Raw genomic sequence first — 144,179 nt, 5'->3', positions numbered from 1 at the left:
AAGATTAATTGATGCCAATTTAACCCAACTTCTAGAAATGTGCTAACAATGTCTTCTTTAAGAAAATGACAGAATTCAGTTAATAGTCTGGAGCTCGTTAGAGTTTTCCAAACAATAAAGCAGAGTGTATTTATTTTAATGGGAAGCTCTGTCCACTTAATATTTTAATGTTTTTACTTTTTCCTTCTTTAAAACATAAGTAAAATTAGAAAAGTCTGAAAAAATGAATATGTCATCAACTTTACAAAGAAAGATGACATTCTCTTTCCTCCTTTTTAAAGAGCAGCTTGTCTCAATTTTCCTGGTCTCCCTGTACTTGAAATTTTACTGGCTTTCTGACAAGGTCAATCTCATATCTTACCTGCTTGCTACTTCATTTCTTTTTCATCAGTACACTTCCTAGACTACTAAGAAATAATTATGTTCACTTCCATCCCCTTAAATGTAAAGACGTCAGAAGTTCCTGTAACAGCTCACTAACTAGATAAAATGGAACAAAAGGATGTAAGGTATTTCCCCCCAAAACGCAGTTTTGTCTTTTCTTTATTGTGTTTTCAAATGATGCCACTGGGACTGAGGGAGGAAATGAATATAATGTACAGGAATCTTTGTTTTGTGGTTTGGGGAGATCAAGAGAAAAATAGTACCAGGATCTTCTACTAACATCTTCACTTTGTTTCTTCTGGTTTTTCCTCTCCATAGGGTGAATGGTTAGTTTCAGGTAGAAGGAAGCATGTGCTCTGGTGCCTTTTCCCACCATCAGGCTCTCGACCTGAATGCAACATCTCCCATTGTTGGTGTTTTAGAGTACAAATGGTGTCAGGTTTGTGGATTGATGCTAAGTCCAGAAGCTTGCTTGTTATTTCAGATGTGAAAGCAAGGGTGAGAGCTTGGGCTCTGGATTTCCACTTAGGTACAAATTCTAGTGTTCCCATTTCAGCTGGCCAGGTCACTTAACCTCTCTGAAGCTCAACTTACTCAAGTGAAAATAGGGTTGGAGTGCCTGGGTGGCTCAGATAGTTAGGCATCTGCCTTTGGTTCAGGTCATGATCTCTAGGTCCTGGGATCGAGCTCCTGGCTGGCCCCGTGGGGAGCCTGCTTCTCCCTTTCCTTCTGCCTCTCCCCCTGCTTGTGTGCTCTCTCTGTCTCTCTCTCAAATGAATAAATAAAGTATTTAAAAAAATAAAGATAATAACATTTACCTTGTAGAGTTGCTGTGAAGATTAAAATAAGTAGTGTGTCTTATGCAATTATCATAGTGCCCTGCATATAGTAAACACTCAATTATTTTTCAGTTTATTAATTTGTAGTTTAAGGGTATAGTAAAATAAGATTATTATATATATTACTACATGTTATACCAAGTATTATATATACATATTCTATTATATATACATATGTGAGTGTATATATGAATAAGATTCAGATTTTGCCCTTGAACAATATAGGTTTGAACTGCATAAGTTCGCTTATGCAGATATTTTTGGATAACTACAGTATGGTACTATAAATACATTTTCTCTTCCTTATAATTTTCTTAGTAACATATTCTGTTTTTTACTTTATTGTAAGAATACAGCATATAATACATATAGATACCAAATAAGTGTTAATTGACTGTTTATGTTATTGATGAGGCTTCTGGCCAACAATAGGCTATTACTCATTAAGTTTTAGGCAACTCAAAAGTTCTACATAGATTTTCAACTTCATGGTGGGGAGGGGGTTAGTGCCTCTAATCCCTGGGTTTTTCAAGGGTCAACCATACTTTACTTTCTCCAGGCATCTGTGGAGATCTAGACCAACAGTTATTAAAATGTAGTGTCCAGCCCAGTGGCATCAACATTACCTGTGGACTTGCTGGAAATTCTATCTTTTAAACTCCACCCTGGAAATTTGGGGAAGGGGACTCAGAAATCTATGTTTCAGTGAGTCTTCCTGATAATCCCAATGCACTCTAAAGTTTGAGAACCAGTGGAATCGAGCCTATCACCATTCTAGGTTAATGGTTTTTCAATCCCAATCATACTTGGTTTAGTTGGTATCTTGTTTCTTGTAAACACTTTCAAGCAAATGTTTAGATGCTGAACTAAAATCAAAGGGTAATATCATAAACATAAACTCTTGGTTCAATAAATGTGTATTGAGTGCTTGCTGGATGCAAGGCATTGTGCTAATATGCTTTGATGTACATTTTGTATCACAGTGTTTGGCCAAGACACAACAATACCACATCTTTTCTTCTTGTTTGAAAAACAGCATGATGAATCTTTCTTCCTCTCATATCAAGAAGTTGATTGAAAGTATTTGGGGTTAGCCCTGTTAGGTTTCCTAAAATTCAAAGAATGGAACAAATTGCGAATGATGGTGTCAATCCGGCTGGGCATTCATTGACAGGACAACAATGGGACCCAGTGCAGGAGGAAGGGCACGAGTGTCTGTCAATCTCACCTACAGCGGCATCCAGTATGACCTCACCAGTTTGCAGAAGTACCCCTTTTCTGCAAGAACCCTTTATTCAGTGAAATGTAAAACTTTTATGACCTCTTGGAGAGAATGAGTTCTGTATCCTTTTTTCTAGTGTGATTAAAATCACTAATGTTTTCCTTGTGGCATCAGTCAGATTAAACAATGACTGTATATGTGAGGGGACTATTTAGAATAAAACAAAAAGCATAGAGAATATTATAACACAAATCTATATAGTCACTATTTACATTTAATACATTTTAATGTTCTGCCATTGTATTAGCTCAGGCTATAGTAATAGAATACCATAGACCATATGACTTAAACAACAGAAATTTATTTTCTCGTAGTTCTGGAGGCTAGAAGTCCCAGATCAACATGCCAGCTGATTCTCTTTCTGGTGAGAACTCTTTCTGGTTTACAGACTTCTCACTGTGTCCTCACTTGGCCTTTTTTCAATATGTGTGAATGGAGAGAGAGTTTGAACTTTTTGGTGTCTCTTCTTATAAGGACACTAATTCTATTGAATAGGGCCCCACTCTTATGGTTCATTCAATCTTGATTGCTTCCTTAGAAGCCCTGTCTCCAAATATAACCACAGTGGGGATTAAGGCTTCAACCTATGAATTCTGGGGAGACACAATTCAATGGATAGCCACCATATATCTAATTTTACCTCCTTGACTCCCATTTCCCTTTTTTCCTTGACAGACTTTCACTTTTTTGAAGTTAGTGTTATGTTCTTCCTATTTTTAAATTATACATTTACTGTACCTATGCTTGCACATATTTATGTCCTAAACACTGTATTACATGATATGATATGCTTCCCATTTGACAGAAACGATTCTTGCTTCTTTATTTTGTTTCTGACATTTATCCATGTTGATACTTATAGATCTAGTTAATTCATTTTAACTGCTGGTTGATGCACTATTGAATAAATATATTACAGTTTATTTATCCATCAATAGTAATAGACACTATAAAAGGGTTCCATTTTTTTTCCCTTTTGTAAATGAGGCTGCAAAGATGAGCACCTTTATGTGTGATTCTTGACAGATATGTGCTTAGAGTTGCTTTAGGGTATATGCATGGGATTTGAATTCCTGGCTGGTAGAGTACATTCATCAGCAGTTTTACTATATTTACTATATTGCCAATTATACTATATTTAATATATTGCCAATTTACTCTCTTAAAGGTTTACGCAAATTTTAACTTCCATTAGTAGAGTTTTCATTATTACACATCCCTCATAACTTTTGTCAGGCTTCTTAATTTTTGCTTATCTCAAAGTATGAAATGCTGCTTTATTGTTGTTTTAATTCACATGGCCTTGATTATTCATGCAGTTAGGCATCCTTCATATATGTATTTGTCAGTCACATGGCTCTTTTGTGATTTGAGAGGTCATGTCTTTGTCTACATTTTATTGGGTTGGTTGTCTATTTCTTTATGTTAAAGTTATTTATATATTTTTATTACTAATGTTTTGTTATAGTGATTGTAATTCTTCTAGTCTGTGACTTCTGAAAAATAATGTTCTAATTCTATAGTTTTTTTTTTAAAGATTTTACTTATTTATTTGAAAAAGAAAGAGAGAGCACAGAGGAAGAGTGAGAGGGAGAAGCAGAATACCCACTAAGAAGAGAGCTGGATGTGGGACTCGATCCCAAGGACCCTGAGATCATGACCTGAGTCAAAGGCAGACGCTTAACTGACTGAGCCACCCAGGTGCCGTTATAGGTTTGTTTTTAATGTAGTTGAATTTGTCAATCCCCCCCCCCTTTTGGTTTGGGCTTATTATATCTTATTTAAGAGACTGTTTCCTAGCCAGCTTCATAAAGACATTTCCTCTGGCAAGTTTTAATTTCCAAGGTCTCCATTCTTTTCCATTGGTCTATCAGTCTTTTTGCACATTGTTTTAATTGTTGCAGCCTTACGTTAGCTTTGGTATCTGATGGAGGAAATCCCTCTTTTAAATCTTCTCTAAGGAAGTGTTGGCTATTTTTGACTTTTACTCACCTAAATAAAACTCAGGAAGAGCCTGTCAGTTTTCATGATAAGCTATAATATTCATTGGGATTCCTTTGAATTTTCAGGTTAATCTGGGGAGGACTGACATCTTAATGATGTCGAGAGCCTTCTGGTAAATGAATATGACATATCTTTCCATTTACTTAAGTATTCTGTTATATCCTTCATTAAAATTTTATAGTTTTATCCTGCCAGGTAATATACTGCTTTTGTTAGATTTATTCCTAGGAATTTTGCAGAAGTTAAAATATTTTTCCATTTATTATAGAATGAATATTTTAATTGGCCATTTGTTTTTTAATAGGTAATTTTTGTGCATGTGAATCCCATTGGTTTTTTTTTTTTTTGATTAATTGATCTTGTATTCAGTGACTCTGCTGAACTCTCTTATCAGTTCTAAGTTCGTGAATTCTTTTGACTTTTCTGTAGACAGTCATGTGTTCTATAGTTCATGACAATTTTGAACCCCTCCTCCACTTTTTTTTTTGTTGTTGCAGATTTTATTTATTTATTTGACAGACAGAGATCACAAGTAGGCAGAGAGGCAGGCAGAGAAAGGAGGAAGCAGGCTCCCCACTGAGCAGAGAGCCCAATACAGGGCTCGATCCCAGGACTCTGGGATCATGACCTGAACCGAAGGCAGAGACTTTAACCAACCCACTGAGCCATCCAGGCGCCCCTCCACTTTTTTCTTATTTCTGTTTCCTGTTCTATGGCATTGGTGAAGACCTCTAGTGACAAGTTGAAGAGCTGTGTTCATAACAGACATCTTTATTATATTCCCAACTTTAGCAGATGCCTCTATCATTGATTACAAAGTAAGAAACTTATTTTTTGTACTTTTTTTTAGGTGAAATAAGTTTTGTCTCTTACCAAAACTCTTTATTATGAAAGGGTATTGACTTTTTTCATGGTGTAATTTTCTGTATCTGTTGAGATTTTTTTCTTTGATTTATTAAGAAAGTGCTCACATTAAAAGATTTTATAGTAAGTATGTCATCCATACATTCTTGTTTAAAGCTTGCTTGGTGCTAGTGCTATATACCAAAGTCTTATATCTATGATATATATTCATAAAAGCAATTAAGCCTATAATTTCACTGTCTTACACTGTTTTCACTTAGTTTTGGTGCTAAGGTTTTCCTGGCCTCATAAAAGTAACAGGAGAGCTTTTCCTATCTCGTAGTCCCTGGGATAGTTTGAATAAGGAAGAGGTTTTATAATTATTTAAAGCTCTGCTTTGGTGCTTCTATATGTGACACTTTTAAATTTTTAACTACTCTAATTCACTTTCCTTAATGGATATATATTTCTTCTAGGTGTCTGCTTCTTCTTTTCTCTTTTTCTTTCTTTCTTTTTTTTTTTTTAAGATTTTATTTGTTTATTTGACAGACAGAGATCACAAGTAGGCAGAGAGAGAGAGGAAGAGAAGCGGGCTTCCCACTGAGCAGAGAGCCCGATGCGGGGCTCGATCCCAGGACCCGGGGACCATGACCTGAGCCGAAGGCAGAGGCTTTAACCCACTGAGCCACCCAGGTGCCCCAGTTTCTGTTTCTTCTTGAGTCAGTTTGGGAAATTGCAATGTTTTTCCGGGAAACTGTCTATCATATTTAAGTTTTTAAAACTCACTGACTAATTTGCTCATGGTATTCTCTTATAATTTTATAAACTAGTATAAAATATCTCTATTTTGACTCTTTTCATTTCTACTATCATTTATTCTGCATATGCACTACCCTCTTCTACTCTCTCACCCAAGATTTGTCCATTCAAAGAAAGAGCATTTGATTTTGTTGATACTGTTTTGTCTTCTATTTGATTAACGTTTTCTCTTACATTCTCTTCATTTTTCTCCCTTGTCTCAGTTTACTTGGTAGCTTTTTAAATAATGTTGTGAGTTAAATGGATTAATTATGGATGTTCAAACTTTCTTTTCTGAATCTGAATTTAAGTCTGTTCATTTGCCTGTAGGTACCACTTTAGTCACATGCATTGTTTAATTCTAAATAGTTCATAATTTCTATTATAATCCATCTTTGACCACTAGATTATTTAGAAGTGTATTTTTAGCTTCAAAATACATGAATTAATTCTTTTTATTGATTTCTCATTTTATTGCATTATATGGTTAGAGAATGTTGTCTATGATACGTCTTTGTGTTTGCTGAGACATCTTTATTTCAAGGATATTTTTGGAACCATTTCATGTGTACTCAAAGAGTATGTCATTTTGTATGTGATACATGCTTACTAGATCAATCTTGTTTATTTTGTTGTTTGAATCTTCTACATCTTTACTTACTTTTTTTCAATCTCTTTTAGGAATGTTAAAATCTTTCACTATCATAGTGACTTTTCAAATTCTCTTTACTCATCAATTTATGATTTATGTATTTTGAAGTTATCTTGATAAGTAACTATAGCCAAGTGTCTATAGGGATGGGTATAGAAGTATAGCATAACTATTGGCAGATGTCAAATACCACAGATAAAGACCAGAGGAGCCAGAGAAGAAAAGCTATTTCTCAAATTCTAAGCCAAGTGTTGACACAAAAGAAGTGCCAGGTTATGTCTGCCAACTCATGGGAAACAGACTCATACCAGGGTCTGTGTGCCAGATGAGGAACGAAAGCATAAGAGGGGGGTCCAAGATGAATTCAGTTGGATGTAATTCACAGCCACTGTTTTTAACTGCTGCCATACCTGCATATTTGTTTGAAAGTGGGTAGAACTGCAAGTTGCTACCTGACCATGAATCCTGGAAGGAAGGAATTCTTTTTGTTGATTGAAACATATCAGAGTGACTTCTAATATTTAATCAATTCCCACCCACACTTTTATTTTGGAAGGAAATTCCTGACTTTTGTATGCTTCTTTTTAAAATCTTAATATCACATTTCATATTGCCCTTTGTGTTTTGTGCTCCAGGAGGATGAATTATTCCAATTGTCTGACTTAACTGGTTGTTATTGTCTGGAGGAAACTTTAGTGAGTTCAGTTTCCCTGGTAGCCTTTCCCTCTGAGATTTTGTTTCTGGTAGACTTCACCAAAGAGCAGAAATACTCCTATTACAGAGCTCAGTTTATCTGTAGATGAAAACCTTTGCATCTTAAATAAAACACTCAGCTAGTGGGTCATGTTTGGCTCTGTTTCTCTTCATCAGTGCTTCTAAATCTGTTTGCCAAGTCTAAGGTCCTAGACTCAGACATCTTGGAAGAATGCTGGAGGTAAAGGTGCTTTTCATTGAATGTGAAAAATAGCATTTTTTCCTGAAGCTATTTTGCTCAATTGCTCCAAAGTAATTTACCTTGGGGAGTGGAGAATAAGTCTGACACTTTTAAGACAAAAAGAAAACTAGTTTTTTTTTTAAAGTGTACATAGTTATAAGAAATCAACAAAAGTGACCTTATGATGAAAATTATTCTTTAGCACTGACAGTGACGTTCTCTGTGGTGAAAGATGTAGTTCTCTCCTAAACATAAGGAAAAGGTAACTTGTCTCCTCTTATTCCATTATTACATTCAGGTATCTTAATTTTAGGTGAAGAAAATAAGCAAAGTTTATGGGGAAATTTATTTTAGTAAAACAGAAAATTACCCAGGTGCTTCAAGATTCTGCTCTTCCCCAACTCCATACAAACATTTATCTCATTTATTTAGTTTATGCAAATGAAAGGGCTCTTGGAGGGGTAAAGAGGGTGTACCAAATAATCTATAATTACACAGTTTTAAATTTTGGTTTCCTAGTACAAACTCAGTATCTAAGATAGTGTGACATTTTCAGTCTCCAAAAACCTTGTAACAAGCTTTACAAATTCTCCAATTGAGTCTGAACATTGTCCCCTTTGGTCATTTTCATGCTATTAGATCATATTGCTCCAAATTCTACATGCACTTTAGGACTAATACTTAATTATACCAGTTCCAGAACAATCTAACCCAACTGTAGCCTCCAGATTTTGATTATAAGTCTCTTTGCTAAATTACTCAGAGTTCATTTTAAACTCAGATCCCTTGTAGGGTAGATCCAAAAGGCTAAGGTCTTTTTTTTTTTTTTTCCGCAAAAGGCTAAGGTCTTAGGGTAACTTGCTGTTAAAATTTCCTTCATGTGACTTTTTTTTTTTGGGTTATCAACAACTTTTCTCATTCCCAGCTGAAGGTAGTCTAGTTACCTTGTTGATTTTGGTAGGATGTGGACCCACTTGGCTAGTTAGTTTGTCTGTATATACTCAGTAGGAAAAAGCCATGCTTTCTCTACCTTCTCATTGTACAGAAAGTAAAAGAGCCCAGAGACTTCCATATACTGGCTAGAGGTTGCCCAGTTAAAAGGTAGTCCTTATCCATTATAACCACACAAAAAACCAACAAGTTTCTTCCCAAGAGCCTGTGAAGTTGAAAGCAAGAAATTTATACAAAAACAGAAGTCTACAAAATGTTTTTTGGTTTAAAGATACTTTAGATATTAAAAAAATTGTTGAGAAATTATAGTTTGTGTAGCACATTGCCCAATAACATATGGGATTCCACGTTTTACAAATTAATAGGAGAAATGAACATATATACTAGCAACCATAATTCCAAACCATATAGGATAAGAATCCTATGAACAATGCAGACAATTAGTGTTTACAAAGTGTTGCTTTTTGGCCCAGGAAGGCTTATGCAGTAAGTTGCCTTAAGAGATGGGTAGGAATTATCAATGGGCAAACATATTTCCATGTTATCAGGACTACTTTAAATAGGAATGAAAGTACAATAAACTGCATAAACAAGATCAAGGAAGTAAGAAAGAATGAGTCACACTTAAAGACAGGGAAATCCAGGGGCACATGGGTGGTATAGTCAGGTAAGTGTCTGACTCTAGATTTCGGCTCAGGTCATGATCTCTGCTCAGGTCATGATCTCATCAGGAAGTCTGCTTGAGATTCTCTCTCTCCCTCTCCCTCTGCCCTTCCCACTCATGCATTCTCTCTCTCTCTCTCTCTCTCTCTCTCTCAAGTATATAAATAAATCTTAAAAAAAAAAAGAAAGGGAAGTCTAGTTACATTGCATAGAAAGGGGTATAAAATGTCATGGAGGGGGTAAATGTGGTAGACTGTATAAATATAGAAGAATGATAGAGAAGATGGAAGATACAAGTAGAGGTCATATTATGAAGAGCCTTTGGGCTTTATAGGCATGGGAATCACTGCATTTGGGTAGGGCAATGGTATGGTGATGGTGGCATTTGCAGGACACTTCCATGGTGGAGTTACAAGGGCTAGAGCCAGCAGCCTGCAGGCAAGGTGTCCAGTGGGAAAGCTCTAGCATTAGTCTGGGTGTTAAGTCTTGAACTCGAACTTAGATCAAATCTCTACTTATTTCTACATAAGGGACAGATCCAAGTTTGCTAGGGCTTAAAACTTACACAATATGGGGGAGCCCTCCTTAGGAGAAATAAAACAAATTTACAAGTAAAAAGTTGCTGTGATTCTTCCTGGGCCTTAGAAGGGGCCATGTAAAGGACGGGCCCTGCACCTAGCTTCATGGAAAATCAGCCTCTGGGTAAAAACCATGCCAGTTTCTGAGTTAGAATGACCTGCTCCTTTTCATTATTGTCAAATGGATCTGCTTGTCCAGAGGTTTTATGGCAATTGGCTCCAGTAGACAAATGAAACAACATTGCATATGTAGAAACTGCCTATTTGTAAAAAGTCTGGGTCAAGTGGGGGAAAAAAAAACAGTTTATTTCATCTTAACAGATTTTAGGTTAATACCCTTAAACACCCATACCACTTTTACAGTTTAAGAATGTTTGCACTATTGAAAATGTAAAATAGGGATTGGCCCAACAGAACCTTGGGCCACGCTGCCTGGGTTCAAATCGTGAGTCATCCATTTCACTATGAAAAGTGCTTAGCACTGTGCCTGGCACATAATAAGTGCTCAATAAATGTAGGTATTATTTTTATCAGTGGGAAGTTTAAAAATGAAATTAATGGAAATGTGTTTAACACAAGGAAAGTGTTGGGGCTCCTGGGTGGCTCAGTCCATTAAGCATCAGACTCTTGATTTCTGTGCAGGTCATGATCTCAGGGTCATGAAATGGAGCCCAGCATCGAGCTCTGGATGAGTGTGGAGTCTGGTTAAGATTCTCTCTTTCCCTCTTCCTCTGCCCCTCCCTGCTTCCTCATGTACACTGCTCTCTCTCAAAAACAAACAAACAAAAAACACACACAAGGAAAATGTTAATTGCTTTTATTTATTTTATTTTTTTTAAATTTTTTTATTGATTTATTTGACAGAGAGAAATCACAAGTAGGCAGAGAGGCAGGCAGAGAGAGAGGGGAGGAAGCAGGCTCCCTGCTGAGCAAAGAGCCCGACGCGGGACTCGATCCCAGGACCCTGAGATCATGACCTGAGCCGAAGGCAGCAGCCCAACCACTGAGCCACCCAGGCACCCTGTTAATTGCTTTTAAACAGATCACTTGCCTGTGAGGATTGTTAGTATTGTCACCTATATTTAGATTTTCAAACTGAGTTCCAAAGAAGTTGTTTATTTCCTTGTGACTTTAGGTTCAGTGAGTTCTCAGCTGGCTGTACATTGAATTACCTGTGATCCTTCTAAGTCCTACTGTTGCCAGGGCCCCATCCAGGCCAATTTGATCAAAACCTCTGAAGTGAGCTTGGTCATCTGGATGTCTCAGAGAGTCCCCGAAGACTTGACTGGACAGCCACAGTCAGAGTCAGGGTGTATGGTCTCCCAGTGCCCTGTGGTGACCTGGCTGCTAGGCCTAGAGCCACCTGATTTCAGCCACAAGTGAGATTGCCTGAGGAAGTTTCGAATTTTCTTTTTTCGATTTTATTATTTTATCAAAGTGAACCGTAACTCAATACAGAAATAGATCAGTGTTGAACAGTGAAGAAAATAATCCCGAGTGACTTAAAAAAAAAAAAATCCTTCACATTCTTCTTAACTATATTAACTTATTCTAAAGCCCAATATCTTAATAAATCCCTATTACAATGGTTCTTGTCACCCATTGCTGTTTCTCTTAAATGTAAAAGTCCTTCCTGGAGTATTTCATACAACCCTGAGAACAATGGCCTTTACATTTCCTAGGCATTGGGCCCTGTATTAGCTCTGTATGTGTGTTATCTCCTTGTCCTTATGACTCTCCATATGTGGTAGGTAGAATTATCATCCCCATTTTAGAAAAGTGAGTTTCTGTGGTCATCTTCTTGGTATGAGGCACAATTTAAGGACATGTGTCCTAGAAGGGAGGCAGAATAGAATAGTGGTTGAGAACTCCAACACAGGGGTCTGGTAGACCTGGGAATTTGTTAACCTCTACTCTGCACCTGGATTTCTTCATCTATGAAATAGGATAGAAACACTCACCTTGTAGATTTGTTGTAGTTATGAGGATAATAACCTAGGAAGTGATAAGTGCTCGTGATGGCAGCTATTAATAAATCAGATGTGTTGCTGTGAGAGGGTCCTATTTTTAAAATATACTGTAGGATTTTAATAAATTAAAACTTTTATTATTATTTCATAAGAAATGCATGTTGACTATAAAAAATTAGGAAATTAAACAAGCAAAAATGTTTTAAAAATCACCTTTAATCTTACAACAGAGAATTTATTTGATTTTTGTCTAGCTTTTGTGTTTTTTTCTATGTACACATACACATTATTTAGAATGGGATGGTATACATTATTGTTCTTCAGATGCCTTTTCATTCAGTCATGTTTTTATTTTCTGTTTTGCTCTAGTCTTGCTGCTATGCTTGTAAATGATTGCTAATGTTCATAGATGTTTAATACCATTAAAGATAAACCAGGTCCTTGCCATAGGGTCAGGCATGATTCAAAGACCTGCTATTTTATGTAAGATTATTTGCTTGTTTTTTGTGGGTGAGGTTTGTTCTCCTTGTCTTACACAGAGTGCAGTGAGGGCAGTGGGGCAGGAAGATGATTGCCTAGAGCAGGTCTGGCAGAAGCATTCTCTGGCACTGTTGTGAAGGACAGAAGTTGAGCATGTTGGGAGACATTAAGGAGGTCTGGAGCATGGGGTGGCTCTGGAGGCATTTGCTCTGCAAGGGGGAGCTAATGTCAGGTAGATTCCTAGTGCCAGGACAGAATAGAATCCTAGACTTGTGATAGAGTGAATACACGGATGGATAATTGCTGAACATACATGTGGGGCTCTGGCCAACAGCCTGTAGGACCCAGCCCAGGAAAGCAACCCCCTTATCTACAGTAAACATCCCAGCATACTTGAAGTTGGGCTTACAGGAAGCCAGATAGCCATCTTTTGTAACAATCTGGGAAACTAAACAATAACTATGTAACTGTCAGTACCAAATAGCCAGGACTTGGTTCATAACTGACACCTTCCTTCTTTTAGTCCCTACTTCGAATTTAGGACCAACTAAAGAAAGCCAAATATGTACCCTAACCAATCACAAAGGATGCCCCTCTTCTGGTTGAACCACCTGCAGCTTCCCCATGCCAACAGCCCCCATTCAGGGCACTCCTGCCCCCTTCCCTATTCCACCATAAGGCTCTCTAACCTCTCTGCCTACCTTTGAGTCTCTTGCAAAATGCAAATGATGGTGGCCAACAGCAAGCTCTGAACAAATAGCTTTTGTTTTTATTTGCTTGGTCTTTATTTCCACATTTGCTTGATTCTCAGGTGTGACCTTTGTCAGATGGGGCCCTTTGTCTTGGACGGAAGTTTGCTTTATCTCTTTTTGTGAGGTGCGGGCTATTTTCCTGAAAGGAAGGGATTGTATCTTACTCATCTCAGCACTTCTACTGCCCGATGCATAATCCAGACTGTTGAAAAGAGGGGAAGGAGGTCTCATTCACAAGAATTAGGCCCTTTCTTTTCCAGTATGGAGCCAGGAAGCCCAATAGGACTAGTTGGTCTTGTTTGGATATAATGAAATGTCATCCAAAATTTCAGCTTAAAGGTAAACTGAACTGGAATTGACATGGCTGGGAAGGGGGGGAGGTAAGGCAGGATTTTGTGGCCTGAGGGAATTGGTAAAATCTCTAGAGAACTATTTTTCAATCTTTCTGGCAAAACTCTCCCTCCCCCCCCCTTTTTTTCTTGGTTTAACACCTTCCCCTAATCTAAAACCACATGAATTTTGAGGGAAATTTAATTAAAGTTTTTTCCCCTAGCTAAATGGAAGCAGGTGCTCTTCAGACAGTAAAGAAAACCATGGCTAAGTTAGTTGGGCTTGCTTTTTATCCCTGTTTCCCGGAAGATAACTGAAATGCGACCTGTGGCCAGTTAATTGTCACTGAGGTCAAGTTTCGTGAGTGTTTTTCCACTGGTAAATCTACACCAGGACCCTGGCCAGAAGCCCTGCACCTCCCTTGCCATCGTATCAGCTCCAGTTCCCTCTTTCTCACGACAGACATACCTGTCCAGCATCAGCATTCGGGCCTGCAATACTACCCTTGCTCTATGTATTTCCCTTAACCACTCTGTTCTTCTGGAAGACTCTCCAAATTCAAACACCAAAGTGATTTTGTCATGTAGCTGAAACCTCTCCATGTGTGGGAACAAAGTCTGAAGGGGAGGAACTAGAGCAGTTCATTCTCAGGAATTCCACGCAGATCTCAGGGCTGTAATGATCCTGCCTTATGTTGAAGAACTTCCTAGAGCCCTTTTCTAGTCTAAATGTCCTACGAGGGCAGGGGCCATGTCTGTCTGATTTATTTCTGTGTCTGTTGTACTTGACACACAATAGCACGTGACGGGATTTTGTTCACGCCTGACGGGAACTTGGAATTTGGAGTCACTCCACAGAAAGCGCTGAAAGGTGGCAGACACAGCATCATCCTGGACGAGTGTAAGGACTCCGCTATAAAATAGATACAAATATCAGTAACACTACAGCAGCTCTGCCTGCAGAAATAATGGTCATGTTGGCTACATATTTATTAAGAAATAGATAATTTTTCTGTTAGTAGAGCCCTCTCTTAGTAGAGCCCTTGGAAAGTCTGGAATTTCTGCCTAATAATAGCAAGTGAACCTCAGGATAAGTAATCTGATTGCCTCATTCTGAAGAGAAGACTTAAAACATAACGAGTTACCTCACATTGGCTTGTGGGTAGGGCATATAGTTGAGTGATGGGGGAAAGCAATCCCGTATTTCCTGAGGGTCCCAAGAAAAACAGAAATGCTTTTTCTTAAATTTTGCTGGCTGATGGAAAGTTCCCTGAGCTTGGTTGTAACTTCTCTTCTGAAGCAGCCTCGTGTAAACAGTTGTGCTAACTCTGAGCCATCTATGTGTGTCATCAAGCCCTCACTATATTTATCACCTCCCTTCCCATATCTCTCTCAGCAGCCTTGGTAGGCCGGTGGGCAAGGAGGAGAAGTTGAGTCTTTTCCCATTGACTTCTGTGGTGGGTGTGAGGGGTTCTCACTCAACATCCATTTCAGCCTCCTCCTGCTGTGCCTTCCTGTACTGCAGCGGCTGGAAAGCGAAAAGCTGCATTTCCCGGTACCCTTGGAAGGCAAAATTCAGGCTGGGAAGAGTGGGCAGCAGGTGGGTTCTCTGTAGCCCTATTAGCAAAGGCCCCAGGCTGGCTGCTACTGTCCTGCATGTGAAAGGTGGGGCACCAGGCCCCCCCTACCCCCCGCCAGACTGCCACAGGGCCCCTTGCCCCCCCTTGGCCCAACTGCCCGTGCAGATGGTCACAGGCCTGGCTGAGTCCTGGAGCCAGCAGCAGCCAGTCCTGGGGTTTGAGGGGGGGGGGGTTTCTCCTCCTCATGGCAGCGGTGGTGTGCTTGTAGACCAGCTTCCCGATCCGCAGGCAGCAACTTCGGTGGCCTGGTTCTGCTGTGTGGCTTGGGAGTTGTCCCTGGAAGAACCACGAGTTTGTTTCCTTAGCTCTCCCAGTGCTCTGTAAGCTATTTCGTACACCGTGATAAACCTGGTTCTGCTTAACCTTGCCAGACTGAATTCGTTTCTCTGCATTGGGACCCTGACCACTCTGACTCAGGAATGAAGGGCTCAATCAAGCTTTATGAGTTAGGCATTATCAAGAGTTGCCCTCCTGGTTGCTGTTGCCTTGGCTTTAGACAATTATTTGTGAAACCACTGATGTGTTACTCTTGGTTCCTGAATTCCAAGTTAGTGTGTGTTTGTCTACTGTATTCTAATAAGCAGTGAGCAATTAGAAATCCAAGGCTATAGGTTTTATTATGCTTAATAAAATATTGAATCTGTTACACATTAAATTCTGATTATGTTTAGAAAAGTGTTGAGACTACTAACTCATCCATCCAGGGCCTGAGCTTAGTGTTGCCTTGTTTGTTGTTCATGAGCCTTTGCTCCTGGGTGTCTTGGAAACCTCTGGATGACATTAATATAATAGCAATACCAATCACCATTATAATAGAGCATTATGTTTCTGTCTTTTTTATGGCATGATCCTTTTTGTCAGAGTTAAGGGAAGTTATTACAAAAAAAGAACAGTAAGATTCTAAGAAGTATGATAAGGTGTTGCAAGTCATGTGGTGAGTTAATGAATAACAGAATCAGGCCAATTCTAGGTCAGAAAAGCTTATCTTTGAAACCATTAGAAAAGCAGCTGCTTGATCTAACAGGTTTCCTCCAATCACCAGTCAAGAATAGTCCTAGCTATCTAATGGAACTATAGTTCCCCTTTTAAAAAAAATCTAACTGAACAAGGTTCATTGGATGCTGCAGAAAGTGGCGTTGAGAGCTCTCAACGTCTGTGCAAAAACCTATGGTATTGACGGGACTCGTGGGGTGAAGACAGAGAGACAGAATTCAAGCCGAAGTGATTCCTTGCACATCTGTTAGTGCTGAGGCAAGCTTGGGTTACAGTTTTATTCCATAAAACAAGGATGTGAGAAGCAGCCTTAAGGAAAAGACATTAGGATGGGCTGAGCAGGACAGAAGTACAGGGTGACTACTGGAGAAGGAGAGCAGACTACCCGCTGGGCTTAGTACCTCAGTTAACACTTTTTTGTTGTTGTTGTTCTTGCTATTAATTCCTGTTATTAAAGAGTCCTTCAAAAGAATGCTGTGGGTTTGAAAGAGAATGGGAGTGAAGCATTCTTTTCTACCAGATATCTCTCGGCCCTCCTGGCTAAGACTTTCCTGGACTTAGTTTTAGCTTTACTGGTACATGAGGAGGTTTCCTTTTGCTGTGGAAGGATTTACATGTAGCCAAATGTTTCATGGCCCTATCTGTAATAGGCTTTAAAGCCTTCCCTGAAAGCAAAATTTATTTAAAGGGAAGGCTGTTTCCTACTAGTTGGAACAGCACTTAGAAGTGTGACTCATACAGCTGGTCCCAAGAGCTTTGATAGTAGGAACATGCCACAAAACAAGCAGAAAGACATCCACTTTTACTGTCCCGTGGATTTGTCTTCGGTGTCCCTACCATTAGGAACCCAAGCATTTCTGGTGCCTTCTGCTATTCTGCTTCCACTGGGAGGACAAGGCAACTGAGTGGTAGCAGTAATTCCAAATCTACTGCAGTGTGGCAAACTATTATCCCAGGAGTTAAAGGGTTGGTTGGGAAGAGGGTGAAGTAGAGGCTAAGGCTCCCCATTCCCATTCTAGCACTTGCCTCAGAAATCCCGCCTGTTCCACGTATGGAATCTGGGCTGGAAAGGGGCTCTGGTCCGTATATCTTTATATCATGAAGCGTGGATGGGCTTTGCAGGCAGACAGACCTGGTTTTGTCGCTTGATTCGCTGTTGGCTATTGGGCAAGTTACCTACTCTCTCTCGGCCTGGGTTTCTTCACTGGTGAAATAAAGATAATGATGCTGTCAAGGAGTGTGTGAGCGCTAGAATAGGTGCTGCTGAGGCAGAAACTGCAGTGCCTCCTGGTGCACAGTAGGCACTCAGAGAGGGGTAAACGACCATTCTGAGTCTGCTCATGGTCATTTGCCACTTTTTTCCCTTAATCAGTTCTGAGTTTCCGTTTCTCTTTAAAAGCCCCTCCTATTAAATCAGTTCTTCCCTAACCCTCTATTTGTTGTAAACATGCAGTTTACATGTTGTTTCTAGTTCTGTATCTCAAAACCCCTGTATTAATATATATATATATATATATATATATATATATATATATATATATATATTCCTTATAATAGCCTGACAAAGCAGGCAGCCAGGAGGGTAAGTGTCCTTGTTTCAGAGGTGGGAATAATGAGGCAAGAGACGCTAGAATAAAAAAAGTAGAGAGAGGCTGGAGAACAGGAGTCCTTAATTTGAAGTGTATGGGCTTGAACTCCCAGAAAATGAAGGCAAAATAAATTTGGGTATATTTTGACCGAGAGAAGGCTTACAGCTTTAACTGTATTCTCACAGGGGTCTGGGATCCTCTCAAAATCTTAGGAACCGCTGTGGTTAAAGACATCGAGTCTAGAGAACTACTTGCTGGCAGTTTCTGTTGTCTACATTTATGAGATGGAACAGCAGTGTGTTCCTGGGGTACCCTCTCCAGTTGAGTCCCTTGGGCTGCTTAAAAAATGCAGGCTCACTTAAGCCCCCATGTTGCTTAAGTGGATAGAAGAAGAATCAATGAAACAAGATGGAATTGGGAGGGAGACAAACCATAAGTGACTCTTAATCTCACAAAACAAACTGAGGGTTGCTGGGGGGAGGGGGGTTGGGAGAAGGTGGGGTGGGATTATGGACATTTGGGAGGGTGTGTGCTTTGGTGAGTGCTGTGAAGTGTGTAAACCTGGTGATTCACAGACCTGTACCCCTGGGGATAAAAATATATGTTTATAAAAAATAAAAAATTAAAAAAAAAATGCAGACTCCTCAGCCCCAGCCCAGATCCACAGAATCAGAGTTTTAAGAGCTGAAGCTGGAGGGCACTTGGGTGCCTCAGTCAGCTGAGTGACTGCCTTCGGCTCAGGTCATGATCCCACGGTCCTGGGTTCAAGTCCTGCATTGGGCTCCCTGCTCAGCGGGGAGCCTGCGTCTCCCTATGATCCTCTCCCCTCTTATGCTCTCTCTCTCTCTCAAATAAAAAAACAAAAACAAAAAATGGAAGCTGGAGAATCTGGCATTTGAATAAATTCTCCAGGTGATTCTCATGGCTGTTAAAGTTCGACACTCCACTGGCATAGTAATAAGGACTGCCTTCGAGGTCAGGCATCATAAAGCATGGCCACACCACTTACAGTTGTGGGAAACTTCAGTTTCCTGATCTGCAAAATGGGGAGAATAATTACACCTTTCTTATAAAACATTACTGAGCATTAAAACAGACAATGTCTGTATAGTGTTAAATAAAGGGCTTAATATGATAAGTACACAATAAATGTTAGCTGAACTGATAATAATGATTATTGTGAGTGTTATTATAAGTACTTTTAAGAAGGTAGGAACAAACTGGAGGCTCTGACTTTCTGCGGGAAATCAATGGATGGGGCCACTGGGCTTTCACTTTAGTTGCTTAAGGGAGTCATCTGGTTCAACCACATAACGTTTGTCAGTGATCACTTCTAATGAAAGAAACAAATCAGTTATATTACAAATCATGGAAAATTTTCTTTTTTCTCTTTAGTTGTCCATTTTCTACTATAAGTATGTTTGATTTTTTTTTTTAAAGATTTTATTTATTTATTTGACAGAGAGATCGCAAGTAGGCAGAGAGTCAGGAAAGGGGGTGGGGAATGCTAGCCCCCACTGAGCAGAGAGCCCAGTGCAGGGGCAGGATCCCAGGACTCTGAGATCATGACCTGAGATGAAGGCAGAGGCTTAACCCACTGAACCACCCAGGTGCCCCAGTATGTCTGATTAAAAAAAAAAAAAAATAGGGGCGCCTGGGTGGCTCAGTTAGGCCTCTGCCTTCGGCTCGGGTCATGGTCTCAGGGTCCTGGGATCGAGCCCCATATCGGGCTCTCTGCTCAGCAGGGGGCCTGCTTCCTCCCCCACCCCCGCCTGCCTCTCTGCCTACTTGTGATCTCTCTCTCTCTGTCAAATAAATAAATAAAATCTTTAAAAAATAAAATAAAATTAAAAAAACAAAAAAAACCCCCAATACTTTATTGTTTCAAAAGGAAGTCTTTTACTATACAATTCACTGAAAAATAATTCATAGTTTATGATCTGTGACATTGTGATAACTTCTTCAGTTTACTCATGAGGAATTTAACCTCCTCTATTCTGCTGTTTGAAAAAATTAGATTGTACTGAAATTGCTTCAGAAACCGAAACTCTCAGTAGGAGGCCTATTTGAGATGCATGGGATTATTGTTGCAGGAATTAGAGTTCTCAAAGATGTTGCCTGATGTTGGAATTGTTGCCTATCTTCAGAAAGGACTAGAGAATTTGGTTGAGAGTCTTTTTCTGAAAGAGTTGATAAAGTGACTGAGAAAATCTTACAAATATTCTCACACATCTTCAGAGGGGCAAGCAATACTTTTCATATATGTTAGGCTTCTTTTTCTTTTTTTTTTTTTTTAAGATTTTATCCATTTGACAGACAGAGATCACAAGTAGGCAGAGAGGAAGGCAGAGAGAGAGGGGGAAGCAGGCCCCCTGACGAGCAGAGAGCCCAAAGTGGGGCTTGATACCAGGACCCTGAGATCATGACCTGAGCCGAAGGCAGAGGCTTTAACCCACTGAGTCACTCAGGTGCCCCTAGGTTTAATTTTCTAAAAAAAGATAAAAGAAGTTTTAAAAAAAAGAACTGGCATATGTAACACATCAGTTTAGAGTAGCATATCACATATATTATATAGAGATATATAGATATGTATCTGTATATTATTTACCTACCTAGCATACATACAAATATCTTCAACTCTAACAGTGGACTATGGATTGAAAATCATACAGTTCAAATTGAGACCAGGAGCCAGACCAAAAGAAAAACAACAAAGTATTAATAACATTACTATCCAGTACCAGTTGTTAACTTTTTTAATGAGTTGCCAATTAGAGGAAAGAATGACAAAGTCCTCTGGTGACAGTGAAATACTCAGGTAAAAAAGCCACGCAACAAAGGACGACAAGAACTCAGGGACATGAGCTAATGAGGAGGAACAGTTTGAAATTCAAATCTGAAGCAAATTCACAAGTATCAGAAGGAATTTTTTTTTAAAAGATTTTATTTATTTGACAGAGAGAGATCACAAGTAGGCAGAGAGGCAGGCAGAGAGAGAGGAGGAAGCAGGCTCCCTGCTGAGCAGAGAGCCAGATGTGGGGCTCAATCCCAGGACCCTGAGATCATGACCCAGGCCGAAGGCAGAGGTTTAACCCACTGAGCAACCCAGGCGCCCCCAGAAGGAATGTTTTAAGGAAACACCACTGCGAGGGTGGATTAAATGTTTGTGGTAAGTGGTGAGAAAAAAAATAAAAGATAATAAAGTACTGATAATAAAGATAATAAAGTACATAGAAGAATCTGCTGAAAATTTTCTTTTTTCCCTTGTGCCTTCTCTTGGATAACTGTTGTCTTCAGGTGGCCCTGGAGCTCCTTATCAAGTACGGCTCTTGGCTTTAATGCTTGTGGCTGGATGTAACTTCAACTCATTCTCCACAGTGTCCACTATGCCTTGACGTAGGGGTCTCCTGGGCTCCATGTGCACCTAGTATCCTCCAATACTCTCTTCCCAGGCTTTAGCTTGTTACTTCACTTACTGCCAGTCTCAGAGCTGGGCTCCCTTCTCCCCCCACCCCGGGTTCCAGCCCTGTTCTTGTCTCCAGCTCCTAACCTTCAGGAATGGGATTAGAAGATAGTCTCACTGCTACAATCAGGTAAACCTCTAGAAAAACAAAGCAGCATGGGCTAGCCAGCTTTGCTCTTCTTGTGACATCTTGCCCTCTGGGTCTCAGACTCTGAGTCTCTCACACATGCATGTCTATGGTTTGTGTATTCCACATTTTCTCTGCCTTTGCTCCATTATTATCCTCACAGTCTTTCTCATATTTTTCATATAAAGTTTCTGCTAACTATAATGATTTCCCTTGAATTAATAATAACTTCTACTATGGTTCCTATCCCCACAATCATCTTTTCTCCTTGCCTTAATCCTTTTTCACCTTTGCTAAAGTTTGTTGACATAACTTTTTACATCTCCTCAAATTTCTCTCTTTCTCCACATTTGTATGTATAGATAATGAAATTGCAAGGGGCATACCTTTTCAGGCATCTATGGACACATTAACCTTTTCTCAATTCTTTTTTTTTTAATTTTTTATTTTTTATAAACATATATTTTTATCCCTAGGGGTACAGGTCTGTGAATCTCAATTCTTAAGATAAAGTGACATCCCACTGTCTTGTGCACACAGCAGATGACATCATACCTTTAGGACTGAAGTTTGAACTTGGCTGATTGGTACACTTCATGGTTATCCTGCTAGTTCTTGAATGACTTAAAACTTTATTTGGTTAAAAAATCGAGGTTAGTTCTATTTTCAACACTACTGGGTATTTACCCCAAAGATACAAACGTAGTGATCCGAAGGGGCACATGCACCCGAATCTTTATAGCAGCAATGTCTACAGTAGCCAAACTATGGAAGGAACCTTGATGTCCATCAACAGATGAATGGATAAAGAAGATGTGGTATATATACACAATGGAATACTATGCAGCCATCAAAAGAAATGAAATCTTGCCATTTGCGATGACGTGGATGGAACTAGAGCATATCATGCTTAGTGAAATAAGTCAATTGGAGAAAGACAACTATCATATGATCTCCCTGATATGAGGAAGTGGTGATGCAACATGGGGGGTTAAGGGGGTAGGAGAAGAATAAATGAAACAAGTTGGGATTGGGAGGGAGACAAACCATAAGTGACTCTTAATCTCACAAAACAAACTGAGGGTTGCTGGGGGGAGGGGGTTGAGAGAAGGGGGGTGGGGTTATGGACAATGGGGAGGGTATGTGCTATGGTGAGTGCTGTGAAGTGTGTAAACCTGGCGATTCACAGACCTGTACCCCTGGGGATAAAAATATATTATATGTTTATAAAAAATAAAAATTTAAAAAATAAAAAAAAATCAAGGAGTGTTTCCCAGGTACTAATCTCCTTTTGGAGCATTTAAAATTTTTTTATCATATTTAAATTCAGTTAATTAACATTTATGTATCTTTGGTTTCAGAGGTAGAGTTCAGTTATTCGCCAGTTGCATATAACACCCAGTGCCCATTACTCAAGTGTCCTTAATGCCCGTCACCACAGTTACCTGATATTCCCACAGACCTCCCCTCTTGTAAGCCTCAGTTTTTTTCCCAATAGTTGAGAGTCTCTTATGGTTTGTCTCCCTCTCTGATTTCATCTTGTCTTATTTTTCTCTCCCTTCCCCTGTGATCCTCTGTTTTGTTTCTTAATTTCCACATATGAGTGATATCATATGATAATTGCCTTTCTCTGATTGACTTACTTGGCTTACCATAATACCCTCTAGTTCTGGCCATGTCATTGCAAATGGCCAAGATTTCATTTTTTGGTGACTGAGCAATATTCCATCGTATATATATATACCACAACTTCTTTATCCATTCATCTGTTGATGGACATTTGGGCTCTTTCCATAATTTGGCTATTGTGGACATTGCTGCTATAAACACTGGGGTGCAGGTGCCCCTTCAGATCACTATGTTTGTATCTTTTGGATAAATACCTAGTAGTGCAATTGCTGGGTCATAGGGTAGCTCCATTTTAACTTTTTGATGAACTTCCATACTGTTTTCCAGAGTGGCTGTGCCAGCTTGGATTCCCACCAAAAGTGTAAGAGGGTTCTTCTTTTTCTGAATTCTTACCAACATTTTCTTTTGACAGAATCAGCTCAAAAGTTTCCTTGTGATGTGATGAGGTGGCTTGGCACCAGAGGAGGGAATGGCCAGCAGCTCCCAGCCACAAGGCTCCTGCCTCACACAGCTCTGGTCATCAACCTGGCTTCTAAGGACAGAGACAGGTGCATGAGTTTCCCACTGAGGCTGAATATATCAAATGAGGAAATGCATGGAGGTGTTGGTTTCCAGCACTTAATTTCTCCTGTGGCTGGGCTAATAGGCAAAGCTGGGGACCATTCAAACTTGAATTTCTGCAGCACAGCAGGGTTGCATGAATAAGAGTAACAGTTAAAAGTTGGCAACTTAATTCAGAGGCAATCAGTCTAACATCTCAAGGGAATGATTTGGTGAAGTGGATCCAAAAGTGGGAATGAAGTTCATAGGTTAAGATTTTGGTCTTCTTCCAGCCTTGCTTTAAGTATGTTATGTGACTGGGTCTGTGCCTTGTCCTATTTTCCTAGCTGTATGGAAGACACCACAACATCAGCTGAGTTGGTATAAGAATTTACTAGCATATGTCAGGTGATTTGTAATCTTCAGATCAATAAAGAGTAGCATGTAATGATCTCACATTGTTGTACACTAGCCATATCTGACTTAATGTAATCTAGTCTATCAGCTCTTAATAGTTATTAACAAAATATGATTGTATTTATTCTGTGTTTAACTTGCTGACAGTATCTATATTGCTTTGTGCTATTTTAAGTTCATCCATCTTCTTTGAAGTATTTCTCCAACTTAATTATTTACATATGGTGCTTCTTTTAGATTATTTCTATGCATTTCCCCCCCCTACTCCTTTCCAAGTGTTATTTTTTTCTTTATAGTTTTTTTTTCTCTGTCTTTACCATCCTAGAATTTTGTCTTAGTGCTGGTATTATTGGACCTCTTTTCCAGTACCTCTTTTATCTATGGCTTCTCAGGATTCCCTCACATGCCTCAGCCATTTTTATACTTCTTAAAACTTTAAACCTTTCATTAAATAAATACAGGACACAAAACACATAGAAATTATTTGGGTTAGGAAAAAAAAACCCTTCAGAAATGAATACAAGTCTTATAAATATGTTTATGTGCCATGTTAGGTTCAAAATAGTGTGTTTAACATCACCGATTATAGAAATTTTTAGTTTCATTTCTAAAAGGTTGAGTAAATATACACTCAGAAATGCCTACAATTGATATAAACAGTTTCTATCTACCTGTCAACTGTCAGAGTTCACATTTGTAACTTAACAGATGATGTGCTTTGACATAATCACTAAATCTTTGTTTATTTCTTGGAACAATCATGTGAAAGTCACGTCCAGTTGAACGTTGGAAAAACATACAAATTTTGCATAGAAAGAACACACAGAAAATAGAGATTTTCAACAGTGGATCTGTCTAATGTCTTAGGTGCTGTATCCATGTTCAACTAGGGCCACTTCTCATTTCTCATGGCCAGCTCTATGCTTTAGAGATGGTGGTATTAGATAAAGCTTTTTGTTCCCAAAATTTTTTACTAAATCATGCCCATGGATTAATTGAGACCTTGTATTCACACATACAAACACACACAACCATAAGAAATGTCCGAATTAAAGGTATGATGCAGCCATTTACCAAGTAACAACTGATGATGTACCCTGCGGAGAGGAAGGGATGATGTCATTATATCACCTTGACTCAGGAGGCCATGGATTCCTCTTTCCTCCCATGTAATGTACGGGGTTGAATGCTTTATTATTATTTTTTTAATTTATGTATTTTTTTAAAAAAGATTTTACTTATTTATTTGACAGACAGAGAGAGAGAGAGACAGCGAGAGAGGGAACACAAGCTAAGGGGATGGGAGAGGGAAAAGCAGGCTTCCTGCTGAGCAGGAAGCCCAATGCGGGACTAAGTTCCAGGAGCCCAGGATCTTGACCTGAGCTGAAGGCAGACACTTAACTGGCTTAGCAAATGAGACACCCCAGATACTTTTTATTCTTGTCCTTGTCTCCCTTTATCATACATCTCTGCTGTGGGTAAATCTGGTTCTAATGGATGGACTGCATCAGCGACCCCAATGAGTGGCCTTCCTGTATTCATACCCTTTGCATCGTGACTTTGTTGCCCCTTCAATAAAGAGCTTATTTCTCTACTTCTTGGATGTGGCTGCAGCTACAAGAAATGGAAGTGAGAGTGGGCCAGTTTTAAGCAAAGGTCTGAGAGGCCTGGGGGACTTCCACCTTATCTTTTAGAACCCTGTTTCCACAATGAGAATAAGCCTAAGCTAATCTGCCAGGGGATGAGGGATCCCATGGACCAGAAGCAGGTCATCTCAGCTGAGGCCAACCTGAACCAGCAAGCTCCTGGCCATGCTACTAGCTGACTGTAGACACATGATTAAGACTTGCCAAGATCAGCCGAGCTCAGTCCAGAACACGAGAATTGCCCAGCTGATTTTTGAGATAAATAAATGGTTATTATTTTATGCCATTATGTTTTGTGGTTGTCATACAATATTGCTATAGTAGTAGATAACCAGTACACTTAGATTTCCCCAAATTGAAAGTAGCTTTAGTGTTTATTCTGGTTATAAAAGTAAACATAGGGGGCACCTGGGTGGCTTAGTCAGTTAAAGCATTTGACTTGGTTTTGGCTCAGGTCATGATCCCAGGGTGATGAGATTGAGCCTCACTTCAGGCTCTGTGTTATGCATGGAGTTTGCTTAAGATTCTCTTTCTCCCTCTCCCCATACCCCTCCCCACTTCTCGCTCTCTCTCTCAAAAAAGAAAAAAATTAAATAAATAAAAAAATAAAAGTAAACATAGTATAAAAAGGCAAAAAATACAGTGGTGTTGGATAAGCATTTTTTTAAGATTTTATTTATTTACTTGACAAACAGAGATCACAAGTAGGTAGAGAGGCAGTCAGAGAGGGGGGGGGGAAGGAGGCTCCCACAGAGCAGAGAGCCCGATGCGGGGCTCGATCCCAGGATCCTGGGATCATGACCTGAGCCGAAGGCAGAGGCTTTAACCCACTGAGCCACCCAGGTGCCCCTGGATAAGCATTTGATTGCCAAAATATATTTGCTAAATACTGCCATGGGTTAACAGAGACTTTGTGTACATGCATGTACAAATCCCATGTACATGCATACATACGACAATGGAGAAAGTTCAAAATCACTCCCGATCTCACCACACAGAGATAGCAACCTAAATTAAGATTCTGATCAAACCTATAGAGAACAAACTGCAAACTGCCAGAAGCAAATGTAGTAGGGGAATAGGCAAAATGGGTAAAGGAGAGTGGGAAGTACAGGCTTCCAGTTATGGAATGAATAAAACACAGGGATAAAAGGTAGAGCATAGGGAATTTAGTCAATGGTACTGTAATATCCTTGTATGGTGACAGATGATACTTACATTCAATGGTGAGCACAGCATAATGTATAGAGTTGTTGAGTTACTATGTAGTACGGCAAAACTAATGTAATATTATTTGTCAACTATACTCAAACAAAAAATAATAAGTTGAATAGCAGTGGTGATAGTAGACATCTCTGCCATGTTCCTGACCTTAGGGGAAAAGCTCTCAGCTTTTTCCCTATAGAGAATGATATTCTCTGTGGGCTTTTCATAGATGGCTTTGATGATATTGAGGTATGTTCCCTCTATCCCTACACTGTGAAGAATTTTAATCAAGAAAGATTGCTGTACTTTGTCAAATGCTTTTTCAGCATCTACTGAGAGTATCAGATCTATTGAGAATATCATTCTTCTGCATGTTGCTGTCCAGTTTTCCAAAACCATTTGTTTAAAGAGAGTGTCTTTTTTCCATTGGATACTATTTCCTGCTTTGTTAAAAATTAGTTGACCTTATAGCTGTGGTCTATTTCTGGGTTTTCTGTTCTGTTGCATTGATCTATGTGTCTGTTTTTGTGCCAGCACTATACTGTCTTCATGACTACAGCTTTGTAATAGAGCTTGAAGTCTGGAATTGTGATGCCACCAGCTTTGCTTTTCTTTTTAAAAAACATTCCTTTGGCTATTCAGGGTCTTTTCTGGTTCTATACAAATTTTAGGATTGTTTGTTCTAGTTCTGTGAAAAATGCTTGTTGTAATTTTCCTTTTTAATTGGTAATGTGTCATGGACCTTTCTCCATGTCAACAACTACGAATCTGTTTTCTCAATTTTAATGGCTGTATAGTATTCCGATATTGAAATTCATGTAGTCATTTCTTTATTGATATAGCCTGTTTTTTTTTCTTAATTTACAACTAATGCTGTCATGAGCATCCATTGTGTCTTTTTTTTTTTTAAAGATTTTATTTATTTATTTCACAGACAGAGATCACAAGTCAGATAGAGATCACAGATAGGCAGAGAGAGAGGCAGGCAGAGAGAGAGGGGGAAGCAGGCTCCCTGCTGAGCAGAGAGCCCCCTGTGGGACTCAATCCCAGGACCCTGGGCCGAAGGCAGAGGCTTTAACCCACTGAGCCACCCCGGCGCCCTGACGATGTCTTAATCTTTCCAATTATTTCCTTAGGATAATTTCTTGGAAATAGTTTGGGTGGGTAAATACATTTAAAACTTTCACATACAGTGCTAAACTGCCTCCAGAAAGGCTACATTTCTTAGTGGAGTTAGTAATAGTTTGGCTGTGAAAACATTAGTATTGGAGAAGCCAGGACTTTTGTTGTGGACAACAAAGCAAAGAGAGTAAATGGGGAAACGGGGAAAAGAAAAGGTGTGGAGGCATTATGAGTAGAACCAGCAAGCATCTTGGTTTTCTAAGAGTAACCCGAGTGGGAGTAGGACTGGGGAGAGTGAAGATTTGGAGTCATCTCTGTGGAGGGTGGAATGTGAATCAGAAAGATGTGGTAACAGAAGAGCAATAACAACAACAAAAGAACACAACTCGAACAATTAATAACTAAGCCCTTGCTATATATATTTACTGTCCTGTAAACTTATGACAAAGCATAAAGCTTTGTTTATGAACTTACATCTTTGATTCTTACGTTTTGCAACCCGTGTTTGAGGGAATGAGTAGGAGACAGTGGTTTGGGAGGATGGTGAGTTGAGGACATTTTTATTGGGAAGATGATGAGTAAAAGATACCTGTATTGGAGGGCAGTAGTGAGGGGAAGACACCCAGTTCTAGGCATTGGAAAGGAAAGAGAGAGCCGAAGATGGCAGGGAAGTCCCTATGAACAATGGACCATGCACTCTCGTCACAAAGGAAGACAGAAAGACTGCCTGAAATTGGGAGATTGTCTAGCAGAAATATGGCGGATGGAATCAGTTTTAAAGGGGACCAAAGACAGTTCCTGTGGAGGAGTGTGAGATGGAACTACAGAAGGGCCAGAAATTGTGGCCATGCAGAAGGCAGTAACTTCCATGGTTATTTATTCTCTGTTTCTTGCTATTCCTTCTGCATTTTGTTAAAGAAATAGGTTTAGTCCATTCTTCTGTCATTATGTCTTTCCCTTCAATAACTTTCCCTGCAAGTTATTTGATGGAGTAGTTTATGTGTTTAATTTTTAAATGAAGTACTCAAAAGGTAGTTACTTATTTCCTTACCTTTTATTTATTTATTTTTTAACTTCTACATCCAATGTGGGGCTTGAACTCAGCTACCCAGAGATCAAGAGTCTCATGTTCTTCTGACTGAGCCAGCCAGGCACCCTAGTACTTAATTAATTTTTACTGAATGAAAGGAAGGACATGTGTCAGTTAAAAAAAAAAAATCCTAAATACAAAATGAGGGAGACTTAAATGACAGCAGTTTATAAGGAAAAGACCATGGGAGTGAAGAGTTGAAATGTGATGACACGATGTGCTGGAGGGTTTACTGGGGCAGTAATCTCAGAGTGAACAATGTTGGTATAAAGAAGAAAATGAGAGGACATTTTGCATGGTACAAAATCATAGGCAAAACAATAGCAAATAGAATTCAACAACGTATTTTAAAAATACATAATGATGAAGTTTGATTTTCCCAGAAATGTAAGGATTTTTTGATACTAAAAATCTATCAGTGCCATCAGTATAATTCAAAATATTAACAAAGTAAGGAAGATAAGATATACATAGAAAAATATGAATAAATACAATTCAGCACCACTTTTATGATTTAAAAAAATTAAAAAAATTTTTAAAAATATAATTAAAACATTATATCTATTCTTATGGCTGGTACAATAAATTATTGCAACCTTAGTATTCTAAGTCAACACAGATTTATTCTCTTATAGTTCTAGAGGTCAGAAATCCAAAAATAGTTTTAAGGAGTTAAAAGCAAGGTGTTGCCAGGTATCGTTCCTTCTGGAGACTCTAGGGGAAAATCCATTTCCTTGCTTTTTCCAGCTTCTGGAAATCACCTGTGTTCCTTGCTCGCTTACGTCGCCTCCCTCACATTGCATCATCTCTTCTCCCCCTGTGTCCATCATCCCATTGATTTTTTTTTTTTTTCGGTTTCTGTAGTCAAATGTCACTCTACCTCTCTGTACCTTAATCACTTCCATAAAGTCCTTTTTGCCATAAAGATAACATTCACAGATTCTAAGGATTAGGATCTGGATATCCTTGGGGCCACTTTTCAAGTATCCCTACAAAGTTAAGAGTAAAAGTAAATTGGCCTGCTACTTTGTAAGGCCAATGTTGTAGTATCTTATAACACTGAGGATGTACATACACACCCTGTGAATTGAATTTTCATTTCAGGGACATGTACAAAGGAGACTTCGCCAGGGATGTTTATTGAAGCATTGTTTATGCTAGGAAAAAAAAAATCCCATAGTATTGAAACAGAGGGGCACCAAAGTGTAGTACAGCAAAGTAGTTAGAGTATAGTCTATGGAGCCAGCCAGACTTAGATATTTTTTAATTAATTTTTAAATTTTAATTCTAGTATAGTTAAGATACAGTGCTATATTAGTTTCAGTAATTCAACACTTCCATACATCATCCTGTGCTCATTACGACAAGTGAACTTCTTAATTGTCATTACCTATTTCATGCCCCACCCCACCTTCCCTTTGGTAACCATCACTTTGTTCTCTATGGTTAAGAATCTGTTTCTTAGTTTCTCTCTCTCTCTCTCTCTTTTTTTTCTTTGTTCATTTTTTTTTGTTTGTTTCTTAAATTCCACATATGAATGAAATCATAGGGCACTTATTTTTCTCTGACTGTCTTAATTTGCTTAGCATAATACTCTAGCTCCATCCATGTTGTTGCAAATGGCAAGATTTCATTCTCTTCTATAGCGGAATCGTATTCTATTACATGTGTATGCTGCATCTTCTTGTTCCATTCATCATTTGATTGGCATTAGGCTGCTTCCCTGCCTTGGCTGTTATAAATAATGCTGGTATAAACATAGGGGTGCAAGTATCCCCTTGAATTTGTGTTATTGTGTTTTTTGGGTAAATACCAGGTAGCACAATTCCTGGATAATAAGGGTAGTTCTGTTTTTAACTTTTCGAGGAACCTCCCTAGTTTCTTCCACAGTGGTTGCACCAGTTTGCATTCCCACCAACAGTGCACGAGAGTTCTTTTATCTCCACATCCTTGCCGATATTTGTTCTTTCTTGTGTTTTTTGTTTTGTTCTGTTTTGTTTTGTTAGTGCCTTTTGACAGGTGTGAGGAGATATTTCATTGTAGTTTTGGTTTGCATTTCCCTGATGATGCATGATGTTGAGCATCTTTTCATGTGTCTGTTGGTCTTCTGGATGTCATTTTTAGAGAAATATTTGTTCATGTCTTCTGACCATTTTAAATTAGATTTGTTTTTTAGGTATTGTGTTGTATAAGTTCTTTATACATTTTGGATACTAACCCTTTATTGGCTATGTCATTTGCAAATATCTTTTCCCTTTCACTCGGTTTCCTTTTAGTTTTGTTGATTGTTTCCTTCACTATGCAGAAGTTTTTTTATTTTGAGGTAGGCCCAACAGTTTATTTTTGCTTTTGTTTCCCCTATATCAGGAGACATACTTAGAAAAATGTTAGGTCCACTGTCAGAGGAATTACTGCCTATGTTGTCCTGTAGGATTTTTATGGTTTCAGGTCTCACATTTAGGTCTTTAATCCATTTTGAATTTATTTTTGTGTATGATGTAAGAAAGAGGTCCACTTTCCTTCTTTTACATGTAGCTGTCCAGTTTTCCCAGCACCATTTATTTTCATTGCATATTCTTTCTTCCTTTCTTAAAGATTTAATGACCATATAGTTGTGGGTTTATTGCCGGGTTTTCAAATCTGTTCTATTGATCCATGCCATACATCTATTTTTATGCTAGTATCATACTGTTTTGATAACTACAGCTTTGTAATATAACTCAAAGTTTGGAATTGTGATATTTTAAGATTTATTTTCCTTTTTAAATATTGCTTTGGCTATTGGGCTCTTCCATGGTTCTATACAAATTTTAGGATTGTTTGTTTTAGTTCTGTGCAAATGCTGTTGGTATTTTGATAGGGATTGCATTAATCTGTAGACTGCTTTGGGTAGTAAAGACATTTTAATGTGATTGTAGAACGTCTTTCCATTTGTTTATGTCATCTTCAATTTCTTTCATCAGTGTTTTCTAGTTTTCAGAGTGCAGGTTTTCCACCTCTTTGGTTAAGTTTATTCCCAGGCATTTTATCATTTTTGGTATAGTTACAAATGGGAGTGTTTTCTTAATTTCTATTTCTGCTGTTTCAATATTAGCATATAGAAATGGAATGGATTTCTGTATATTAGTGATTTTATTTATTTGAGTTCTCTCTCTCTTTTTGTTATCCAGCTAGAGGTTTATAAATTTTGTTGATCTTTTCAGTAAACCAGCTCCCATTTTCATTGATCTGTTCTGTATTCATTTATTTCTACTCTAATCTTTAGCTATTTGCTTTCTTCTGTTGATTTTGTGTTTTGTTTGTTCTTTTTCTAGTTCCTGTAGGTATAATGTTAGGTTATTTATTTGAGATTTTTCTTGTTTTTTTGAGGTAGCCTTGTATTTTCATTTTCATTTGTCTTTATGCATTTTTTAAAAATTTCCTCTTTGATTTCTTGGTTGACCCATTCAGTGTTTAGTAGCATATTATTTAACCTTCATGTGTTTGTGCTTTTTCCAGATTTTTTTTCTTGTGGTTGATTTCTAGTTTCCTAGCATTTTGGTCAGAAAAGATGTGTGGTATGACTTCAGTCTTTTTGACTTTGTTGAGATTTGTTTTGTGGCTAATATGTGACCTGTTCTGGAGAATGTTCCATGTTCCTTTGAAAAGAATGTGTATTCTGCTGCTTCAGGATGGAATGTTCTGAATATATTTGCTGAAACCATCTGGTCCAGTGTCTCATTCAAAGCCACAGTTTCCTTATTGATTTTCTGTTTGTATGATGTGTCCATTGATGTACATGGAGTATTAAAGTCCCTTAGTATTATCATATTATTATCGATTAGTTCCTTTATATTTGTTAATAAGTGTTTTATGTATTTGGATGCTCCCATGTTGGGGGCATAAACATTTACATTGTTATGTCTTCTTGGGTCTCACTGATGTTCTCTACTCTCTTCTCAAGTCCAGTAGGTATATTTATGATCATTACTTTAAATTCGCTATCAAATATATTGCTTATCTCCAATTTAGTCAGGTGTTTTGTTGCAATTTTGGCTTGTTCTTTCATCTGGGACGTATTTCTCTGTCTCCTCATTTTGCCTAGCTCTCTGTGTCTATTTTCTGTGTAGGAAATTCAGTTAGTCTTTTGGTTTGAAAGTAGTGGGCATGGTGTGTACTTTTAACAAGATGGTGCCTATCAACTTCCACAGGGAACATGTAGACTCTATGGAGATGCAGGTAGCTGGGAATGTTGTCCAAAGCATGGGCGGCCAGGGGTACCATAACAAGGTGTGCACATTCTTTACAGGTATCACAGTATTGACACTGGTCTTATTGGGGAAGAGACCTCAAGTATCGGAAAGAAGCAAGCATGTCAAGCTGGAGGAGTGGAGCGTGGCATAAGTAAGTTATGTAGTGAATGGCTGAGCCACTCATGTTCCAGCAGGTGGCTGCGTGATTATGCTGGGGGGTCAGAGAGGGAAGGGGCACCTGCCAGCTCCTTTGTTCCTGGAGAAGTCCTTCAGTCAACTCTGAGATTAGTAACTAACTCTCCCTCTGGAACGCCCTAGGCATTTTTCCAACTACCATTTTTTTAAGCTGTATCTCCCTGGTTGTTTGTTGTACTGTCTCTTTAGGGGTGGGGGACTCCGCTTCTTATCATTCTCCAGGCTCTCCAGAACCAAGTTGCTGATTTTTAAAGTTCTAGGCTTTAAGTCCTGTTGGTTCTAAGAACTCATGAAGTTTGGTTCCTCTGATTTTCAAAGCTAAATGCTATGGGGATTCATCTGCCCTATGTAGGTTCCCTTTTATGGGTCTATTTCTCACCCCTCTCTGCACCCCTTTCTCCCTCCTTCCTCCCTCCAGTCACCAGACCTGCAGGATTTAGCTCTCCATTGCAGCTCTGCCCTTCCTGCCCTCCTTGATGTGGACTTTTCTCTACATTCAGTTATAGAGTTTGTTCTGCCAGCCTTTCTGTGTTGTTTTCTGGGTTATTTGCACTGATGTGAATGTTATCTAATTGTAACCATGGGTTAAGGTGAGTTTAGGGTCCTCCTACTCTGCCATCTTCCCCCAAACCCCAGACTTAGATTTTTTATCTTGGTACTATCACTTACTAGTTAACATTATTATGTTATTGGGAGAATTAAGAAAGTCCATGCAAAAATGTTTAATATAATATTATTTAGTACATGATACACTCTAAAAACATGTATAGCAACAACTAACAACACAGTTGAAGGATTGGTCAAGTTCACAATGGGGGGCACCATTAAATGAAGCAAAAGTCCTTTTCATACTATGTTGCTTCAGAAGACAGCCCCAGGACCTGCGTGGTTATTAGAGGCTGACACATTTTGAATAAATTTAAGAAAGAGCCTTCCAACAGTTACAATTCTCCAATGATAGAGCAGGCAGCCGAGCAAAAATAAGAGAACAAACTGTCTCTGGACATTTTAAAATAGTCTGGAGGACCATCTGACAGAGATATAGCCAAAGAGATTCCTGTTTGGGTAAGAATTGGAAGAAATAAATTCTAAAGTTTTTTCCAGGTCTAATAATGTAATTATATTTTATTTATTTAAAATATTTAATTGGGTTTTTCTTTCAAACTAGCATTCTTGCAACAAGCCAAACCGCAAGGTGACCCAACAACAGGGTGGAGTGGGGATGAGAAAGCCAATCTCCACACCTCCTAATCCTATCCTTCTGAGGTAACCAGTGTTGACAACTAGTTTGTGTTCTTTTTCTAGACCTTTCTTTATTATATTAGTACAAACTTAAACGCACATATGCACACCATTTCTCCATTCACTTTCCCCTGCCCTCAGTGTTTTCTGTTTATTAGACCATAAGATCATGCTGTATATCCTGTTCAGCATTGTGGCATTTTTTATTTAATATATCATGGGTATAACTGAATCTAAATGTCATACAGGAAAATAAGTGTGCTTAAAATGCAGAATTTAAAAAATTGCCTTATCAGATATTAAAATTCATCATGAAACTACTTAATCCAAAATTTTGTGGTAGCCATACAAAGTCAATACTTAAGTCATAATAGGGAATTCAGAAATAATTCTAAATTCGAATGGGAATTTGACTTTTTTTTAAAGATTTTTATTTATTTATTTGACAGAGATCACAAGTAGGCAGAGAGGCAGACAGAGAGCGGGGTGCGGGCGGGGGGAGGCAGGCTCCCTGCTGAGCAGAGAGCCCGATGTGTGGCTCGATCCCAGGACCCCAGGATCATGACCCAAGCCGAAGGAAGAGTTTTAATCCACTGAGCCATCCAGGTGTCCCTGGAATCTGACCTTTTAAATCAGTAAGATAATTATTTCCTCCCTTCCCATCTACACAGATGCTTACTCTGTCCTTTATATATGGACTAGTATATAAAAATAGAAGTAAATTTAAGGAATTAAATATAAAACATTGAAAGTATTAGAAGGCAACTTAGAATACCCTTTTGTATAACGTTGGGTATGTGTGTATGTATTGGTGTAGACTTCTAAACAACATAAAAAGTCCTAAAGTCAAAAAGGCTGACAAATTTGACTATATAATAAAGATTTTTGTTTGGATAAAGGCAATAAACAAAGTTTAAAACAAATCATGTAGGGAGAAAATATATATGATGTAATAATCAAGGAGCTAGTGTCATTTTATTAAAAAAAAAATCCAACAGACTGATACAAAAAATTCAAGTAATCTATTTTACACTGGGGAAAGCATATCAACAGGTTAGCCAGAAGAGGAAATCAGAGGGGCAATAAACAAATGAAAAGATACAAAAATCACATGTGAAGAGAAATATAGATCAGGCAACAAGATGCCATTTTCATGCATTATGTTGGCAACAATGTCCAAAATTTATAAAAACTCAAGGAAAAAGTGTGTGGGGAAATAGTTCTCATAAACTGCTCTTGGGAATGTGAAATTTTTTGGGGGGAAAGTGATCTGGCAGATTAAAGTAAAAATTAATAATATTATTGGACCTCTCATTTCTGCCTTTAAGCATCTCTCCTCTAGAAGTAAAGTCATCAGAGTGTAAGGCTATATGTTCAAGAATTCTTACTCTACCATTGTTTGAAGGGGCAAAAAGCTGGACAAATCATTAACATGTATAATTAGAGAGTACATTGAATAAATAATGATACATTTATACGTATCATTTTAAAGAGATATTGATTTGGTAGGAAGATCATTTCTAGTTAAAAGAAACATTTCTAAATTATACAGGTCCAGAGTCAACATACAAAATTTAGAAAATAAGGATTAAAAATAAAACTTTTTTTTTAAGATTGTTTTTTTGACAGACAGATCACAAGTAGACAGAGAGGCAGACAGAGAGAGGAGGAGGAGGCAGGCTCCCTGCCGAGCAGAGAGCCCGACAATACATATTTATGTGGTTATACAGTTGACCCTTGACCAAAATGGATGCAGACCTCCTGTGCAATTGAAAACCTACATATAACTTTTTTTTTTTAATTTTTTTATTTTTTATAAACATATATATTTATCCCCAGGGGTACAGGTCTGTGAATCACCAGGTTTACACACTTCACAGCACTCACCAAAGCACATACCCTCCCCAATGTCCATAATCCCACCCCCTTCTCCCAAACCCCCTCCCCCTAGCAACCCTCAGTTTGTTTTGTGAGATTAAGAGTCACTTATGGTTTGTCTCCCTCCCAATCCCATCTTGTTTCATTGATTCTTCTCCTACCCACTTAAGCCCCCATGTTGCATCACCACTTCCTCATATCAGGGAGATCATATGATAGTTGTCTTTCTCTGCTTGACTTAGTTCGCTAAGCATGATACGCTCTAGTTCCATCCATGTTGTCGCAAATGGCAAGATTTCATTTCTTTTGATGGCTGCATAGTATTCCATTGTGTATATATACCACCTCTTCTTGATCCATTCATCTGTGGATGGACATCTAGGTTCTTTCCATAGTTTGGCTATTGTGGACATTGCTGCTATAAACATTCGGGTGCACGTGCCCCTTTGGATCACTACGTTTGTATCTTTAGGGTAAATACCCAATAGTGCAATTGCTGGGTCATAGGGCAGTTCTATTTTCAACATTTTGAGGAACCTCCATGCTGTTTTCCAGAGTGACTGCACCAGCTTGCATTCCCACCAACAGTGTAGGAGGGTTCCCCTTTCTCCGCATCCTCGCCAGCATCTGTCATTTCCTGACTTGTTGATTTTAGCCATTCTGACTGGTGTGAGGTGATATCTCATTGTGGTTTTGATTTGTATTTCCCTGATGCCGAGTGATATGGAGCAGTTTTTCATGTGTCTGTTGGCCATCTGGATGTCTTCTTTGCAGAAATGTCTGTTCATGTCCTCTGCCCATTTCTTGATTGGATTATTTGTTTTTTGGGTGTTGAGTTTGCTAAGTTCTTTATAGATTCTGGACACTAGTCCTTTATCTGATATGTCGTTTGCAAATATCTTCTCCCATTCTGTCAGTTGTCTTTTGATTTTGTTAACTGTTTCCTTTGCTGTGCAAAAGCTTTTGATCTTGATGAAATCCTAATAGTTCATTTTTGCCCTGCTTCCCTTGCCTTTGGCGATGTTCCTAGGAAGATGTTGCTGCGGCTGAGGTCAAAGAGGTTGCTGCCTGTGTTCTCCTCAAGGATTTTGATGGATTCCTTTCCCACATTGAGGTCCTTCATCCATTTTGAGTCTATTTTTGTGTGTGGTGTAAGGAAATGGTCCAATTTCATTTTTCTGCATGTGGCTGTCCAATTTTCCCAGCACCATTTATTGAAGAGGCTGTCTTTTTTCCATTGGACATTCTTTCCTGCTTTGTCGAAGATTAGTTGACCATAGTGTTGAGGTCTATTTCTGGGCTCTCTATTCTGTTCCATTGATCTATGTGTCTGTTTTTGTGCCAGTACCATGCTGTCTTGATGATGACAACTTTGTAATAGAGCTTGAAGTCCGGAATTGTGATGCCACCAACGTTGGCTTTTTTTTTTTTTCAATATCCCTTTGGCTATTAGAGGTCTTTTCTGGTTCCATATAAATTTTAGCATTATTTGTTCCATTTCTTTGAAAAAGATGGATGGTACTTTGATAGGAATTGCATTAAATGTGTTGATTGCTTTAGGTAGCATAGACATTTTCACAATATTTATTCTTCCAATCCAGGAGCATGGAACATTTTTTCATTTCTTTGTGTCTTCCTCAATTTCTTTCATGAGTACTTTATAGTTTTCTGAGTATAGATTCTGTGCCTCTTTGGTTAGGTTTATTCCTAGGTATCTTATGGTTTTGGGTGCAATTGAAAATGGGATTGACTCCTTAATTTCTCTTTCTTCTGTCTTGCTGCTGGTGTAGAGAAATGCAACTGATTTCTGTGCATTGATTTTATATCCTGACACTTTACTGAATTCCTGTATAAGTTCTAGCAGTTTTGGAGTGGAGTCTTTTGGGTTTTCCACATATAGTATCATATCATCTGCGAAGAGTGATAATTTGACTTCTTCTTTGCCGATTTGGATGCCTTTAATTTCCTTTTGTTGTCTGATTGCTGAGGATAGGATTTCTAGTACTATGTTGAATAGCAGTGGTGATAATGGATATCCCTGCCGTGTTCCTGACCTTAGCGGAAAAGCTTTCAGTTTTTCTCCATTGAGAATGATATTTGTGGTGGGTTTTTCATAGATGGCTTTGATGATATTGAGGTATGTGCCCTCTATCCCTACACTTTGAAGAGTTTTGATCAGGAAGGGATGCTGTACTTTGTCAAATGCTTTTTCAGCATCTATTGAGAGTATCATATGGTTCTTGTTCTTTCTTTTATTGATGTGTTGTATCACATTGACTGATTTGCGGATGTTGAACCAACCTTGCAGCCCTGGAATAAATCCCACTTGGTCGTAGTGAATAATCCTTTTAATGTACTGTTGAATCCTATTGGCTAGTATTTTGTTGAGTATTTTCGCATCTGTGTTCATCAAGGATATTGGTCTATAGCTCTCTTTTTTGATGGATCCTTGTCTGGTTTTGGGATCAAGGTGATGCTGGCCTCATAAAATGAGTTTGGAAGTTTTCCTTCCATTTCTATTTTTTGGAACAGTTTCAGGAGAATAGGAATTAGTTCTTCTTTAAATGTTTGGTAGAAATCCCCCGGGAAGCCGTCTGGCCCTGGGCTTTTGTTTGTTTGGAGATTTTTAATGACTGTTTCAATCTCCTTACTGGTTATGGGTCTGTTCAGGCTTTTTATTTCTTCCTGGTTCAGTTGTGGTAGTTTATATGTTTCTAGAAATGCATCCATTTCTTCCAGATTGTCAAATTTATTGGCGTAGAGTTGCTCATAGTATGTTCTTATAATAGTTTGTATTTCTTTGGTGTTAGTTGTGATCTCTCCTCTTTCGTTCATGATTTTATTTATTTGGGTCCTTTCTCTTTTCTTTTTGATAAGTCGGGCCAGGGGTTTATCAATTTTATGAATTCTTTCAAAGAACCAGCTCCTAGTTTCGTTGATTTGTTCTATTGTTCTTTTTGGTTTCTATTTCATTGATTTCTGCTCTGATCTTTATGATTTCTCTTCTCCTGCTGGGCTTAGGGTTTCTTTCTTGTTCTTTCTCCAGCTCCTTTAGGTGTAGGGTTAGGTTGTGTACCTGAGACCTTTCTTGTTTCTTGAGAAAGGCTTGTACCGCGATATATTTTCCTCTCAGGACTGCCTTTTGTGTCCCACAGATTTTGAACCGTTGTATTTTCATTATCATTTGTTTCCATGATTTCTTTCAATTCTTCTTTAATTTGCTGGTTGACCCATTCATTCTTTAGAAGGATGCTGTTTAGTCTCCATGTATTTGGGTTCTTTTCAAACTTCCTTTTGAGGTTGATTTCTAGCCTAGAGCATTGTGGTCTGAAAATATGCAGGGAATGATCCCAATCTTTTGATACCGGTTGAGTCCTGATTTAGGACCGAGGATGTGATCTATTCTGGAGAATGTTCCATGTGCACTAGAGAAGAATGTGTATTCTGTTGCTTTGGGATGAAATGTTCTGAATATATCTGTGATGTCCATCTGGTCCAATGTATCATTTAAGGCCTTTATTTCCTTGCTGATCTTTTGCTTGGATGACCTGTCCATTTCAGTGAGGGGAGTGTTCAAGTCCCCTACTATTATTGTATCATTGTTGATGTGTTTCTTTGATTTTGTTATTAATTGGTTTATATAGTTGGCTGCTCCCACGTTGGGGGCATAGATATTTAAAATTGTTAAATCTTCTTGTTGGACAGACCCTTTGAGTATGATATAGTGTCCTTCCTCATCTCTTATTATAGTCTTTGGCTTAAAATCTAATTGATCTGATATAAGGATTGCCACTCCTGCTTTCTTCTGATGTCCATTAGCATGGTAAATTCTTTTCCACCCCCTCACTTTAAATCTGGAGGTGTCTTCGGGCTTAAAATGAGTTTCTTGTAGGCAACGTATAGATGGGTTTTGTTTTTTTATCCATTCTGATACCCTGTGTCTTTTGACAGGGGCATTTAGCCCATTCACATTCAGGGTAACTATTGAGAGATATGAATTTAGTGCCATTGTATTGCCTGTAAGGTGACTGTTACTGTATATGGTCTCTGTTCCTTTCTGATCTACCACTTGTAGGCTCTCTCTTTGCTTAGAGGACCCTCTTTCAATATTTCCTGTAGAGCTGGTTTGGTGTTTGCAAATTCTTTCAGTTTTTGTTTGTCCTGGAAGCTTTTAATCTCTCCTTCTATTTTCAATGATAGCCTGGCTGGATATAGTATTCTTGGCTGCATGTTTTTCTCATTTAGTGCTCTGAAAATATCATGCCAGCTCTTTCTGGCCTGCCAGGTCTCTGTGGATAAGTCAGCTGCCAATCTAATATTTTTACCATTGTATGTTACAGACTTCTTTCCCCGGGCTGCTTTCAGGATTTTCTCTTTGTCACTGAGACTTGTAAAGTTTACTATTAGGTGACGGGATGTGGGCCTATTCTTATTGATTTTGAGGGGCGTTCTCTGAACCTCCTGAATTTTGATGCTCGTTCCCTTTGCCATATTGGGGAAATTCTCCCCAATAATTCTCTCCAGTATACCTTCTGCTCCCCTCTCTCTTTCTTCTTCTTCTGGAATCCCAATTATTCTAATGTTGTTTCGTCTTATGGTGTCACTTATCTCTCGAATTCTCCCCTTGTGGTCCAGTAGCTGTTTGTCCCTCTTTTGCTCAGCTTCTTTATTCTCTGTCATTTGGTCTTCTATATCACTAATTCTTTCTTCTGCCTCATTTATCCTAGCAGTGAGAGCCTCCATTTTTGATTGCACCTCATTAATAGCTTTTTTGATTTCAATGTGGTTAGATTTTAGTTCTTTTATTTCTCCAGAGAGGGCTTTTATATCTCTCGAGAGGGTTTCTCTAATATCTTCCATGCCTTTTTTGAGCCCGACTAGAACCTTGAGAATTGTCATTCTGAACTCTAGATCTGACATAATACCAATGTCTGTATTGATTAGGTCCCTAGCCTTCGGTACTGCCTCTTCTTCTTTTTTTTGTGTTGAATTTTTCCTTCTTGTCATTTTGTCCAGCTAAGAGTATATGAAGGAGCAAGTAAAATACTTAAAGGGTGGCAACAACCCCAGGAAAATATGCTTTAACCAAATTAGAAGAGATCCCAAATCGTGAGGGGGGAGAAAGGGGATAAAAAGAGGTTCAAAAAGGAAGAAAGAAAAAAAAAGAAAAAAGAAAAAAAAAAGAAAAGAATTTAAAAAAAGAAAACAAATAAGAAAAATATAAAAAGAAAAAATATATATATTAGATAAACTGGTTAAAAAATGTTAAAAAAGAAAAAAGGTAAAAGTTAAAAAAAATTTTACCAGAAGGTGAGAAAAAAAACCAAAAAATGAAAAGAAAAATATTAAATTAACTGCAAGACTAAAAAAAAAATCACAGGGAAAAAGCCATGAGTTCCGTGCTTTGCTTTCTCCTCCCCTGGAATTCTGCTGCTCTCCTTGGTATTGAAACCGCACTCCTTGGTAGGTGAACTTGGTCTCGGCTGGATTTCTTTCTTTTTTTTTTTTTTAAGATTTTATTTATTTTATTGACAGACAGAGATCACAAGTAAGCAGAGAGGCAGGCAGAGAGAGAGAGAGAGGAGGAAGCAGGCTCCCCGCTGAGCAGAGAGCCCGATGCGGGACTCGATCCCAGGACCCTGAGATCATGACCTGAGCCGAAGGCAGCGGCTTAACCCACTGAGCCACCCAGGCGCCCTCGGCTGGATTTCTTGATGATCTTCTGGGGGAGGGGCCCGTTGTAGTGATTCTCAAGTCTCTTTGCCCCAGGCGGAATTGCACCGCCCTTATCAGGGGCCGGGGTGAGTAATCCGCTCCGGTTTGCTTTCAGGAGCTTTTGTTCCCTGAGCGCTTTCCGTAGAGTTCTGGAGGACGGGAATACAAATGGCGGCCTCCTGGTCTCCGGCCCGGAGGAGCCGAGAGCCCAGGGCCGCACTCCTCAGTGCGCCCTCAGAGAACAGCGCCAGTTACTCCCGTAGGCCTGACCTCCAGCCACGCTCCAAGCTCACCGAGCCTGCGACCGGTTCAAGGTAACCCCGAGCTGCGAGCTCACTGTCAGCTCTGTCTCCGTAGCCGGCTTTCCTGTTCCAATACCCGCAAGCTCTGCGACACTCAGACACCCCCGATCCTTCTGTGACCCTGCGGGACCTGAGGCCACGCTGACCCCACGTGGGCTTCGCCCTGGTTTAACCTCTGGAGCGATGTCCCTCAGCGGAACAGACTTTTAAAAGTCCTGATTTTGTGCCCGGTTGCTCCGCCGCTTGCCAGGAGCCGGCCCCTCCCCCTGGGGTCTATCTTCCCGTCGCTTTGGATTCACTTCTCCGCCGGTCCTACCTTTCAGAAAGTGGTTGTTTTTCTGTTTCCAGAATTGCTGTTCTTCTTCTCTTCGATCTGCCGATGGATTTTCAGGTGTTTGCAATCTTTAGATAAGCTATCTAGCTGATCTCCTGCTAGCTGAAGTAGTCTCAGCCTGCTACTTCTCAGCCATCTTGACTCCTCCTCCTACATATAACTTTTGACACCCCCAAAACTTAGCTGTTAATAGCTTACTGTTGACTAATAGCCTTAAGAATAACATGAATGGTTGATTAACATATTTTGTATGTTACCTGTGTTATATTTTATATTCTTACAATAAAGTAAAGTAGAAAAAAGAAAATGTTGCTAAGATACTGCACTATGTTTACCAAAAAAATATGCAATTAATTAATAAGTGGAGGTGTGCAATTTAAGTCCGTACTAGTCCAGGGTCAACTGTACCTATTCTTACTTCTATTTGTATTTTTAAATGACATCTTAAAATACCTTAATATTAGTTCATCCTGAGGCTGTGGCATTATTTGTTGCTGCCACTGGGAGTGGTTTATTGTTTTCAGTGTTTAAAATAATGCAATAGATCACTCACACATTGCTGGTGGGATGCCAAATGGGACAGGCACTCTGGAAAACATTTTGGCAGCTTCTTAATAAACTAACTATGCAACTACCCAGAAATTGAATACTTGGGTATTCCTCCCAGAGAAATAAAAATGTACGTTTACAAAAAAAACTATACACAAATGTTCTTGGCAACTTAATTTTTAAAAGACCCAAACTCAGACAACCTAGATACATTTCAATGGGTACATGGCTGGACAAATCATGGTACACCAATTCCAGGGGCTGCTACTCAGGAATACAAAGGAATGAACTACTGAGACATGCAACTTGGATGAATCCCCAGGGAATTATGCTGAGTGGAAAAAGCCAATCTCAAAGATTTCGTACATTATGATTCCATTTATGTAACATTCTTGAAATGGCAATATTATATAAATGGAGAACATATGTGTGATTGCCAGAGGTCAAGAAGGAGGTGGGGGAAAGTAGGAGGGACATGATATGGCCATAAAAGGGCAACTTGGAGATCCTTGTGCTGATGGCATGGAGTTAATGTCTTAATTAAAAAAAAAATAATCAAGTGTCTTGACTGTATCAATGTTAATATCCTGGTTGTGATATTGTATTATAGTTTTATAAAATGTAAACACCGGGGAAACTGGATAACTGGTACACAGGATCTCTCTTTATTATTTTATACAACTGCATGTGAATGTACAATCTTCTGAAAATTAGAAGTTCAAATTGAAAACATCAATGCAATGAGAATTTCTATGCATGTGAGTCTCTGTTTCCTTAGGCTGTTCCTGAAAGTGAAATTTCTCCTACAAATTGTACTGACACTTTTAAGACTTTTGAGGCACATAGTCAAATTGCTTTTCAGGAAGATTTGTAAAGTTTGTATGAACCTATATCCTCAGATAATGTAGGCTGTAGCAATGGTTTTTCTATAAAAATAGCCAACATTATTGAAATCTTGTCATTTGTGAGGCCCTGTTTTAAGCACCTTGTCTTCATTTGAACCCCTACAGAAGGCTCATAAGATAGGCCTGTTGTTGCCTTCACTTACGGATGAGGACACTGAAACTCGGAGAAGTTGGGGAACCTGTGTCAGGTTTCTGCTGGAAAGTGGCATGTGATATGATCGTACTTGGTTCATTTAATGCTGAACGCAGTGTGTTAACCACTGTTCTGTCTTCTGCCCTTATTTATTAGACTACCTGTTAGTCATTAGGCATGCAATCTAGGCATTAAAAGAGTATTGGACAGAAATAGGAAAAATAATTTCTGTCTGAATAGTGCCAGCACTTTAGGGGATATCGGATATGGATGGCACTTATAGAATCAGCCTTCACCAAAGCCAGGATTTTCCCTTGTTCTCAGGCTCTTTACAATTCTACAGAGCGAAATGGTGGACTTTATAAATATACCCCCTGCAAGAAATTTCCAGCTTGCTCTTAAAGCATAGAAGTAGGGATGGTTGTCTGTTACTGATGCCTTTCGATTAAAGACTTAGTTTTAGTTTTTTGATCATTGTGTCCATGACACATGTAGTTTTGTTCTCAATTCATTTATAGACCAAGTGGAATGTAAAGATAGGGAAGGGTACATTATACACTGTGCTATGTGTACTTCATTTATGTGAGGTCGCTCATCATTGCTCTCATAAATGTGCCAGAGCTTTCATCCTTCAGTTGTTCTAAGTAGGGAGTTAATCATCTTTATTAAGTGTTTCCCAGAGAGTGTTGTTTTAACAAAGCTGCTTTCTTGTTGTATGATTTTCAGATTTCATTTTATGTGCTGGGTTGAGTTCTCCAGAAAAATGACATTTTCATGGCAGTCCTTTGTTTATGTGGGATTATGTTTCACCTAAAATCACTTAATTTGATCTATTGTGTAATTTATTAAAGTATAGCTGATAACATTTAAATTAGAGGTCGATAGTTTTCTAGTACAGCAAAAGTCAGAAACCAATTTTTTTTTTTTTGCTAGTCTTTTAGGAAGAGGAGATTTATATAATTTTGTACTCCAAATCATTGCTTTTAATTATTTTTAAATATATGATAATCCAGGTCAGTTCATAAAAATTGGGCTAAAAATTCTGAATTATTGTTTTAATTGTGCCTATATAGGTTTTGATTAAAGTGAATTGGTTTTTGCTTAGCATGGGAGTCACTCATTTCTTCATTTTTTAAAATTCATTTTATTATATCTCTGCACATTATTTCACATTTCTCTAAATATTCTTAAGTATTGTCAGTAAGGCCTAGGCTTTCTAATGCCTCTATATGTGAAAATCCTCTTTTTGCCTTGCTTCCTTTTTATTGCTCTTTTGTGGAATTCTTTTCCCTTTTGGGAGAAGATGACTCTAAGTGATAAAGATAAGTCATGGATGATTTATGAAATATAATAATAATATGTTTCATATTTTCTTAAATTCTATTTCTGCCTTTTTTTTTTTTTTTTTTTGGATTACCACCATGTATGGAGCATACATCTTCATTGAGCTGTCCAGAAAGACACCTAAGACTTTTTACAGGCCTGGAAGCTCTCCATGTCTTCCTCAGAGCCAGTGTTAAGAGGGATTATAAATTGCCAAGAAAGCAAAAATAAAAATTCAGCTGTAATGAACATCTTATGACAGAGGTGATTGAGTTCTTGGAAGTGAAAAGTAATTGGATCTAATTGTGAAGTCCAATTGTTTATAGTAGGAACATGTGTAGAATTTATGAATTTGGCTGGTCTACTCCACTCTGAATATAAGTAGTGTTAACCCCAAGTTACCGCTTAAATAAAGTATATTACTTTAAGTCATGCTCCTTACTGCTGGATCATGCTGGGCAAACCAGACGACAGTAATACTCTCCTGGTGATGTTTCAGGAGCTTCCACTAAAAGGGGTTTTGGAATAAGAGTGCCCCATGGTGGCTCTCAGCATTTTTTTTTTTTTTATGACTTCATGCCATTTGCACGTGTAAGGTGCACCTCTCGGTAGTTGTTCTCATTTCACTCCAGTGATTCTCAACAATGTTAGGGGCAAAGGAGGTTTAGGGGTAGGGCACATGAGGAACATTTGCAAAATGCTGGGGTACATGCTTTAAAATTGCCCATCAGGAGATTATGTTCCACCAGTGCCCCCAGTACCACCTTCCCTGCTCCTGTTGGAAACAACATAGCAAGGAATATAAAGAAACAGTACATTAAACTCTATCCCAATAAAATGCAAATTACCAAAGTGTACTCTTTTCCTGGGCAATTATGAATTATCAACGTTGGTTCTAATAGAAAAAAAATTATTTAAACAAATATCAATAAAAGACTTTAATGTCAGAGATGTATATCCAAAAAAAGGCTTTAGAACCATGGAATTCTGTGGGTAAGTTATTTTGAACTTTCAAGGAACAAATAATTCCAATGATATAAATAAGCTATTCTTGTCTAACCATGTATTATTCCAATATTTTTAAAACAAAATACATATGCATGTTATTATTTATTTTAGAAAAAGCATCAGAAACAAAGACCTCAGAATATTAAAGACATTTATCTGGTTGGTGAGATTTGAGGTTTTATATTATTCTTCATGTTTTATTTCCAAATTTTCTATATTGAGCATGGGATTTTTAATAATTTTATCTTTATAATTTCATAATTCAAAAGAAATGTGTCATCTTTTCTTGCAGAAAGAAAGTAGATATGAGTACAGTGAGTGACAGGTCTTTTGAACATGGTGTGCAAAGTCTATGACAACTGTTCACCTTGTATTGAAGAGGTCTCTTTACAGAGTCGACATCATTGTTAATGGGACTCAAACAAATCTCCTAAGCCCGAGGCCCTCTGCCTTGACTTTACTTTAAAGTTATGTGGGAGACTTTAAAAATTATCTCCCAGGCAGGGAACAGCCACGTGACTTTAATGTGTAGCAGGGTCAAACCATTGTCAGAGGCTCACAGTGTATGTAGTAGAGAGTTCTGACATTTTGGCTCATTTCAGCAGCCAAGGAAGTAGAAGCCAATGGTCTCTCTGACAGGGTAAACTGAGGCAAATGCAAGCCCATCCCCACCTCCATCTGGGTTTTGGCCCTTTGGGTGTAGGGGAGAACCTGCACGTCACCTCTGTGTTTGCCTGGTATCCAGTTTGAGTATCTGTCCTTCACTGAGATGCAATTTGGAATAATAGCTCTCTAGTGAAAATTACTCAGTATGAGACTATTGTTTACATGAACTCTTCAGTTCAACCCTTCTTAGGGAATGAGAGGTTCAGTTTGGTTCTTAGTGATGTACAATTCTAAGAATTTCCATTACACCTGGCCTGGATGTCAATTCTATTTCTTATCACTCAATAAAACAATTTATTAGGAAAAATAAGGTTTAGAAGTGCCAGACTACATGCAATACAGCCCTTGCAAATCATAAATGTCCTAAATCTTGTTGGATAGCAGGAGAGGTAACTAAGATATGCCGTTCCTTATGGCTGCTGGCTGGGAGCTGGATGCTGAGATCTGCACTGGACTGGGGAATGAGATCGTGCTGATTGTTGGAAGCCAAGTGTGAAGGGTCTGGACAAAGGTTGTTGGCTCCAGCCTGAAGCCTGGTTATAGGCTTTGGGTTTGTAAGCTCTAGATCTACTTGGTTGTTATCACAAATAGGGAGCCCATTTTCTTGGCAGTAGCCAAGAATGAGGAGCCAGGTGGGCTTAAGGAATGTGACATGAAACACTATTATGCAGTACTTGGTTTTTCCATTGAACTTTTCAAGTTAGGAGCAGTCAGGATAAATGGTCAGGGAAGGAATGGAGAGGAGGAACTTTTCTGACTTTCCCAAACATCTCCTAAATTCTGTTATGTCCCTGTCCCATTTTAGGTAATTTATCTTGAAAATCTGCAGCCCTCTGGAGCAGTAGGATAATCATTACTGTACCTAGCTGCAGGAACACTGAAAGCTTTCATAAAACCCAATCTCTCTTCCTTCTTGCCCTCATCACCCAGTGAACCACAGAGATTTTGGAGATACAAGTATTTTCCATCAAGCTTATGAATAACACCCCTTGGCAGAAGACCCTGAACAAAGAACGAGACTGCAATGTTTTGTAGTGACTTTACATACGATGTGCCTTAATTGCTGGCAAGCCTGTCAAAAGCTTATTCCCACATGTGTCAACACTTTCTTAATACACTGTAATTCATCATGTTAGCATGGCAAAAACAAGGTATTCTACGTCCTTACACTCATCCTTCCCCAAGTGCTGGTCTTGAACTGTATATTCCACGGCAGTGTCTTTGTCTGGTGAACAAAGAACAGACGATAGCATTGAAACATTAAGATCCCTGGAGTCCATCAAAGTCATACATCACTGAGCACTTGAGCCTGTGTTCCACAGCACTCTACATCCAAGAAGCACTGCTTTATCGTCAAAAGGATGTTCACTTAATAACGGCAGTAAATCCTGAAAGGCAGTCTAATTTTAGACAGAAAAGTTGGCTAAGAGGGAATCCTATCATTTATCCCTTTTGACAACTTTATTCATTGAGTTCATTTTCGTGCTAGTTGTGTGATTAAGATAGGGATTTGTTTCTTTTTATTAAAAAAAGGAGAATGTCTTTTGAGTTGAGGGAAGGAGAGCAAGAAGAGAAAAAAGAAGTCTGCGTAATAAACACTGTGCTTCAAACTGGAAATAGAGTGATTTGAAATGCTGTGTTATGCTTTCTGGATCATCTCTTAACCCTTTGGCTCTCCTGAGTGAATTTAAAAATGGGCTCTCAGCCTGATTTTAGATGGTTTGCAGGGAGAAGTGGAGAGTCTGAGTCCTGTCTCAGAGGAAAGCTGGCATTGGCTTCCAGAGCAACTTTGTTTTTTCATTGTCATTCAGATTGCTTAGTTCACTTTTGCATTTCATTTTTTTAGCCAAGGAGAGAGAAGATAAATATATTTACCCAAAGTTTCAAATTGTGTGCGATATGCTTCATATGATCTCTTAGGTAATGTAAGCATTTCTGAGAGTTCAGAAAAAAAGGACTGAGAATCTGGGTATGGGAAGCAGAAACTTGCTTTTTGGTAATGCTGAAATTTTAAGAAAAGTTCTCTCTGTGTCCATGTTACCATCTCTTAAACCTATTCTTTGATGGCTATTCCTCATCCTCAACTGTTCAAATACATGAGTAGGGTTACTGGTATTTTGGTCAACAATGGAGAGACCATCTGTTTTGCATCAATCTGTTATATTACCTTAAAATGTGTTTTTCAATAATTGTAACAAATTACACATAGTAGAGATATTTTAACAGTGCTTAAATTTTAATATTTGTTAAATATTGGGTGTGTGTTTTATTGGGCATAGGAATGCTGTGGCTCAAACATTATAAATAATAACCACCTCCCTCCCCTCATCATAGCAGCAGCTTATCTCTTTATGCACATAATCATGATGGAATTGTGATGAAGTTAAGGCATAAAAAGAAGCATACATTTTTCTGTCTTTTAGAGACTTGTAATCCAGATGTGTGGTACACGTGTGGATAAGTGCCAGTAGGAGGGATACTGTTAATAAATGGTTTCGATGGAATAGATGTGGGGTGGTAAGTTTTGGCTCTAAGGAGGAATTGCCACTGGAGTTAGGCCTGGCCTGATAAGAAAGCTTATTAGAGCAGAAGAGAGCAAATTCCAGGAAGGGAGAAAAAGAACACACAATAACTTTTCTGAGGACACAATACTGACATCTCTACAGGAAGCTTTCTAACATTTTAGTGAAAGGTAGTATGTTTAAATGTACATTGAATGACTTGATAGGATGATAAAGCTGAATATATAGCTTTTCCTCTCCCCACATGCTTCTTCTCTTGTATTCTTTGTGTATTCAGGGACCCAACATCCCATCTGTCATCCAGGTTCTAAATCTCAAAGGAATCTCTGTTCCTTCCCTTTCACTCTTGGCCACATCTGAATGCATACAAAAATCTGGGTGATTTTCCCTATCTCTGCAAGCCTTCCCTTCTCTCATTGCTGCCTCTCCCTGGTCTCAGGCTAACAATAGTGTCTCCACTGGGCTCTTAGCCTCCCATCCCTCTGAGGAATTTATTTTACGCTTAGCTTTTAAGTTAGGTTTTTTTGAAGCTCAGCTCTTACACCCTTCTGCTCAGAAACCTTCAGTAGTTTTTACTGCCTATAGGAGATGTTCCAAGTTACCTATTTTTGTATGCAAGAACCTCTCCTTTTGGCTCTGCAGAACTTTTTATACTCTATAATTTAGCTAGGAAGAACTCAAACCCATGCTTTCCTCTTCTTGATTGTTCTTTCTGCTTTGAACTCAATGCCTATGGTCAGTACTTAGAACATGATTTGTTGAATCAGGATATTTGAGTTTTGAACATGAAATATAATATATTGGGGGCTTTTATGAATTGGTTAAAGTACTATTAATAGGATTTAGGGATTAGGTATTCATAGAAGTCTTACTATCTATATGTAAGCCACCATTTAAAGTATTTCTTTCATTTTCATTAACTCAGTGATCCTATTGATTGCTGGTAGAAATTAGAAATTCTTTGAATCTCTTCCTTCCCAATAAGATCAGATTCTGATAACTAAAAATCCAGATATAAAATTATAGCCTCAGAGAAAGAGGAAGAAGATCAATGCACTAGAGTAACATTATGTTACTATGTTATATTGCACTAATAAGGTAGATGTCTGTATTCCATGATATAATAGAAGAGCAGCTCATTTTTTGTTACATAAAATCCAGTGCAGTTCAGGCAATCCTCCTGAGCATTTCTTCTCTGAGTTCCCTTCATTTTATGATGCCACCATCTCAACACGTGGTTGCATATGCACAATGACCCTTAGTTTTACACATTGTTTCCTCTCACACCCAATTGATTATAACTAGTTACATAGACCTGCCTAACTGTAGGCACCTGGGAAGTGTAGAGGAGCATATGGAACATTTGGTGAGTACTACCCTCTCTGTCACAGTAAGTAGTTAGTGAGAAGTATGCTGGTGGAGCCCCAAGTATTAACAGAAGATAGTGGTCTACCGATTACCAGCTGTGTGCCTTTTGGCTAGTTATTTAACCTTCTATGCCTCACTTTCATATATATATATAACATGCATATGATAATAATAATATAATAATAATAATATTGCCTATCTCATAGGGTTGAAGTGTTTATAATTCCTGTAAATCAGTTTGAAGAATGCCTGGAACATTTTAAGTTTGAGTTGATGCTAGATATTATTATTATTAATATGGAAAACTTGGCTTAAGAGACAGAGAGAACCATGGTTTGGAATAAAGGCTTAGAAATAGTCTTAATGGGAAACATAAAATTACCTTTAAGACTTGACAGATTTGGGGGAAATAATCACAGTGGCCAAGTGGCCTATCAAATTTTCTTGAGGATTTGGGATAAAGAAGGAGTATGGTTGGTTTGTTATTATTATCCTTTAAGGAAGACTTTCTGAAAGTGAGGCTCAGAAGACCAGATTTTACAACTATGGCATGTATAAAGAGGATCCAGTTGACAAGACCAGCCTTTTAATCATTACACGGTAGAATGAACTGAAGGATGATTTTTCTACTCCCTGCAACAGAAGATGGTAGAGGCATTCATTTACAAGGAAAAATTTTACGTGTGGCATCCAGATGAGCCAAACAGACAATGGAGTCTGTTGATGCAGCCCAAAGGCGTGGTTGGTTACAGCATGGTCTCTGGAGCTGGGTGGCAGAGCTCCAAGTCCTGGATCTGCTTTTTACTAATCGTGCAGCCTTAATCCTCCTGTGTCTCAACTTCACGACTTATAAAATGTGAATCATAATTGTACCCAGCCACCCAAGACAGTTGTTGTGAGGATTAAAGGCATTCATATATTTAACGTACTTTGAAAATGTTAACTCCGTAGTAATTGTTCATTAATGATTAGCTGCTGTTACTATCTAGCTGAGAACAAGGAAGAAATATAAATCCTAGTAAAGGTGTCAGGAGAGTAGGGCAAAGAGTCATGATGAGAAATGAAGAAAACAGTCAACAGCCCTCAGCAAATACAGACAATAAGGAATATTAAATTGTAAAGGAGTCCCCGAGGACAAGGTAGAATCTCGAGTTGGAGTCATGCAAACTCAGGCAACATATGGGGGGAGTAAGCCACAGGAAGTGTTATTATGTGTGTAAGTTTATGGACAAGATGACCCAATAAGGTATTTTTCACCAAGACTTTCTCTGATGACTCAGCAAAAAAGCTGGAGAGACTGAGAGATTGTTCTTTTCAGGGAAGGAACGTTGCTGAACATTTATGCCAGGGAAATTTGTGCTGGTTTAGTCAGAAATGTGGTTCACGGCTTAGTGTTGACGTGCATCATCACTTACAAAGGTAGGGGCTTTTACATTTCCAAAGTTAGGTGCAGAATGGAGTCAACCACCTGGCTAATTTGGGCCAAAATGCCATAGCAAAATGAGGGGAAGGAAGCTTTTTAATTTAAATTATCTGGAAAATTACTTTAATTCCCACCATCATTTTGCATGTTACAAACCTTCCTGACTTTTAGATATTTTGGAAAACAAGTTGTGGATTGAGAATTTTCTGACTTGCCTTAATAAAGAATGTTTGCTGTAGTTTGGTATTTCTGGACGCCACTTTTAATGCGTCAAGCCAAGCATAAATGCCAGGTCCGTGTTCAGGTAAGTGGTCTCTACTTTCAATTTTATTTTTCCTTAGTCAGGAGGAAGAAACTTAGGTTCATTGGTAGAAGCCATGAAGGGGAAGTTTAGCAGTCCCCACAAAGTCACAACAGTATATGGGGGCTGGGGCATAGTATGTCTTAAAAAAAAAAAAAAAAACATTTTCAGTATTATATTATTTATATTTGAAATTAAACAGAAACTTCCAGTTTCCTAATATGAGCCATTTAAAGATTATCAACATTTTGGCTGATATAGAGAAGATGGAATGATTCTTCGTGCTTTTTGGGAAGGGATGTCATAATATGTTAAAGGGAGGCATGTGTATATATGTGTACATGGATGTATAATCATACATATATCCACTCATCTTTAATGAACCAGGTTCAGGACCTCAACACAAGGATGACCAAACTTTGACGGGGACAATCTAAGTTTACACACATACAAGGAAAAGAAAAATGGTGCGGTAAAAAAGTTCCAGGATGAGAGAATTCAAGAGCTGATTTCCTGTTGAGCTGGGGTTCCAATTCCGAAAACTTGAACAAGTCACTTAATCTCTTCAAGCCTGTCTCCTTATCTGTAAAATATCTCCTTATCTGTAAAATAATAGTAACATCTTTTTATGATCTGTAAAGTTGAATATACATATAATAAATGACAAAATATTTTTTAAATTGTGAAGAGCTGCTCAATGGAGATGTTATTATTATAATACTTCACTGCCATACCTGAACTTACCTTGAAGTAGGCAATAAAGATCCACTTATTGTCAATACATATGTATATATACGTATGTTGCCAAATATACCATAGTTTTTCTATTTTTAGCTAAAATAGTCAATCATTTTAAAAAAATGTTCTTTCTATCCTTAAGTTAGAGCAAAGGACAAGAAGTGCTTTAAATAGGTGAAGGAAAGCACAATAACTATCTTTTTAATCCTAATTTTATCCAGTCACCATGCCTGATTATGAATGGTTGATGTATGAATATATTTTTGAGACCATAAAGAATTATTTTAACTTAAGCCTCTTCTCGAGGGCAATGAGAATATTTAAGTTCAGGTCTAAAATAATCATTTCTCTGAAAATAATCATTTCTCTGAAAATAACATTCTTCTGCTTATTCAGACTTTATCCTCTTGCTTTTGGTGTCTTTTTGGCATGTAATAGACAGCAGCAAACTCCAAACCTTCAGGATCTTGTCTCCTCCCTTGGGAATTCATGATTGGACTCTTGACCTTTGATCTCCTCCATACTGCTCTCATGGAGAGCCCTCATGTGACAGTCCTGGAGCAAAAAGGGAGAGATATTTATAGAACATCAAGTTATTGTACCAACTTGTGTCTCTATGGTTAAATACTGGGTTTCTGCCTCTAAATTAGTAGTTTAGTATGTTTTCTTAAGTGCTGGAAATTTATGGAATTATCATAGTTGAGTTCTTGTTCCTAAAACAAAAACAGAAGAAAATACCACTTGCTGATTTCTTTCTATTTTTGTCTTTGGATGGCTTATATTTCTTTGCAGTAAACAAGCAAGAGTGTTATAGAATTGTTTTCCTCAGAATCTGATTGCTTTTGGGGGAATACTCCACATATATCTTTTAGTAATGATGCTGTTCTCACACCCAGGAAATCAATAATAGACAAAAAGTGTTTACATTATGTTAAACTATTAGCCATTTCTTTGACTTTTTAATATTTTGTCTGACAATCAAGGTGATTGGTGAAGTATTAAATCTATATGTCACTGATAATTACCTAGAAGACTTAGAACATATTTCAGATCATTTAAAACTAGGAAGAACATCTGGGGAGGTGATGGGATTCCTAAAGCTAATTCACAGTATCATAAAAGCTCAAATTAAAAGACATTTTGACTCTATGGAGAAGAATTCCAAATAACTCATGTAGATATTACCTCCATCTCAAGAAGGGAGAACATAGCTCTCACTCCTTAGGCATGATCTGCACAGTGACTTCCTTCTGAAGTTACAGAATGGACTATGAACTTTAGTTATTAGTAATATATCAGTAATGTATCAATAACTGATTACTAATAATGTATCAAAGTTGGTTCATTAATTGTAACAAATGTATTATACTAATGTAAGATGTTAATAATATGGAGATATTGGATGTGGGGTATATAGGAATTCTCTATACTATGTTTCAGTTATTCTGTAAACCTAACATTACTCTAAAGAAGTCTTTTTTTTAAAAAGTGAATTTGACAATTCTCTGATATCCTTCTAGTAGTCAAAACTTTGTCAAGATTGTCTTCTTGAATTCCTTGAATGACAGCAACTCACCAGTTCCGAAAGTAGTACTTTGATTAATTTATAACACCTGGTATTTTTGTCTTATTTGTTTATTTGTTTTTTGGTAGGTGGTAATAGCTACCAAAGAAATTTGAGGTGGCCAGGATTAGCTACTGACCCACAAACTTCCTACATGGCTATAATATAAGAATAAAAATAAGTCTCATAAGAGATTCTTCCTGCAGACACTGATTGCACTTTCATTAACAAGCAAGCAGGCACAAAAGAGTTCTTATAACCTGTTCTATAAGTTTGATGAAGTCTAAGCTCTTCTCTTGGCACTCTGACCCCATCTTGTATGAAAGATTTACTCTAGGGGATGCCTGGGTGGCTCAGTGGGTTAAAGCCTCTGCCTTGGGCTCAGGTGGTGATCCTGGGATTGAGCCCCCATCGGGCTCTCTGCTCAGCAGGGAGCCTGCTTCCCTTCCTCTCTCTCTGCCTGCCTCTCTGCCTACATGTGATCTCTCTCTGTCAAATAAATAAATAAAATCTTAAAAAAAAAAAAAAAAGAAAAGAAAAGAAAGAAAGATTTACTCTAAGCAGGCATAATATTCCAGGGTCAGAATTTTGTGCCCTCTAGTAGGTAACATGAAATCAGAACTCCTCTTAAACCAATGACTAGAACTAGGCATTTTTTCTATCATCCAGGTTGCAGGATTTGTTCGATTTTCAAACTCCATTCATGCAAATGTCTTTGAACTGCTGTGGTCAGTTTACATATCTTGGTATTTCTAATGTCACCAATGAAAGCCTGTTTGTAATATTCATTATGCTCAATAGTCAGTCATCAGTTTAACCAATAGAACCCATTTTTGACATTATGGATGCTAATTAGCAAAGTAGCTTGTTCACTGAGATGCTGGTAACTGAAGGACTTAGAATAGATACCCTGGAGTATGATCTTTTCTGATGTAATGTAGGTGACTACCATGAACTCTGCATTCTGGATATCATAGTAGCAACCATCTTTAGAATTAAAGCTTTAGCTGGCTGAACATTATATTACATTGATTATATGAAAAGTTTGAAGTAAACTGCAGACATCAGTAGAAGGACATTCCATTTTTTTTTTTTTAAACAACATAACCAAAAGTCTTCTTCTGTTTTCCTTCTATCCATTCTTTTCTTTGGGGCAAAAATAATTATGCTTAAGTGTACACCTGACATGAATATCATGCTTGAGTATGGTATCTTTGAGAGTGGACTCCAGGTTTTGATAATTCTTGGGACAGTATGGTGAGAAGGAAAAGAATGGGAGAATAGGTAAACACAGTGACAGAGAAGTACTTTGGATTCACTGTCAGAGAACTACAATGAACTAGTGAAATCTTCTTTTCCCTTAATTTGGTTTCCTAAATTTTTATTTTGATCAATAATAGAATTGGTTTTGAATACAATATTTTAAAATATTACACAAAAGTAATATTCTATGTAATATTCTATGTAACACACAGTTCACTACCTTTTCCAGCACTATAGTAGAAGGCCAAGTGGGGAAGAGCTGGGACATGTGTTCTTGATAAAAAAATACAAATAATAATTATAATAATAGTAACTAACATTTATATATTATCTACCATGTTCCAGGGATAACTTCTGTTAACTGTTCTAAATACATTATATATCTTAACCATTTAATCCTAAAACAAATCTAAGCCATATATCTAAAGGAAACTATTACCAATGACTGAATAGACTATCTCACATTGTATACTAGGAAAAGTTGCTGTTCTATGACAAAAAAGCTAGAGTGTCAGTTATAGAAAATCAAAAGCAATTATAAAGAATGACCAAATAGAAAAATAAAGAATTTAATACCATTAGCATTCATTGAGCCCCCACAGAATGTATGTCTGTGCACCTAGACTACTCAAAAATGTCTAGAAAAATTTAACTTACAGTCCTTTCATTGCATGTTTTATTTAAAATTTTATTATCTTCTAAGCTTTTATTATTCCTTAGCTGTCTCATAGATACAGAGATGAGATATAACCTGTATAGAAGAAAGTGACTTTATTTTCAAGATCTGTTATGTATGAAATTAGGGAAATAAGAATTCTGGGGAGATGGCAGGAGGTGGCAATATAATTTATGACTATCCCTGAATTCTCCAGTAAGCACAGGCAAAGTAGCAAAATCAAGACTGCAAAGATGAAACCTACAACAAAGAAAATAAAACCAGTGTCCTAATACATGTGCATATAGGGACAAAACCCTGACAGCAAAATGTCAGATGTTATCACCAAAATTGTGCAAGAAGCAGAGGGAAGACATTGAGACTCATTTTGGACCTGGGTACTGGAGAACCTCCATATCACCATTGCTATTCACAGGGGCTCAACTGATTCTCAGAGGTGGTGTTGGAGGACTCAGTTCTTGGTGGGTGCAATGAGGCCATGGTAAGATCAGATGATGCTCTAACTCTCTGGCTCTGTGAACTCTTGAAACTAACTAAGTGAAGCTCACTTTCAGAACAGAGCCCTGTATTGAGATTCTGGAAGTGGTACTCAAATTGAATAAGATGGAGACCATAGGGGCATGGAAATAGAAGGTCCCACCAAAAGTGAGGTGGAGGAGCAGAAGAGGCAAATCTCATAAGCCATAATTTGGGATCATTCATGGGGAAGGGGGTAAAGAAGAAAAGAGGTTGTGCTAGAATGTAAATTTGAGCTCCCATTACTGCTATGAAAGTATAAAGCACACTCATTTCACTTTAGCATGAGGAACAGAAAAAGATTACAGTCACATCCTGTATAAAGTTATTATAAGAAAAAAAAAAAGAAATGAAGTAGAGTAATATATCTAAAGACAATGAAGTCATTCCACTAAGATTGACCTACAAGACTGATAAAAACTGAACCTAATATTTCAAAATGAACCAAAAGAAATGGAGAAGTCACTAATAGATATGACAGAACAACAAATTTGAATTAGAAAAACTCAGAGATGAGGTGATTGAAAAAAATAAGATTTGGAAATATTGATGACATAACTTAAGAAGAATTGGTAATAAAATAAAAAAATCGAGCTCAGCAATGAAATCTAAACTAAAAGGAACAAATAAACATCTTAAGAAATATAGATGACATTATAAAAACAAATGGATTAAAAGGACTGAAGAGAGGGTGACCCCTATAAAAGCAGACAGAGGAAATCCAACACATATATAATAGGGGTACCCAGAGAAAGAACCGGGGCAATGGAATAGAACAAGGACTCCAAAGTATGATTCAAGAAAAAATTTCCTGACTTAAAAATACTTATTAAAAGGTAATACTGCAAACCTGGGAAAATGAACTCAAATATATATTTCACTAAAACTAGGGACTTAAAAAAAAAGAGAGAGACAATCCTTTGGCCATCTAAGCAAAAACTTTATTGTAACACATTTAAGAGAGTTAGTAATTGAAATATGAACAAAAGATATTATAACTTGTCAAACTGGCCTTTAATAATAAAGGTCATAGATAGACTGTTATAACTATGGAAAAAACTCTTAGAATTTGTATTTTTGAGACTTTATGAAGGGTGCACTAAAAGACAAGCTTCAGGCAACTAAAATGACTGGAGAGGAAGAGTTGAGAGCATTTAATATAAATAAGTATCTGGTGAATTAAGATTACATAATATTTGTAGTGGAGACATTTTATAATACATAATGACTATATAGTCTGACAATGTAGATAAGTATAATTATAAAGAATTTGGGAGATAACCAGAAAACTATTGATATAAATAAAATAAATTTGCTTAATGAACTTACAGGTTAAATTGGGAAGAAAAGGAAATTTTTTTCAACTTATATGCTCAAGAAATAGAATGGGAGAAGTATTTACTAGCTAATTTCAATCATGTGTAGAATAAGGAACCAATAGACAAAAACAAAAAGAAAGGTGATGGAAAACTAAGGATTACTTTAGTAATCCTTAGTTTTCCATCACCTTTCTTTAAAGTAATCATTAGAACAAAAATATAAAGTGTCTGAAATACTGAAAGATACATAAAAAAAGGTAGGATCAACAAGAACACAGATTGAAAGACTGAATATATAGCACATACACACACACCACACACACCAATAAAAATTAAGGTCAAATACATTGAATACATCAGTAAATATAAATGGGATTAACTCACTTTTTAAAATAAATAAAAACTGAGGTTGTCTAACAGCAAAATTTAATACTGTAAGTTGTATACAGGCAATATACCTAAAGAAAAAAAAAGTCAGAAGGTGAACAAAGATATAAAAAGTAGGGCTTGGGCGCCTGGGTGGCTCAGTGGGTTAAGCTGCTGCCTTCAGCTCAGGTCATGATCTCGGGGTCCTGGGATCAAGTCCCGCATCAGGCTCTCTGCTCAGCAGGGAGCCTGTTTCCCCCTCTCTTTCTCTCTCTCTGCCTGCCTCTCCATCTACTTGTGATTTCTCTCTGTCAAAATAAATACATAAAATCTTAAAAAAAAAAAGGAATCCCTTTAAAAAAACTAAAAATTAAAAAAAAATAAAAAGTAGGGCTTGCTATCTTGGTGTTTGACAAGGCAGTGTTCAGACATTGAAGCATTGAAAGACAAAGAATATTTTATGATACTTAAGGCTATAATCCACAATGAAAATATAGCAGTCATTAATGTTTATATTTGCAATAACATAGCAATGAAATTTATAAAAACAAAACAAGTAGAAAACATAGACAAAAATATATCAGTAATAAGTGGTTTTAACACATTTCTCTGAAAGATAGATCAAGTGGATAAAAATAGTATATAGAAAATTTAAATGACCTAATCATCAAGTTACAGTTTACAGATAAATGTTCAATTCTGAATCCAGTTAACAGAGAATGCCCTTTGCTTATAAATGCATGTGAAATATTTACAAAAATTTTCTATGTCTAAACAACAAAGAAAACCTCATTCAATTAGAAAGAATAGAAAAATTACAAATGAAATTCTCTGATCATAGTGCAATAAAATAGAAATCAGCATAGCAACCATAAAAATGCTATTAATTAACTTTCAGGTCAAAAGAGGAATAAAAAACTAAATTGGAGAAATCTTTGAAATAAGAATAATGAAAATATGACTTAAAATCTATGGCATACAGTCAAAGCAGTTATCAAAGGAAATTTTGTGACTTAAAAAACCTACAATGATTAAAAATTGAAAAGAGAAAATAAATGGAAAATTCAACTTAAAACATCAATAACAAAAAGCAGGAGATAATAGATGAAGGCAGAAATTAATTAGATAGAAGCAAAACAAAACAAAAAAGTGGAACAGCTCTGTAGGTTAAAAACAAAGACAAAAACAAAACACAAACAAGCTTTGTTTAAAAATCAACAAAAGAGACAAACCACTGGCTAATGGAATCAAGAAATAAATGAAGTAATATTGTGGTGGGCATTAAGGCAGTCACTGGATGTGATGAGCACTGGGTGTTATACTCAACTGATAAATTATTGAATACTAGATCTGAAACTAATGATATACTTACTATATGTTGGGTAATTAAATTTAAATAAAAAAAGAAAAAATTAGAAATGACAAGGTAAAAGAAATTATTCAATAGAGAATATTAATCATAGATTATTTTGCATATACATATAAATTTGAAAATTTAGATGAAAAAGTAGAGTTTTCAAGAAAATATGACATAGCAGAATTGATCTTAATAGAGATAAAATAAGCTGATTATTATAGAAGAAGTAGAAAAGTAGATAAAGAGCTCTCCTACAAAAAAGCATCAGACTCTTAAATGTTCATGGGGGAATTCTACAAAAACTTTCAAATATAAAATAATCCAGATTCAAATGAAACTAAACCAAGATATGCGTAAAGAAAAAGATTTTAAAATTTGTTTTATAAAATGAGATAATATTGACTCCTAAATTTGGCCAAGGGCTGCACCAAAAAGAGAAAATTTCAGAATAATATCACATATAGATGGTGATAAAAAATTCTTAAAATATTAGCAAACAGAATTTAACAGCACATTAAAAAATAATGCATCATTACCATGTAGGCTTTAGTCCAAGAACAAAAAGCTTATTTAATACTGGGGAATACAGAGAAGTCATGAAAATATAATTATCTCTGTACCTGCACAAAGGACGAGTGGCAAAATTCAATGTTCTTTCATGTTACAAAACATTCAACAAAATAGAAATCTTCGATATTTTAAAAACATGGTAATTAACCTCAGTGTTAAAACCTCTTACTTGATGGAGAAAGATAGGGTGTTTTCCTTCTAAAAATCAGAGTTGGGAACAAGACAATGATGTTCACTACCTTCACCACCATTTTACATTGTGTTGTGGGTGTCTGCTAAAGGAATTAGACAGAAGAAGGCAATTAGCAGTAAATTGAAAAGGCAAGATTATCTTTACAGGTTATATTGGACTGAATAGTTCAAAGGTATCAATGGAAAAACTACTATAAATAATAAAATAATTTCATAGAATGATAGATTATAAAATCAGCATACAAAAATAGTTTTTATACATAAAAATTATATATATATATAGTTGGAAAGGAATTGGACATATATATATTAGATTCCTTTCCAACAATATATAAATATTGGAAAAGAAGACTCCACTTATAATAGTCAATAAAGTAAAATAATAAGATAAAGTAATAACAAAATAAAAATAAGATAAAATAACATGGAATAGAATGAAATGAAAAAAGGGAAGTAAAGCAGAATAACTAGTGTATATGTAACAAGACATATTAAAAAACTTTTAAAGAGAATTTATAAGCATTTCCTTCAAAATACAAAAGTAAACTTGAACAAATGGAAAGGCATACTATGTTCTTGGATGGATGATTCAACATTATAAAGTTGTCAACTCTCTTTAGTTTATACATTTAATGTCATCAGGTTTTTAAATTTTTTATAATCAATTAGACAAGTTGAATAAAAGTTCACTTGGAACAACAAACAAGAATAGCCAGTAAAAGAACAAAATAGAGAATGGAGCTAGCACAAGCTGATAATAAAACACATTACAAAGAGAGTGGTTTGTGTACATCAATAAACCGTCAGACTCATGCATTGGAATAGAACATCCAGAAATAGATTCAGTTACATATGCAAATCAGTGGGGAAAGAGATGGACTTATAAAAAGTGTTCCTATGAAAGTTGGATGGCCTTATGCAAAAAGATAAAATTAGGTCCATTCTTCACATCAAATAAACTTTAAGTGTATTGGAGATACAAATGTGAAAAACCACACCCTCCAAGTACCAGAAGGAAATACAGTGCACAAAACTTTTTCTGTGACTTAAACCTCAGAAGCAAAGGTAGAAAAGATTGATTCACAAACAACATAAACAAATTTTGCATGACAGGAAAGATCTACCATAAGAAAGGCAAGACAAATATTTGAAAGTTATGATATAAAATGAGCTTCTAGAAACAGAGGGGTAAAAGGTAAATAATTAACCACTTACAGGATCACAAGGAACAGGAGAATGTATTCAGGGAGGCCATGGGGATACAGTCAGCAAAACCTGGATTGAGGAAAACCATGGGAGAGGCAATCTAATATTCTCAACAGCGAGCAATACCAATAAATAGCAAGGGAGAAAAGGAGAGACGAGATATATTCTGAAGAAACATGTCAAGAAAAAACAATATAGGGACCTTATCTGAATCTCAATTAAAAAATAACTCCTTGATCAAGATGGGATTGGGAGGGAGACAAACCATAAGTGACTCTTAATCTCACAAAACAAACTGAGGGTTGCTGGGGGGAGGGAGGTTGGGAGAAGGGGGTGGGGTTATGGACATTGGGGAGGGTATGTGCTTTGGTGAGTGCTGTGAAGTGTGTAAACCTGGCGATTCACAGACCTGTACCCCTGGGGATAAAAATATATGTTTATAAAAAATAAAAAATTAAAAAAAATAAATAACTCCTTGAAATACTAGTAGAATATTTGATACTATTAAGAAATCACTGTTAAAGATTTTTAAGTTTTTTTTTAAAAGATTTTATTTATTTATTTGACAGACAGAGATCACAAGTAGGCAGAGAGGCAGACAGAATAGGGGGTGGGGGTGTGGGGGAGGAAGCAGGCTCCCTGCTGAGCAGAGAGCCTGATGCGGGGCTCAATCCCAGGACCCTAAGCCGAAGGCAGAGGCTTAACCCACTGAGCCACCCAGGTGCCCCCCTTTTTAAGGTATGTTAATGGTATTATAGTTTTGTTTTAAAAAAATCTTTATCTTTTATTTAAGAATTCTTAGAAATATTTATGGGTGAATTGATACCATTGTCTTAGATGTCCTTCAAATAATCAGGGGAGTCGGGCAGCTTGGGGTACTACAGGTGAAACAAAAATGGTTAAGTTGATAGTTGTAGAAACTGAGTATTGGATGTGTGAGAGGTTATTATACTTCTGCGTTCAGTTTGAATATATTTGAAATTTTTTTATAAATAATTTTAGAAAAATTAGGCGGTGTGTCTATTCCTAAAATACCGGTCAGACTTTAGGTTTAGAAGGTGTTAACCAAGCACATGAGAACTTCTTCAAAACTCATTTAGGACTAAAGTCCTAAGTACATCATGCCAAATACTTCCCTCTTATTTGCCAAATCATTTGTATTTTAAAAGTAACTTAATTTAGATGTTTCTACTTAGCTCATTCAAATATTTTCATATAAGAACTATTTGATGTTCATTTCCCACTCATCTCCTCCTGCCCCAAAACAGAGGAACAACAAATGCTTATCTTTTAAGTTGTGTTCTATGTGAAATTTGAAGCTGTCATTTTACCCAGATAGACAAAAACTGCCCCTTAAATGAACACTGTCTCATTTATTGATTACTGCATAAGAAACCACCCCAAACCTTCATGGCTTACAACAACTATTTTATTGTATCTTGTGGCTCCTCTCCTCTTGCCTGGTGTGTCTCATGTAATTCCTCATGCAGTGGGGGCTGCAGCTGGGTTGGCATGGGTGTCTCAGGCCTTGGAGCTTCTCCATGTAGCTTCCCTCCCCACATGGTGTCTCAGTTTTCAGAGCCTGTCCCCATGACCACTCTCTCCAGTAGCACGTCCTAGACTTCTGGCATGGCAACTCAAAGCTTCTGGAAGGAAGCAGAAGCTGCCAGACCTCCTTTTTTTTTTTTTCTTAATATATTTTTAAATTAAAAAAAAATTATTTATTTGAGAGGGAGAGAGACACAAGCCGGGGGAATTGGAGAGGGAGGCAGGCTTCCTGCCGAGCAGAGAGCCCAATTCGGGGCTCGATTCCAGGATCCTGGGACCATGACCTGAGCCAAAGGCAGATGCTAAACAACTGAGCCACCCAGGTGCCCCTGCCAGACCTTCTTAATGTCTGGGCTCAGAAGTCCCAAAGTAGTCTTCCATTTTCTATTGGTCAAAGCAGTCTTGGGGCCAGCCAGGTTTCAAGGGGAGGGAAATAGACTCCATGTCTTGGTAAGAGGAGCAGCATGTACATAGAAGAGTGGGATTGTGGGAAACTATTTGGGGCCATCTTGGGAAACTAGCTGCCGTAATAGTTTATGTGAAAGCCAAAACGTGCCTACTTATCAGTCAGGGCCTACCTCTCATGAGCTTGATATATATATATATCTCCTAGCTCTCTCTCTCTCTAACACATGTATGTGTAAATAGAACACATTATATATATGTGAGACATGAAGTGTGCATTAGTGCAAGTTCAGCCAGGTAGGCCCATATGAATGACCCAAAGCCTCATTTTTGCTTGCAAGGAAAAATTGCATGGTATAGAAAGTGTGTGTAAGGGCCTGGATATGGGTTTAAGAGAGCACACAGGCTCTATTTTAGAACTCATCAAACCGCGACGTAGCTCACAGAGATGGGTACAGTTTCTAACCACTCTCTTGTGACTGACTTGATACATGACTTGTCTTGGGGGAGAATGCTCTGTCTTTGCTTTCGGCATTCTTTCCCGACATGCCTTTTCAGTTGTGGGGACTATGGTTTTAAACCCACCAAATGCAAGGAAACAATAGACGTCTTTCTTAGCTACTTGTAAAGGTCACATGGAAAATGAGCATGGGCAGAGTGCTTCCAACTAGACATGCAAGCACATGCATAAATGAACACATTTAGGCCATTGTTTGTCAGTGTTAACCCTTTGCTTACACAGAAAAAAGAAGATTGTTTTTCTTATCTTCAGGGGGTTTTAAATTCAGTTTGTGTGAAGTAGAACAGAAGTGCATCATTGAGATTTTCACTTGATCTCTTCGTGGGGGAGCTCTGGACAGAATGGAGCTGGTGCCTGAGTCCAGGAAGAGGGAAGACACTAAATAGTTAGGATCTTTCCTCTCGGTCTCAGGACAATAAGCAGACCAGAGCTGTAGGAAAACCTTTAAAGGCCTCGAGCTCTATAATGATTATGACCTCTAACACAAGTCAAAAGAAGAATAGCGTACTCTGAAAATAAGTAGAAGGTAGTAGAAGATACCCTGACTTTTATCTGACTTTAATGTGATTATTTTAAAAGTCTTTGTAAAAAAATTGAATACTGAATTCTTTCAAAGTTGTTTTGTTTTTCTCATAATTTAGTGTTCTTGCTTTATTGGAATCTAAATACTTGCATTGCTCTGGGGGCACTGTAGCTCCAGTTCTGATCGATCTTCTCAGGAGGCCCATGTGATTACTTGTCAGGAAAATTGGGAGTATGGTCTGCTCACCGATGTAGTTTATTGACTGATATGTTTATACTGATCTAGAGTGCTGTTTAGTTTTGGTTGGAAGACAGCTGTTTTGTGGAGAAACTAGTGAGGTTAGGTCACCCTCAGATTTCTGGAAAAGATTTTATTATAATAGATCTAGCAATACATGGGAAGACTATAATACCTAATGGATCACTGGGGGGTGGGGAGAGTGGGGGTTGGGGGGTGAGATACCCTGGCCTTCAATGCCATTATTTCCAGAAGCAAACATGAAAACACTTTAATCCATTTCCCACATTGTAGGTTTCTAAGTTTGTAAAATTCTGCTTTATGATTGCCACACATAAACAAGAAGGGGCTTGAATATATGCTTTACTGTAAAAAACTTTTTTGTAAAAAAAAGTAGTAACTAACAGTGTTAAACAAATGCTTTTGGCAGCTTTATTGAACACATAAGCAAAAAGAGGTTTGCTTCTCCTATGAAGGGATACAGGAAAATCAAAGCCCTCTGACCTATGTGTGAGAGGCATGCATGAGAATAAATAATAATAAAAAGGTTAAAAAACCCCAGCATGTCTTTCTTTCGGGATGGAACAAAAAAGCAAATATGCATCGTACATAAATCATGTCTGAAAGACTGAGAACTTGGGCAATCTGAATTAAATTTGATGAAAATAGTGCATGGAATTGATGATTTCATTTTGAGTGCACAAGTCATTTTTTTGCTTATATATATTTTTTTCTCTTCTCTTCTTTCCTTTCCTCCCTCCCTGTCCAAGTACCCCTCCTCCCCTCTACTTCCAGAAGAAGAGAACACTGTTCTCAGAACTCTCTCAGGCTTTCTTAATTGAAAGCAATGATTCTGAGTCACTCCTTTATATTAAGTGAAACACTCTTGCATGGATCTCCAGGGATGAAATGATTAGCGCAGCAAGAAGCTGGCTGCCTCCGGTTGTCCCTGCAAGTGGTGGAAAGAATCAATACAATTTTGCAAAGATAACAGTGAAAGAATGGTATTTTCTTTCAAAACATGTCCTTCTCTGAAACATCAGTGCAGACATATGTCAAGATAGAAACGGGATTGTATTTCTAACAGTTGAAGACTCAGATTTCGTCAAAGAAGACTGTTTGTTCTCCTGCCCAAACCGTATCCTGCACTGTCCCCTTGTCTGGGCTATCATGGAATATAACATTAACTTCGGACAGTGGAGGTTGAGCTGGTGCCAACCTTGCTAATGAACATGTGGTTTCAATAATCATGTGGCTACTTGCACGTCAGGTGGCAAGGTGCCAGGTACTTAATGTCGAGAGGGCAACCGATGTAAAAAGTACCATCTCCTGATATGCTTGCGTTTCCAAATATGCTCTGGGCCCAGACGGAGACTCTGCCAATTGGGGGTGTCACTCAGTATCAGGGAGCTTATGGCACTAAGAGATGAGGAGGAGACGTGCCCAGGGCTTGGAGAACCTGAAGCATCCCAGAGTGTTGTCGATAATGAAATGGATTACACTGCAGTGTGGAAACACTCAGCCTGGCTCAGGAGGGCAGTGGGAGGAGTAAGGATTAGGATCGCTCCCTGCTTCGAGTTCCTGGTGTTCTGGACTCTGGGATTTGAGGGTCTGAAAGCTAGAAGACAGTGAAATGAATTACAGTTTAATGATATTCCCACTACACTGACAAAATGGATTCAATTACATAATGGTAGCATTAAATGTTATTAAGAAGGGATCCAGAGTCTTGAGGCCAGACTCTCAGAAAATCACGATAAGCTGTTTAAAACAGCTGAAATAGCACATTTATAGGCTTTCCAGTCCTGGGTTTGTTGAAGAGGAAAAGAGTTAAGTTTGTCCAAACATTCTGCAGTGCTGGTCTGTTATCAGGACCTTTCGTACGTGAAAGGGAGTGTTAGGATATATCTGATTTGATTATTCTATCTTCAAGTCCATTTTTTCTCCCCTACCCCAGAAATGCTTTTGTGCCACACAGAGCTAAGTGGCTTGCCCCAGGCCTTGGGGATAGGGCCATGATTTTTCTTGGGAGCAGGACCCCTTCTTTAGGGTGACCAGATTTACAGAGAATGGACTATTTTTCAATTCTATGTTCTCATTTGAATGAAAGACCTCTTATTTTTGTTTCACTTTTAAACTGGAAATTTGCACACTCTGTAATGTACAGATCCGACAAATACATAGATTCGCGTATTGACCACCATGATCCATACACAGAGAGTTCCATCACTTCAAAATAAAAAATATATATATATTTCATGCTTCTTGCTTGTGTCAGTTTCGCATCTTCCTTCCAGCTACTGGCAGCCGGCTGAGCTGTTCTCCATCCTATAGTTTTGCCTTTTCCTGAGTATCATGGGAAGGGCACCTATGATACATTGTCTTTTCGTTATGACTCTTTTCTCTTAGCAAAATCCATTTGAATTTCATCTATATTGTTCCATGTATTGGTAGATTACCCTTTTTTATTGCTGAGTAGCATACCTTTGTGTGAACGTACCACACTTTGTGTATCCATTCACTCAGGAGACACTTGTGCTGTTTCCAGTTTTGAGTGATTGTGAATCAGCAGCTATAAACACCTGTGTACAGGTTTTTGCGTGAACATAGGTTTTTACTTCTCTTGGGTAGAATCCTGAGCATAAGCTAGCTGGGTCCTGTGGTCAGGATTGGTTGAACTTTGTAAGACATAGCTAAATTTTTTTCTAAAGAGGCTAGAACATTTTGCTTTCACACCAGCAAAATAGGAGAATTCCAGGTGCTCTGTGTCCTCATCAACTCTTGGTACTGTAATTTGGTATTTTATGTTTAAATTACTTGGGGGGCACCTGGGTGGCTCAGTCAACTGACTGAGTGACTGAGTGACTGAGTGTCTGAGTCTTCATTTTGACTCAGGTCATGATCTCAAGGTTATAAGATCAAGCCCCGTGTCAAACTTCATGCTGGTGTAAGAGTTTATTGCTCCCTTTGCCCCTCCTCTCTTTCTCTTTCAGAATAAATAAGTAAGTGAGTGAGTAAGTAAGTAAATAAATAAATAAATAAATAGTTTTGTAAGTAAGTAGTGGTATCTCATTGTGGTTTTAATTTGGATCTTTCTAATGACTAATGACGTGAACATCTTTTCATGTGCTAATTTGCCATCTGTGTATCTTTTTTGGTAAAGGGTCCAAAACGTTCATCAATTTTTAAACTGAGTTGTTTTCTAAGTTTTGAGAATTCTTTATAGATTCATGATATAAATTCTTTGTCAGATATATTATTTGTAAATAATTTCTCTCAGTATTTGATTGTCTTTTGATTCCCTTACAGTACCTTCTACAGAGCAAAAGTTCTTAATTTATATAGTACAATATGTAAATCTATTCTTTTAGAAATTGTCCTTTTTGTGGTATATCTAAGAATTCATTGGTTACACAAGGTTACATAGATTTTGCCTATGTTTTCTTCTAAGAATTTTCTAGTTTTATCTTTTACATTGGATTTATTTCAAGTTATTTTTGCACAGAGTGCAAGGTATGTGTTAAGGTTCTTTCTCTGTACACATGTGCATTGTATATTTGTATATATACATACATTGCTCTAATGCAATTTGTTGAAAATTGTATTTTTTATCCATGGAATTGCCTTTGCACATTTGTGAGGAATTAGTTGACTATATTTGCACGTGCATTTTTTTTTTCTGGACTCTATTCTGTTATACTGATCTGTAGATCTATCCTTTTATAAATGCAAAGTTTTTTTTTAACCGAGGTTTTATAAAAAGTTTTGAGAACATATAGCGGGAGTTCTTCAACTTTGCTTTTTCTTTTTCAGAATTGTTTTGGCTATTTGGTGATTTTTGAAATATTGATTAAATTTGCATGGTATCGATAGATCAATTTGGGGAGAATTGACGTCTTAAAAATATCGACTCTTCCTGTTTATGAACATGGCATATCTTTCCATTTACCTAGGACTTTGCTTTTTCATCAGTGTTTTGTAATTCTTAGCATACCTATGCTGCATGTATTTTGTTAGCTTTGTACCTAATTATTTTGGGGGAGGGTATTATAAATGGTATTGTTTTATATATTTTGAATTTCATTTATTCATTCCTGATATACAGAAGTACAGTGGATTTGATCTTTATCCTACAACCTTACTAAACTATTAGTGTCAGAAACTTTTTTGTTTGTTTTTGGTAGAGTCCATGTTTCTCCTTAGACTAACATTTGAGGGAGTTTCATTTCTTCCTTTCCAATCTCTAGCCCTTCTTTTATTTTTTTTCTTTCCTTATTACATTTGCTGGAATATGCAGTGTGATGTTGGATAAGAGTAGTGAGAGAGGACATCCTTGCCTTGTTTCCAACCTTTTCATCTACTAAGATGATCATGTTATTTTCTTCTCTACTTTGTAATATGGTGAATTATATTGATTGATATTTGAATGTTGAACAAGCCTGACATTTTGGGGGCAAGGCAAATCCTACTTGGTCACAATATACTGTCTTTTTAAATCTTTTTTTATAGATTGTTATCTTAAATTTGCTAATATTTATACAGGATTTTTGTGACTGTGTTTATATAAGGATTTAATGCTAACATTTTTCTCTAAGTACTGCTTTAGATACATTCCACAAATTTTTTTTTTTTTAATTTTTATTTTTTATAAACATATATTTTTATCCCCAGGGGTACAGGTCTGTGAATCACCAGGTTTACACACTTCACAACACTCACCAAAGCACATACCCTCCCCAATGTCCATAATCCCACCCTCTTCTCCCAAACCCCCTCCCCCCGGCAACCCTCAGTTTGTTTTGTGAGATTAAGAGTCACTTATGGTTTGTCCAAACTATGGAAAGAACCTAGATGTCCATCAACAGATGAATGGATCAAGAAGATGTGGTATATATACACAATGGAATACTATGCAGCCATCAAAAGAAATGAAATCTTGCCATTTGCAACATTCCACAAATTTTTATATGCTGCTTTTTAGTTTTCATTTAATACAGTATATTTTAAAATTTACCTTGAGACCTTCTCTTTGACCCATGCATTATTTAGAAATGACTTTTAATTTCCAAATATTTGAGGATTTACAGATATCATTTTGTTACTAATTTTTAAATTTATCTTCAATATGGTAAAAGAACACTCTTGGTATGATGTCTTTCTTTTAAACTTGATAAAGTTTATCAGTGGAGTAGATTATGATCTAACTGAATATTGTAAGTGAACCTGAAGGGAATATGTATAATGTTATTGTTGGGGGTAATATTCTACAAGTGTCACTTTCAGTCTACTTGGTCTATCAATTACAGAAAGAGGAATGTTGAAATTTCCACTACTATTGTGGATTTCTCTATTTCTCATTTATACTCCATAAATTTTTGCTTCAGGAATTTTGAAGCTCTGTTGTAAAATGAATACACATTTAGGATTGTTATAGCTTCTTGGAGAATTTATCCCTTTGTTCAGAGGTTATTTTTCTCTTTTTTCCTTGGTAATATTCCTTTTCTAGAATACTTCATTTTATACTAATTATATTACTTGAGCATGACAGCTTTTCTTTTAATTGTTTTTGGTATAATATGTGTTTTTCTATCCTTTTACTTTAAATTAATCTTTTTATTTAAATTGAATTTCTGGTGGACAGCATATAATTTAGGTCTTGCTTTTTTATCCAACCTGACGATCTTTGTCTTTTCATTATTTTGTTGAGATTGTTTGTATTTAATGTTATTGTTAATATGATTGGATTAAAATCTGCCCACTCACTTGCTGTTTTCTATTTATTCTATCTGTTCTTTGGTTATTTTTCCCTTTTCAGCCTTTTGGGGAGATAATTTATTATTTCATTTTATCTTCAATATTGGCTTATTATTTATACCTCTTTCTTGTTTTTACTTTTTGTGTTTGTTCTAGTTACAACATGAGTCTTTGATTAATCTGAGTTTACCTTCAAATAATATTATATTGCTTTACATGTAGCATAAGGACTTTATAATAGCATGTTCCCAGTTTCTTCATCCCATACCTAATGCTCTGCATTTTAGTTTTGCTATTCTGTAAGCACACAGCACATTGATAATATTTTTTGCTTCACATAGTCATTTTTTAGAACAGTGAAAAACTAGCATGAAAATGCATTTAAAAAAAACCTTTATTCATTCTCTTTACAACATTTTTCATTTGTGTAGATCCAACTTTCTGTCTGCTATTATAGCCCTTCTGCCTGAAAGAACTTCTTTGAATATTTCTTACACTGCAGGTTTACTGGAGATGAATTCTCTCAGTTTAAAAAAAAAAAAAAAAAAAGCAAAACTCTATTTTTCCTTCATGTAAAAAAATGTTTTTTTGGGTACAGAATTCTGGGTTGACTTTTTAAAAATACCTTCACTTTAAATATGTCATTCTGTTTTTTCTTGGCTTTCATAGTTTTAGATGAGAAGTTTGTTCTTATTGGTGTTCTTCTGTAGGTAATACGTATTTAGCTTTATCTTGTTTCTAATAAAATTTATTTTTAGAGCAGCTTTAGATTTACAGAAAAATTGTGACTTGTGTAACAGTTTCAATATACACCATACCCAGTTTCCCCCTTATTATTAATATATCATATTTGTATGACAAATCTGTTACATTAATGAAATAATATTGATAGACTGGTATTAACTAAAGTCCATACTTATTTAAATTTTCTTAGTTTTTACCTTATGTCCTTTTTGTGTTCCAGCATTCCATCTAAAATATTATGTTATATTTAGTTGTCATGCTCCCTTAGTCTACTCTTGTTTGTGACAGTTTTTCAGAATTTTCTTGTTATTGATCATCTCGATAGTTTTAAAGATTATTGGTCAGGTATTTTTTTAGAATTTCTCCTGATTTGGATTTGTCTGATCTTTTTAATATAAATTAATTTATTTATTTTCAGAAAAACAGTATTCATTATTTTTTCACCACACCCAGTGCTCCATGCAATCCATGCCCTCCATAATACCCACCACCCGGTACCCCAAACTCCCACCCCCCTGCCACTTCAAACCCCTCAGATTGTTTTTAGGAGTTCATAGCCTCTCATGATTCACATCCCCTTCCAATTTCTCCCAACTCCATTCTCCTCTCTAACACCCCTTGTCCTCCATGCTAGTTGTTATGCTCCACAAATAAGTGAGACCATATGATAATTGACTCTCTCTGCTTGACTTATTTCACTCAGCATAATCTCTTCCAGTCCTGTCCATGTTGCTAAAAAAGTTGGGTATTCATCCTTTCTGATGGAGGCATAATACTCCACAGTGTATATGGACCACATCTTCCTTATCCATTCGTCCGTTGAAGGGCATCTTGATTCTTTCCATTGTTTGGCGACCATGGCCATTGCTGTTATAAACATTGGGGTACAGATGGCCCTTCTTTTCACTACATCTGTATCTTTGGGGTAAATACCCAGGCCAGGAGTGCAATTGCAGGGTCATAGGGAAGTTCTATTTTAATTTCTTGAGGAATCTCCACACTGTTCTCCAAAGAGGCTGCACCAACTTGCATTCCCACCAACAGTGTAAGAGGGTTCCCCTTTCTCCACATCCTCTCCAACACATGTTGTTTCCTGTTTTGTTATTTTTTCCCGTTCTAACTTGTGTAAGGTGATATCTCAATGTGGTTTTAATTTGAATCTCCCTGATGGCTAGTGATGATGAACATTTTTTCATGTGTCTGATAGCCATTTGTATGTCTTGATTGGAGAAGTGTCTGTTCATATCTTCTGCCCATTTTTTGATATGTTTGCCTGTTTTGTGTGTGTTGAGTTTGAGGAGTTCATTATAGATCCTGGATATCAACCTTTTGTTTGTACTGTCATTTGCAAATATCTTCTCCCATTCCGTGGGTTGCCACTTTGTTTTCTTGACTGTTTCCTTTGCTGTGCAGAAGATTTTGATTTTGATGAAGTCCCAAAAGTTTATTTTCGCTTTTGTTTCATTTGCCTTTGGAGACATATCTTGAAAGAAGTTGCCGTAGCTGATATCGGAGAGATTACTGCCTATGTTCTCCTCTAGGATTCTGATGGATTCCTGTCTCATGTTGAGGTCTTTTATCCATTTTGCGTTTATCTTTGTGTACGGTGTAAGAGAGTGGTCGAGTTTCATTCTTCTACTTATAGCTGTCCAGTTTTCCCAGCACCATTTATTGAAGAGACTTTTTTCCACTGTATATTTTTTCCTGTTTTTTGAAGATTAATTGACCATAGAGGTGAGGGTCCATATCTGGGCTCTCTACTCTATTCCACTGGTCTATGTGTCTGTTTTTATGCCAGTACCATGCTGTCTTGGTGATCACAGCTTTGTAATAAAGCTTGAAATCAGGTAACGTGATGCCCACAGCTTTATTTTTGTTTTTCAACATTTCCTTAGCGATTTGGGGTCTCTTCTGATTCCATACAAATTTTTTTCTGATGTTTTTATCATGCTCAGGCTGGGTTTATGGAATTTTTGGAGGAAGACTGCAAAGGTAAAGCAACATTTTGTCTCATCATATCAAGGGTACGTGTTGTCAACATGATGTATCACTGTTGGTGTTGGCTTGATCATCTGGCTGAGGTAGTGTTAGGTTTTTCCACTGTAAAGTTATTCCCTTTTTGAACTTTATGGAAGGAGATGAGTATACAAAGCCCATACATTTTTTTTTTAAGATTTTATTTATTTATTTAACAGACAGAGATCACAAGTAGGCAGAGAAGCAGGCAGAGAGAGAGGAGGAAGCAGGCTCTCTGCTGAGCAAAGAGCCCAATGCGGGGCTCGATCCCATGACCCTGGGATCATGACCTGAGCTGAAGGCAGAGGCTTTAACCCACTGCGCCACCCAGGCGCCCTACAAAGCCCATACTTAAGGAGTGGGAAGTTACGCTCTCCCTCTTTAAGGGGAGAATATCTTCATAAATTATTTGGAATTCTTCTGTGAGGGAGATTTGTCTTTTCTTCTCTAGCTTTTGTTTAGTCAGTTATTTATTTAATTAGTATTAATGTATTATTTATTTTTGTCTGCCTTCAACATTTTCTCCTCCTTTCTTTGTGTTTAACAGGTTTTTTTGTTTGTTTTTCATTTTTTTGTCAGTTTTAATAAGGTATGTCTAAGGTTTGTTTTGCATTATATCATGTGTATCCTTTTTGATAGTCTTTGTGTTTCTTGGATCTGTAGTTTGGTATCCATCATTAATTTTAGAAAATTCTTGGTCTTTATACCTTCAAATGTTTATCTGACTTATTCCTTCTCTCCTATAAGATTTCAATTAAACATATCTTAGATATAGATCATTGTCCTACATCCTTTGGATGTTCCATTCTGCTTTTTTCACTCTTGTTTTCTTTCTGTGTTTCAATTTAGGTAGTTTATATTGAACTATATTCAGGTTTACTGGTTCTTTCCTTGACTGTGTCAGAGATACTGGTGAACGACTCCATGACATCCTTCATCTCTGTAACTGTGTTTCTTATTTCTAGCATCTCTGTTTGAACCACCTTTGTTGTTTTCATCTGTCTGCTGAAATTAGTTGTCTGCTGCTGGATATTGTCTCCCTTAAAGACATTAGAGCCTTTAACATATTAATTATAATTGTATTAAATTTCCTGTCTTCTTTCAACCTTTGTATCATATCTGAGTCTGGTTGTATTTATTTACTCTAAATGGTGTGTTTCTTCTTGCTTTATTTTTGTATGTTTGTAATTTTTTGTTGAAAACTGAACATCTTCTGTAGGGTGGTAGATCATAAAGTGTGTTTTTTTATGCCTGGAAATAAATACATTTCTCTCTGCTAGGACTTAATGTGGATTACTGGTCAATCTAGTCAGGAATTGAGCTGGTATTGAGGATTGTTGTTGCTACAATTACTTACAGTGCATCATAGATTTCAAATTTCTCTAGTGATACTTTGTGTTTAGGGTGGAAGTTGGTTGACCGGAGGTTTTTCCCTCAATGTCCATTCTTAACTTTTTAGCTTTTTCTTTCGCACTGTGCTTCAGAGGGAGTCTCTTTCCATATTTTATATAATCCTTCTGCACTGTGCTTGTTACTTGATGCTTCTTAGCCTGATGATGTGGAGTCAGGAGGATGTTCTCTGTTGTTCTCATTAAACTTGTTTTCAGCAGGCATGGAGTCCCCGAACTTTTTCTATGTTTTTAAATTAAAAACAATTTTTTTTTTTTTTTTGCTTTAAAAAGCATGGTGTCTATTCTTAAGGATCTGGGGAAAAGTAAGGAGGTGTTTTGATGCAGTTTAATTAAAAATTATGCCAACTATATGCCAGACAGAATGCTGAATGCTTGAGATGCAAATGTAACTATGACTTGGCTCATCCTATTCAGAAGCTCTGTAGTAGGAACTACAAACTGGTAAACATTATAACCTACTGTGTATCATGGTAGGAGTAGACTCTAGATGCTTTGAAATGCAACTGTTGCCTTTTTAGCTCAATGTGGTTTAAGGTGAAGTTCAAGGAATTCTTACTGGGGGAAATCCAGACAAATCACAGTTTCTCTAGGACATCTTACCTTATACTCCTTCAGGCAAATGACAGTGGGCTTGGGATGTGAGAGGGAAAGACATGTGAAACTGAAGTAAGGATGCAGGAGGTAGATGAGGAAACTATGGAAAAATACAGCACCTTCTGGAAGTCAGTCTCTGTATTACTTCAGGGATCTTCATGGTGTCATCAAGAAAAATCAAGATTTTTTGCTTCAGATGGATCTAGTTTGAAATCTGGCTTTCTTACCTACAACCTGGAAAAATTACCTTCCTCCTAAGTTTCAGTTTTCTTGTATATAAAATGGTAAAGGTATTTCCTGCTTCACAGGATTGCTGTGAACATTATGTGAAACACCAGGCTTCTAGAATATTCACAATGTGTATCTATTATTGCTGTCATTGTCATTTACAGCCACTAAAATAAATGTTTTAAAAGCCTTTTAGATAACTAATCATGAGCTGACTTCAGGGTCTTCTAAGGAGTCCACTTGGAAATGAGAAACATCTGTTTTTCCTGTAGAAGTTCTTAACTGGCTGATTCTATGTTAATGGTGAAGAAACAGCTTAAAAATAAGATCCCATTAAATTCTATTTAAAAATTTAGTTCCTATGGTCATCTCTTCCAAGAGCTCAAATCTCAGAATTCTATCCTGTGAGTATATAGACTCCACAGAGTTCATAACCCCACAGTGTCTTGGCCATGTGTACTCATCTGGTACATTCAACCACCAAACTGGAATATGATATTATGTTTTCTGGGCAGGATTAAGAGTGAGTTCTCTTAGGCTCAAATGACCCCTGCAATCAGGGGCAAGAGGGCTGTAATTGACATGTCACTCAACAAGCATACTAAGAATAATAGAAACAGAGATGAGTACTTTGCCTTGTGGTGAATGCTCTCCTTTGGGGGATTAACAAGATGGTTAGAAGATGAGCAGAAGGCCACACTAGCTTTCTTAGCCCTGCTTCTTCCTTTAGCATATAATATAGTTTGTTTCAGGAACTAAACACCAGTGATGTGGCCATGACAACTTCTTCCTTAGAAAACCAAGATTTGTCTTCTTCACAAAGAGAGGCTATATGATTATGGGAGCCGGGTGGATGAGGGGTACTTCTATGCCAGTCTTCATTCATTCATTTATTTCTTCATCCAGTGTATCCAAATGTATCCAATGCTTTGTTAATGATTGGCTGAACTTCAAGGAATAATGCTGGATTTTTTTTACTTCTCTAATGAAGTTTATAGTCTGCTGGAGGGACTTAAATGCTAATCAAATAATCATGAAGATAAACATATTTCAGAGATAATTACTCTGAAGGAGAATTATATGATTATCCCCAAAGGAGATAATTTCTGAACTAGGTGAGCTGGTCAGGGATAAGTTAAAAGATATAGAAAGAAGCACACAACAGGTAACTGGAGTATCATGTACAAAGGTCCTGGGAATAAAGGGAATGGCAAATTTGACAAACAGAAAGAAGAACCATGAAAATGTAGTATGGAGAGTGAGGGAGGAGGGTGGTGCAAAATAAATCTGGAAAGGGGGCAGAGGTCACGCCAGCAGGACTTTATAAGGCATTTGCTGGTTGTCATTCAAGGGGCTATGGAAGACACTGAAGAGTTTTAAGTGGGGCACAGTTTGGAGGGGGTGACCATGGTCTAATTTGAAAAGATCACAAAGGCTGCAGGGTGGAGAATAGATTGGGAGGACAGCAAAAGTAAATGTGGGAAGACTAGTTAGGAGGTATAAGTATGGTTTCTCTTTTCCTTTATAGAAAGGAGAAACTTGAGTAAGTGTAAATGTCAATGGAAAAGATTCAAGTGAGAGGAAATCTGGGATACAAAGGACAGAGAAGAGATAGTGAAAGGTACCTGAAGAGATAGTGAAAGTTACCTGAAAAGGCAATCTAATAATTGGAACAATTTGTCTTAGAAGAGAGAAGGACTAATTCTACTCTAACTGAAGAAAAGAAACAGAGGATGAGTAGATGTAAAGAGTTCACCGTGGGGGCTTTTGTCTTATGGCTTTTCTTTGTGAAGTAGGAATTGAGGCCATTTGTTAAGAGGGAGAAAGAAGGTGGGGATAAAGGGCAAATTAGAGATCCAAAGAGGGTGGAGAAAATTTGAAATACTTACTCGAAAGTGGGAAAGAGAACTGATTTAGGTGCATGTAGGAATCTTGCTAAGATGTGTTGAGGACACATTCATTTTGGTGTTCATAATTTTACCATGATGCCCATATGCCACTTTCTCCATCAACAATTGTCTGTTTGGGCTCAGGCATGACGGAAAAAGTTGGGTTCAGGTAATACTAGCATTTTGTTAGCAACTGCTGATATAAATGTAAATTTAAAAAAAGGAGTTTAGGACCCTGGCAAATATGTTACTGAAATGATGTAACATGAAATTCAGGTTGGAAAAGAAGGATTAGATTGGGGGGAAGCAGAAGGGTCAATAGAATGGAGATCCTAAAGAAATTAAAGAACATATGTAATCTAAGGAGCCAAAACTGCAAGCTGAATGAAAAGAATTAGTAGAACGTGATTTAATGATTTTGATTATAGAGAGGTTTTGGGTGATGACCAGTACTAGGGTAATTTGGGGATAGGCATATTTTTGTGCTTCTGTTCTGTCTGGACTTTCTAAGCAAAGAACATGAGTAAACTTAGTTAAATGATGATTGGATAACAAATATACCTTAGAAGCTAGAGATAGTGTATTACTCCAGAGAGACTTAGAGACTTACTTTCCATGGAGTCATATTCTTACATGTCTGGGTAGTAAAAACTCAAAGACCTTTCTGCAAATTCTCAGAGAGGATTTGTTCACATTCCAGAGTTAAAATCTCTTTATCTCTTTCTCTCTTTTTCCTTCCAGAAGGGAGGAGGCTTGGATTTGTCAGCCACCCTATGTAAGCTTTTTATTTTAGGGAACTTTTCCTGTATAAAACCTTGCTGTATACATGGAGTACTTCTTTTTGGCTCTCATTGTGTCACCTTATGGAGACTGGGGCTCAGGGAACTGGCACTAAGATGCTTTGTGAATAATAAACATGATGTTCTCTAATCCAGAGAACTTGTGTTTCCTGGCAGAGAAAACTGCAATCAAGGTCACCAAATCTTTGATGACTAAAAGGGATATTAGGTTTGTAGAGAATAGATATCATCAAGATGGTGGAGAGAATGGTATAAACAAATGACTGAGTCTCAGAAATTGTTAATTTATACAATTAATGTTTTTATAAGAAAGTAATAGACTGGAAACAGCAATGGGGAGCAAAGAAGTTGCTGATCCTGCAGATACATGCAATATAAGAAGATAACAGCTGCAACTAAAGAGGGCTGCAAGAAAAATAGTAATTCAAGAGAAAGATATGCCAGTAAAAGGTCAAGGACATATGGGAGTTTGATGAAAAAACAGTTCCAGAGGTCCTGGTTAAAGGTTCTGGGAAATGAAGTATTAGGTTTGGAACAGACAAGGAAGGATCATCGGGATGGTGTTCTTATATGGGATTGATGCAAAGTGGGCTTATTGTTTGTGGTTTTGGTGATGTCAGGACTATGCCCATGGGATTATCTGTTCCAACAGTTATAATCTCATTAACCTGTCCTCCTGTGGTACTAGATCCAGCAGTGGACATTGTTCCAGGGCTTCCAGTGCACAGCCTGACATTTTATAGGCTAAAATCCCTGCACCATGTTCAGCATGGGATTTTTCCAGAAGTGTCAACATAAACAAACCTCAAAAAAGGGATATTCCATGTCCTCGGGTCAGGAAAATAAACCTGTCTATAGTTACTTGTGATAGAGGGTGGGTTTGTTATTTCAGAAAAGTAGAGCTGAGATTGAGAAGTCTTCTTCAGAAAAGTTAAGTAACATTCTAGGATGCAGGTTAAAAACAACCACTTCTTGAATGGCTTACAAAATTATGGAAATTTAACAACTTTCTTACATTTACTAAAAATCATTTCCCCTCCTACTCAAGTCTGTTCCTTCCTTGTCTGCTCATACATGGCCAAGTTAGAGCTAGGAAAAAAGCAGAATATGTTTGCCCACTGAAAGATTTCATTTCCAGAGGGCCTTAGGTTCCAGACTTTGATCAATGAAGAAAACTTCAGGAAAGTGGCCAACACAGTTTGATGCTCCTGGAGGACCTAGGCACACTCACAAATATGATTCATGAAATTACCATGAACTACCAAAAGTAGTTTTCTGTATTAAAATTAATCTCAGACGACCTGGGACTGCCCCTTGGTTCTTCATTTATGTGTCTCATATCTAATGAAGATGAGTATTTTTCAACTATTTCCTAAAATCAGCTAAGTTCTAAATTCTACAAGAAAGCAAAGAAGTTGGCTGAGGCCAAAGTGGCCAGTGATTGGAAAAACTGTTTGAGAGAAACTGGCCATAGGGCTAGGTCATTATTCCATGAGTGTGAGAAACTATGAAAGAAGGAGACAGTTTCACTTCTTTTTAAAAAGCCAACCTCTTTTTCAAATTAGTTATGTTATGTTGTGTTAACATAGCAAATATGTTATGTAAAAATTTAAATATAGGGATAAAATCATAAAAAGAAATTATGATTACTTACAATTTCACATTCTAAGAATAACTAGTATTGACATTTTATTGCACGGTGTGTTTTGCTATAACATGAGTTACTTTAATGCCAATTAACTCCTATGTGATTGATAAATGGGGAAATGTGTCCATATATGGTAGAAATCTTATAACCTTATGTGATTTTTTTCCCACCACCTTAACATGTTAAAGAGATTAAGAGTGAGCTATTTTAAAACAATAAGAAAAGCCTTATCAATATACTTCAAGAAAAAAAGAGTATAATAAAAATTTTTCACAATGGGGCTCCTGGGTGGCTCAGTGGGTTAAAGCCTCTGCTTTCGGCTCGGGTCATGGTCTCAGGGTCCTGGAATCGAGCCCCGCATTGGGCTCTCTGCTCAGCGGGGAGCCTGCTTCCTCCTCTCTCTCTCTCTCTGCCTGCCTTTCTGCCTACTTGTGATCTGTCTGTCAAATAAATAAATAAAATCTTTAAAAAAATTTTTTTTCACAATGCTAATACATTCTTTAATGAATTTCATTAGTTTAAATATATTTTTAAGTTTTGATAAGACTGGTATCTATTATAAGCAAATACCCTGAAGGACTTAACTCTTTAAGTAGGAATCATGAGTCCCAGTGTTTAAAGCTGGTAAAGATCGTCTATTGGCGATGCTGGGTCAAATGCCTGAGAAGACTCAACTATGTTCTTGTCTTAATTATTTTTGTTAGAAAGTTCTATAGATTTTGAGAGGGCTGTCTGGACTATTTTTTTTTAAATTAAATTTAATTTGATTTCTTTTCAGTGTTCCAGAATTCATTGTTTTGCACCATACCCAGTGCTCCATGCAATACATGCCCTCCATAATACCTACCACCAGGCTTATCCCCTGAACCCTCTTCCCCTAGAGAACCCTCAGTTTGTTTCTCAGAGTCCACAGTCTCTCATGGTTTGTCTCCCCCTCCAATTTCCCCCAAGTCACTTCTCCTCTTCATCTCCCAATGTCCTCTGTGTTATTCCTTATACTCCACAAGTGAAACCATATGATAATTGACTCTCTGCTTGACTTATTTCACTCAGCATAATCTCTTCCAATCCCATCCATGTTGCTACAAAAGTTGGGTATTCTTCCTTTCTGATGGAGGCATAATACTCCATTGCATATATGGACCATATCTTCTTTATCCATTCCTCTGTTGAAGGGCATGTTGGTTCTTTCCACAGTTTGGCTATTGTGGCCATTGCTGCTATGAACATTAGGGTACAGATTGCCCTTCTTTTCCCTACATTAGTATCTTTGGGATAAATACCCAGTAGTGCAATTGTAGGGTCATAGGAAAGCCCTATTTTTAATTTCTTAAGGAATCACCTCACTTTTCCAAAGTGGATGCATCAACTTGCATTCCCACCAACAGTGTAAGAGGGTTCCCCTTTCTCCACATCTTCTCCAACACATGTTGTTTACTGTCTTGTTAATTTTGGCCATTCTAACTGGTGTAAGGTGCTATCTCAATGTGGTTTTGATTTGAATCTCCCTGATGGCTAGTGATGATGAACATTTTTTTTTTATGTGTCTGTTAGCCATTTGTATGTCTTCTTTGGAGAAGTGTCTGTTCATGTCTTTTGCCCATTTTTTTTTAAAAGATTTAATTTATTTATTTGACAGACAGAGATCACAAGTAGGCAGAGAGGTAGGCAGAGAGAGAGGGGGAAGCAGACTCTTCGATGAGCAGATAGCCCGATGTGGACCTCTATCCCAGGACCTTGAGATCATGACCTCTGAAGGCAGAGGCTTTACCCCACTGAGCCACCCAGGTGCCCCATTCTGCCTGTTTTTTTAACGTGATTATCTGTTTTGTGTGTGTTGAGTTTGAGGAGTTCTTTATACATCTTGGATATCAGGCCTTTGTCTGTAGTGTCATTTGCGATATCTTCTCCCATTCTGTGGGCTGCCTTTTTGTTTTGTTGAATGTTTCCTTTGCTTTGCAGAAGCTTTTGATCTTGATGAAATCCCAATAGTTCATTTTTGCCCTTGCTTTCCTTGCCTTTGGCAATGTTTCTAGGAAGAAGTTGCTGTGGCTGAGGTCAAAGAAGTTGCTGCCTGTGTTCTCCTCAAGGATTTTGGTGGATTCCTGTCTCACCTTGAAGTCTTTCATACATCTTGAGTTTATTTTTGTGTGTGGTGTAAAGAAATGGTTCAGTTTCATTTTTCTGCATGTGGCTGTCCAATTTTCTCAACACCATTTGTTGAAGAGACTCTCTTTTTTCCATTGGACATTTTTTCCTGCTTTGTCAAAGATTAGTTGACCATAGAGGTAAGGGTCTATTTCTGGGCTCTCTATTCTGTTCCATTGATCTATGTGTCTGTTTTTGTGCCAGGACCATACTGTTTTGATGATTACAGCTTTGTAATAAAGCCTGAAGTCTGGGATTGTGATGCCACCAACTTTGGCTTTCTTTTTCAACATTTGTTGGCTATTTGGGGTCTTTTCTGGTTTCATATAAACTTTAGGATTATTTGTTCCATTTCTTTGAAAAAATTGATGGCATTTTGATAGGTATTGCTTTAAATGTGTAGATTGCTTTAGGTGTCTAGACATTTTCACAATATTTATTCTTCAAATCCATGAGCATGGAATGTTTTTCCACTTCTTTGTGTCTTCCTCTATTTCTTTCATGAGTACTTTGTAGTTTTCTGAGTATAGATCCTTTGCCTCTATGGTTAGGTTTATTCCTAGGTATCCTTTTGTTTTGGGTACAATTGTAAATGGGATTGACTCCTTAATTTCTCTTTCTTCTTTCTTGTTGTTGGTATATAGAAATGCAACTGATTTCTGTGCATTGATTTTATATCCTGACTTTACTGAATTCCTAGTTCTAGCAGTTTTGGGGTGGAGTCTTTTGGGTTTTCTACATAAAGTATCCTATCATCTGCAAAGAGTGAGAGTTTGATTTCTTCTTTGCCAATTCAGATGCCTTTAATTTCTTTTTCTTGTCTGATTGCCGAGGCTAGGACTTCTCATACTATGTTGAATAGCAGTGGTGATAGTGGACATCCCTGCCATGTTCCTGACCTTAGCGGAAGAGCTCTCAATTTTTCCCCATTGAGAATGATATTTGCTGTGGGTTTTTCATAGATGGCTTTGATGATATTGAGGTAAGTGCCCTCTATCCCTACACCGTGAAGAGTTTTGATCAAAAAGGATGCTGCAATTTGTCAAATGCTTTTTCAGCATCTATTGAGAGTATCACATGGTTCTTTTTCTTTCTTTTATTAATGTATTGTATCACACTGATTGATTTGCAGATGTTGAACCAACCATGCAGCCCTGGAATAAATCCTACTTGGTCTTGGTGAATAATCATTCTAATGTACTGTTGGATCCTATTGGCTAGTATTTGGTGAGAATTTTTGTGTCTGTGTTCATCAAGGATATTCGTCTGTAATTCTCCTTTTTGATGGGATCTTGGTTTGGGGATCAAGGTAATGCTGGCCTCATAAAATGAGTTTGGAAGTTTTCCTTCCATTTCTATTTTTTGGAACAGTTTCAGGAGAATAGGTATTCATCCTTCTTTAAATGTTTGGTAGAATTCCCCTGGGAAGCCGCTTGGCCCTGAGCTCTTGTTTGTTAGGAGATTTTTGAGGACTGCTTCAGTCTTCTTACTGTTAATGGGTCTTTTCAGGTTTTCTGTTTCTTCCTGGTTCAGTTTGATAGTTTATGTATCTCTTGGAGTGCATCCATTCCTTCCAGATTGTCGAATTTGCTGGTGTATAGTTGCTCATAATTTGTTCTTATAATTGTTGGTATTTCTTTGGTGTAGGTTGTGATCTTTCTTCTATCATTCATGATTTTATTTATTTGGGTCCTTTCTCTTTTCTTTTTGATAAATCTGGCCAGGGTTTTATCAATCTTATTCATGCTTTAAAAGAACCAGCTCCTAGTTTTGTTGATTTGTTCTATTGTTTTTTTGGTTTTTATTTCATTGTTTTCTGCTCTGATCTTTATTATTTCTCTTCTCCTGCTGGGGTTAGGCTTTCTCTGTTCTTTCTCCAGCTCCTTTAGGTGTAGGGTTAGGTAGTGTATTTGAGACCTTTCTTGTTTCTTGAGAAAGGCTTGTATGGCTATATACTTTCCTCTCAGGACCACCTTTGCTGTGTCTCACAGATTTTGAACTATTGTGTTTTCATTATCATTTGTTTCCATGAATTTTTTTCAATTCTTTAATTTCCTGGTTGACCAATTCATTCTTTAGTAGGATGCTCTTTAGCCTCCATGTATTTGAGTTTTTTTTCCAACTTTCCTCTTGTGATTGAGTTCTAACTTCAGAGCATTGTAGTCTGAAAATATGCAGAGAATGATTCCAGTCTTTTGGTACCAGTTGAGACCTGATTTGTGACCCAGGATGTGATCTATTCTGGAGAATGTTCCATGTGCACTAGACAAAAATGTGTATTCTGTTGATTTGGGTTGGAATGTTCTGAATATATCTATGATGTCCATCTGGTCCAGTGTGTCCTTTAAGGCCTTTATTCCCTTGTTGATCTTTTGCTTGGATGATCTGTCCATTTTCGTGAGGGGGGTGTTAAAATCCCCTATTATTATTGTATCATTGTCCATGTGTTTCTTTGATTTTGTTATTAATTGGTTTATATAGTTGGCTGCTCCCATGTTAGGTGCATAGATATTTAAAATCGTTAGATCTTCTTGTTGGACAGACCCTTTGAGTATGATACAGTGTCTTCCTCATCTTTTATCATAGTCTATGGCTTAAAATCTAATTTATTGATAGAAGGATTGCCACCCCAGCTTTCTTTTGATGTCCATTAGCATAAATTGTTTTCCACTGCCTCACTTTAAATCTGGAGGTGTCTTCAGGTCTAAAATGAATTTCTTGCAGACAGCATTTTCATGGGTGTTGTTTTTTTAATCCATTCTGATGCCCTGTGTCTTTTGATTGGGGCATTGAGCCCATTTACATTCAGGGTAACTATTGAAAGATATGAATTTAGTGCCATTGTATTGCCTGTAAGGTGACTGTTACCGTATATTGTCTCTGTTCCTTTCTGGTCTACTACTTTTAGACTCTCTTTTTGCTTAGAGGACCCCTTTCAATATTTCCTGTAGGGCTGGTTTGGTGTTTGCAAATTCTTATAGTTTTCATTTGTCCTGGAGGCTTTTTATCTCTCCTTCTATTTTCAATAACAGCCTACCAGGATATAGTATTCTTGGCTGCATATTTTTCTCATTTAGTGCACTGGATAAATCATGCCAGTTCTTTCTAGCCTGCCAGGTGTCTGTGGATAAATCTTCTGCCAATCTAATATTTCTACCATTGTATTTTACAGACGTCTTGTCTTGCACTGCTTTCAGGATTTTCTCTTTGCCACTAAGACTTGTAAGTTTTATTATTAGATGATGGTGTGTGGAGGCGTCTGGGTGGCTCAGTGAGTTAAGCCTCTGCCTTTGGCTCAGGTCATGATCTCAGGGTCCTGAGATCAAGCCATGTATCAGGCTTTCTGCTCAGCAGGGAGCCTGCTCTGCCCCCCCCCCATCTGCCTCTCTGTCTACTTGTGATCTCTGTCAAAGAAATAAAAAGAAATCTTAAAAGATGATGGGGTGTTATTTTTATTGATTTTGAGGGGGTTTCTCTGTGCCTCCTGGATTTTGATACTCATTCCCTTTTCCATATAGGGAAATTCTCTACTATAATATGCTCCAATATACTTCTGCCCTTCTCTCCTGTCTTCTTCTTCTGGGATCCCAATTATTCTAATATTGTTTCATCTTATGGATCACTTATCTCTTGAATTCTCCCCTTATGATCCAGTAATCGTTGTCTCTCTTTTGCTCAGCTTCTTTATTCTCTGTCATTTGGTCTTCTATATCACTAATTGTCTCTTCTGCCCCATTTATCCTAGTAGTAAGAGCTCCATTTTTTATTGCATGTCATTAATAGCTTTTTAAATTTCAACTTGATTAGATTTTAGTTCTTTCTTTCTCAAGAAAGGGATTCTCTAATATCTTTCATGCCTTTTTTGAGCCCAGCTAGCACCTTAGTAACTGTCGTTCTGATATATTACCAATTTCCGTATTGATTACATCCCTAGCCATCAGTACTGCCTCTTGTTCTTTCTTTTTTTGTGTGGTGAGTTTTTCCTGCCTTGTCATTTTATCCAGATAAGAATATATGAATAAGAGAATAAAATACTAAAAGGGTGACAAAGACCCCAGAAAAATGTATGCTAACCAAATCAGTAGAGACCCCAAGCCAGGGGGGAGAATAAAGGAGGTATAAAGAAATTTAAAAATATATATATAGGACTGGTGAATAGAACAGAGCCACCCACTTGATTTGGGGTGTATTTTGGTCCCTTAGAAGAAACTACCTCCCAAAATTTTAAGGAAAGAAAAACCCATATATATACAAAAATAAGGGTACATATGATGAAGGGATGAAATATAACTGTAGATGTGAAAATTAAAAAAAAATTCTAAGAAAGGAATTGATAAGATAAGTTGGTTAGGGAAAAAAAAGGAGAAAAAAAAGTGGGGAGAGAATGTGCTCAGGCTGGAGACGAGAACAAAGCTCTGTGCTAGATTTAGGGTATATTTTGATCTATTAGAAGAAATTATATCCCAAAATTTTTCAGAAAAAAAAAACCACCCTATATGTATAAAAAAATAAGGTTAAATATAATGAAGGATAAGATATGACTATAATAATGAAGGTTTAAAAATACATTTTTTTTTTTAAGGAAAGGTATTGTTAAGATAAACTAAAGAACTTTAAAAGAGGAAAGAGGAAAGGTTAAAAAATCGAATAAAAAATAAAATTAAAAAAATTAAATTTAAGTTTGCAAGACTAAAGGATCATGGGGAGAAAACCATGAATTCCATGCATTGCTTTTCCCTATTTCTGGAGTTCCGCTGTCCTACTTGATTGGTGAGCTTGGTCTTGGCTGGATATTCTTGCCGATATTCTGGGGGAGGGGTCTGTTGTAGTGATTCTCAAATGTCTTTGCCTGAGGCGGAATTGCACCACCCTTGCAGGGAGCCAGGCTATGTAATCTGCTTGGATTCAGTCTTGGGAGCTTTTGTTCCCTGAATGCTTTCCGTAGAGCTCTAGAGAATGGGAATGAAAATGGCAGCCTCCCAATCTCCAACCTGTAGGAGCTGAGAGCTCAGGACCCTACTCCTCAGTGTGCCCTCAGAGAAAAGTAGTCAATCAGTCCTGTCTCCCTGGTCTCCAGCCATGCTGTGGGCTCACCCAGTCAGTGACCAAGTGTTTCTGTCTCTGGTGCACAGTCCCATTTGGAGTCACCAAAGCCAAAATATTCCTGCCTCCAGAGGAGGAAAGTGAGTCTCCCTGGATCTCACTTGTGGGATCCCTGCTCAAAGAGCAGTGGTCCAATTGTGCTATGGATCATGATTAAGGTAACCCCAAGCTGAGAGCTCACTCCTCAGCTCTGTCTCTGTAGTCAGCTTCCCCACTCCAATATGTGGGAGCTCTGCCACACTCAGACACCCCCATCTTTCTGTGACCCCGTGGGTCCTGAGACCACACTCGTTGCAAGGGCTCCACCCCTGCTCAGCCTTTGGAGCAATATTCCTCAGTGGAGCAGACTTCTAAAAGTTTTGATTTTGTGCCCCACTGCTCCGCTGCTTGCTGAGAACTGGCCGCTCCCCCTGCAGTCTATCTTCCCCACGCTTCAGATTCACTTTTCTGCCCCTCCTATCATTCAGAACCTTCTTAGAATTTCTGCTCTTTTCTTCAATCTCCTGTTGCATTTGTAGGTGTTCAGAATCTCTTTTCATTTTAACTGTCTTTGTTCCTTTTGGTCAAAGCTGGTGATGTTTCTCTGAATCCTATTCTCTTAACAATACACATTACCTGTATAAGGTACTCATACCTATGAATCTTATTTGGGCTCATTTAATTAGATAAAAGTAACATCTTAGAAATTAAATAAAATTAAAAATTCAAACCTATCATATATGTATATAAACATAACACACATACATGTTTTATGTATATTTATTAAATGTGCATACATAAAATATGCATGTGTGTTGCATTTCACAAAATGTTTTACAGCTACATCTTTAATTTTTATCCTGAAACCATTTCTTACTTTGAGACTCTTTTGCTGGACAGGTAGATTATGTTAGATATCTTTAATTTCCTTTAAATTCTATTAAAAAATGGAGCAGTTTTGTTCCTAACTCATCTCTTTTTACCTGTACCTTATCACATGTAGCTAAAAGAAACTCTTTGGCAGCTTCAATGTTCTGCCTAGAATTTTCTAGCCAAGTTCACCAATTCATTAAGAATTCTTTTTGTTTTCTACATTATTGTCAGTGACATATTGCCAAACTTCTCACCACGACATAACACTAGTCCTTTCTTTCATCCTTCAATAGCATTATCCTCACTGTCTTTCTGGCCTTAATTTACAGCCTCTCAGGACCTTCTGGCCAATGTCTGATTCAAAGTCACCTGTTTTGGATTTTATTATGGTAGCACTCTAGTTCCAGGCACCAACTCCTATTGTGGCTATCTGTGACTGCAAAACCTCCACTCCAAAACTTAGTGACTTAAAACAATTATTTTGTGCCTTACTGTTTCAAGATATGCTGTGTGGCTCTCATTTGAAGTTACTCATGAAGTTATAGTCTGATGGTGACTGGGACTGGAATCCAAGGTTTGAGTGAGCTGAATATCTAAGCTGACTTCTTCATTTACATGGTTTTGGTGCCTCAGCTAGGGTAATTGGAAGAGCGGAGACTAGTTGGGCAATTTGTTGCCTCCACATGGCCTCTTCATGTAGGTCCCTAGGATGTCTCCAAGCAGAAAGATCTCATAGTATCTCAACTTCTTACATGGCAGCTGGCTTCTCCCAGAGCATTGTTCCCAGTTATCAAGATGGAATACTCAAGTTTTTTAAGAACAGTTTTGCATCACTTTTGCCACATTTTATCAGACACCCCTGCCAGCCTTGATTTAGTGTGGGAAGGGCCTGGACAAGAAAATGAATCCTAGAGGCTTTGATTCATTGGAGGGTCTTCTTTGCAGAATAGTTACCATATGTGGATATACCATAATTTATTTAACCATTCCTCTGTTGATTATAATAACTTTAGATTACTTAAATTTGTTATTGTAAACTTCATGGCAGAGAGCATCATTTTCATGTGATTTTGTCAGTTCTCAAATGTACACATTAATATAATGCTTTTTAATTGAGCATAAATGAGGATTTTTAAGGAACTCTATAGTTTATTATAAAACTTTATGGAAGAGAAAATGTGTAAGATTTGCCTATAAATTTTTGAAAAAGAATAGCAAAAAGATATTTACCCAGATATTTCAGCAAACTCTAAAGCTACTATACTAAGGATCACAAGGTACTTACAGAGGAAAAGACAAGTAAATCAGTGGAATAGAAAAGAGCCTAAGAACAAACTAAGGCATTTCAAATCAGATCAAATCAAATACTGATGTATTATTAAGAAATATATATTAAGATATTGATATTTTAGAAGAAAATATTGTTAGATTTCCTTGCCTAACAAATACAAAACCACATTGTAAATAAACTAAAGACCAAGATATAAAATGTAAACTTATAAAAGTATTAGAAGAAATTTAAAAACACTTTTTAAGAGTAAGCTCAGAGAGAGGAAATACCTGAAGCAAAAGAAAGATGTATTTGATTATATAAAGATTTAAAACTTCAATTTTTCAAAAGATATTACATTAACTTTAACATTTTTGTCATTAAAATGCAAACAGAGAAGGAAAGTATTGGTAACATAAGAAATTACTATTCTTAACTTATAAAAATCTTCTGTATTTCCATAAAATGATTTTTTATATAGAAAAAGAAGGCAGAGTAGATAAAATCTGGAAACAAATATTTCATCAAAGAAGAAATAAAAATGACCAATAAATATATGTAGAATTTTTATTTTCACCTCAACTTAAAATCCAAATTTTTTAAATTTTCCTTTTTTTTTCTCAAGTTTTAATTAAATTAGTTAACATATAGTGCAGTATTAGTTTCAGAAGTATGACTTAGTGTTAAAATCCAGATTTAAATGGGCTGATATAATTTATTGTTCATCAAGTTGTTTAAAAACTTGTAATCTCCAGTGCTGGTGAGAATGAGGGGAAATCAGTTCTCTTACACACTGTCGCTCAGATTAAATACATCACTTTGACACAGAAATCCCATGTTTAAGAACTTATCCTCTGGAACAAAGATGTTGGCTTTTATTCTGTCATTTAATTTCATCTCAAGAACATTTTCCCATATCAGTAAATAGGCTTTAAAACAATGATTTTTTTAATCGATTATATATTATTTCTTTTCATAGCTATGACATGTTTTTAAACATTCTTCTGTAATTGGGAATTTATGTCATTTTTAAATATTTTGCCTTTAGATTTAAGAGAATATAGCTGGATCTAATAAATAGATATTATTTAGATCTGACTGGAATGAACAAAATGTTAAAAGATATTTTGAAAATAACTTGGACATTTGTAATATGGACTGGGTATTCAACGTTTAAGAAGTAACATTAGTTTGTTTTGTTTTATATTGGCTCTTTGGATCAAGGGGTCATATCAGTCTCTCTACTCTTTAAGTCTCTGACCCATATCTTCATGAAAATTTGATTGCTGAAATTCCTTCTGGAATTTCAAGGAGATTCTGTGTTTCAGCTATCCCTTTGAGAAGAGGAAAGACCTCAGGGATCCAAAGCCTTGTTTTGTTTTGTCCCTTGGGGAACAGAGAGGGATGGGGGCATATTCTTTTAAATTCCTTTTTATTTCATGAAGACAACAAGGAGCTGTGATTGCTTATTTGTTTACCAGCATTCTGTGTCACATTTTTTAGAAACATACTTGCAAATAATTTAGATTCTACTAAGACAGTAAAACGATGTTATTAAATTAACAAAAAAACGATTTGTGTTTACAGATCCATACAAACCTAATTGTTTGTATGGATTGTTGAAGGACCAATAATATCTGAGGTGTCACTATTCAAAGATACTAATATTTTGGCAACTTTTCTTCCAATCTTTTCAATATATAATTATTACTTACAATTTGTAAAATTCTATATATATATACACATATAATGTAATATTCCACTCTTCATGTAAGAATTTTTCATATAATCATACATTTTTGCAATACATCATTCTAATACATCATTCTAATGATTCTATAATACAAAGTCTACATATCACTATTTAATTATTCTATCATTATTGGAAAAATGTTTGCTATTAAACCTTTTGAAAACAAGTTTTATCATTTTTTGAACTGTTTCCTTAGGGATGACCAAATACATTTGCAACATTTGCTAACAACTAGTCTTGGCTCTCAAGGACTGTTTGTATTATTTGCATATTTATTTCTGTTTCCTATCCTATTGCATTGTTCAAATAGTAATCATTTAGGGGCACCTGGGTGGCTCTGCCTTTGGCTCAGGTCATGATCCCAGGGTCCTGGGATCCGCTCCACATCAGGCTCTCTGCTAGGCAGGGAGCCTGCTTCCCCCCTCTCTCTACCTGCCTCTCTGACTACTTGTGATCTCACTCTGTCAAATAAATGAATTAAAAATCTTTAAAAAAATAAATATTAATCATTTAGCTTAGGGTCTATGACATTTTTTCACAGTTTGTGGAGTAATTTTTAATATATTTTTAAAAGATTTACCTATTTGTTTATTTTAAAGAGGAAGAGAGAGAGAGAAGGAGAGAACAAGTGCATGGGGGAGGGGCAGAGGGAGAGAGAGTCTAAAGCAGACTCCGAGCTGAGTGTGGAGTCGGATGCAGGGCTTGATCTCACCACCCTGAGACCATGACCCGAGCCAAAATCAAAATTTGGATGCTCAACTCTCTTTGCCCAGGCATTCCACCCCTGTTTTTAAATATTCTTTTTTTATGTATATGGAAAATTTTCATTTTAATATGTAAAATCTGCTGGTCTCCTACTTTGTGATTTCTTCTCCCTGATTTACAAATTTTAGATTCAACGACATAGAAAAACTATTAGAGCACAAAGCTGGTTTATAAATATTAAAATAGGAGACTGCCAAGGTTCTCCCTCTCTTGTACCATGGTGAAGGAGAAGGGAAGATGGCATATGGAACTGGTGTCAGGGCCTTTACAGTCAGAGAAACCCAAGCAAGAGAGAGTGATGGTGATTCTTGAAGGTTTCAGGGTAACGATTAGTATACAAGGTTGGTGGCTTTGGGTGGGTGAGGAGTGGCAAAATGCAGGAACATCTGGTTATGCTGCAAGTGATCACTATTCAGCCATTCTATTTTGTGTCTCCTTTCTTACCCAGGGACAACTCTGAGCCTGTCTTGTTCCTGCCCTCAGATGTGTGGTATTGCTGTAGTGTCTGTAACACCAGCTGCAGCTGGGAATAAGCCATTATGAATACCAGCCTCCTTCTGTTTCTCATGGGTTCAAGAAGTGGGCACCCACTTAGTACTGACTACCTTAGTAGGTACCAGTCATTTACTATGAGAGGCAAAACAGACAAGGTGGAACGCAATAGTCAGATTTGGGATATGTTTTAAAGATATAGGTGAGAGGATTGTTGAAGGACTGGATGAAGGGTATGACCAAGAAAGAAGCTAAGATTCATCCAGGGCTTTTGTCATTAACACTGGACTAAAGAAATTCTATATACTGAGATGGGACAGACAGCAGAAAAAGAAGGTTCAGGAGGGAGAGATCAGGAGATCAATATTGGGTGAGTTAAGTTTGATATGCATCCAAATGGAGATGGACAAGTCCAAATGAAGATTCTGGAGCAGGCTAGAGCTCAGAAGAGATACAGGCTAGAGACCTGTCAACAAATAAGCGAATGGGACCACCAAGGGGTCAGAGTACCTGGAAACATGAACAAGATGAAGGACTAAGCCCTGGGACCTTCCACTGGGACATCATTTAGAGGACAGAGTGAAGAGAATAAACTAACAAAAAGAGATGGAGGGCAGCAACCAGTGAGACAAGAGGAAAACGAGGACAGTGCAGTGTCCTGGAAGCAAAGTGAAGGGAGTTTATCAGGCAGGAAAGAGTGATTGACTGGGCCCAATGTTGCTGGCAGGTCAAGTAAGATATGGGCTGAGAACTGACCTCTAGATAGAGCATAATGGAGATTACTGGGGACTTTGACAAAAGCGATTTTATTGGAATGGTGAGGACAAAGGCCTGAATGGAATGAGTTCAAGAGAGGATGGGGGTAGAAATTGGAACAGCACCCAGCCGCACTGTCCAGTATGGGCCACTACACACTGGGTGCTATTGAGCATTTGAAATGAGGCTACGGTGAATTGAAATATGCTGTAAGGGTAATATACACATCAGATTAGAATTACAAAAGGAATGTAAAATATCTCAGTAATTTTAAAATAATCACATGTTTACAAGATATCATTTTGGATATGTTGGGTTAAGTAAAATATATTATTAAAGTTCACATCACTTGTTTCTTTTTAGTAAGAGGATTTAATGCAGCTATTAGAAAAATCAAAATTGCAGATATGGATCATTGTATTTCTACTGTACAGCCCTGGTATAAATAATGTTTTCAAGTAGTTTTGTTATAAAGGAGAACAGATAAACAGGGTAGTAGCTGGTGGTGAAGTGGGGCTTGGAGGAATCCACAGCATGAGGGAGTGAATAGTCATACAGAGGAACCAGAGGGAAGTGATGGTCTGGAAGCAGAGAGGTGGGTATTTATGGAAGTTCCTCTTCTGCCTTCTTAGTGACATAGGAAGCCAATCTTCAGCTGAGAAACAGCATGGGGGAGGGGGAGGAGGTTCTCTTTTGTAATCACACCATAGACCACAGAGTTGGACAAAAACCACGTGGCTGTAGACTGCCTAGAAGAGAAGGGACATTATAGGGTACTTTCTGGGTTCACTGGTAGTTCATTACCGAAGATGCAAAATGCAATAAACCATTGGAGAACTCGTCCCACTTGGTCATCTTCTCTTTTTTTTCTTGGACCTCGATTTCTTTTTATCAGAGCAGGAAATAAAAGACCCACTTTCAACCACCTCTGTTTGCTCAGTGTGCAACATACGTCCTGCTGCTCCAGGCAGTCTTGGTTCCTTTACAATTTAACTGCCACAAAAATGTTTCAGTTTAGAGCCCTACATTTTCCAACTCATCCTTTTGTGTTTCATGTTTTCCTGCTTCTTTTCTGCCTTCAGGAAAGAAGCAAGAGGGTAACTCACTTGTCTCCACCATACTAGAGAAGACCACGTGGCCTGGGGAGGCAGCTTCCACATACACCATCCCCCTAAGTTGGCTGCTCCTGGCCTGGTGGCAGCCAGGCTTCAAAGAGAAACCACTACTTCCTCCCTCAGCCCCAACACCAGCGTCACAGGCAGCTGGGCTGATTAAATATTGAAGTTTCACTTCGGGCTACTTTAAACATTTGCATTATTCCAAAACTTATTTTCAGGTATCCCATAAGGGAGTTTATGCTCCAGGGTATTGTGTGGTTTTGAAAAACTTTTCTTCAAAATAGTTGCAACACATAGAATTAAAAAATAATGTTTAAATAAAATCTTTATACTGACCTCTGAGCTCCTGGATGGGACCCTGGGCAATGTCAAGACTTCTAGACAGCCAGCCAAGCTGTGCCAACTCTTACTTCTAGACTTCTGACTCTTAGAGGTGTCAAATGATTATGTTCTGGTGTGGAGGAAATCAAAAGGGGTCTGAGGTGACCCATCTCAGACTCACATTTGGTTTGAGGTTTGGCTGGGATCAAAACTTAAAAATGGTCAGTGTGCTGAATTTTTTTTTCTTCCTTTGCTGTCTTGGAGCAATGATCACATAAAAATACCCCAAGTTTATTTTCTGTGAAATAGTTGCCATTTACCTTTGAGCTGATGAGCAACTTCACTTAAAGAGAACCATAAAAATTGGAAGAGTTTGTAAGATGCTGTGAGTTGGCATAATCTGGCAGGAGAGGAGAAAGAACTCAGGCCAAGTATTTGTTTTACAGCACCCACAGTTTTAGATTGTTACTGCTTTAGAGTATAATTCCCTTTTGGTCTCCTGGCTCCCTTCTCCTCTCTTTTCCCTTTCTTGTGACTTGCCTTCTTTCTGCCATGTTTTTGTCTCTCTCAAAATTAATTTTTTGTATTTAATTCTATCTGCTTCCTCCAGTAGTTAACTTGTTAGTGAACTATTTATACATGTTATAGAACTCTCTGAGCTTCCCATAATTATTTTCTTGACTGACCATCTGGAGTCAGACTACCATGGCAAGAGGTAGTCTGAACTGGAAAGATGAGAATTTGGGGGTAGGTTGAGTTGGGTTACACCTACTGTTTAAAAGCCAGGCTTTATGAAAACAGAAACAAAAACAAACAAAATAAAAGTTAGTAAACAGCCAGCCTTAGTAAGGTACATGCCTCCATTTTTACCTGTTGTCATGTGTGTGTGTGTGTGTGTGTGTGAGATTTGTTTAGGTTTTGGAAGGGATGCCTCGATGTACAATCTCCCTAATTCTCACTGAATTAGTTTATGGTGAAATAAGTCATTCCAAGGGGTGCCTATAAGTTCAAGAGAGTGATTTTTTTTTTTTTTTTTAACTCTAAGGAGCATTGGTTTTTGACAGCAGTTTGTTCCATGGAAATGCTCATTTAAACAGTGAAAAGTATAATGGAAGAAAAAGTGTTTGTAGACGTTGTTGGGTTTTGTTCTTAGTTTAGTGCTGAGCATTAGGGCTAGTTAAATGTTTTTTCACGTGAATGAATTTTCTTAATTTTTATAACGCTGAAAACTCAGTGAGCAGGTGGTAAAATACTCTGACTATGAGCATTATATAAGGCATTGAAGGACACTGCCCACTGGAGGCAGCCTCAGTTGTTTCCTCTGTCTTGAGGATGAACTTAGATTTTCAAATACAGTTGGGTTTCATATTCTATCTTTGTTGTCATTCCATGGCATCATGTCAATCTACCATAAGAATTAAAGAAAGTATCTATTGGTCAGGGAAAAAGAAAGAAAAAAGTAGAGACAAAATTACTCTATTGAGAAGATAAATCAAGTTTATGAGGGAATAAAAATACGTAGTATGTATGTGGCAAAGCTTCTTACATGAGGGCTTTCACATTCTGCTGGAGTGTGTAGACCAGCTCCAAGGAAGTCACAAGAAAAATAATTTGTTTCATACTTTTTTTAAAAAAAGAATTTTTTTATTTATTTGACAGAGAGAGATCACAAGTAGGTAGAAAGGCAGACAGAGAGAGAGGAGGAAGCAGTCTCCCTGATGAGCAGAAAGCCTGATAGGGGCTCGATCCCAGAACCCTGGGACCATGACCTGAGCTAAAGGCAGAGGCTTTAACCCACTAAGCCACCCAGGTGCCCTTGTTTCATACTTTTTGCAAGAGGCTTAGTTTTACAAGGATCTGACAAAAAGTGTGTGGGCAGTTGAGAAGAGATGCAAATGTAATCATCAGAGAGCTAGTTCCCAATGTTTAGTGAGCATTAGGTTGAAATTTTTCTCATTTAACTCTTAAGGGGGAGGGGCTGTAAGGAAAGTTAAAAATAGTGCCAGTGGCGGGAGGAAGTCCTCTTAGTATTTATTCAAAATTTTCAGTAATGCAGACTCAGTAAGTTCTGGAGAGCTAATGTACAGCATGGCAGCTATAGTTAATAATGCTGTATTTTTTTTTAAGATATATATTTTTTAAAATTTATTTACTTGACAGACAGAAATCACAAGAAGGCACAGAGGCAGAAAGAGAGAGGAGGAAACAGACTCCCTGCGGAGCAGAGAGCCCCAATGTGGGGCTCGATCCCAGGACCCTGGGATCATGACCCGAGCCGAAGGCAGAGGCTTTAACCCGCTGAGCTACCCAGGCGCCCCAATAATGCTGTATTATTACTTGAAATTTGTTAAGAGGGCAAAACTCAGGTGTTATCTCTCTCTCTCACACACACACATACACACACACAAAGAAAATGGTCACAATGTGAGGTGATGGGATGGGAATGAGTTGGATTATGGAAACATCAAATTGTATACCTCAGATATACATAAATTTTATTTGCATATTATATCTCATTAAAACTGAAAAAAGGGGAATATGAAAACATACAAACAAAAAACAAAAAAATAACTTATTGCGGAACTGAAAATGGCATAGATTTTCTTGTATGTTGTCTTCTAAAAGTTTCATAGTTTTGTATTTTACATTAAAGTCTATGAGCCATTTTGAATACATTTTTTAAAAGGTGGAGGAAAAAAAGAAGTGAGATTTTAAATGAAGGACAAATCCTTAAAAAAAAAAAAAAAGGAAAGGAAAGACAGGAAAGATAGATAGTCTTTTGTAGCTCTGGGGCTTCTTTACTTTAGGCTGGGGCCAGAACAACTGATCCCACGCTCTTGTTGGATTTCCCAGGCATGACAGGATGAGCTGCTCAGACAGCCGACTTGGCTCCATTACTTGTTTCTCTGATGTGGACTGAAATCCAGTATAGCTGGGTTGGCTTCTTTGCAATTATTTCATTTGTGTCATAGGTTAAGTCATAATGCTCCACCTATGCTCCACCTTTTGGTCTCACTCTGGTGAGAGTCACTCCCTGGCCTTCTAACATGTATCTTTTCGGGTGACATCAACTCTGGAATTTTTAAAAATTATTTTTTTGTTGTGGTGAAAAACCACTTATAAAATTTCCCACCTTAACCATTTCTAAGTATATAGTTGAGTAATGTACATTCACATTGTTGTATAAACAATCTCCAGAACTTCTCCATCTCACAAAACTAAAACTCTACTACTATTACATGACAACTCCCCACCCCCTGTTTTCGAGCCCCTCAGAACCACCATTCTTTCGATTTCTATGAATTTGACTATTCTAGATAATGCATACAAGTGGAATCATAAATTATTTATCTTTTGTGACTGACTTATTTCAATGAGCATAATGTCCTCGAGGTTCATCTGTGTGGTACCATGTGTCAGAATTTCCTTCCTTTTAAAGGCTGAATAATTCATTATGTGTATATTGTGTATTTTATTCCATTCATGCCTCAATGGACCCAACTCTGTATTTTTTAGGATTCAGCAGTTTGAATGGCAGTGCTTTTCTATGAATATTTCACAACTATCTTTCCCAAAGCCTTAGTTGTCTTACTATCTGAGACGTCTTTTCCTCGAAAAGTACTTGACTGATGTTAAGGAAGTATCTACTTGAAAAAGGCAAAAGGAGGGCTGAATGTTCTTTTATGGCCTTACTGGTACATTTTCTAATAGGCCCATCCAAGGACTAACTGATTCTCTGAGGGAATACACCTTATTTGACAAACTATTTGCTATTGACTAAAGCTCAGACTCTAGGAAGTGACATGTTTATTAGTAGAATTCTGTTCAGTAGCCATGCAATGCAAATGATTTCAATTTAGTAGAAAAGATGACCCAAAAGGTTGCACTTTTATTGCTGTGTGTGACATTAAGCAATGTTCTATATAATCTAGCAAATTTATTTGCTTTTTAAGATTTTATTTATTTATTTGAGAGAGAGAGAAAGAGAGTGAACAAGCCAGGGGAGAGACAGAGGAAGAAGCAGATGCCCCACCTAGCAGGGAGCCCGACATGGGGTTTGATCCCAGGGCTCTGGGATCACAACCTGAGCTGAAGGCAGACGCTTAACCAACTAAGCAACCCAGGCAACCCTAGCAATCTTACTTGGATATGTGTTCTCTAGTTCTCTAGTTCTCTAGTTATATATTCAGTTCCTCAAATTCTCTTTGCACTGGCTTCACCATTTTGCTTGTTCTCACATTAATGAATTAAATCCTTGCCACAGGCTCATGTTATGTTTATATGGGAGCCATATTTATAACTTAAAAAAAGTTACATTTTCTATCTAGAAATGGCCAGAACAGCCAGTGTAAATTACACATTCTTTCATTTCAGTGAAGTATTTTTTGCCAAGCTATAGAGAAGCCTGATTGTGTCAGCAGAGTAGGCATGAGTCCTATACCAGGATTAGGTAGAAAATGGCTTGGCTTCCCTTCCCTTCCCTTCTCTTCCCATCTCTTCTTTTCTCTCTTTCCTCTTCTTCTTCTCCTTTTCTTTCTCTCTCTCTCTTTCTTTCTTTCAAGAAAACTAGTCAACAATACAACAACACTTGAGCCTATAAGTGTGTCCAAGCATTTTAATCTGACACTTAGACTGAATCAGAACTACTAGATATCTGTGCATCACAACTTAACTCTGCAGCATGAGCCAGGAGGCTGGGGAGGCCTCAAGGTGTGTTTCCCAAAAGTCGGGGTGGGAAGGCTGGCTAAGCTCACAGGTTTCAGGAAAGATAATAAAATAAACAAAAAGCTAAGTTTCCTTAAACTCTGCATTTCCATAGCCACCTGCAGCCAAACCTCCCTAATTTGGAGATGTGCCCCCTTTCTTGCTAAGGGTTTACTATATGACTCTGCTCTGTTTTGGCAAAGTGTAAGTGACTGTAGAAAGCAAGCCAGAGACACACTCAACCCCTTTTTCTTTCTACCTAGGTGTGTGTGTGTGTGTGTGTGTGTGTGTGTGTATTATTGCACTGCACAGCTACAGCACAGAGCATGGAATTTTAAGAACTCTAGAAATCAATTTATATGACATTTAGTGAAAAGCAACTGGCTCAATTTAAGAGCATTTCCCCAAAGGTCAGGGAGTTCCTCTCAAGGATGGAAGTGATATCTTAGTTGCCTTCCTTTCTAATATCTGATACCTAGATGAGAGAGCAGTATGAACTATTCAGGGCTTTATTGAATTCTATAAATTTTGTTGCTTCTTTTGCCCCATGTCAGAGAGAATACTAAGATAAATGGTAATTTCTAGACTAAAATTGAAGGAAGATTAGAAAAGCAAATTATGTATTTTCAGTGAGTATTTCAATGCTTCAGTCAACTCTGTTAAAAGTCTCCCATACAGGTTAATCATTGCCACACTGCAAACTCCTCTTTGAAAAATTTAAAGAAAAATTTTAAACTATTGCCTTCTTCAGTTTTCTCTATGTGTGGGAGCTCCCCTCTGTGTAATGATCTGTTTGAATTTGTCTCTGAATTCTTTAGTCAGCCAGTGTTTCATTCTAAATGGAACTAAATTTGGCTAAATGGAAAGGTTGGTGGTCTCACCCTAGGACTACAAAGATACCTCCCTGGCATGTGATTTTTTCCCTGTTTCGTCAATGGGGTGACAGATGAAGAAATTTCTCCACTGAAGTTGATGAGGCTACCACCTATTTCTGGAAAATCTTTCTTAATCCTGGTTTTACAATTTTATGAACCTCTGCTTTACATGCAATACTTGTGTTTAGGACGATTTCAATCTTTGAACAAAATTAGAACAACAACATTTGTTGTTGTTATTGTTGTTTTTTGTGGTTGCTTTATTTATTTTTTTTTTTAAGATTTTATTTATTTATTTGAGAAAGAGAGAGAGAGAATGTGAGCCAGGGGTGGGGGCAGAGAAAAAGGGAGAGACAGGCTCCCTGTCAAGCAAGGAGCGTGATGTGAGGCTCAATCCCAGGAACCCGGAATCATGACCTGAGCTGAAGGCAGACACTTAACCAACTGAGCCACCCAGGTGCCCCAGAGTTGTGGTGTTTTGAATTCTTACATTGATATCGTAATATTTCAGGAAGAACCCCAAGTGATCCTGTAAATCTTCCAGATGTTTTATTTTAAACCTGAAGAAAACATGGTCAGTATCAATAAATGTTTACTGATCATCACCTGGGTAGGATTCCTGTCGCTGGCACTTAACAAATCTGTTCCAAGTGGTCTGGATTTCCAAGTTGCCCCATTATTTGGTTTGGGAGTCAGTTACTTTCCCAGTGATGTCTTCATTATTTCCTAAGTTCAAAAATTAAATTTACGATTTTTTAAAAGACATTAACTGTGAGACAGGCGTGCTTAGTAGTTTTCATTTAGGAAGTGCTTACTATGACCTAGAAACTGTGGTGAGTTGAGTGTTTTACATACATTTCCTAATTTGAATCCCCACACCGACCCACTGAATTGGGGGATGACTCTTGTGATTCCCACTTTAGAGATGAGAGCACTGAGGTTAGTAAAGACGTGCCATTTGTTCCAGGTTGTACAGCAAAGCACAGAAATGGATTGGAATCCAGTTCTGCTTGATTCCACAGCCTCCCTGCTGCACCACATCACTCGTTTTTTTGATAGCCTCTTGTAAATTCTCATTCGGGGCCATGATATCTCAGAACTTACGTGTCATTTGATTATACATTTTAAACCTTAGGAAACCAGGTGTGCATTGTCGAGTGTTTCCCAAGTGCTGACTGACTCTGTTCTTCACGTTTTACACGTCTCTTTTGCATGGTCTGGGTTTCCAAGTTACTTCATTAACTGATTACGTTGGTCGGACATGTTTCTGAAAGAGACTTTAACAGTGAAACTTATTTTAAATTCCCAATTATTCAGGGTATTTTGTTTAAAGATGAGAACAGCTGGCAGTTTTAATTCCATAAGTGTTGAAATATTGTGGAAAAGAGAAACCCCAAACCAGCTTGCTAACAAATGGCTTAGTGAATGAATCAGCAGGATTGTGCTCTCTCTGGTTCTTTCTGGATGTTTCCTATGTGTCCCCACAATCTGGGTGTAGTGTGATGAGTTATTCTGCTGAGAAACCAGAGTTGAAAGAATAAACAGGGTTGACAGAATAAACAGAGTAAACCCTGAGTGTGGGGGGAGGTTTGCAAGTCAGCCTCCCTGACTCACATGCCCGGCCTTTTGGGAATGTGCCCAAAGCTTTCCCTTCATGAACTGGTGGAAATGGCTTAACTCAGCCAATTTGTTTGATTTCTCATTGACTAGAGCAGCAGACCTGGGGGAGCCTAGAAAGCGGGGCAGTGAACAAATGTGCAAGTGGCCATGCTGCAGAAAGAGAGGAAGAGAGTGTCACACAGCACGCACACACACACACACACATACACACACATACGCACATGCGATTAGCTAACGGAAAAGAAACGGATTTATTGTTGTTGATCATTATGGCTGACACCTCAAATTAAATGGAACATTTGTCTAAAAAATTTCCATTTTATATTTGTCAAGTGATCTCCTCTGAGGAGCTGTAAAGGCACACACCACTCCATGAGAACTGAGCGATTCATTATTAAATGAACAAGTTGGATTAAGGGGACACCAGAAAGAGAAACTGAAGAGGGAGTTGAAAAAAGTGCTGAAAAGCAAATAGAAGCACAGACCTTGTGTGCCAAAGGGGGCGGAGGGGTCACTTAGCAGTGGGCATAGCAAAGGTAGGAGCTGAGTCTATAGCAGTGCTCCTTTTTGGGACACCCTAGGGATGGGGGCGAGTTTCCTTGTGTAGAGGAGCTGCTATCTGGGAGTGAGTTCTTAAGCCTTAAGAGCCCTTGTCAGTATGTAGCCCTGTGCTATGGACACGTTCCAGGTGATTCAAGAAAATTATAGAAGTTTCATCATTTGTGTAGCTCCACAGCTGCATTTGGGAGCCTGGTAGTTGATGTCCCAGAGGTAGGCATGAGGGAGGGTAGGGAGCTGGTGGTCAGTAACAGGGATGCCTGTGTCTCCCAGGCTGCTTTGGAGATCACCCACAGTGACACCAGCCCCCAACCATGGGCCCCCAGTGTGCACTTGTAACATGAGTTCAGACAGATATGTCGACCCCCAGGACAGCTGCAGCTTGAGTTAATAGCAAATAATTCAGCCCTTCGGTGATGCTTTCCTAGAAATCCAGCAATGTACTCTACGTGGATCCAGTCCAGGAATTCCCTTCCTATCTGAGAGAGCAAAAGTGCATCCTTTGGCGTTTGATCATCTGCAGCCATTGGATAAAGCCTCAGGCACCAGTTTCTCTACGTTTCTTTTTCTTCCTGTCCCATGTATCCTCAAGGTTCTTCTTAGAGGGCTGTTTGTGAGACTTAGTAGGGATCTCCCCCCACATTTAGGATTTTTAGCAATTGGACCTTTCCTTGTGGTGTAAGGAAGAGATTCCTGATTTCTAATCACCAAGAAACAGAGCTACAGCTGAGACACAATGACACGTGAAAGTCAAGGTTTGGGGGGAAAGGGGAGAAAGGATGGGATATGGAATTGGGACTCAGGGTCCCAATTGGCTGACTCAGGGTCCTTTTTTCCTTTTTAGGTGTATGCATTCTTTTGATCACATTTCCCAAACAAGCAGGAGGCTTTCCAGGTAACATTATCTTCTTGGCACTAAGACCCAGATTTTTTATAGAGCATGATATTACTAACAAGAGCCTCTGGACCGAAGAAGGCCTTTTCTGGTACAGAACGCATGGAAACGGAGAGCAGCAACATAGGAAGGAGCTGCTCTTTGCATCTTTTAAAGGTAGTCTAGTAATTTTTTCCCTACATTCTTTTTCCTTTAATAATGTGCTTCCCTCCTGAAGCTGAGCCTCCCTTTTCCACGTGAAGTCAGTATTTCCTTCTGCCTTTATGATAGCCTTAGAGACGTTCTCCTGCTGGACAGAGATGGATTTCACATTAGGAGAAGAGCACTTCAGAACACCATAGAATGGCCAGGGTTCTATTTATTTACTTTAGAGGTGGTGGCAGCTAAGGAAGAAGGTTCAAAAGATACAAAGTTGTGCATGAATTATGATGTGATATGTTCAGCTTTTAGCTCACCACTGGGCAGACCTTCAAAGTTAGTTTTCAATGGACTTTACTCAGGGGACCACACCATCCTTTTCCAAATGTGAGTTTGAGGATGCTTCCCATCTTACATCACTCACAAATAACTGCCAGAGGAACAAGAAACAAAAACTATACAATTTATAGTTCACCCTCTTTGATGTAAGGTGGGATGGGGGTTGCAAAGCAAGGGCTTCTGAGTAGAATGTAGTTGGATTGCTATAGAAAGCAAACTCTTATTTCCTTCAGAAGAGAGCAAGCGGCATTAGCTAATTAAAAATATTAGAAAGCCTTTGCTCAGATTCAGTTGAGCTTGATTTTTGGGTCACGGTGGGGGAGGGGAAGAGGAAAGAAACCCAACAGTCTGTGCCAAGGGTTTGCTGAACATGTTTAAAAAAAAAAAATGCTGACGGGCATTAAATTAAGTAACAACTGAAGATTACACAAGAGTAAACATTGCTGCTAATGTTTGACTAAAAGCTAACTGAGGGCTCTAAGTGACTCCAGTTAATTTACACATCATGCCAATAACAGCCCCAGGGGTCGGGGGGCTGCTAAAGGTGGGGGAGACTTTTATAGCCAGAAGCCACATTTTTAAATTTAGAAAAAGAAAACTAGAACTGAAGGGACTGCTTAAGAAACTTCAGGGAAGGAGAGACAGAAAAAGAGAGAAAGGGGAATTGTGTGTCTGTGCCTGCTGGGTTTGCGGGGACGTGTAACTTTTAAATAACTCTTCTAGGAGGAGGGAGTGTGCTAGGATCAAAGAGTTAACTGTTCCTGTGGGACAGGAGTCTTAATAAATTCTACACTGTGCCAAGGGGTCCATCCATCCCAAATGAAAGAGTGTAAATTCCCCCGTGAGATCAAATAAAATTGATTTAACTTTGCAACATTTCGCTTCAAGTTAAAGTGTACAGCAAATGATGTTAAAATTATAGTCCCTGTTCAGCACAGCCTCTTCTGATATACTTTTAGATGGCTTTAAAATGGGATGTGTCGTTTATTTAGTACCATAGCAGTTGATATCCTTAGATGGGAGTTTCATCATGTACTTTATTTTTCTGGGGCATTGGGGATGACCATAATTGCAGAACAATTCAATGGAATGGAATGGGCCAACTCAGCACATTTTGCTACATTTTTTGCGTGATATCTAAAATCTTCTTTCTCGTTGCAGTATGTTTAGGAAAGTAAGTCATTTAACCCTCCTATTTCCTGGGCTTGAATAATTCTCTTAATAAGGCATAAAACGTTTGCCCTCTTTACATTAACATGTCATTGTGAAGGAAATAGCTTGGTTTAGAATGTCAGGGTTTAGGTCCTGTTGTCTGATGCTTGACAATCTTCAGAGGATACTCAAAGAAATCCAGCCTCTCCAGAGACCCTCTTTCTTCTCACGTTTTTGTCTTCTCTCAGGCAAAGGCAAAAATATCTGCTGTGCTAGGCCAGTCTTGAGTTTAATCTTGGAGTCTCAAAAATAAACAGTGGTAAGGTCTGGATAACATTGATGGACATTTCTGTGTTTGCCCAGATGAAACTTTAAAAATGCTAAAAGCCACCAAAATCTCGGCTCTTTCCCTTAATTGTCCTGGATTATCAGACTGGAGAAGTGGAATGGGCGGGTATGTTCCAGTACTATTAAATCTTGTGCAAACTTTACTGATACCAGCCTTTTGCCTCTGGCAGCCCATTCTGCTTTCCAGCATTCTCCAGGGACCCTCACAACATGCCAGAAATCAAATACCCTGTCTGCTGGGGCAGCCCTGATGCTAAAGAAGCTAGAAGAAAAAACAAAAAGCAAAAAGCAAAAAACAAACAAACAAAAAAAATGCTGTCTCATCCTTTCCACATTGTTCGTTTGACTCACTTTATGACTTTTCTTGCCAGATCCAAAACTTGATGGCCAACCTGACTAAGGTCACCAGCCCCATGGAGCTATTTTAAAAAATTAAAATCACTTGGCATTTTCAGTTCTTGTCATTTGTGAGTTTGCTCAAATATTCTGATGAGCAATTCTCAAAGACGAAGGTGGGCCAAACCGCAGCAAAACTGAAAGTGGCACTTTACAGTGACTAGAATCAGTAGACATTGGTTTGGTCCCTCGTATCCTCCAGACCTGATGTTGAAAACAAAGATGAGTCTCCCCCATGTCTACTAGGTTGGTTTGTCAAGGAAACTTAAGGGATGTCTAAGGGGGATTGGCCTTTCATGAACAACTCACTGTAATTCACAAAGCGTTTGACATGAATCGGTGATTACAGATATGGTCACACTGTATGAATGAACAGCCTGGTTATGATGATGTGGCATTTCCTGTCCTTATCGTCAACAGAAAATAGGATGTCAGGTTACAGTTATCTGGCTCTTGTGCTCTTCTACTTTGACCCCCAAAGAGTAATTTATGTAATTTCTCGAAACTCTGAATCACAAAGGCACGGAGTGGTGAATGGTGGTATAATAATGAGAAGAGCCAAAATCTATTGTGAATTGACTATGTGCACTAGTCTACTTACTATGTGCACTACTGCTCCAAACAAAAATCCCATGACCTTGGTACTACTGCTCTCCCACTGCAAAGTCTAGGAAGTGAGGCCCTGGGAGGTAAGCCAAGGGTCTATAGTCATCCAGCAGTTGGCAGAGGAGGCTGGATTTAGTCACAACTGTCTACATCTAGTCTTAAGCTCCCCCAGGGGGAGAAGTCATCATTGCATCTCAGGCATCCACATGCACATGCTTATCATTTTAGTTCCACTGGAGCCCATTGTCTAAGCCATCTAGGCATGTCCCAACACTATATACTAGAGGTTGAGGGGAGATTGGATTTCCTGAAGCCACATCAAACTCCATTCTCCATGATGCCTAAAAGAAAATCCGCCTCTTTCCATCTCTTCCCACACTTTAGAACATTTTTAAAAAAGATTTTTATGCACTTATTTTGAGAGAGAGAGAGCATGTGTGTGAGCACATGAGTGGATGAGGGGCAGAGGGAGAGAGAGAATCTCAACCAGATTCCATGCGCACAGAGCCCGACTCGGGGCTCAATCTCATGATCCTGACATCATGACCTGAGCCAAAATCGAGAGTTGGATGCTTAATCGGCTGCATCACTCAGGCGCTCACACACGCACTTCATTTTTTATTTTATTTTATTTTTTTAGACTTTATTTATTTATTTGAGTGAGAGAGAGAGAGAGAGTACAAGCAGCAGGAACAGCAGGGAGAGGGAGAAGCAGACTCCCACTGAGCAGAGAGCTCAACGTGGGACTTGATCCCAGGACCCTGGGATCATGACCTGAACTGAAGGCAGATGCTTAACCGACTGAGTCACCCAGGCGCCCTCATTAGAATAGAATATTTTATTGGAAAGGACTAATAGTTACACTGAGCTTACTACACATCAGAAAATATCCAAAATACTTATCACGTATTATTCCTTTTATTTTTAAAACTGTAGGAAATGGGTAATGTTTTTATTGCCATTTTATGTTTGAGTAAACTAAGCACAGATAGGTCAGTCATGTCACTTGCTTCAAGTTACCAAGTTAGGGGGACACAGAGATAAACTGCCCCCCAAGCAGCAGCCTGGTCCCATGGTCCATGGTCTTAACACTGCTCTCTGTCTCCAATGAGTGGAGGGCTAGCCATGAGAGTCAGGCTTCAGGCAAATACTGTGGGCTGAGTTCTAGCACAGCTGATTGTGAATTGGCTGTTTTATCACTAATGAGAGCAGCATGGCCTGAGTCCCCACCCCTTCCAGCGGCATGTTCCAGGACAAACACCAGGGAAGGACCCACAGGGGCCCAACTTAGTCTCCCAGCAGCTGAGACGGGGTAATTTCTAACTCTTACTTTTCTTCTCTAGGCCTTGGTTCTCCTGCCTCAGAACAAAGGCACGACAACAATGGCTTCTTTTATTAGTGGTGTTTTCCAGTTTACAAAGCAATCTCTCACACATTTCCTCATGCGATATGAGCCTCACCAAAGTTCTACAAGGTGTGATTGTGCAAGAAAGATCTTTAAGAAGCTTGAAGCTAAAAGGACATAAAACTTTGCTTTTTGATTCTGAGCCAAAACACGTTTCAACCATATCCCTAATTCTTTCTGCAGTAGAAATAATCCGTAAGAGCAAGTTTTCCATGGTAGAACATGACCCTTTTCATAAAACCTTCTCCTTGTTGCTTACAGCAGGTCCCTGTGTAGTAGTGCAGCTGGCCACAGAAGCCAGCCACGGGAACTGGTGAAGAGCACGCATGTGCTCACTCGTGTGTTCAAGCACGTGTGTAATTTGTGCTTGAATCCACTTGTCCTGGTAAGCATCTTCTAGCTGTAGGTGGGGGTGGGGGGCCAGCACTAGTTATGTTTAAAAGCACAGAGTGGAGCTGGAGCTCACAGGCTGGGCAGCAAGGACAAGCAACCATACAGAGAAGTGTGCTTCAAATAAGTCGGGCTGGGAGCCTGGGTGGCTCAGTGGGTTAAAGCCTCTGCCTTCAGCTCAGGTCATGATCTGAGGGTCCTGGGATCGAGCCCCACATTGGACTCTCTGCTCTGCAGAAAGCCTGCTCCCCCCCCCTCTCTCTGCATGCCTCTCTGCCTACTTGTGATCTCTCTCTCTCTCTGTCAAATAAATAAATAAATAAAATAAGTTGGGCTTTGGTTTCCACCCTTGTGATTGTACAGAAGTGTTGCTGCTTCTTAAAGAAAAGAAATGAGCAAGACCTGTTGATAGTGAGAGGGGACAGCCTGGGCACTTTTCCCAGATCTGAATCTGTGACCTGCAAGCAGGCTCTTACCACATATTCTCAGGTCATGGCTGGCCAGCTGGTAAAGTGATCCTAAGAAAAGCTAAAATCCTGTGCTCCAACCAGGTGGAGGGAAGTCTGGGGAAGGAGGGAAAGAAAATGGCAAAAAAAAAAAAAAAAAGAGAGAAAGAAAAAAAACATGAGAAAGGCAAAAAGGCAAACCCACAAAGCATTCTTCTAAGGCTGTAAGCTCAAGTTGACCAGCAAGGCCCCAGAAGGCCCATATAGGCAGGTTAATGTCCCTAAAATCAAGCAGGAGCCAGTAATAACGGGGTCAGGCGAGTAGAAAGTTCCAGATGCTGAGGAAGTCTGCACAGTGCACCACTAGGTGCAGCAGTCGCTCAGCATAGAGGCCTGGCTCCCCAGCTCTGGGCACACACTCTGGGGCCAGAGAGACAGACTCTGCTTCTCATAAAGCCTTGTCCTCCCTCTGGGACAGGTCCCTGGAGAATCAGGAGGGCTTTACAGTAAAATCAAGCATTATCTCTACTTACTGGTTTCTGGAGGCCGGGTTAGAAGCCGTTTGCCTGGTGATTGCCTGCAGCTGGCTTGGTCTTTGTTGGCAGGGACCAGGGTGGAGGAGGAACTGTTTCTATGTGCCCTGTGAGCCGTGACCTAGGAGTTGTGTGGCAGTTGTGAGACACAGCCGCGTCTGCTGTGGTGACCGGGGCCCAGACTTGCAGCCCTGTGTGTTATCACTTACCTTCCTTTGGTGGCTTGGGTCTGCACCTCTTTAGGGGAACAAACTAAATCTGACCGGTTTCCGAGCTTGGCGGTCACTGCTAAGGGCTTGCCTGCCTGTTGCGCTGCTCTTTTTCTAAAGTAGTAGAGTGCCGGCTTCTATTACACTGGTTTCTATTTCTGTAAAAAACATTGTAGAACTGCTTTCCTCATCGTTCTCACTAAAAATTAATGTTCCCTTCCCTTCTGCACTGGAAGGGCTGACCCACATTCACCCGATCTGCTCCCTCCGTGAATGCTGCCAGCGCCCGGCCGGTGGCTGCCATCAGACGTTCCGCCCTGGCCAGCACATGTTTTTAAATGACTGTGCAGTACCTGTGGTTATAAAAACAAATGGACCTAGACGAGGTCCCAGCAGGCCATGAGGGATACACCCACGTTCTCTGTCCCTGCTGAGCTGGGCTCTCCCTTGGAGTCTCCTCGTCAAAACTCCACACGACCTCATGTGACTATTCTCGTACTCAGAATGCTTTATGGAGCTCCTAGACTGGAAAAGGGTGCAGAGGGACTCTGGTTCGGAGCATGGGCTTGGGGGTCAACACTAGGTGTGGACTCCGATGCAGTCACTTACTGAGTATGTGCTCCTCTGAGTACGTTTCTTAACCTCTGTGCCTCAGTTTTCCCACTTACAAAATGGGGCAGCAGCAACATCAGTCTGTATAGGGTTCTTGGGAGGATTGTGTGAAATAATGAGTGTAAAGTACTTAGCACAAGGCCTGATAGAGGGACAAATGTTACTTTAACGTACATTTTGCTATTTGTTATTATCTCCTCGTTTTCTCCAGAATGTAGCTGATCTTAGTGCACGTCTGCTTCTGTGTATGGGGAGGTCTGATGATTTGGAGGATGTGTAGAGGGGAGCCACTATGAAGCAAATGCCGCATTTGACTCATTACCATTATCAACCAGCAGCAGTCCCTGGTCCACTCACCCTGACTCCCTCACCTAGACCATACTAAGCTGGAGCCCAGGAGAAGACAGAGTATGGACGGCTCCAGAACTCTCGTGGGAAGAGACTTGGTTATTCATCATGGTGTCAACTCAGCATCACCAGGCTGGCACATCGCACATGGGAGATGGCTGGGGACTGGCAGGCGATGCCCAAGGCATCACTGGAATCTCATGGCACCGTGAACCAGAGCCTTTCTCCTACTGGTGAACATTTGTAGCCCAGGGCTTAGTAGGTACCTGTGAGAAGGCTGGTGATGAAAATGTCCATCGTTTCCTTCCAGTGCTGCAATTTGTTCCTGTAGGTCGAGCCACAGATTCAAGTGAGTCCACAGTGCCAGCCACAAACAGCAGACCTGTGTGTAGAGAGGCAGAGAGACAGACCTGGTGTAGATGCAGTGAAACACCATTTAAATTAGTGATTGGCAAACCAGGAGCCTTCATGGCACCCACTTCGGGAAAGCTGGACTAAGTGAAGTGGCAGGAGCCTTTCTCAATGAAGGACCAAGTTAGCCAGTAAGAAGGTTCTCCATTTTAACTTTTCCTTATGCAGGTTTTAAAAAAAAAACAAAAAACAAAAAACAAAAAAGATGTCGTGCCCCGCTCTATGTGGACTGCTAAATAAATGTCTAATTGATAAACCAGTAACCAGGGCATAGTAAGAGAAACAAAACAAAACAAAACAAAACAAAACTCATGAGATAAATAAGGCAACTTCTTTGTGTGACATGCAGTTCAGGTATTTTGTGCTTGAGGTAGTAGCCTTTAGTGATCCACTCCAGACCAAGGCGGATTATGAAGTCTGCATGTCTGTGGGTTTGAATTTAAGCTGACCAAATGCCCTGTTCTCCCACCTTCCTTCTCACTTGTCTCCAGGATAAGAATTGATAAGAGCTACAAATGTTCTTCCAGGACTCGTTATTAATCATACATGTTGAGGGGCCTTGACAAAGATAAAATGTTCTATATAGGTACAGCGGTAGTTCGGAGAGTTTTCTGCATCGGGTGAGACTCAGAGTTTTCCTTAAACACTGCAATCTCTTGGTCTTCCAGCTGTTCCAGGGCAGACCCGAGTTCCGTGCTCTATCTTTTCAATGTGGCAAGCCTCAAGGGTAGATTAAGTTAGGCAATTTATCCCCTTTTATGTTCTGTATTCACAGACAGCACTCCGACGGGGTAACATAAAACCACAGATAGGTTTCTTTACAACAGTATTTAAGCGAACCAGGAAAGTGGCCCACGCCATGTATGTGTGGCAGCGGGAAGAGAGGGATCACGGGAGAACATGGATGTTAAAAGAAATGATGAAAATGAGAAACCTTCCTAGCTGCTCCAGACCTTATGCTTAAAGGCACATTTCTTTGGCGCCTTATATGTTTCTGAAATTTGTTCTCAGGCCTTGGATCTCCCCCAAGGTGTTGATGTTGCATTTTGACTCAGTAGGGGCCATCCCTCCCCAGACCTTCCAGTCCTTGCCCGCAGACCACACGCTCACACTATTCAGCAGTCAGAGGACAGAGAGGAAAGGTTCAGAGAGGATCATTTCTCAGAACTTGCTGGCTTATCTCCTCTCCAGTGTGTTACTGACACTGGAGATGTATAAAACCTGTAAAAATATGTTGGGACTCTGCGATGCCTGTGTGTGTGCATACCCCCCACACACATGCACATACGTGTGTCATTGGTACTCCATGCCATGGGGGCCGCCCTTCCTGCTGGCTCCTCTACCTTGTCAGGCTTGCCTGGGCATGTCGGCCCGACTGAAGTCAGGCCAAGTTTCACGGGAGGAATTTCCCTGTGTCTGGAGCTGGAGTTCAGGTTTGCTGACATGGAGACTGATCTGTTGGTTGTCAGCAAAGAAAACATGGCTTTTGAAGGAGCAGCGGAGGACATTAGAAACAGCAGCAGCTAGTTGCTAGTTGCTAATGGCTGGCTTTAGTTCCATTTGGAAGCTTGAGAAATAAAAATGCTATGGAGAACATATAGGGACAGAAAACGTTCAGAGGTGCCCAGGGGTTGAGAGTAAGAATAAGGAGACTGATTTCAAGAAGCACATAATTTCTCAATATTAGAAATAACCGGTCTTGTTTGAGGTGGCGGTTATTTGATTGTATATGTTTGTCAAAATTCATAGAACTATGTCCTAAAAAGGAGGAATTCTACCATATGTAAATTATAACTATTTAAAAATAATTAATTAAAGGAAGACCCCAACTCTGTCTATTAAATTGGCAAATGTTTTAAACAATGAAACAGATGATTACATATTTAGAAGAAACTTCAGGAAAAAACGTATTATACACTGTTCAGGGGAAATGTAAAGATATTTGAATTTTTCTGGTTGGAAATGTAGCAGTGTATATCCAAAGACTTAAAGCCATGGGTAATATTTTACATGATAATTCCTCTTCTAGGAATCTCTCCTTAGAAAATTTTCAAGGAGTTTAAAGATCTAGGTACAAGGATGTTTACTGCAGTGTTATAACAGAAAAAAAATTCAAAAGTAGGTTTATTTCATTATAATTCATCTGTAGGCAATAAGAATTATGTTTTCAAAAATATTTAAGACCAGAAAAATGTAAAAAATTAATGTAAAGTGAAATAAATAGGATTCAAAGCTACACATGCAATATGCTTTTACCTTCTGTTAAAAAAACGCGTTTGGTTATATATATGTATATATACAGAAGTACAAACAGAAAAAAGACTGGAAGGATTTGCACAAATAAAGTGTTAGTGTCTCTCAGGATAGTGGAATTAATGGTGATTTTAAAAATTATCTTTATTTGGTACTTCCCCAGATTTTCTGCTGAAAGAATGTATTAACTTTATGATCAGAAACATAAATATTATTTTTGTAATTTTCTTTGCTATCAAGGGCTCCCCCTGCTGCTCACCTAAAAAATTATGGCGGGTTGGCCTCCTACTGCTTATTTCTGATTTTCCTCATCTTCCAAAAAGTTCTGTTCTTGATCTTGATCTGCTCTCTACCTGTTACTTGTCTTAGGAGCAAACTCTTGGAATGATGTGTCAAGTTCTAGTCTTTTTGTAAAAATTGTGATGTAATTCACATACATGAGTCATTGATTTGAAGTGTAAAATTCAATGTGTACGTGTATATGTGTGTTTAGTATATTCACAAAATGGTGCAACTGTTTAATATCTAATTCTCTAACATTTCCACCATTCCCAAAGAAACCTCATAACCATTACCAATGACTTCCCATCATCCCCTTGTCCAGTGCCTGGTAAACACTAAGTTACTTTCTGTGCCTATGGATTTGCCTATTTGGATATTTCATTTAAATGGAATCACACTATATGCGGTCTTTTCTGTCTGGTTTCTTTCACTTAGCATAATGTTTTCAAGGTTATAATCCCTGTTGTAACATGTATCAGAACTTCATTTTTTTTTCAGTTTTAGTTATTTTCATCATTTTTCTTTGTGATCCAGATCATTTTTTTTTTTTTGGAAAGAAAAAAGATTTTATTTTATTTTTTTTTAGGTTTTAAAAAAAATTTGTAAATCGTTTATAAACATATAATATATTTTTATCCCTAGGGGTACAGGTCTGTGAATCGCCAGGTTTACACACTTCACAGCACTCACCATAGCACATACCTTCCCCAATGTCCATAACCCCAACCCCATTCTCCCAACCCCTCTCTCCCCAGCAACCCTCAGTTTGTTTTGTGAGATTAAGAGTCACTTATGGTTTGTCTCCCTCCCAGTCCCATCCTGTTTCATTTGTTCTTCTCCTACCCCCTTAACTCCCCCATGTTGCATCTCTACTTCCTCATATCAGGGAGATCATATGGTAGTTGTCTTTCTCCAATTGACTTATTTTGCTAAGCATGATACCCTCTAGTTTCATCCACGTTGTCGCAAATGGCAAGATTTCATTTCTTTTGATGGCTGCATAGTATTCCATTGTGTATATATACCACATCTTCTTGACCCATTCATCTGTTGATGGACATCTAGGTTCTTTCCATAGTTTGCTATTGTAGATATTGCTGCTATAAAAATTCGGGTGCATGTGCCCCTTCGGATCACTACGTTTGTATCTTTAGGGTAAATACCCAGTAGTGCAATTGCTGGGTCATAGGGTAGCTCTATTTTCAACTTGTTGAGGAACCTCCATGCTGTTTTCCAGAGTGGTTGCACCAGCTAGCATTCCCACCAACAGTGTAGGAGGGTTCCCCTTTCTCCACATCCTTGCCAGCATCTGTCATTTCCTAACTTGTTGATTTTAGCCATTCTGACTGGTGTGAGGTGGTATCTCATTGTGGTTTTGATTTGTATTTCCCTGATGCCGAGTGATATGGAGCACTTTTTCATATGTCTGTTGGCCATCTGGATGTCTTCTTTGCAGAAATGTCTGTTCACGTCTTCTGCCCATATCCTGATTGGATTTTTTGTTCTTTGAGTGTTGAGTTTGTTCTTTATAGATTTTGGACACTAGCCCTTTATCTGATATGTTGTTTGCAAATATCTTCTCCCATTCTGTCAGTTGTCTTTTGGTTTTGTTAACTGTTTCCTTTGCTGTGCAAAAGCTTCTGATCTTGATAAAATCCCAATAGTTCATTTTTGCCCTTGCATCCCTTGCCTTTGGTGATGTTCCTAGAAGATGTTGCTGCGGCTCACACCGAAGAGGTTGCTGCCTGTGTTCTCCTCAAGGATTTTGATGGATTCCTTTCGCACATTGAGGTCCTTCATCCATTTTGAGTCTATTTTCGTGTGTGGTGTAAGGAAATGGTCCAATTTCATTTTTCTGCATGTGGCTGTCTAATTTTCCCAACACCATTTATTGAAGAGGCTGTCTTTTTTCCATTGGACATTCTTTCCTGCTTTGTCGAAGATTAGTTGATCATAGTGTTGAGGGTCTATTTCTGGGCTCTCTATTCTGTTCCATTGATCTATGTGTCTGTTTTTGTGCCAGTACCATTCTGTCTTGATGATGACAGCTTTGTAATAGAGCTTGAAATCCAGAATTGTGATGCCACCAACTTTGGCTTTTTCAATATCCCTTTGGCTATTTGAGGTCTTTTCTGGTTCCATATAAATTTTAGGACTATTTATTCCATTTCTTTGAAAAAACTGGATGGTATTTTGATAGGAATTGCATTAAATGTGTTGATTGTTTTAGGTAGCATAGACATTTTCACAATATTTGTTCTTCGAATCCATGGGCATGGAACATTTTTCCATTTCTTTGTGTCTTTCTCAATTTCTTTCATGAGTACTTTATAGTTTTCTGAGTATAGATTCTTAGCCTCTTTGGTTAGGTTTATTTCTAGGTATCTTATAGTTTTGGGTGCAATTGTAAATGGGATTGACTCCTTAATTTCTCTTTCTTCTGTCTTGCTGTTGGTGTAGAGAAATGCAACTGATTTCTGTGCATTGATTTTATATCCTGACACTTTACTGAATTCCTGTATAAGTTCTAACAGTTTTGGAGTGGAGTCTTCTTGGTTTTCCACATATAGTATCCTATCATCTGTGAAGAGTGTTAGTTTCACTTCTTCTTTGCCGATTTGGATGCCTTTAATTTCCTTTTGTTGTCTGATTGCTGAGGCTAGGATTTCTAGTCCTATGTTGAATAGCAGTGGTGATAATGGACATCCCTGCCGTGTTCCTGACCTTAGCAGAAAGGCTTTCAGTTTTTCTCTATTGAGAATTATATTTGCGGTGGGTTTTTCATAGATGGCTTTGATAATATTGAGGTATGTGCCCTCTATTCCTACACTTTGAAGGGTTTTGATCAGGAAGGGATGCTGTACTTTGTCAAATGCTTTTTCAGCATCTATTGAGAGTATCACATGATTCTTGTTCTTTCTTTTATTAATGTGTTGTATCACATTGGTTGATTTGTGGATGTTGAACCAAACTTGCAGCCCTGGAATAAATCCCACTTGGTCATGGTGAATAATCCTTTTAATGTACTGTTGGATCCTATTGGCTAGTATTTTGTTGAGTATTTTCGCATCTGTGTTCATCAAGGATATTGGTCTATAGCTCTCTTTTTTGATGGGATCCTTGTCTGGTTTTGGGATGAAGGTGATGCTGGCCTCATAAAATGAGTTTGGAAGTTTTCCTACCATTTCTATTTTTTGGAACAGTTTCAGGAGAGCAGGAATTAGTTCTTCTTTAAATGTTTGGTAGAATTCCCCCGGGAAGCCATCTGGCCCTGGGCTTTTGTTTGTTTGGAGATTTTTGATGATTGTTTCAATCTCTTTACTGGTTATGGGTCTGTTCAAGTTTTCTATTTCTTCCTGGTTCAGTTGTGGTAGTTTATATGTCTCTAGGAATGCATCCATTTCTTCCATATTGTCAAATTTGTTGGCATAGAGTTTCTCATAGCATGTTCTTATAATTGTCTGTATCTCTTTGGTATTAGTGTGATCTCTCCTCTTTCATTCATGATTTTATTTATTTGGGTCCTTCCTCTTTTCTTTTTGATAAGTCTGGCCAGGGGTTTATCAATCTTGTTCATTCTTTCAAAGAACCAGCTCCTTGTTTTGTTGATTTGTTTTATTGTTTTTTTTTGGTTTCTATTTCATTGATTTCTGCTCTGATCTTTATGATTTCTCTTCTGCTGGGTTAGGGTTTCTTTCTTGTTCTTTCTCCAACTCTGTTAGGTGTACGGTTAGGTTGTGTACCTGAGACCTTTCTTGTTTCTTGAGAAAGGCTTGAACCGCTATATATTTTCCTCTCAGGACTGCCTTTGTTGTGTCCCACAGATTTTGAATCATTGTGTTTTCATTATCATTTGTTTCCATGAATTTTTTCAATTCTTCTTTAATTTCCTGGTTGACCCATTCATTCTTTAGAAGGATGCTGTTTAGTCTCCATGTATTTGCGTTCTTTCCAAATTTCCTCTTGTGATTGAGTTCTAGCTTTAGAGCATTGTGGTCTGAAAATATGCAGGGAACAATCCCAATCTTTTGATACCCGTTGAGGCCTGATTTAGGACCGAGGATGTGATCTATTCTGGAGAATGTTCCATGTGCACTAGAGAAGAATGTGTATTCTGTTGCTTTGGGATGAAATGTTCTGAATATATCTGTGATGTCCATCTGGTCCACTGTGTCATTTAAGGCCTTTATTTCCTTGTGGATCTTTTGCTTGGATTATCTGTCCATTTCAGTGAGGGGAGTGTTAAATTCCCCTACTATTATTGTATTATTGTTGATGTGTTTCTTTGATTTTGTTATTAATTGGTTTATATAGTTGGCTGCTCCCACGTTGGGGGCATAGATATTTAAAATTATTAGATCTTCTTGTTGGACAGATCCTTTGAGTATGATATAGTGTCCTTCCCCATCTCTTATTATAGTCTTTGGCTTAAAATCTAATTGATCTGATATAAGGATTGCCACTCCTGCTTTCTTCTGATGTCCATTAGCATGGTAAATTCTTTTCCACCCCCCACTTTAAATCTGGAGGTGTCTTTGGGTTTAAAATGAGTTTCTTGTAGGCAACATATAGATGGGTTTTGTTTTTTTATCCATTCTGATACCTTGTGTCTTTTGATTGGGGCATTTAGGCCATTAACATTCAGGGAAACTATTGAGAGATATGAATTTAGTGACATTGTATTGCCTGTAATGTAACTGTTACTGTATATTGTCTCTATTCCTTTCTGATCTACTTAGGCTCTCTCTGCTTAGAGGACCCCTTTCAATATTTCCTGTAGAGCTGGTTTGTTGTTTGCAAATTCTTTCAGTTTTTGTTTGTCCTAGAAGCTTTTAATCTCTCCTTCTATTTTCAATGATAGCCTAGCTGGATATAGTATTCTTGGCTGCATGTTTTTCTTGTTTAGTGTTCTGAATATATCATGCCAGCTCTTTCTGGCCTGCCAGGTCTCTGTGGATAAGTCTGCTGCCAGTCTAATATTTTTACCATTGTACGTTATATACTTCTTTTCCCGGGCTGCTCTCAGGATTTTCTCTTTGTCACTAAGACTTGTAAATTTTACTATTAGGTGATGGGGTGTGGGCCTATTCTTATTGATTTTGAGGGGGGTTCTCTGCACCTCTTGGATTTTGATGCTTGTTCCCTTTGCGATATTGGGGAAATTCTCTCCAATAATTCTCTCCAATATACCTTCTGCTCCCCTCTCTCTTTCTTCTTCTTCTGGAATCCCAATTATTCTACTGTTGTTTCTTCTTATGGTGTCATTTATCTCTCGAATTCTCCCCTTGTGGTCCAGTAGCTGTTTGTCCCTCTTTTGCTCAGCTTCTTTACTCTCTGTCATTTGGTCTTCTATATCTCTAATTCTTTCTTCTGCCTCATTTATTCTAGCAGTGAGAGCCTCCATTTTTTATTACATCTCATTAATAGGTTTTTTTATTTCAACTTGGTTAGATTTTAGTTCTTTTATTTTTCCAAAAAGGGCTTTTATATCTCTCGAGAGGGTTTCTCTAATATCTTCCATGCCTTTGTCAAGCCTGGCTAGAACCTTGAGAATCGTCATTCTGAACTCTAGATCTGACATATTACCAACGTCTGTATTGATTAGGTCCCTAGCCTTTGATACTGCCTCTTGTTCTTTTTTTTGTGGTAAATTTTTCCGCCTTGTCATTTTGTCCAGATAAGAGTATATGAAGGAGCAAGTAAAATACTAAAAGGGTGGCAAAGACCCCAGGAAATACGCTTTAACCAAATCAGAAGAGATCCCAAATCATGGGGAGGGGAGACAGGGGATAAAGAGAGGTTCAGGAAAAAAAAAATAAGAAACAATTAAAAAAAGAAAACAAATAAAGAAAATATATATATATACATTAGATAAACTAGTTAAAAAGCGTTAAAAAAGAAAAGGGTAAAAGTTAAAAAAAATTAGCAGAAGAAGTAAAAAAAAATTGAAAAAAAATTAAATTAACTGCATGACTAAAGAATCATGGGGAGAAAGCTATGAGTTCTGCACTTTGCTTTCTTCTCCTATGGAATTCCACTGCTCTCCTTGGTATTGAACCTGTATTCCTTGGTAGGTGACCTTGGTCCTGGCTGGATTTCTTATTGATCTTCTGGGGGAGGGGCCTGGTGTAGTGATTCTCAAGTGTCTTTGTCCCAGGCGGAATTGCACCGCCCTTACCAAGGGCCAGGCTGAATAATCAGCTCGGGTTCACTTTCAGGAGCTTTTTTCCCTGAATGCTTTCCGTAGAGTTCTGGAGGACAGGAATGAAAATGGCGGCTTCCGAGTCTCTGGCCTGGAGGAGCCAAGAGCTCCGGGGCCCACTCCTCAGTGCGCCCTCAGAGAATAGTGTCCAATTACTCCAGTTTCCCTGGCTTCCGGCCGCACTCCGAGCTCACTGAGCCTGCAACTGGTTCAAGGTAACCCTGAGCGGAGAGCTCACTCCTCTGTCTCTGTAGCTGGCTTCCCCATTCTAATACCTGCAAGCTGTGTGACACTCAGACACCCTGGATCTTTCTGTGACCCTGTGGGACCTGGAGGCCATGCTGACCCCATGTGGGCTTCACCCCAGTTTAGCCTCTGGAGCAATGTCCCTCAGGGGAACAGACTTTTAAAAGTCCTGATTTAGTGCTCTGTTGCTCCGCCGCTTGCCAGGAGTCGGCCCCTCCCCCGTGGTCTATCTTCCCGTGGCTTTGGATTCACTTCTGTGCCAGCCGTACCTTTCAGAAGTGGTTGATTTTCTGTTTCTAGAATTGCTGTTCTTTTTCTCTTCGATCTCCCATTGGATTTGTAGGTGTTTGCAATTAGATAAGCTATCTAGCTGATCTCCTGCTATCTGATGTAGTCTCAGCCTGCTACTTCTCCACCATCTTGACTCCCCCCCATGATCCAGATATTTTAAAATGTGAAGAAGATTAACAGAACTTCATTCCTTTTATGACTGAACAATATTCCATTGTTCGAATATTTCACATTTCATTTATCTACTCATTAATAACAGACGTTTGGGTTGTTTCCACTTTTTGCTATCATAATTAATTCTGCTATGAATATTCACATATAAATTTTTGTGGACATGTGTTTTTGGTGCTCTTGGGTATATACCTGGATATGGAATTGCTGAGTCATATTTACTCTGTACTTAACTTTTTTTTTTTTTTTTTGGACAGCAAGGGAGCATGTGCATGCATGTGCATGAGCAGTGTGGGGGAAAGGGGTATGGGGGAAGGGCAGAAGGAGAGGGGGGGAGATAATCTTAAGCAGACTTCATGCTCAGTGCAGAGCTGGAGAGGGTTCAGTCTCATGACCCTGAGATCATGACCTGAGCCAAAAAGAAGAGTCAGAGGCTTAACTGACTGAACCACACAGGTGCCCCTGTACTTAACTTTTTGAGGAACTGTCAACTCTTTTTAAATTGACTGTCATTTTATATTTCCACCTGCATTGTATGAGGCTTCCAGTTTGTCCTTACCCTCACCAATACATATATACTGTCTTTTTGATTAAAGCTATCCTAGTGGGTGTGAAGTGTTATGTTATGGTTTAGATCTGCATTTCTTTAATGACTAATGATGTTGAATATCTTTTCATGTGCTCACTGGCTTCAGTACAAGGCTTTCAAATTGGGAAATATGAGTCTTCCTACTTTGTTCTTCTTTTTCTGGTTATTTTAGTTATTCTGAGTCCCTTGAAGGTCCATATGAACTTTAGTATTAGTTTGTCAATTTTTGGAAATAAAACTTTTGGGATTTTCATAGAAATAGGGACTTTGAAATCTGTAGATTAATTCAGAGAATATTGCTATCTTAATTGTTTTAAATTTTCCAGTGCATGAACACTGGCTATCTTTCTAGTTATTTATATCTTCTTTAATTACTTTCAATGGTGTTTTGTGTTTGTCAGTGTACAAGTCTTACACTTATTTTTTAAAATTTATTCTAAGAATTTTATTCTCTTCGATGCTGTTGTAAATGAAATTTTCTTAATTCTATTTCCCAATTGTTCATTGCTAGAATATAGGAAAATACAATTGATGTTTCTCAATTGGTCTTATATCCTGGAAACTTGCTGAACTGGTTTATTAGCTCTAATAAATATTTGTGGATTCCTTAGAATTTTCTGTTTACAAAATCATGTCATCAGCAAATGGAGATAGATTTACTTCTTCCTTCCACCTCTGGATGCCTTTTATTTCCTTTTCTTCACTAATTACCCTGGTGAGAACATCCAATATAATCTTGAAATGTCCAGAAAGTTTTCTAGAACTGTCTAGAAATGTCCCTTTCCTGATCTTTTAGGAAAGCTTTCAGGCTTTCAGCATTAAGTCTGATGTTCACTGTGGGCTTTTCTTAGATGCTGTGTATCAAGTTGAGGAAGTTCCTTTCCCACACGGTTTGTTGAGTATTTGAACATGATTTTTTTTTTTTTAATCGTGGATTTGTTCAAATGCTTTTTCTGCGTCAATTGATCATGTGATTTTTGTTTTGTTTTGTTTTTCTATTAAAGTGGAGGATGACATTGATTGATTATGGTACGTTGAACCAATCTTGCACTTCAGGGATAAATTCCAGTTAGTTGCTTTGTATAATCACTTTTCTTTTTATATTGCTGAGTTGATTGTGTCAGTACTCTGTTGAGAATTTTTACATATATATTCATTGGAGATATTGGTCTATTGTTTTTTTGTTATGTCTGGTGTTGGTGTCAAGGTAACACTGATTTCATGGAATGAGTTAGGAAACATTATCTTCTCTTTTGTGTTTTCTTTGGAAGAGTCTGTGAAGGGTTGGTGTTAATTTTTCTTTAAAGTTTTGGTAGAATTTGCCACTGAAGCTATCTTGTGCTGGGCTTTACTTTTATAGAAAGTTTTTTCATTACTAACTCAATTTCTTTACTTCTTTAGGTTAGTTTTGTTTTCTATTTTTTTCTATTTTTATTTCTTTCTGAATCAGTTTCACTAGTTTGTGTCTTCTTAGAACAAAATAATTTGTGTTTAATTTGTTGGCAAATTATACAAATAAACAAGCATTTATTTTATTTTCATAAGGTTTCTTTTTCATTCTTGATTTTGAAATTGGAGTCCTCTCTTTTTCTGTGGTAAGTCTAAGCTAAAGGCTCATCAATTTTGTTGATCTTTTCAAAGAACCAACTTTTAGTTTCATTGATTTTCTCCATTTTTTCCTTTTCTATTTCATTTCCACTCAAATATATATTATTTCTTTCTTCCCTTTTTGGAGGTTGTAATTTTTTTAATTTTTCAAATTTCTTAAAGTATAAGATTAGTTTATTGATTTGAGATCTTTTTTTCATAATAGATATTTATGACTATAAATTTCCCTTTTAGTGCTACTTTAGCTGCATCATATAAGCTTTGATATATTTTTAAAAAAATTCATGTCAAAGTATTTTCTCACTTCTTCTTCACAGAAGAAATCACTTCTTCTGTGATTTCTTCTTTGACTCATTTAATACTTAAAAACATGGTGCCCAGTTTCCATATATTTGTGAATTTCCCAAATATCTTATAATCACTGATGTCAAATTTCATTTTATTATGATTGAAAAACATATTGATGGGATTTCAATCCCGTAAATTTAGTGAGATGTGTTTTACGGCCTAACATATGGTATGTCCTGAAAAACCTTCTATCTGTACTTCAGAAGAATGTGTATTCTACTGTTGTTGTGTGGAGTTTTACTTGGATTATAGTGTTCAAATTTGTATTTCCTGCTGTACTCTTATGTCTAGTTGTTCTATATATTATTGAAAGTGTGTATTAAAACCTCCATCTATTATTGTTGAATTATCCATTTATTCCTTCAATTTTATTTTTGGTTCATGTATTCTGGTACTCTGTTTTTAGGTGTATACATGTTTATACATGCTGTATTTACTTTATGGATTGGTGTTTGTTAAGACAATTTTTGTCTTAAAATCTATTTTTTCTGCTATTAGTATAAATAGTCCTGCCCTCTTTTGTTTACCATTTGTGTGGCATATCTTTTTCCATCCTTTTACTTTCAGTCTTTTGTGTCTTTGAATCTACACAACATTGAATTAGGTCATTTTTTGTCCATTATGCCCATATCATCTTTTAATTTGAAGGTTTACTCATTTTTATTTAATGTAATTACTGATAAGGTATGATTTACATCTGTCAATTGATGTTTGCATTTTATGTTTCTTGTCTTCTTTATTGTTCCTCTATTCTTCCATTACTGTTTTTTTGTGTGCTTAATAAATATTTTCTATTTATTTAGGAAAAATAAATTTAAAAAATTAAAAATTTTTTTTTTTAAAGATTTTATTTATTTATTTGTCAGAGAGAGAGCGAGAGCGAGCACAGGCAGAGTGGAAGGCAGAGTCAGAGGGAGAAGCAGGCTCCCCATGGAGCAAGGAGCCTGATGTGGGACTCGATCCCAGGACGCTGGGATCATGACCTGAGCCGAAGGCAGCTGCTTAACCAACGGCACCACCCAGGCGTCCCAAAAAATTAAAATTTTTTAAAATTAAAAATTACTTCTGCAATTCTTTGTTATTTTTATAGCAGTTACATAGGGGATTACAATTAGCACATTAATTTGTAACAATCTTGTTCAGATTAATACCAACTTAAATTTAATAGTATATCAAAATTTGCTCCCCTATATAGCTCTATTCCTTATTGCCTTCTTTTGTGTCTCTATTGTCAAAAAATTACACATTTACATATGTATGCTCATCAACATAGATTTATAATTATTACTTAATAAACTTCTAAAAATGATTTAGGAGAAAAAAGAGAGTTATAAAGAAAAAAATGCATTTCTATTGTCTTGTGTATTTAGTTACCTCTACCAATGCCATCTATTTTCTTCATGTGAATTTCAGTTATAAGCTAGCCTTTTATTTTAGTTTGAAGGACTCTCTTTAGTGTTGCTTCTACGAGGGCTCTGCTAGTAACAAGTAATCTCAGTTGTTTATTAGAAATATCCTAATTTTCCCTTCATATTTTGAAGGATAGTTTTGCTGGATATAGAATTCTTGGATAATAAACTTTCTCCCCCATAACACTTTGTATATATAATTCCACTGCTTCTGGCTTTCATGGTTTCTGAAATCAGTTACTAATCTGATAAGATTAGAATGTCCTCCAATAGAGAATCCATTGTATCTGATGAAATGCTTCTCCCTTATTGCTTTCAAGATTCTCTATTTATGGTTTACCAGTTTTATTATGATGTGACTAAGTGTTTCTTTGTTTTTTTTTCCCCTTTATCCTACTTGGAGTTTGTGAGCTTCTTGAATATGAAGGGTTTTTTTTTAAATCAAATATGGGAAATTATGTCTCAGATAGTCTTTTTATTCCTTCCCCCCCAACCCTGCATATGGGATTTAATTTATGCATATGTTGGTATGCTTGATGATCTCTGAGTCTGACCTTTTCTTCTTAATTCTGTTTTATTTCTATTATGGAGACTGGAAAATCTCAATAGACCTATCTTAGGGTTCACTGATTCTTTCTTCTGCTTGCTCAGAATTGGTATTGAGCTATCCCCCTGGTGAATTTTTCATTTTAATATTGTATTTTTCAGTTCCAGAATTTCTATTTAGTTTATTTTTATAATTGTTATCTCTTCATTGATATTCTCTATTTGTTGTGACACCATTCTCATACTTACCTTTAATTTTGTAGACATGATTTCCTTAGTTATTTCCCCATATTTAAAATAGCTGATTTAAAGTCTATGACTACTATGTCCAATGACTGGTTGTCCTCACGAACACTTTCTCTTGGTTATTTTTTCCCCTTGTGTGTCAGCTGTATTTTTTTTCAAAATTTTTTTTGCATGTCTTGTAATTTTGTTTTCTAAGATTATATTTATTTATTTGATAGAGAGAGAAAGAAAAAGAGATAACATGCACAAGTGGAGGATCGGGAGAGAGGTTAGCAGGCTCCCCACTGAGCAGGGAGCCTGATGTGGAACTCAGTCCCAGGATCCTGGGATCATGACCTGAACTGAAGGCAGATGCCCACATAATGGAGCCACTCAGGTGCCCCTGTCTTGTAATATTTTGTTGAAAATTGGATATTTTGTAAAATATAGTATGTTCACTGGAAATCAGATTCTTCTTCCTCATAGGGTTTGGTTTTGTAACTTTTCTGGACAAATTTTACAAAGTCTGTAGTTTTTGTTGTGTGTAACCACTGAAGTCTCTTCTTTGTTCAGTTAACAATCAGAAAGAGATTTTTAACCAGGAAGTCTCCCAGTATTTGCTGAGGGACTCTGTGCACATGGTGGATTACATCTTCAACACTCAGCCAGGAACTTGAGAACTCTGCGTTAGCCATTATTTCCTTCTTATTACAGAGCCACAAGTTTAGTCAGAGGTGAGAAGTTAGGAACATCTCTGATAATCTCTGAGCATGTGAACAGTCATGGGCTTGTGCAGGACTCCACATATGAATCTGGCTTTCTAGATTTCCAGGAATAAGTTGGAGGTTTTCAAAGTTATCTATGGACATATCAACTTGTCCTTTAAAGTTTTATGTTTAGTCTATGGTTTGCAACAACTGTTTTCTACTACTTCAGGCAGCTGCAATATTCATTATTTACCTCTAATTGTTGTTAACAAATAGCCCTAAGAAAAAGTCTGTTTGTTTAGGTGACCTGTGAGTCAGATCAAATAAAGGCAGTCTTGTGAGTGGAGTTTTCCAGGGTATTCCTAGACAAATAGTTTCAATTCTCTGGAAGTGAATGTTTGAGGAAACTCTAGCCACTTTCTGCCCTTTCCAGTGGCTACAATGCTGCTATTTCAACAGGACTGTGGGCTGTTAGTTTTCCAGGCTACTATGTATCCGAGGAAGATTGAGAGGGAGAATAATGGGAAGAGGATGAGTAAAAAAGTCACAAAGCTCTATACTTACTGAGGTTCAACCCTGTTATGGACAAAGATTCCTTAGATCACTGTAAGCTCAGGTTCATTTCTAAAGTTCTAAAAAAGTTAATTCTGACAATTTTTCCAGTTTTCTCATGGCTTTGATATAGGAGAGGATTTCGGGAGGTCTTTACTTTCCCGTTTTTTGTTGATGGCACCATACATTCTAGATGTTTAATAAAATAAATATTTTTTTGAGAATTCTCAAAATTTCTCTTAAGCATGCCTAAATGGGTCACAGTTTTTAAAATTTCTCCTCCTCCTCTTCTTCCTCCTTCTTCTTTTAAAGATTTTGTTAATTTATTTGTCAGAGAAGGTAAGGGGGAGAGAGAGAGAGAGCACAGGCAAGGGGAGCAGCAGGCAGAGGAAGATGCAGGCTCTCCACTGAGCAAGGAGCCCAATGTGGTACTCGGTCCCAGGACCTTAGGATCATGACCTGAGCCAAAGGCAGACACTTAACTGACTGAGCCACCCAGGTGCCCCTAAACTTCTGTTTTATTTATTTATTTATTTAAAGATTTTATTTATTTATTTGACAGAGAGAGACAGACAGAGAGAGAGAACACAAGCAGGGGGTCGTGAGAGAGGGAGAATCAGGCTTCCCTGCCTAGCAGAGAACCTGATGTGGACCTGGATCCCAGGACCCTGGGATCATGACCTGAGCCAAATGTAGCCACTTAATAACTGACCCACCCAAGCACCCAACTTCTGTTGTTTTAACAAGGACAGAGTTCGGTTTAACTTTCTTGGCAAAAGTGGTGAAAGCAGAGTCATCTGAGGCCTTAGTCATTCCCTAAACAGTACTAACTGAATGCATTGTCACTTAGACCCTGCAGTCAAAAATGCTCAGTAATATGTAGGTGTCTGTATTTGATACATTTTACATCACTTCACTTCTGCACAAAATAAGGGTGGAACAAAACAACATGGCCCTAGGGGGTGGTAATGGCATCCTGGGGTGGTGGTTCTGGAGCTGAATAAATGGAGTAGAAAAGATTATGACTCTTAGCCCACAATTATATGAAAAGATACTCAACAGCACTAATCATAAAAGAAATACAAATCAAAACCACAATGAGATATTACTTCCTACCTGGTAGGATGGCCTGAACAGAAAATAACATGTTGGCAAGGATATGGAAAAATGGGGACACTTCTGCACCCTTGGAGGGAATACAAAATTGTATAGCCACTATGTAAAACAGTATTGAGGTTCCTCCAAAAAATTAAAAATAGAATCACCTAATGATTCAGCAATCCCACTTCTGGGTATATATACAAAAGAATTCAAAGCAGGATCTTGAAGAGATATTTGCACATCTGTTTTCATGGCAGCATTATTCACTATGGCTACGGGCTAGAAGCAATTCACATGTCCACTGAAAGGCGGATGGATAAGGAAAATGTTGTATATACATGCAATGGAGCATTATGCAGTCTTTAAAAAGAAGGAAATTCTGTTATTCTGTAAGATCTATAAACCTGAGGATGTTATGCTTAGTGAAACAGACCAATTACAAAAGGGCAAATACTGTATGATTATACTAATATGAAGTATTTAAAATAGTCACAATCATTTAAATTAAAAAGTAGAAAGGTGGTTGTGAAGGGTGGAGGAGAGGGGAAGGAGAATTAGTGTTTAGTGAGTATAGAGTTTCACTCTTGAAAGAAAAAAACATTCTAGAGATCTGTCATGCAACAGTATAAATATACTTAATACTATTTAACTCCACACTAAAAAAAAAAATGGTCAGCAGTTCAATAGAAGAACTACTGAAGGTGTATGTGGCAGTAGGTCATGGGATGTTGATTTTATGACAAAACTTTTAGGAAGTTTTTTAAAGTCCTTATTTTCTAAAAAAGAGATCTTTTCTCTCAGTTGCTGGTGGTATTACCTGCTCTGACCATGACAAGGTACTGAGTTCCACTTAAAAACTTGGGCTGAATGGATAGGTAGCATTTTATCCTCAGTAGGTTGTTAACGCTTATATTTGCTTCAGGGCAGAGGCACTTTAGACTATATAATTTCTGGGCCTTCAGTTTTGGAGTCTGGCATAACTGTTTAGGGCCAGAAGGATCCTTAGGTATCACCTGCACTGTCATGTCCCAAAAGGTGTGCTAGATGTATTAAGTGGTGCTAAAGAACTATTCTGTGAATAACTGCCTTAGGGAAATGATGGTTGAACAAAGCTAAACAGGTTTATTTACTGCTAGAGTTTTCATATACTTCAATATACTATTTTGCAAGTTTTGAAATGAAGTTACAGCCTCTGCATTGCCCAAATTAATTGGTCAATTAATTCTTCTTCTTCTTCTTCTTTTTTTTTTTTAAGTTAAAAACCATGCCCTAATCTCACAAAACAAACTGAGGGTTGCTGGGGGGAGGGGGTTTGGGAGAAGGGGGTGGGATTATGGACATTGGGGAGGGTATGTGCTTTGGTGAGTGCTGTGAAGTGTGTAAACCTGGTGATTCACAGACCTGTATCCCTGGGGATAAAAATATATGTTTATAAAAAATAAAAAATTAATAAAGACTAAAAAAAAAAAAGAATAAAACAAAACAAAAAACAAAAGTAAAAAAAAACAAACAAACCATGCCCTAGAAATAGTGTTCTGCAAGGTTAGGGAAACAGTGGCCTAATCAAATGCAGAAATTTGATTTACACAGACATTGAAGTTCAGAGAGGTTAAATCCAATTTAAAGGCAGGATACCCAGTTCAAATTGAATTTTACAAAAATAAGAGTAACTATTTAGCATTTGCATGAGACATACTACAAATTCGTTATTTATCTGAAATTCACTTTTAATTAGGTATCCTACATTTTACTGCATTTTACTTGGCAGTCCTACAAATTAACTTGCCCAAAGCTAGCCAGCAAATGCATGGGAGAACTGGGGCTAAAATGGAAGCTTCCATACTCCGGTTCAGTCCTTTTATTCTCTTAGGCACATGGTATGGTCGATGTTTTAGTGGCATTCCGGCAACTAAGTTGCTACTGCGAAATATACTGAACTATTTCACTCTTCTGGGATACTCCTTTAAAGAGTCTACTGACGTACTAACAGGATAATACTACAGTTGGTACTACTGTAATTTAAAAATGATAATGATGGCTAACCTTTATTAGTTGCTTACTATGTACCAGGAATTGTTCCATGAAGATTCTATCTTTTGTCATTTAAGCCTCACAACAGTCCTATGAGGTAGGGGCTAGGACTATCCCATGTTACAGATGAGGGAGCTAGGTGCAGGGGGTTAGGCAGCTCATTCAAGATCTCTCCCAGCAAGGGGTAGAGCCAAGAAAGAAAGGAACTTCTATAAAAGGGGAATTACATTATGTCATATTTCAGAGATGATCCCCATTCGTTCTGGTGGAGTGAAAATTTTCTTCCTCTTTGACCAGATACTCTGGTTTGAATGAGGCTTGAATGGATTCACTTATAAGATATAAAGCCTTCAAGAGACAGGTAAATATCTTTATCACAAAAGGAAATCCACATAATACAGCTCCTCCTAAGCAAGGAAAGGCATAAAGCAGAGATCTGTGTTGTGTTGGGCTGTTTCTTTCTAGGTAAAAGTTAGAGACACAACCACAGGCTTGGAGCTGCAAATAGAAACAGGTCCTACAAATGGTAGCTGTAAATGGAGGACACACCGTATCTTATACCTCTTTCGTCCACAGAATGCAACACAGTACTTTGATTATAGAAAGAGCTCAGTAAAGATTTGTTGAGTTGAATGGGAATCAAAGAGCGTGTTTATGGGTACACAAAAGGGTCGAAGACACTCACTGATCCTTTGAGTTGGAGCCACACATTTCTAGTACCACCACTAAAGCTTTCTTTTTCCATGTGAAAAAGGCTTTGCATAGAAGAGCAACTACAAGCTCCTTCTTTGCCACTGGAACCTGACATTCTTGTAGGTTAAGTCCCCAGCAAGCTCTCTGATTCTCTGGCTGCAAAGCTGCCTTGGAGGATTCAGAAAATGGAGGTTTCCTACCTGGTAGCCGAGTTGTGGTGCCGCAGTGGAGGCGCTTTACCAATAGCATGTCCCATCTACCCACGAAACTCCCGCGCAAGAAGATCGAGAAACAGAACTTGAAATTGCGCCAGCAAAACTTAAAGCTCCAGGGAGCCTTGGATGTGAGCTTATCAGAAACGCAAAATGGGGGGCTCCTGGGTGGCTCAGTGGGTTAATCCTCTGCCTTCGGCTCAGGTCATGATCCCAGGGTCCTGGGATCAAGCCCCACATTAGGCTCTCCGCTCCGCAGAGAGCCTGCTTCCTCCTCTCTCTGCCTGCCTCTCTGCCTACTTGTGACCTGTCTCTGCTAAAGAAATAAATAAAATCTTAAAAAAAGAAAGAAAGAAAGAAAGAAAGGCAGGCAAAATGGACATATGTCTGCAGAACCAGTAGGAGGTGGGAAGGTTAAAAAAAATCCCTGAAACAGTCTGTGAATCTGGGCTCCTCAGAAGCCCAGAATGGAGCAAGAACTAAAGAAACAATGAAAACTGTACAAGTTAAATTAAAAAAGAAAAGAAAAGAAATCTACCATAAAAAGCAATAGAAAAGCAGCAACACAGTCTCCCAATTCAGAACCAAAAAAGAAGAAAAAGAAAAAGAGAAAAATTGTGGATGATACTGGGCCTGATACCAAAAAAGTGAAAACTGAAGACAAAGGGGACTCTGAAGAAGGGACCCAAGCTCCTGAAGGGACAGAAAACAGTGTGGAGAAGCCAGATGATCAGGAAGAGGACAGTGAAGTGCCCAGCCTACCCCTTGGACTGACAGGTGCTTTTGAGGATACTTCATTTGCTTCTCTTACTGATCTTGTCAGTGAGAACACTCTCAGGGCAATAAAAGAAATGGGTTTTACAGACATGACTGAAATACAGCATAAAAGTATCAGACCACTTCTGGAAGGCAGGGATCTTCTAGCAGCCGCAAAAACAGGCAGTGGCAAAACACTGGCATTTCTCAACCCTGCAGTCGAACTCGTTTCAAGTTAAAGTTCATGCCCAGGAACGGAACTGGAGTTCTTACCCTCTCACCTGCTAGGGAGCTGGCCGCGCAGACGTTCGGTGTTCTTAAGGAGTTAATGACGCACCATGTTCACACATACGGCTTGTTAATGGGCAGCAGCAACAGGTCCGCTGAAGCACAGAAACTCGGTAATGGGAGTTTTTTTTTCAATCATGGCCACCCCAGGCCGCCTTCTAGACCACATGCAGAATACCCCAGAGTTTATGTATACAATTTGCAGTGTCTGGTTATTGATGAGGCTGATCGTATCTTGGATGTTGGGTTTGAAGAGGAATTAAAACAAATCATTAAACTTCTGCCAACACGCAGGCAAACCATGCTCTTTTCTGCCACACAGACTCAAAAAGTTGACAACTTGACCTCCCCTGAAAATGCTACTGTGGCTAGGAAGCATGTGACATTAAAGGTGGCATTGGTTTTTGCATACTCCAGATTTTAAAGCAGTGAGCCTTTCCTAATTTTTTTTTAAGAGCCAACAGTGTAGGTTATTTGTTATTGTTATTTGAATAAAGCACCCTTCACAGTCCTAACATTTGTTGGAAACAGTGGAACCTGAGATTTTTGAGCCTTATTTATACCAATATATGTGTAATAATCTGTTATTCTCCCTTTAATAACTTAGTAAGTATCTTTTTGCAAAAGGTACATAATGATGATACCGCTCATTCAACTTTGTTCCAAGTGGTTTGGATTTTGTTGAACTCTTTGCAGAGTATTCAGGAAGGCAGAACATTTTTTTGAGGAAAAATTGCCCCTTCCAGATCTGTGAAATGAAAATAGGTTTATGATGAAGATTGGAAATGAACAGCAGTGAAAAAGAGCAGCAAAGATGGGGGTTTCATCACATGGGGTTTTTGTTGTAGGAACTCTTGACTTCCAGAGTATTTAGTATGTCTTGTTTTATTTCCAGTGCATTTTATAACTATAAAATTGTTATTACATTTTGATCAATTTGAAACAAAAAAAAAGAAAGAAAGAAAAAGAAAATGGAAATTTCCAGAAAATTGAGGTGAGGGGGAATACAAGCCTCTCCAAGCAATCACATTAAAGTTAATATGCTGAACTTCATTTATAGGACACTTAGCTTACAGAGAAGAAGGTGGACTGGGACGTGGTGGAATGAATGTAATCTCAATAATTAGTCTAAGTCTCTGCGTGTGGATGTCCTCACTCAAGTGGCTTCTCTTGCTGATACCCAGCCTGTGTTTACCCAGTTTCCTTGGTCTGAAAGGACCTGCTTTACTAGTTACCGGGATGGATTATTTGGATATGATGCCTATTGAATGGTTCCTGAGCTTCTCTTCCTCCCTTGAAGTGGTTTATGAATTCCCTCTTGGGCTTTTGTCTAAGTCACTTTAATTGTTATAGGGTTTTGGCCCTCAAATCTGAGAAATTTTAAATTGGTATCTAAAAATGGTAACTGAGCCCTCCATCGTCTATCTCTATGACTACAACTGATATAAATAATAGCTGTTATTTAATGAGTACCTATTTTGTTCCATGGACTCTCTAAACATTTTATATCTATTAACCCATTGGTCAAATAGGTACTATTATTTCCCTGGAGGAATAATCTGAGGCTAAGAGAGGTTAAGTAACTTGCCTAAAATCCTGCAGTGAGTTCATGATCTAGGAACAAAGGTGCACTAAGGAATTGAAGTAAAAATGTAGTAGTTCAGACAAATGGGGGCAAAACAACCTGAATTTGTGAGACACATGCTTTAACAAATGATATTTAAAGCTAAAGGGTTTACCACCTTCTCAGACACTGAGCAACTTAAACTATGTAAGGGAAGAGAACACTTCCTCCTAGAAGGTCTTGGAAGACATACAGATGAGTGTTATTTATAATTATCCTGTCACTCTTAAAGCATTATTTATAATTAGCATGTCAGTTACTTATAGTCGAAGAAATACTTCTAGATTATTTTAAAAGGACTTTAAGAAGAGATTTGTCTTAAGCTATTTAAATTATACTTCTTTACATCCTTGAATTTACTTAGCAAACTTCGGGCCAGTCCCATAACTGACCAAATTAATGGGAATGTGGACTAATGCAGTTTAATGTAAAGAATTTGTAACCATCCTTGTTTGGTTTTCTTATTAAAGTTACAGGTCTTGTTGACTGGAACTGACTGACTGGGTATCTGTGAGAGTCATTCTTTGTAATGATAATACAGTCAAAGCCTCTAAGGAACTGGATTGAGTTCTAAGAACCTGAAGGTTTTCTTTGAAGTGACCCTTTAAAAATATTAACAAGTATCAGCCTTAAGATCCAACTTGTATGCCTCACTGAGTTTTCCTGAGATGAGAAGCCATTACTAGTTCTTTGTTTGGAAGTGGAAATGAAAAGCACAGAGTTGCAGTGAACTGAGAGAACACTTCTGTTTCATGTCCCCATGCCTGTTTTGGCCCAAATGACTCAGATACAGTACTACAGCTGTTTCAGCATTCTGGGGGTTTGTTTGCCGGCTCTATTGGAGACCAAAGCTCATATAAGTAATATAAAACCTCAGCATTTACAACATAAAGGCACCACAAGATCTCTCAGACATTGAGCTTTGGTAGGATTTTATTTGGAGGAATTTTATTTTAAAATGTAATATCCTTTTCCTTTCTTTGGCAAATAGAATCAGGGAGAACTTGGATGGAACTCTGCTGCTTATGAAAAGTCTCACCCTGTTCATATAAGCAAGTCTGTCACCCTTGATCGGAAAGTAATAATTCATAAAGCTTAATGTTATTATCATCCCTCTGCCTGGAGTGATAGATATTCTTGAGGTCTTTTAAATAAAAAGTTTAAAATTGAATTTGCAACTCAAAAGATTGGTGGGTTCAAATGTTAGTTTCCTGCTGAGTAACTGTGAAAACAATTCTAAAGTAGCTAGTAGTGTGTTAGGAATGGCAGTTTTATTAAATGTCTTGATGGAGTGCAATGAAAACACGCTTTTGGTGTCTTTATGCAGACTTTCCTTCTACAAAAATAATAGTTTTCTTATAGACATTAGTGTTCGCCTTCCCTCTATTTATTTGGTTATTCTCCCCCGTTCAGGTTTTCTGCAAAGTTTTCAATAAGAAGATGAGATTTGTTTTTATTAGTAGCAGCCCAGGAACATTCTCCTGTGGAAACTGATTGTACGGCCCTGCTCAGAGATTTCTGATTTGCATTTCATCATCTCATTTGTAGAATAAAGTCTTAACCCATCTGTTTGGTCCAAAATAGTGCCATTGAGTATTATGTTCTTGTGGCCATATGCCTTCCAGCATCCCAGATCTTCAGTGAAGTCCTTAAAGAACCATACACATATGGGAAGGCTCCTCTCACCCAAGAGAAAACCAGCAAGTTCATTTAAAAAGGTATCTTTCAATTATGAAAACTGGCAGGCATCAAAGGACACTTGGCAGTTGAACTTTGTAAAAACATTTGCACTGGCGGCTCAAGAGGACCTTCTCTTTTGCTGGTTTCATGAAAAAATGAAGGTTTTTGCAGTTTCACCTCAATTTACTCTCTCCTTTTTTCCACAAAAACAAAAGGTGATTTTTCAAGGTCCCTGTATTAGCATTATTTGACATCTTTATATGGATTTGACCCAATAATTGACCAAATCCCTCAGGATGAGAATTGAAAATTTGTTGTGATTTCTACCCCTCATTCCTAGTCCTGTCTTTTGGTCGATGGCAAATTGTCTCTTTTCCCAGTTCCTTTGTTTTTCCCCCTATGGGCAAAACACTGCTGCTATAAAAATAAAAATAGTGAAATCCCAGTCTTGACTGAAGTTGGGAATTCCTGCACACATTAAAAAGAAAAAAATCTTTGTTTCTCCTTGGGAAGTTGGCAAAGTGAAAATTGATAGCTTAGCTCTTCTCACATTGACACTTACATTAACTGCAGGGATTGTATTTTTAAGAGATCTTAAATATAATTTGAGGAAAAACAATGCTGTCACACATAAATGTTTCTGTATGTTTATCTCCATGACCTTATGTCCTGTGTGGAGATCTTTATAAATAAGACCTGGAGCATCCCTTCCTTTCTGGGCAAGGATGTAACTTTGTGAGAATGAAGGTAGTGTTTATTCAATCAAAATGTTGCCCATTCTTGCTTAGGTAATTGGAGATAGTAGAGGGTAATTGCTGGTTACCCTCTACTAACTGCCAACTGACTGGCTGGTTAAGTGCATCCATGAGTTTTCTGGCAGGACATGTATAAAGCTCTTACACCAGTGGACTTTGGGTACTCTGTGCCTTAAAAGATTTGTGTAAGATATAAAATAACTCTGGATATTTTATCTATATCATTTGACACATAAGCAGTTCAATCCCACTATATAGTTTGTGTGTACAGGGTTTGTACTTAACAGAATAAAATATTTGCTTTAAAATTTTGGGGGCACCTGGGTGGCTCAGTGGATTAAGCCTTTACCTTCAGCTCAGGTTGTGATCTTGGGGTCCTGGGATCAAGTCCCGCATCGAGCTCTCTGCTCAGCAAGGAGCCCGCTTCCCCCTCTTTCTTTGCCTGCCTCTATGCCTACTTGTGATCTCTCTCTTTCTCTCTGCCAAATATATAAATAAAATCTTTTTTTAAAAAAAATCTATGCATAGGGACTGCTGGGTGGCTCAGTCAGTTAAGCATCTGCCTCCAACTCAGGTCATCATCCCTGGGTTCTCGGATTGAGTCCCCCATTAGGTTCCTTGCTCAGCGGGAGCCTATTTCTCCCTGTCTGCTGCTCTCTCTGCTTGTTCTCTCTCTCTCTCTCTTTCTGACAAATAAATAAATAAAATATAAAATGCTATGCATAAATATAGGCATAACAACTGGTGAATAAGAGAAACTGCAACTCCGATTTTAAAGCCCTGACTTAACTCTCCTCTTTCCTACACATGTCTATTTTGTAGTTTTGTTTCTAAAACCCAGATCGAAAGAAAATTTAGTTGTCTTCTGCAGTTTGGGTGAAGCTTTTGGCCCTGCCTGTTTAACACACAGAGGGATTGATTTGCATTCTGCACTGAAACGTACCTGTGGGGAGCATTAATCCATTCTGTTATAAAGAGAGTGGTGAGCTAGTGGAAGTAGCAGGGAGAAATCTTGGCTGTTGCTGGTGACTACCCTAAGCCACCTTGACTTATCATGATTTACTGATCCATTCCCTACCCCCCCCACCACCACTTCTAGCCTCTCCCTTTTTGTAGTAGGCTAAATACTGGCCTCCCAAATATATCCAGAATAGGCCCCAAAACATATGAATCTGTTACTTTACTTGGCAGAAACTGCTTTGCAGAGGTGATTAAATTAAGGATCTTGAAAGGGGAATATTTTGCTAGATTGTCTAGGTGGTCCATCATAATCACAAGGGTCCTTATAAAAAGAAGGCAGGAAGGTAAGAGACAGAAGAAGGCAGTGTAGCTGTAGAACCAGAGATTGGAGTGATGGGGCCATAAATCATGGCCATTTCTGGAAAGTAGAAGAGGCAATGAACAAATTCTCCCTTAGAGTTTCCAGAAGGTAATAGCCCTGGTAAGACTTTGATTTTAGCTCCTTAAAACTCCTTTTGGAATTTTGACCTCCAGAGTTGTAAAAGAATACATATGTGTTGTTTTAAGCCATTAAATTTGTGATTCCTTGCTACGGCAGCCACAGAAAATTGATATACCGTCCCATTCTCTTCTCATCTTCTGTTTGGAATGTCTGCTTTTGTTTCTATCTTCATTTTTGCCTCTGCTCAAATTTCTTTATTCTTTTCTCCATCCTTTTGGTGAAGGATTTACCTACTCTTCCTTTAATTAACCATCCTCCAAACAAGATATTTGCATAGCCACGACATTTGTCAATTTTGCCCTTCAATGAGGATCTGTGGTTACAGAGCCAGAGTAGCATTTCCTAAAATGTCCCATAACATACAGGTCCTTGAATATGTAAGCAAAGGGTATATAGTGATGAAACATTGCATATCATATCCCCCTTTTAGAGACTCACACTCTTTATTAGCATGTTAATGATCCTCAGAAACTCTATAATCTTGTTTAATGCAATGTTTTCCAAATTTATTTGGCCACAGAGCTTTTTTTTTTTTTTTTTTTTTTTTCATACAACAACAGATATGAACATGTCTCACAAGTGGTGTTCTAGGAAACTGGCTTGGGGAAAAGCCGCTCTGGGATATACCTGGGGTCTTCGAGATACCAATATCCTTCTCCTGTGCCCTGAAACAAACATCCATTGGGCTCCAGATGTGAAGGGAAAGCCAGCCTCCATCAGCCGGTGGAGGGGGTGGTAGTCGGGGTGGGGTCTCTAGGGACTTGTCCCGAATTAGATGAAAGGTATAATAAAATCAACTGATCCAACAGTTTCCCACTTGACTTCTTGGAAAATGTGTTTGGAATTCACATGGATAGACCTGACTCATATTTCATAGGTCAGCAGTGGCAAGGGGACTTAAATCCACAGACCCAGTGGATTTGCCAGACAATGGTCTGATCATGGAATATGCAAACTCTTTTAAGATGTGTGCCTATGATCCAGGGAAGATAGAATCTGTGAGGCCCTCCCAATCAATGCAACCTTCCTGGTTCCTGAATCTAGGAAAGGTAGACACTGGCCTACCCTGAGTCAAGTGTTCCCCTCTAGATCAGTTAGCACTGACTAGGTCACCTGTATAGTAGTAACATTAGCTAATATTTGTGTGGTATTTGGTTTGTGTTAGGCATTGCTCTAACTGCTCTGCACATGTTAATTCCTTCAAACCTCACAAAAATGTTATGTGAAATCCTGAAGCATGGGAGTTAAAAAATGCACCAGTCATATGGCTCAACAATGGCAGTGTGGAGCTTTGAATCTAGGTAGGCTGGGCCCAGATACCCTTTTCTCAAACCATTGTGTTCACAAGTGGAAAGAGAGCAAACTTGGATTCGGGTGGATTTGGGTTTGACCTTAGGGGTTCCTGTGACTTTGGTCAAGTCTCTTAATCTTTCTCAACTTCTATTGGGAGTTAGTTAATAGTTAACTAGTTAATAACCTGGAAGTGGCTCTCATTGGAAAATCACGAATGCCTGGTATCAGAATTATATCGTATGCTTGCTAGTCTGTTAATATACCTATCTCTCCCACTTCAGTGACCCTTTTACCAGTCTGTTGTGGGAGAATCATGACTGTCATGGGTATCTGATTCCGGGGATTATATTCTTTCTTTTGGTAAACCATACTGAGTTTAGTTTTTCTTTCTTGAATTGTTTTCTTATTAAAAAAGTTTTTTTCCAGGGCACCTGGGTGGCTCAGTGGGTTAAGCCTCTGCCTTCAGCTCAGGTCATGATCTCAGGGTCCTGGGATCGAGCCCTACATCGGGATCTCTGCTAGGCAGGGAGCCTGCTTCCCCCTCTCTCTCTGCCTGGCTCTCTGCCTACTTGTGATCACTCTCTCTCACTGTCAAATAAATAAATAAAACCTTTTAAAAAAGTTTTTTTTCCCCATTTGTTTGTATTTAAGTAGGCTCCATGCCCAGTGCGGAGCCCAGTGTGCGGCTTGAGCTCACGACTTTGAGATCAAGGCCTGAGCTGAGATCAAGAGTCAAACACTTAACCCACTGAGCCACCCGGGCACCCCACAAAGTTTTTTTCTTATAACAAAAATAATACACACTCATTTCAGAAAAGAAAGGGAAGCAAAAGTAAGAAGATTTTTTAAAATCACCAATAATTCTGGAAGATAATTGCTATTAACATTTTCATGATGATATTATTTCTAATGCTTTTTAAATTTATATTTTCTAAATAATGCTTTTATGCGATGTATTTTTTACTCTATATGTTCTGCCTCAAATTGGTAATATTCAAAAATACAGTTTTGTAAAAATTGCTTCTTTTCACTTGATATAATCTTGAACAACTCTTATGTACTGAATATTCTTCTACAACTGTATTTTCTTTAATGACTGCATGATGAGGTCTAACCAATTCTATATTGTTGAATAGTTAGATTGTTTCCATTCTGTTTTTTCTGATTGATGTTAAATAATGTTGCAATGAACATCTGTGAAATATATTTTTGATTCATGATTAACAGAATGATTCTGGGTGGCAACATTTTAGATCCCTGGAAAGCAGTTTCATTGAATTGAAAAGAGAAGAACCTGCCTCGTTCAATTTACTTTTACTGTACCAGTGCCCAGAAATATAATTAGTTGATAGCTAAATGAATACCTATCATCAAAGATGAACAGACTCTAAAGCAGTTGCTTCTTTTCCAGGTAGCTTCATGCCAGCAATCTAGCAAGTAGGATCCGCGAGAGTGCCCAGATCTCACTTGGCAGGTGACCAGTGTGGAGGCTCATAAGGCCCTAGTTCTCATTAGTTGGGTATAAATCATGACCAATGTGTCTCACATTTTGATAGATTCTTGTCTCGTATTCCTGTCTCACATCCTGCCTTTCATCCATTTTGAATTTATTTTTTGTGTATGGCCTAAGAAAGTGTTTCAGTTTCATTCTTCTGCATGTGGCTGTCCAATTTTCCCCAACACCATTCGTGGAAGACACTGTCTTTTTTCCATTAGATATTCTTTCCTGCTTTGTCAAAGATTAGTTGACCATAGAGTTGAGAATCTATTTCTGGGTTCTCTGTTTGTGTTCCATTGATCCACGTGTCTGTTTTTGTGCCAGTATCATACTGTCATGATGATGACAGCTTTGTAATTCCGTCTGGAATTGTGATGCCTCGAACTTCCACCACCCCAACATTACTTTGGCTATTTGGGGTCTTTTCTGGTTCAATACAAATTTTAGAATTGTTTGTTCCAGTTCCATAAAAAAAATGCTGGTGGTATTTTGATACGGATTTCATTGCATGTGTAAATTGCTTTGTGTGGGCTTCCAGCACTTATAACATACCCTTTAAAAATGTGTTATGATAATAAATGAAACAAGATGGGATCGAGAGGGAGACAAACCATAAGAGACTCAATCTCACAAAATACACTGAAGATTGCAGGGGGAAGGAGTAGGGAGAGGGTGGTTGGGTTATGGACATTGGGGAAGGTATGTGCTATGGTGAGTGCTGTGAAGTGTGTAAGCCTGACAATTCACAGACCGGTAGCCCTGGAGCAAATAAGACATTATATGTTAATTAAAATAAATAAATATTTAAAAATGTGTTATGATGATTAAAAAAATATTCCATATTGCTTAGGCCACTTTTCCTCAAGTCTTCTCATAAATATATATTCCGTAAGGACATCAAAAGCATTTCTTTTGTGCATTAATTTATGCACTCACTCATTCTTTCAGTAGGCATTTATTGAATGTTTTCTATTTCTCGTACTGAGCCATACAGGACATAGAGTTGTGAGCCAACAGAAAAGTTTCTGCACAGATTATAATCTGTTCATTGCAAGTGCAAAATTAATTTTTTTACTAGGTAATGGGTATTGGAATAGGTAGCATTTCACTGGTATCACTAGTTCAGAAGAAATTTAACTTTGGAAATGTGAAAGTAGTGATGAAAAGTTAAGAATCAGATATTTAAGAATTTATTGCATGAGTCATATCAAGTGCTCAATTATCAAAATCTTTCAAAATAGGTTATTAACTAGGACCCCTGGTATTATACTCATTCTCTAACCTGCATGGTCTTGAGGAAGATAATCTTCATTCTTTGGAGAATGTTGAATGAGGCATGCAGGAGTAGAGGGTGGCCTAATACTCCTTTCTTCTATGTGGCCTGTGAGGGACTTTCAGTACTAAAACCAGGGAAGTCCCAAGTAAACTGGGATGACCTGGCCATCCTAAATAGAAGGGAGGCTGTGAACTTCTGTGAATATTGAAGAAGAATGGTACGAAATGGGTTTGCTGTTCTCCCTGTATTTACTATGCTTTCAGAAGAAAGATGACATTTCTATGTTCTTTATGATAGTAACCTAGGATGTTCTTTCTCTTTAATAGCTACCCAGTTTTCCAATTTTTCTTTTTTACCTTTATGTCCAGCCTAGAGAGGCATCAGATACATGCAGCAATGAAAGAGAACTTGCAGGTCACAAAACCAGTGGGTTCTTGACTAATGGGAGCCATGTGTCCCTGGTAGGAGAGCCACTTCCAGGGGCTCCATTAGGTGGCCAAAGCCAGGCCACAGCAGCCAGCCCCGTCATGACAGCATACCCTCAAGAGTTTTTTGAACAAGAGTTTTCCAAAAACAACACCACAAAGTGCGCCCTTCATCATCTCTTTGTGATGGTCTGTGGAGTGGCTAGGGGTCGATTTGGGTAGCAAGAGGGTAATCACTTTATATTTTTGGAAGCAGAATGCATGTCTACATATTGGCAGCTAAAACACTGGCATAGGCCAGAGGGAAAAGTTTAGACTTCATGGCTTCCCTGTGCCCTTGTTTATCTAAACCAACCCCTGGGGCAATGGCTTTGGCAAATCTCTCAGTAGTTGCCTTTGAGGAAATCTACCAGAAGTCCTATTCTTGTTTTGAAATGTGGTTATCACTTGTGAAAAATGTAACAAAACACAATAAAACAAAACAATCCTTTCAGTGACCCCCAAGCTTGGTCTCTGCTCCCCCATTACTTGGTCTCTGTGCTCTTGTTGCTGTGGCTGTGTTGGGGGTGGGGCAGTGCCCTGGAACTGAGCAGCCTCTCTGTCAGGCCTTCCTTACCCAGCAAGACCCACAACCGCTTATGCAGCCTTCTTGAGTGGATCTGGCTTTCTGTAAGGAGTAGCTGTTATTGCCACTGTTACGTGGAGAAAGCAACTTGGTTGAAACTGTGGGTATAAAGGGACTGACACAGGTAAATTCCATTCTGCCAGAGAGAAACATTAAAATCTGCTTAGAGATTATGTAGCAGAAATGCATTTGAATGCAAATAATAAATAATCATGCTTGCTGGAAAGAGTGGAAAGATCACGACATTCAAAACCCATGGGTTCCAATCTTGACTCTGCTACCACCTAGCCCTATGAGCTAAGTCAGTCCCACCTGTCAGCTCTCTGGATTTCAGTTTTTCTATCTGGTGAATGATGAGGGTAGATGGTATAATCTTGCTCCAAAATGACTTAATTTGGAGGGTCATACTCATTGACTCATTCAATGATTCATCATCTTTTATTGTCATCGTCCAAATATCAATTGAGTTTAAACACTCTATTAGTTACTCCATTACTTACTTCAACTTAATCAGTGTTTATTATGCTCCAGGCACTGAGATATGGGAAGACAAAGATTCTTCCTGAATCCTTAATAAGGATTAAGTATTATGGTATTATCCTTCACAATTACCTGTTAAATACTACTATTTTTTGTTTTTTAACAAATTTTGCTAGTCTTTTTTTTTTTTTTAAGATTTTACTTATTTATTTGACAGAGAGAGACGGAACACAAGCAGGGCAGGGGGAAGCGGGAGAAGAAGAAACAGGCTTCCTGCTGAGCAGGGAGCCCGATGTGGGCCTCGATCCCGGGACCCTGGGATCATGACCTGAGCCGAAGGCAGCCGCTTAACGGCTGAGCCATCCAGGTGCCCAAATACTACTATTTCTAAACACATTTTTAAATGTCATCTCTTCCCTATGCCTCCATTTTTTAATGCTACCTTGAACTGTTTCATGTATCACTCATAATCTTTTTTATATTCTTCTTTGCATTATTAAGTATTTGTATTCCTATGTAATCTGATTTTTTTCTTTTTCAAACCCATTAAACTTGAAGACAGATAGTGAATTTGGTCTTATTGTTTTCTGTCTCTAATGGCATTGAGGACAATGACTGAGCAGTAGGTGCAAATTACATATTTGTATAATTACATTAACTGTGAAATTCTAATCAATGGCTATTTCTTGCCTGTGTCCAGTTGCCCTCTGTCAACGGGGCTCTCATAGTATACTAATGACAAAATCCTCAGACTTTTTTTGAAGCTGAGGTGTTCAGCTAAAGTCAGAGTGGGGCTATTTCACAGGGATGGAGAATTACTTTTTTCCTTGAAGCCAGGGAAGCTCACATTATCAACTTCTGAAACCTAAGAAAACCTTTCATTACC

At 38.1% G+C, this 144,179-nt stretch overlaps 1 long non-coding RNA gene and 1 pseudogene across 3 annotated transcripts; one reads left to right on the top strand and one right to left on the bottom strand.

Annotated features, from left to right (window-relative positions):
- Positions 1–49,618: 49,618 nt before the first annotated feature.
- On the bottom strand, positions 49,619–110,208 carry LOC101675901. Of its 3 annotated transcripts, XR_006606943.1 has the most exons (6): positions 110,086–110,208; positions 109,583–109,669; positions 102,364–102,536; positions 101,866–101,985; positions 54,213–54,310; positions 49,619–53,619 (listed from the first exon to the last, which is right to left on the bottom strand). It is a non-coding gene; the product is annotated as an uncharacterized LOC101675901 (long non-coding RNA). The 3 variants fall into 3 exon arrangements; XR_006606944.1 differs by lacking the exons at positions 49,619–53,619; positions 54,213–54,310 and adding an exon at positions 91,058–94,990; XR_201014.3 differs by lacking the exons at positions 49,619–53,619; positions 54,213–54,310 and adding an exon at positions 98,037–98,753.
- Positions 110,209–131,166: 20,958 nt separating this feature from the next.
- On the top strand, positions 131,167–132,599 carry LOC101685388 (annotated as a pseudogene).
- Positions 132,600–144,179: the final 11,580 nt, after the last annotated feature.

The sequence above is a fragment of the Mustela putorius genome, unplaced genomic scaffold, assembly GCF_011764305.1.
Source record: "Mustela putorius furo isolate JIRA1106 unplaced genomic scaffold, ASM1176430v1.1 tig00000461_pilon_pilon_pilon, whole genome shotgun sequence".
Lineage (NCBI taxonomy): Eukaryota > Metazoa > Chordata > Mammalia > Carnivora > Mustelidae > Mustela > Mustela putorius.
The sequence above is the reverse complement of the archived record's forward strand: the minus strand, read 5'-3'. Positions and strand labels throughout refer to the sequence as shown.